The sequence below is a fragment of the Lotus japonicus genome, chromosome 6 (genome assembly GCF_012489685.1).
Source record: "Lotus japonicus ecotype B-129 chromosome 6, LjGifu_v1.2".
NCBI lineage: Eukaryota > Viridiplantae > Streptophyta > Magnoliopsida > Fabales > Fabaceae > Lotus > Lotus japonicus.
This window is the reverse complement of record NC_080046.1, coordinates 26,296,378-26,440,556: the sequence shown is the minus strand read 5'-3', so window position 1 is coordinate 26,440,556 and position 144,179 is coordinate 26,296,378. Positions and strand designations below refer to the sequence as shown.

Sequence of the window (144,179 nt, the reverse complement as noted above, 5' to 3'; positions counted from 1 at the left end):
TTCCCGTTATTCACCATATGATGAACCATTCCCGTTATTCATCATTTATGCAAGGTGAACCATTCCCTTTATTCACCATGATATGCACAGGTGAACCATTCCCGTTATTCACCCGATTGAATGCAACGTGGTTAGCCAAACAACGAATCGCCCTTACCACGAAAGTGTTTAGCTCACAACCCAATCTCAACAAACCCATGAGTTAGTGTCGGTCAATACAACACAACTCGGAGTAAGTGTCGGTCAATACAACACAACTCCACCAACAAGAATACACAAGGGTCTAGTGTCGGTCAATACAACACAGCCCAAACAACAAGAGCGCTAAGTGTCGGTCAATACAACACCGCTCCAACAACAAGAGAACCCAAGGGATTAATGTCGGTCAATACAACACAACCCCATCAACAAGAGTACGTAAAGTACTCGGTGACTTTCAATCATCACCATAGCTCACCTTAGTGGCTTTCCCCAATTCCATTAACTCACAACAAAGGTCGACTTTTCCCCGTCTTTCGTAAATATTTTCCCCTTCAGTTTTCCTATACTTAAACATTAATAAAAATGATTTCAAATCAGATTAGTCAGGTTATGAGTTTATTTCTCAAAATCTAGGTTTCCCAAGTCTTTAGTTTTCGAAATTATAATCCTTCTACGTTTTCCGAAAACCAACCACCCAAAAGAAGTTTCCCGGGGAAAGTCTAAGTAAACCAACAAATACCAACCAGGCTAGGTCTCAAACCCCTCATTTGGACTTGCCTAGGGTTGCTCATCCAACCCAAAATATCAAAGATCACCAGATCAATGAATCTCCACTCCGAAGTCGCGTCAAAACGCTCAATTCAACACAACATCACATCATAAGTTATGAAAACATTCATAACAATAAACCATCATCATAATCAATATCATAGCAAAGCATAAGTCGAATTTATCGATGCCTATCATGCAATCATAGCTAATATATATGTAAGTTGCCCTAACCTCGAGCTGTTCCTGCTTCGCAAACAAAGTTCTCCTCAAACAATTGCTCTGAGTCTTCCAAAGTTCCCTCAACTGAACCTCGGAGAAAAACAAAGCAGAATCCAAACAAAATCGATTAGTTCGATCGCAAAACAATACATAAACGATAGACAAAGCATTAAAGCTTCAGAATAGGACAATCAGGTATGAAAAGACAAGTTTTCGAAACCGAAAAACTCCCCCCTAAAGGAAATAGTCCACGGCCTCAAAGGAAAAAGGGCTTCGGCTCTTTTTCTTTGATCAAATCAATTCACAAGGTAGTTTTAGGATAAAACTAAGGCAAAGAAACTGTCGGAACAATTTTCGGACAATCGGGTCGAAATATGACTATCCAGGGGCATTTTGGTCCAAAATAAAGGCTCAAAACTTCAAAGTTATCAGTTCTGAAAACAAATTTGACAACAACGATCCTCATGACATCCGTGACAACAAATCCTAAAGGCACGAAGTCAGATTAAGTCTTTTCGACAATAAAGTTTCGAAATGTGAGCAAAAAGGGTTTTGAAACAGTTTTTCAGATCCTGAACAACTGGATCACAATCAGCGTTTACTGACAGAGGTTTTAGGCTCATGGGAACCTAGAGAACATAACCCAAGCAAGAAATCGAAGAAAACGGACAATTTTAGAAAAAGCTCAAAACTGTGAGCACAGAAACGACTTCAGAAACGCAACAGAAACAACAATCAGAGGTAGGAATCGTGTTAGTTACCTCGATACCTAGAAGTAGGGACGAACTGCACGAAGATCAGTCAAGTTTTCGCGAAAATCTCCTCCCCCCTTGCTCTCCACGAAATTCGGCCACAATAGGAAGAAAATGAAGGAATTTTTGCTTTTCGAGCTATTTATAGGCAGGCGAAATCGCGGGAAAATGAAAATTTCGCGATTCCGATTTTTGCAGCACGTTCACCAAGGAATTCTAAGAGAGATTCTGGCGTCGGAATTCCAGAACTCAAAACAATTATCTAAGATTTGGGAAAAACGATATCCAAAACGCCAAAAGCGGTGTAAGTTAGTCTGTCCCGAAAAACTACTTTTTGCTGTGATGCTCAGACGACAAAACTTCCAACAGAAAAAAAATTGGAAATGTTGAAACAAATCTGGCAGCGCGGACGGAATCTTCGTTAGAAGTCCAGAATAGAAAAAGTCATCATCCTTCGCTCAAAATTAGGGTTTCAAAGCAAAGAAATTAGAGTCGTCGAGCTTCCGGAAAGTGAAACCTATCGTGCGTACAGTCCAGAGTTCCGAAATGAAACGCTGGTCGATGGAAAAATAAAGAGAATCTTTAAATTTTCCGAGAGTTCGAAATCTCACTCAAAACGTTGCTTTAAGAGCGAAATAGCCTATTCTGGACACGCTCGCCATAAGGCAGGTGTGCAGACGACTCGCACTAACTCCGAAAACAACTACGCAACATTCCTCAAGCAATTCCTGAACTTTCTTCTTCATTAATCTTTCTCAAATGTCAAACTCCTGTCACGCTTACACTGATTCTACGTGTGAGTCGGAAACTTAACTTGTTCTGAAAATCCAGGTCTTACAGGATACACAATAGAAATTACACTAATATATTTTTTTTGGTTACATTTTTTTTTGTTACAATTATACTAATATATAATTGTGATGGACATTTGACTTTACAGTAATTTTCTATAATGTCTTCAAACATGCACACAAAAATGCTTTGTTTGATCCTTGGTTCCCCGGTGTGAAAATCGTGACTATGCAATGTGTCTATTGAATATTGAGAAAAAGAAAATGTCTATGAAACATTTTTGTTGTTGATTTATACCAGTTATTTATTTTATGGATGTCAGACACCCTATTCGGTAGTCTAGGTGTATTTTCTCTTCGTTCTACCATTTTTATAATCACAAAAAATATTTAATTTCTGGATTGTCAAATCACTTAGTTATTAAACCCCACCTTTGTAGACCATTGAAAATATTACTTTTTATGAAACGACATTTTTATCTAAAATATATAAATATTTATATGTACGATAATAATGGAGAGAAAATAAAATAATCTTTTTCAAATTAGACCGACCATTTAACCGATTGAGTAATGGTCAGATCATGATCAAACCATGATCGAACCGGCAGGCAATAAAAATATTTTCTATCGTGTGTGTGTGTATAACAAAAGTTAATACACACTACGATTTTTAATTTTAAATATGTCAGAAAGTCAAATTTTAAACCTTCAATATATAGATTTTTAACATTCACTTAATCACTTTAAGGAACATGGTGCATCATGGTAAGTTACGTTATAGGGGTGCACATGACCGGGTTAACCCAATGAACCATCCAATCTAATCCAATCCAATGGTAAAATTGCAGGTCCGTCAGATCAATTTTATTACAATCCAATCATCTTTGGATTGGATATCGGATTCCATAATAATCCATCCAACCCAACCCGAAATCCAATCACAAAATAATAAATATATTATTTAATATATATTTTTAATAATTTTAATTTTTACCTAACCTACTAGTAGGGTATGTAATTTATGGAGACTTGGAGTTCTACTACTTGAGTGATTTTTAGGAGACATGAAGACTAATTTGTTTGTAATTATTTGTCATATTTAAAGACTTGAAGTACTTGCTTAGTTATTTGTTGTTATATAGATGTGTGTAGACGATATTTATGAACTTATGAAGTAATTGCATGTTAAAGACTTGTAGTACTTGTTTTTTAATATTTTTCAATATTCCAAATTTATTTTTATTTTAATTTAGCGATCCAATCAATCAATCCAAACGAACCCGATAATTGTCGGATTGGGTTGGTTCGGGTTCGTAGGTGAAAATTCACGAAATCCAACCCAAACCAATCGAAACAGTTTTGATCGGTTCGGATCCTGATTAGCCTGAAAGTCCATCAAACCCAACCCATGTGAGCCCTAATAAGGTAAAAAAACATAAAATAGACTTCATCGGTTGTAACAAGTTTTTGAACAATTATACCAGTTTTCCTACGATTTTTAACAAATTCGATTAAAAGAGAGGACTGAACCGATCAATTTCATAGTTTTGATCGAACCAGCTAGTCCGGTCTGATTAAAACTTTTACACTCTCTCTCTCTTCAAATTAAAAAGACTACACAAAGATTTCCTAAAAAATTAAAAAAAGGAAGACGTACTAAACCAAAGATAGTGAGTCATTCAATTCAACTTGTTTTCATCTCTTCCCTATATTACTATTCCCTAAGAAACAAGATTGATCCTCTCTGACTCTCTCCCTCGAAGGCTCTAACTCAACTTTCTCCTTAAAAAATCATCTCTTATTTTCACATGGAAAGAAGTAATTTATTTTTTAACTCATTAGTAAGCAATATGTAACATCTCATCCATATAATGTTTCACTTGATCACATCCAACGCATGCACCTTTGCGTTAGTTGATACTCTTCGATCGAACATATAAGTATATAACTTATGTAATTGTAGTTTATCAATTTTCTTTGTGTAAGGAGACCCTTGCTTCCGAACACAACGAAAGAAACAGGGGATCAAACAGAGCATTAGGTAGCATTCTGATGAATGATTGAGGGCTTTTTTATCAAGCATATGGCTTGCGTTGAATTAGCAGGGGATGGGGTTTTTTCCTTTGCTACTATTAAGATGTGAAGCCAAGCAGAAAATGACGCCATTTCACGTGAAATTAACTAGCTACCAGACGAAGTTGGTACACACTGCACAGGTTATTAGAGATTAGATATAAGATAGATAGATACATGATCTCCATCTACCATCCCATACCGCTTAATTTGCCACCGTCTAGGATTCTACATGTGTCCACCACTTTAAATTGTCCATACCTTGTTTTCGTTTAGAAAAGAAAGAGTCAAACAACACCATATTTTTTTGCTAATATATATGATATGCTTATTTATTCACCGGTTTATTTTGTCTGCCTATATAGAATACTATAATGCTATAAGCTAAATGAAATCTGGTAAATAATGTGACCTGATACGATTCAACCCAGGAATATCTGATGATGAATGAGACATATCCGGCAAGGAAATTTTGATCTGTTGCATACCTGAGGTGGTGTAGAATACTTTATGGAGTCCATATGGCCGAGACATGGGGCGTTTGATTTTTTTCCCCCTTTATCACTCTCATAAATCGTAGAAACAAAATAATGTGGGTAACAACCTCAACGGGTTGGTATAGTAGTGGAACATGACATAGTCTCATACCTCACACGTTGCAAGTTTGAAATCCAGTTATTCCTTTTAATGTGAGGTAAATGTAAGTTTTACAATTGGATTGTTTTTCTCATCTGTCTCAAGCAACAAAACTGAGATCATCCTGATTTTCTGAGCTCTTTATCTTTCTGTAGCCTTATTTATCCTTTATTCATATCTTTCTTATCTTTCTAATCTATATATTAAGGGTTGGAGTACCCATTGTATTCCCTTTAATGCATTTCTTTGGTTGATAAAAAAGAAAATGTAAGTTTTATGTAAGTGCTATTTAGGTTTGACATCTTCCACCTTTGGACTAGGGCATTGTCCTCTCACCTCAACTTTTTAGCATAAAAGAAAATAATGTAGGTAACACTATAATGTGGTTCACTGGTAGCGCATTTGGCACTACTAAAAGGCCCAACAAAAGCGTTAATGAGCCCAAGTGGCTAGTAAATTATATTTATATAGAAGTATTTCTGACAAAAAAAAAAGTATTTTATTGTTTTTATTTGATTTTGAAACCTATATCTTTTGGACCCTTTGGGCCTAAAATATGTTTTAGATTTCTGACAAGTATAAGCTCTCCTCACTCCAAGGAGCCTACCATAAATACAAGGAAGACCTATACAAATTAAAATGAAAAGCAAGGAGAAAATTGTGTTGTTCGCTCTTCAATTTTGTTTTATCTTTTCCTCTCTTTCATACATTTAGAGTTCTTACGCTTGTCGTTCAAAAAAAAAAAAATTCTTAGGCTTGGATAAGCTATTTTATACTATTAATTGGTGCTTTCATTCTTTGCACTAAATTTCTCAAGCCAGATTCCCACTCAAATATGCCGGCTTCCATAAATGGGAAGCTCACTCCAGTTATGTGTAGACATGACCAACATGATTCTAAAAATGAGGTGTTCACTGCTCTCAAATATTTCACGAAAAAGGTAGCCCAACTTTCAACGTCACCCACTTAGAACCCTCATTTCGCCCAACCTAGGCCCCAATTAGGGTGTCACATCTTGCTCACACATACCATATCCCTTCCTAAATCACTAAAATCACAACTCAACAATTTCTTCTTTCACTTCCACCTAACTCTGCTTGAAAAACAACTAGAATTGATGATTGCATACTACATGAAAGTTGAGGCTTTTAGCAGTGGATGTTCAATAACCAGCAACTCACATATTGGGACAATTCCACCTGATCTTTGGCTGAGATTTAGTCCATCCACTTTTGAGAACATCAGTAGGAACTACTCGAATTTAGACATCTCGTTTTGAACATTCACTATAAGAAAATAGCTCTACAGCAACGGTTTTTATCAATGGAAAATCGACAACTTCATTTTCGGGGGCGGAAAAAAGAAGCATAAAATTTTGATGAATTTAATGCTCAGTAAGTTATAAGATTTGGCGGAAATATTTGGTGCCGGTAATACCGACGAATTAACTATCGGTAATATAGCGGGAAATCAACTCCTTTGGCTGGTGAAAAATTCTCCAATTTAGGGACGGTTTAAAATCATACCATCGCTAAAATTGGAGGAAAAAATATTTGAATGCGAGTTGTTCGCGCCGAAGATTGGACACATTTTATCAACGGTTTAAGACCGTAGGTAACCTATAGGCAGTAACAGCTCCCGCTCAAATTTGATCCAAATGTTTTGAGGCCGTCAGGTTTAAGACCGTAGGTAACCTATAGGCAGTAACAGCTCCCGCTCAAATTTGATCCAAATGTTTTGAGGCCGACGGTTTTAAATCATTGGAGAAGTAGTACTTACGGATAAGACCGACATTAAATTTTAAAATCATAGTCCATAGTCGTTGGTAGGATACCGACAATTATGGTCTCGCTAACTTATATAAGTACATTTTTCCAATTGATTCACTTTCACATGTTAGTGAATGCATGTTACAAGATTCTTTAAGGTTATTATTTGATATATCTTGTCTTATTTCCCACTTAAAAAAAAAATCTTGTCTTATTTCCTTTTACTTAAAAATTCATTATTTTTATTTTGTATTTTGTTGCATTGTAGTGTGGCAAGTTCTCTCATCTAAGACTGTTTGCAATATTCTTCATATTCCACTTCGAGATTAGTATTTTACATTTTATTCTTAATTACATATGTATTTTAATTAAGAGGAGGGCTCCGTTTACTTTAGGAGTAACTCTTCAAACTTACTCCGCATCCTAACCCTTCATTTTAGTAAAACTTAACGGTTGTGATTAACATATAATTCATCATCACGTGACCTGTTCTTCTCATATCTTGCAATTGCTCCGAGTTTTGTTTCTCCAAATTGTCACCTCTATTCACACAGTGATGACAAAGAAAGTTTTCTTAATTTCGCTTAGATTTGATCTCCGGTGAGAAAACCCTCCATTTACTATCCAATTTGATAATTCCACTAATGAGATTTTGACATGGATCGATTTTCTTCTCATCATTGCTTTGTAAATTTGTGTTCTTTTAATCCATTGTTTCTCCTACAAAGCTTCATCAGCAAATAATTTTTTAAACTGTCTCATTCTTCTTTTTGAGCGATCTGTATCATTTTAATTCTATAGCCCAGGCCCCAGATCCTTTTAGCTTCCATGTGAGGTGTTTTTGACATAAAAAATTATGGAAAAACACACATATGCAGCATAATTGGAAGGAGTGATACATATAATAGACAAAGTTAATATAGTAATTGAGCGGAGTGGATGGCAACTTGAAGAGGTTGTAAGATCAAGTTTTGATCATGTAGTACAACTCTATGTTTTGATGATTACAAGTTAACGTTTTAGTATGAACAATTATGGTACTCTAACGTGTTTTCTGAGTGTGTTCATGACAGGCTCTGACCTTGATATAATCTCACACAAATCAGAAGCACTTTGCTTAAAGAGTGACCCTAGCAACGCTTTCGCAATCTCTATGTTCAAACTGAACAGTAAAAAAGCTTCAGAAGATCTGAAGATAGTCAAGCTCTGATGTGGACTCAACTCACTTGAAGTTCTGAAGATCCAGACGTTCTGATAACCCAGACACTCTGAAGGCTCAGAAGCTCTGATGGTTTAGAAGACTCTGAAGATCCAGAAGCTGAAAAGTGAAGTCTCTGAAGTCCAGAAGCAAACTGGCTCTAAAGACCAAGTACTTCTCCTCTGAGTTCAGAATCAGAAGCTACAATGGTCAGAGGATCCATGCTTCCCAGATCTGCCCTCCAACGGTAGCATTCTCATGCAATGTTCAAACCCTAATCCTTGGAGTATATATAGAGGCTGAAGACTGAAAGATGCTGTCAAAGAAACTTATACGCACAAGCAATATTCAAATCTTCTTAGCAATCTTTCTTCATCGAATTCATTGTGTTTACTACAAGATTTTCAGAAGCAATCTCATTGTAAACAATATTTTTTAAACAGTTGTTTGTTTTTACCTTTAGGAGATCAAGGTTGATCGGATCCTAGAGAAGACTAAGAGAGTGAATCTTAGTGTGAGCTAAGTCAGTATATTGTTAGTCACTTGTAGGTTTCAAGTGCAGTTGTAACAAATCTCTGATTAGTGAATTGCCTTCATTCTAAGAAGGAAGAAATCACCTTCACGGGTGGACTGGACTAGCTTGAGTGATTCATCAAGTGAACCAGGATAAAATCCTTGTGTGCTTTTCCCATCTCTTATCTTAAGCTCTTTACTTGTGTTTCGAAATATTTGTTAAAATCTTAAGTGGGAAGTTTTATTCTGAAAACGCTATTCAAACCCCCTCCCCTTTCTATCGTTTTTCATACCTTCAATTGGTATGTAGCGCAAGTTCTGATTACCACACCTAACAGTGTTCAATGATCCGGGCCGGTCTGAAAAACAAATGGCTACCACCAGTGAAACGCAAAAAGATGGTTACAATGCAAAGCCTCCTATGTTCGATGGTCAAAGGTTCGAATATTGGAAAGACAGAATCGAAAGTTTCTTTCTGGGCTTTGACGCAGATCTCTGGGATATCATTGTGGATGGCTATGAGCGTCCAGTTGATGCTGATGGCAAGAAGATATCCAGATAAGAGATGACTGCTGAGCAAAAGAAGCTTTACTCACAGCACCACAAAGCTAGAGCTATTCTTCTTAGTGCTATTTCATATGAAGAGTACCAGAAGATTACAGATCGTGAGTTTGCCAAGGGTATCTTTGAATCCTTGAAAATGTTCCATGAAGGAAACAAGAAGGTGAAAGAATCAAAGGTGCTGTCCTTGATCCAGAAGTATGAATCCTTCATCATGGAACCTAACGAGTCCTTTGAGGATATGTTTTCCAGATTTCAATTGCTTGTAGCTGGAATAAGACCTCTCAACAAAAGCTACACTACAAAAGATCATGTCATAAGGGTTATTAGAAGTCTTCCTGAAAGCTGGATGCCTTTAGTGACTTCAATAGAGCTTACAAGAGATGTTGAGCATATGAGTTTAGAAGAACTCATCAGCATACTGAAATGTCATGAACTGAAGCGCTCAGAAATGCAGGATCTGAGGAAGAAGTCTATAGCTTTGAAATCCAAATCTGAGAAGTCTAAATCTAAGAAGTCGAAAGCTCTCCAAGCTGAAGCAGAAGAATCTGAAGAAGCATCAGAAGATTCTGATGAAGATGAGCTAACTCTGATCTCCAAAAGGCTCAACCGCATCTGGAAGCACAGGCAGAGCAAGTACAGAGTCTCTGGAAAGGCCAAAGGAAAGTTTGAATCCTCATCTGGCCAGAAGAAGTCCTCAGTCAAGGAAGTCACTTGTTTTGAATGCAAAGAATCAGGGCACTACAAGAGTGATTGTCCAAAGCTGAAAAAGGACAAGAAGCCAAAGAAGCACTTCAAAACTAAGAAAAGTCTGATGGTGACTTTTGATGAATCAGAGTCAGAAGATGTTGACTCTGATGGTGAAGTTCAAGGACTCATGGCTATTGTCAAAGACAAAGAAGCAGAGTCAAAAGATGCAACTAACTCTAAATCAGCATCAGAGGAAGATCCTAACTCAGATGATGAAAATGAGATATCCTTGATCGCTCCACTGAAACACCAATCATGGTATCTGGATAGTGGATGCTCGCGTCACATGACGGGAGAAAGGCGTATGTTCCAAGAGCTAAAACTTAAGCCTAGAGGCGAAGTTGGCTTTGGTGGCAACGAGAAGGAGGAAGTTGAGCTAGAGGAAGATGAACCAGAAGAAGTTGGTCCCTCTGATTCACAACCTCAGAAGAAGAGCAGAATCACTGCGTCTCATCCTAAGGAATTGATTCTGGGTAACAAAGATGAACCAGTCAGAACCAGATCAGCCTTTAGACCCTCTGAAGAGACTCTGCTCAGTCTGAAAGGATTGATGTCCTTAATTGAACCTAAGTAAATTGATGAGGCTCTTCAAGACAAGGACTGGATTCTGGCTATGGAAGAAGAACTGAATCAATTTTCCAAGAATGATGTTTGGAGCCTAGTGAAGAAACCTCAAAGCGTTCACGTGATTGGAACCAAATGGGTTTTCAGAAACAAGCTGAATGAGAAAGGAGATGTAGTCAAAAACAAGGCAAGGCTAGTTGCTCAAGGCTACAGTCAACAAGAAGGAATATAATATACTGAAACGTTTGCTCCGGTAGCAAGACTGGAAGCTATCAGACTACTGATCTCATTCTCAGTGAATCACAACATAATTCTTCATCAGATGGATGTTAAGAGTGCCTTCCTAAATGGTTACATCTCAGAGGAAGTCTAAGTTCATCAACCTCCAGGTTTTGAAGATGAGAAGAACCCTGACCATGTTTTCAAATTGAAGAAATCTCTCTATGGTCTGAAGCAAGCTCCCAAAGCATGGTATGAGAGACTCAACTCATTCCTTCTGGAAAATAAGTTTGTAAGGGGTAAAGTAGATACAACTCTTTTTTGCAAAACTTACAAAGATGATATCTTAATTGTGCAAATTTATGTTGATGATATTATATTTGGATCTGCTAATCCATCTCTATGCAAAGAGTTTTCTGAGATGATGCAGGCTGAATTTGAAATGAGTATGATGGGAGAACTCAAGTACTATCTGGGTATACAAGTTGATCAAACACCAGAAGGAACTTACATCCATCAGAGCAAGTACACTAAAGAACTTCTGAAGAAGTTCAACATGACAGAATCTACAATTGCTAAGACTCCAATGCATCCTACATGCATCCTGGAGAAAGAAGATGCAAGTGGTAAAGTTTGTCAGAAGCTCTATCGTGGTATGATAGGATCACTTCTATACTTAACTGCATCTAGGCCAGATATTCTGTTTAGTGTTCTTCTATGCGCTCGTTTCCAATCAGATCCGAGGGAAACCCACTTAACTGCTGTTAAGAGGATCCTGAGATATCTGAATGGTACCACTAACCTTGGCTTGATGTATAAGAAAACATCAAAGTATAAGCTTTCAGGTTACTGTGATGCTGATTATGCTGGAGATAGAACTGAGAGAAAAAGCACTTCTGGATATTGTCAATTTCTGGGAAGTAACTTAGTCTCATGGGCAAGCAAGAGACAATCAACCATTGCACTATCCACTGCAGAGGCAGAATATATCTCAGCAGCCATTTGCAGCACTCAGATGCTCTGGATGAAACATCAGCTAGAGGATTATCAAATCCTTGAGAGCAACATCCCAATCTATTGTGATAACACTGCTGCAATTTCACTGAGTAAGAATCCTATCTTACACTCAAGGGCAAAACAAATTGAGGTAAAGTATCATATGGGCAGATATCTTTACAAAGCCCTTAGCAGATGATAGATTTAATTTCATTCTGAAAAATCTGAATATGGACTTTTGTCCAGCATGAAGATGGATCAGAACCTCTGGCTACGATGCTTCTCTATCAGAAGATGTCTAGTTCATAAGGTAACTCTATCAGAGGTTAAGTACCCATTGGTGCTTACTCTGAAGCTGAGATAGTAAACGTGTGTCAGTTGCTATGATACATCGTTCCTTGTTCCCGTGCTGACAATTTGTTGTAATGAGTGTAGATGTGCTTCTCTCCACCATGTGATATGTGTATTAACTGTTTGTAATGATGTCTTTAATTTTTAACCGTTGATTTTACTTTGCTTTTTAATGAACAACGGTTACCTTCTAAAACCACTACGCACACACGTTTCCCATCACTTTCGGTTTTACCTTCTCTCTCCTGCTTTTGCAAAACCCTTATCTTCTTCAATTCTCTCTCGCTTTCAACCTCTTCTCTTCTACCCAAACCTTCATCCTCAACAATGGTGAATCAAGAAAGAGCTGACTCCGGTGACAAGTCTGATTCCGTCGATGGAAGAGTTTTTCCCAAAATGGTTGTGGGTCTTCCAACAGGGCAAGTGGGTCTTGTTCTGCGTCCTCGTTCAACTGTGAGTTCTCAACATGAAGTGCAAGACGCTGAAGATATTGTCCCACTTTCTCAGAGACAATTTGTGGTTACCTGCTGCTTTGCTCCTGAAGAACTCCAGGTTCTTGCTGAATGGAGATTTGATTTTGATGTCATTGCTGCAAATGGGTTTGACCTGCGTCCTGAGATTCAAGCACAAGGCTGGGAAGGGTATTTTCAAAGGATCAGTGGTCCTGTGTATGATAAGCTTGTGAAGGAATTCTGGAAACACGCAGATTGCAATGAGCACCAAGTGGTATCCTTCATTCTGGGAAAAAGGATCATCATAACTGAGAAAACAATTGCAAGGCTTATGGGTCCAGAATCGAGCAAGGGCTACAGGTTTTAGTTGCAAGAATCAAATGTCTCAACCAACACCAAGGAGAAAGTCAACATGGCTCTCTACTCTACATGGAAGCCAGGAAAGAATGATTGCAAGACCAAGGAGCTTCACCCTGATTTGAGAATCTGGCACAAGATTCTTCTGCACTGCATCAACTAGAGACCAAAGGGAAGCTCTCCTGATTACATCAACTTCACCCAGAAGGTGTTGTTTTTCTTCGTCAAGGACCACAAAAAGGTGTGCCTGCCTTACTTCATCTTTTCTTATCTGAAGGAGTGCATCAAGAAGTCCAAACCCACCTCTTCACCAAAATCTGCCATAAAATACATACCTTTTGGTAGTTTGCTTTCTGACTTCTTTGTGGAAACCAAATTGGTGCATGCCCTGCGAAGGTTGGGATGTTCTGAAGACTTGACAACAATGGTTGGAGATACTTTCAATGCCACATCCTTGAAAAGAATGGGCATGATCGAAACCAAAGCTGAATCCAGCACTGCTGAAGGAAGGCCAAGGAAAAGGATTCCTCTAAAGGACTATCCTCTCTGGTCCAAGGCTGATGATCCAGAGGCAATCAGATACTATCTTGAGGATCTGAAGCAGCAAGGCTTTGAGATTGATGTGAACAAATTCTTCAGAAATCTCCCAGAGCCTCCAGACTTTGAGTCCCCAAGGAAGAAGAAGACCAAGAGGAAGCAAGTTGAAGCATCTGAGGAGAAGGATCCCTCTGATGGTGATGACAATGATGATGATGATGCTCCACCGCCTAAGAAGAAGGCTAAGAAGGTCAGGATTGCACCTCAAGTAGTTATCATGGAAACTACTCAGGAACAAGCTAGACCTGCACCCTCCATCAGAATCACAAGATCTGCAGCAAGAGCTTCAAGTAAGTTTGCTGCCCTTTCTGATGATGATTTAAATTTGCTTGATGCAACCCTTGATGCAACCAATCCTGAACCATCACCAATTCATCAACAAACCTCTCACCCTTCACCCCCTAGAGACTCCTTCTTTCAACCTACCATTGAGGAAGAACCCCTCTGGAAAATGCTTCAAGCCAACAAACCCTCTGCCTCCACTACACCTATCATTCTTCCATACCATTCAGAAACCTCTGAACCACAAGCCTCTGAACAACAAACCTCCGCACCACAAGCCCCTGAACCTCAAGACTCTGATAAAACCACTACCAATCCACAATCACGTCATCCATCTGATCGTGACAACCTCTCTCCTACTCCATCTGTATCCTTTCCCACAAATGTTCCATTTTCTTCTCCATCCAACAAGTCAAAAGCCTCTAGGAAATTCTTTCAAATTGCTAGAGAAATGCTCTCTGAAATCCCTGAGCATTTCATCAATGTTCCTAGTCCTCGCTGCTTCCCTGTACCTAGGCCAGAACCTCTGGTTCCTCCTGATTTCCCCATCCAGGCAATTCCTCTTGCCTCAATGCCTCCTCCTCCTCCTCCTCCTCCTCATCCTCTTTCTCCTCTTCAAGAGAATGTTGAGTCAGTCTCCAACCATTCACCAGATAACACACAGAATCCTGAGACTGAAACTCTTCAACCAAACCCTGAGACCAATAACTCTGCACCTCAGACTCTGCAGATTGGCTCTCCCTCTGAAGTTGCCAGCAAGAACCACTCCTCATCACCTGAACCAAACCTTTCCCTTATTCCCTACACTTACTCTGGACCAACCACCCTCCTTGACTGCATCAATGCATTTAATCATGAAGCATCATTAAGGATCAGAAATGTGGATGGTCGCACTGACCTAAGTGCAAGTCCAGACTTGGTTGTTGAAGAATGGGAACGTCTGTGTTCTTGGATGGTTGACAAAGTTCCTCTGATGATGGGGTTTCTCAACTCTGAGAAGGCAAAATGTGTTGAAGCTGCTACTCAACGTCTCAGACGAAGAGAACTTCTGGCTGAACAACAGATAAGGGAACAACTCTACTCTGCTATTGAAGAAGCACGAAAGAAGAAAGAACAAGAAGAAGAAGCTGCAAGGATTGAAGAAGAGCAACGTGAAGCTGCAAGGTTGCAACCTCTGGAACAAGCTGCTCAACTTCAAGCTGAAGCTGAGGCTCTCAGAAATCAAGCTTTTAGCATTATTCCAGTTGCTTCTGCATCAGGTCAAGCTTCTCACTCTGATCAAGCTACAACATCTGTTCCACCTCAGTCAGATCCTAGGACTGATCTCATTGAACAACGCCTTGACTCTCATGATGTCATTCTTCAAGAGCTAAAGCAGATGTGCACAGAGCTTCTACGGAGAACACCCAATCCTTAGATTTTAGGAACTCTCTCTTCTTATATGTTTTTATTTCTTTGTTTTAATTTCCTTTCTTTTTAAACTATGTTTTCTTCACGTTGCTTTTTATGTTATGTTTTTCTATTACATTTTCCATTATGTGCTCCATATTAGTTATTCATCATAAAATGTTTTAAAATTAACCAACAAACAACCGTTTTTTTATTAATGGCAATATCATACATTTGCATCGTTACAATTAAAAACGAGGATTTCTCCTCAAGTTCCTACATTCTCTACGCATCGCTGCTTTCTCTAGCTCCAGACGATGCTGCTCATATTCCAGACGATTCAAGGTCAGACGAAGCTCCTGCTTCTCAGGACCCTCTGCCATGGACACCAGTGCATCCCCCACTTCCTGTCTCCTCACCTTGTTATCCAGCTCCCGCTGGAAGAGGTCCTGTAGCTCCTCTACAAAGGCAAGGAAGCCTTTGAGGATTGTGTCCATTTCTGGACTCAGATCCATTCCCAATAGCCGGTTGGTCAGATCATATACTGTTGGCTCTTCCGGATGGCGCACGTTAAAGAACAAACTCTCATCAAATGTCTTCCTCCTCAGCTCTTCGATACAATCTATGTAGGAAGCCATTGCTAGTTGTGTTCTTCTGTATCTGGGATGTGAAGACTGTTATGATTTAACCGCTATTTATAAGCTCAATTCAGTCTCCAGACGTTAATGCTGAAGCAGTTTCTCGAGGATAAGTTATTGGTAACTGAAGCTTACCTTTACTCCCTTGGCCGGTGGTAAACGTTCTGCATATGCATTAACTCATTTCATTAATTCGCTAATTTTTTTTTATATACATCATTATTTCCTTCTCCATCTTTTTGAAACTTAGACCTTCTCTAAGGGGAAGTACCTTGTACTTCAAGCTAAGTTTTTCACACCCCAAGCTTTTTGCTTATGACAAAAAGGGGGAGTATAACCCAGTTTTTGATGTGTAAGCTGTGTTAGTGTGATTTCTTTTTCTTTTGGAGAATTTAAGAGTTCCACCTTTATGACCATAGATGTGTCACTGGGCAAATACAAGGAATACATTTTCACTTCTTCTGAAGTGATATTGGTTGACTCTGATACCTTACTCTGCTCATGACTCTGAATACTTATGCGCTCTGATTATTTCATTTCATCTATGTCATGCGTTTCCACTCTGAACTCTTCTATTATTTAAGCTCAGAATCTAGATATCACTAATGTTTTCTTTAAGTCTTAGATTCAGGGGGAGCTAAGCTCAGAATCAAGCTGTGACTTGGATTCAGAATGAGCAAAATAAACCATTCACAACAGGATAAGTCTATTTCTATTCTTTTTACTTTGAGTGAATTCAGTTTATTGTTTAAGAATTGTTCATCAAAATACATGGTTTTGTCATCATCAAAAAGGGGGAGATTGTAAGATCAAGTTTTGACCATGTAGTACAACTCTATGTTTTGATGATTACAAGTTAACGTTTTAGTATGAACAATTATGGTACTCTAACGTGTTTCCTGAGTGTGTTCATGACAGGCTCTGACCTTGATATAATCTCACACAAATCAGAAGCACTTAGCTTAAAGAGTGACCCTAGCAACGCTTTCGCAATCTCTATGTTCAAACTAAACAGTAGAAAAGCTTTAGAAGATCTGAAGATAGTCAAGCTCTGATGTGGACTCAGCTCACTTGAAGTTCTGAAGATCCAGACATTCTGATAACCCAGACACTCTGAAGGCTCAGAAGCTCTGATAGTTTAGAAGACTCTGAAGATCCAGAAGCTGAAAAGTGAAGTCTTTGAAGTCCAGAAGCAAACTGGCTCTGAAGACCAAGTACTTCTCCTCTGAGTTCAGAATCAGAAGCTACAACGGTCAGAGGATCCATGCTTCCCTCTGACTCTGATCAACAAGCTTCACAAGTTCCAACACGAAGCATTCCTCTGATCAGAAGTCAACAAGGTTAAAGGTCACGTCACTATCCAAAGTACAAAAGTAGTGTACTATCCTGACGACCTAACCTAACATTCTCAGCCACAGCAGAAGCTGAAAATCCCATATCTGCCCTCCAATGGTAGCATTTTCATGCAATGTTCAAACCCTAATCCTTGGAGTATATATAGAGGCTGAAGACTGAAAGATGCTGTCGATGAAACTTATACGCGCAAGCAATATTCAAATCTTCTTAGCAATCTTTCTTCATCGAATTCATTGTGTTTACTAAAAGCTTTTCAGAAGCAATCTCATTGTAAACAATATTTTTTTAAACAGTTGTTTATTTTTACCTTTAGGAGATCAAGGTTGATCGGATCCTCGAGAAGACTAAGAGAGTGAATCTTAGTGTGAGATAAGTCAGTGTATTGTTATTTACTTGTAGGTTTCAAGTGCAGTTATAACAAATCTCTGATTAGTGAATTGTCTTCATTCTAAGAAGGAAGAAATCACCTTCACGGGTGGACTGGACTAGCTTGAGTGATTCATCAAGTGAACCAGGATAAAATCCTTGTGTGCTTTTCTCATCTCTTATCTTAAGCACTTTACTTGTGTTTCGAAAGATTTGTTAAAATCTTAAGTGGGAAGTTTTATTCTGAAAACGCTATTCAAACCCCCCCCCCCCTCTTTTATCGTTTTTCATACCTTCAGAGATCTGTGCAGCATAAAGCCTTTTGTGATCAAATTAGGGTAATGAATTTCAGAATAGGAATAAAATGAAAATCACGTGAGGCTTAATTAGATGTTAATCACAACCGTTAAATTTTACTAAAATGAAAGGCTAGGATGAGGAGTAAATTTAAAGAGTTACTTCTGGAGTAAATGGAGCCCTCCTCATTAATTAAATTTATAAGTGTTGTATATATCAAAGTTAAAAGTTAAGAAAAAATAGTCTTTTATAAAATTAGAAAAATTTAGGTTATGCATAACTTGTTAAAAATTAAGCACATGTGTCATCACACGACTATCATATGGTTGCAACCTGCTCGCGGGAAGGCTCATGCAAATTATCTTCTTCAGCGATCAGTGCGCACCCTCGCCAGTTTTGACACCTACCCTATGCTAATTCATTCCGTCGATTTCATTTATGGATCCAGCCAGAGGGCACATCCAGTGACACCTGCACCCTCATCACACATACCTGACCTAATTCTTTCATTAGATGACATTAATGCTATGAATTAAGGTGAAAGTTGTGATTCTTTTGAACTGAATAGGGAAATCAATAGTAATCTTTGACATCTAGAGGAAACTATTTGTGATACGCAAGGTAAAACAATAATGTTTGTCTACTTAAATAGCAACAATATATTTATGTACATTTTATGAATATCTTAACATTTTTTTCCAACTTTTTACTTGGTCAGGTGGCTGCCAAGGCCATTAATTACTTCTATATTCCAGTCCCAAGGGACTTACTTCTTTTTAATATGTGTGAAAAAAATGACAACTTTCATTACGGTTGATTTGAGACATTCATGATATATATGATTGCAATTATTTCATACAAATAAAAATTTAATTCAACTCAATTCATTATATATTATTTATATTTTAAAACCTTATTTAAACAATTCGCATCAGCTTTACATCAACCCAGTTACCCAGTCTTATATAGTGTAGTGACTAGTGAGTATCATTCTATCTCGAAATTTTATGAAGTTGTATCAACTTTAATTATCTCACTAGTTTTATAACGTTTAGCGGAAGCAAGTAGCTAGTCGTTGGGGAAAGGTATTCGAGCTGAAGGAAAATATTGCATATGAAAGGATAATGGACAAATACCGTGTATAAACATTTGGGGGTTTAAGAAAAATTATTTACGGACTTAAAGATGCTTAATATATTATATAAATTTTTAATTTTTATATTAATCTTCTAGCTTGTCGTGTCTCAATAAAATTAGTTGATTTATCTAATATGTAGAAAAATACTCAATACAGAAAGATTCTTCAAATAAACGTGTGATCTCACTACTAATATTTTCATCAAAATGAGGTTGTCTATGAATTTTACATTTTTCGCTAAATTTTGGTTTTATATCTATTTCGATGTCTATTTTTGTGTGGATTCTAAAGGCAATGTAAATTTATTTTTCCTATAATTTTTTAAATAAGTGATAAGATTGTGAACAACTAATTTTGTTCTACTTTAATACTATTCATTTAATTTAATATATCTTATATATCTAAAATATAAAAAATTAACACTCAAAATTACAATAATAATAATAATTAAATAATTTATAAATTATAATAATAATTGATTAAATAATTCGGAAAATAAAAATTAAAATAAAATAAAATGATACAAAATTAATTAGAAGATTTTCTTAGTCAATCATTTTATTTTTTACAAGAATAACTGGAGAATGATTCCAAGGAATAATTAGATAATATTATTTAATTTAGGAAAGGATGAATAAAATATATGATGAATAAAATTTAGGGAGGCTGCCTAGAGGCACCAAAACCCTAGGTAGATGGTTAGAGGGGAAAAAAACAACATGATCACATGAGTTGTGGTTCCATCTTTAAACCACAACTCTAAAACTAAGTTACATCGAGTGTGAGAGTGAATTCCATCAAATAGGAGAACAGAAAGAGCAGAAGCAACCATCTAAAAACAACGGTTTATCTATGCGTCTTTCAGGGTAAGTCTTCTTGCTTCACATATTGAATTTGTGAACTTATAAACTTTCGTATGCGTTTGTCATGCTGTTATGCTTCAATATATTGATCTAATTACATTTGCCTTCTCTGTTAAACTTGCATGTCTACTTTGGTAATATAATATGTTCGGAAATGAATGACATAGTAATTTTAAATACTTGGTTTATGCTCCATTACTAAAAGTGTTAGACGTTATGAAAGAAGTTGAAACTTTAACCTTATCCCTCCTCCTCCTCCTCAACTCAACGTTGCAGTTACGCCGCCGAGGCTACTGCGGGATCGAATTCGCTTTTGTCTTTCTCATTCTTGATTTCTCTCTATCGTTTTCTTCCATCTTTTATCACCTCTGTTTTCTCTATTCCTTCTGTTCTTCTATGCCATGTTTGGTCGTAATTAGACGACGTCTATTTCCCTTCAAGTTTTATTTAATTAAGAAAAATAAAATAAAAATGAAATAACAAATATAGAAACAAGGAATACTGGCTCTGCTAATCTTAGAAGTTATTACTAGGGCCTTTTTCTTCATTTGGTTAGATTAGATTTCGAGATCATAAAACAATTAGGATACTAATAAAACAAAAGTAATTTGAATTACTTTGATTCAATCATTCATAATCAAAATAAAAATTAAATAGATAAAATATCTTCATAATATGACAACTGTCTAAGATACGATTTTAATCACAAAAAATCAAGTGGCAACGAGTGAAATTCTAAGGTAAAATGGCAGAGGAATATTTTGTAAAGATCTCAAATTTCAAGACAATATACAACTCCAAAATAAATAAAATACTTCATGATCATACATATACATTAAATAAAAAACCTTCTTTAAGAAATATCATTATCACAAAATCAAACTCTTGCTCCTACAAGTCTTTCATGATCAAGCTTCTTCAAGCTTTTGTGGTCAAGCTCCGACTTCTTCAAGCCATTCGTAATTAGCTTTTTCAAAATTTCCTAGTAAAGCTCATGCTTTTTCAAGTCTTTCGTAATCAAGCTTCTTCAAACTTTCTCCAGTCCTTTCAAACCAAGTTTTCTCAAGTTTTCCCTCAGAATTACGTTGTCTTGATGTCTCTCTAAAGAGAATACGTAGGCCGGGACGCGATTCCCATCAGACACCCCAAATTTAAAATTTATTTAAGCCCTAAGAATTACGTGGCTTTGAAGACCCCATTGCACAGGCGTAAGTCTCTAAGACTTGTCAAGCCAAATTTATTAATAATCTTTTTTCCCTTTCCTAATTAAATTCAATTATTATGATATATAATAAAACAAAAAAATATTTTCTTGCAATGAAATAAGTATTTAAAAAGCTAATATATTTTACACATTTAATTAGAGTTAACTGTTTATAAACGAACGTCTTAGGGTGGTAGTACTTTCCCTATGCGTAATCGACTTCTGGATCCAACTCCGTTTGCGAAGACCATATTCCTACGAGTTTTCTGACGTTTTCCCGCTTTAAAATTGTTGGTGGCGACTCTTCTGAATTCTAAATATTTTAGCATCGTTCGTCGCAACCCTGGTTTCGACAAGACCCATATTCCCTTAAATTTTATTGTTTTATTTGTTTTTATATTTTTTTCCTAATAAATAGTTGACCATGTAAACTAGTGTAGAGTAATTTTTCACTTTTTCCTCTGGTTATTGTTAAAAAATTTTGGGGCCTATAGATAGTAAAAAAAAAAATTGAGGCCTTAGGCATGTGCTTAATTAGCCTTATGACTTACACGGTCCTGTACATAAGGGAAGATATTTTCCTAAATATACTCATAATCTAGGTTTAATTATGTGGAAATAGCATAGCTCCATCACTTGAAAATAGGGAGTGGACAATAGTTGCTCATTGGGAGTCAGTGAATACAAGGAAAATTTGGTCAAGATAATCTTCCGGGGTCCAACTAGGAGTGAAAAAACACGAATACCCCATAATTTATAAGTGGCTTGTGTAGGGTTAAGGAAATGGGTTAGTGGTCATTTGTACAAAAACACAATCAATTCATCAATCAAAAATACAAATTTTTGTCATTTACTTTTCATCACTTTATTTATTCAGCTTTCAGCCTTTACTTTTATGTCATTTATTTAGCCGTTTTCGGTTAGATAATTTCATTTTTTTTATAGGCAAATGTTAGTTGTTAGTAATGTTAGTAAATTATTCCTCAGGATTCGAACCCTGTATCCTTCACCGTTTATCTCAACCAACTCTTATGTCCCTAGCTCTTACTACTTGAGCTATCTTTTGGGGACCAGTTAAATAATTTCATTAATTCATAAGAAATAGGTTAAGAAGGCAATACATCATAGCGGATAAATGGATAATAGAAAAAGACATGATCAGTCTCTTCTACCCACACAATGTTGGTGAAGAAGAGTTCAGAGGCTTGAAATTTGCGGCACAATTGTCTCTCCTAAGAGGAAAACAAAGTGTGTAAAAGCATTTTTCCTAGCAGAGAAACGAAATATTAAGCACAAGACATACCCAAATAAGTTACGGGTTGTCTAATTGAGGTAGAAATATCATATTTTATTGATTATTTTAAATATTATTGTTCTAGTTAGAACTAAGGTGATTTAACCCAAATTTTACCTATATTTATATATGTGGAGAACAAGTTACAAGGCCTACACATGAAATTTGTGTCAAAATGAAAATACACCAACACAACACATATATTGGGACACTATTGCTTCCAACAACAAACAAGGATCAGCATAACCAGCCAAATGGATCACCATATCTATCTTGTGAAAATGAGATTCCGTGTAAAAGAGAATTCTATAGCCATTAATGATTTTAAATATATAGTTATGACATACAAATGAAAATTAACTCAAATTTATGTCAATATATGGCCATTCACGAGTCCATTATGATTATTAAGTAATATTTCAATATTATTTAAACATAACAATTAAATATTTAATAACATAATTTACAGAAAATTCAAAAGTAGATTAACAATTGAAATAAAATAATATGGGGGGTTTAATAGCACCCACTGATTCCTCCCAGCTCTTTACATTTAGACTAAAAGGAATTTCAGGAGTTACAAAACAAAATTCATTCTTAGCCGTTTAATATAGTGCATAATCAATGGCTGCTAATCCATTTGTCTCATTACAAGACTTGGAATACGCTTCAATATTATCCATAATTTTTTCCTCACTAAAATACCCAAACTAAGAAGAGCAAGTACTCCTTTCCCTTTTTTGATCTCAGTCTCCATCAATCACCTTTCATGAAATCCATCGGAGGTCGTGGTGGTGGGACTGCCAGTCCTTCTTCCATGCATCGTTCAGGTCCTCCTTTGACCGCCATAGACAGGTTCTTGTGGGGCCAAAACAGCCACTTCACTCCAAAGCAACAATCACAGAACATTGCAAACAACAACCATACTGCAATTGCTAATTTGGATGATGAGTTTTCAACCTATAGATTTATGTGGCCTTACCCTCAAGAAGTAAGCTTTATTGATAAGCTATTGGTAAATGAAGAGGCCATGAATTGGACACAGCAAATCCCCACATTGAAAGAAAATGTGCAAGTTTTGGGGAAGAATTCCAAAGGTGTGGGAAGAAGGCCTAAGAAAGGGTCTTCTGTGGCTTTGATCAAAGGACAGTGGACTGATGAAGAAGACAGGTTAACATCACTTTTTTGTGTGTAAATATATACTTTATTTTCATTCTTATACATTTTAAGGTGATCATTGAATTTTTTTTTTTTCTTAACCAAAGGAAACTGCTGAAGTTGGTGAAGCAACATGGTGTAAGAAAATGGTCTCAAATTGCTGAGAAGTTGGAGGGAAGGGCTGGGAAGCAGTGTCGAGAGAGATGGCATAATCATCTGCGGCCTGACATAAAGGTTGGTTAATTTCTCGCATAATCTTTGATTGTCATTTTTGTTTATATTTGATATATGTACTCAGAGTAAAAACCCTAGCTAGAGCTATTTGTATGATCAATTTGGTTGTTTTAATTTCTCTGCAAAGTCTAAGATAAATAAAAATGTTGTACCTAATTAAGGTTTAACAAACATTTTCAAGATTATTCAAAGAGTCAAATTTTGCATAATTATTGAGCATCTAGATTTAGGTCGGATCTATATGTGTTATCTGCCCAGATTCGTCATTCTTTCTATATTTACTCTCTATATCTTCTGAAGTATTATTGGTATGTGCAAGTTTAGTGAGTCAAAGAGACACTTCCGCAATAATCAATCACATGTTTTCTATTTTATCATTCAAATATACCTTTCTTCCCTAATTTCTTATAAATTATCCTCCTTAAACTTTGCTCTGGTAATTGTCAGGTTTATATATGCAAAAAATTTAATTTGTCAAGCTAACCCAAATTATATTTTGTAATTTTTTATTTATAATTTAGTTAAACTTGATTTGATAATATTTTGTGTTAATTTATTATTTAAGGTTATAATCTATGACCATTTTTTCCAGTTCTATGGAAAATCTAGTTTTGAAAAATTACACTTTAATTTTCCTTTTCTTATGTCATGGATTTGTAGGAATTATATTTGCATGGAAAAAAGTCAGTTATAATGTAAAATATTTTTTCTTGGCTGGTAAACATGTTGCAGAAAGATGGTTGGAGTGAAGAAGAAGAGAAGATACTAGTAGAAACCCATGCCAAGCTTGGAAACCGTTGGGCAGACATTGCAAAGAGCATTCCAGGAAGGACAGAGAACGCCATAAAAAACCACTGGAACGCCACAAAAAGGAGGCTGAATTCAAGGAGAAAGAACAAAAGGACCGCCGCAAACTCCAATGGAAAGCCACACTCCACTATTCTTCAAGACTACATCAGAACCAAGATCACTCAAACTAACACCACTCCCCCTGAGCTGGAGCCTTCAACATCTGATCAAACACAGCACTTTGTGTTATCTCAGCATGAAAATTCCTCATCATCATCCCTAATAGCTGCTGAATCATATGATGATGAGATACTTTTTATGCAACAACTTTTCAAGGATAATCAGGTTCAGCAACAACCACTTGTGAATGTTGTTGAGTCTGTTAATTACCACTCCACTAATAACTTTGATCAGATGCTCACTGATGATGCCACTGACTTTGGGTATGCCCAATATTTCAACCCTAAGCCAAACTCACGTAACATGTACGTGAATGAGAGTGTCATGGTCCCTAGAAATTATATGGCTCCAACTTCCATCAACTACCTTGATTCTGATCCCTATCTATCTCACTTGCTAAATGGAACTGCTGCCAGCTCAACACTTTGCTGTAATTATGGGATTCAAAACCAGAACCTGGACTTGCAGCTGGGGGGTCAAGACTTTTCAGAGTCAAAGAGAGAGATGGATTTGATGGAGTTGGTTTGTTCTGCTCAGTTTTTGCACTAGCTTGCTTGCAGCTTCTGATCTGATGAATCTGAATTTGTTTATGTTTTAGGGTGTGTAATTTGTTTTTAGGGTGACTTTGCCACGTGGTTAACTGACTTTTGAGGCACATTTTTCCGAAGGAACTCTTGAGCTAGATCGAAAGAACAGACGTTTACATTGAGCCTGATAGTCTTGGTTTTCTTTCATTTTATTGGACTTTCCAACTTGTCTAGGGTTTTAATTTTTCCGTCGCAGATATATCGCAGAATTGCAGACAAATGCTGAGTTTGTGCGGCTGCAATTGCATACACGACTGTTGTTGCTAGGACTTGGAAACCTTTTATGGGCTAGAAGATTTTCTACAGTTTGTGCATTTTAGGCGTGTTTTATAATTTTGAAATTTTAAGCGTTATCTAATGTCTATTTTGCATAACTACATGTTGTTGAACGATTTAGAAGTCTTCATTGCTAGCTCAAGTGGTAAGAGTTAGAGACATAAGGGTTATGTGGGATGAAGGGTGAACGGTCCCGGACTCGAACCCGAAGGAGGGATTAATTTACTAACATTTCTAATAACTAACATTTGTCTATAAAAAAAGTTGAACGATCTAGAAGATCCAACTTCTATTTAGCTAGAGACCTAATAGTGCTTAGTTTCTTGCATGAAATGGAATTGACTTAATTCGTTTTTTGTTGTTACTCTATATGTTATTAGGGTGTTGTTATTTGATAGATTTTCTCTTCTTGGTCTTGTTAAGAATTCAAGTGCGGAGTTGGAGTCCCACATTGGTTAAGTTTGGGTGAGGAGAAGAATTTATAAGAGATGTGACTCATAAACCTAATGCCTTAAGGTTTTGGGTTAACATGTGGCATCGATATCTCTTGGTGTCTTGCTCTTCGGCTCAGGGGCTCCCATGTCTCCCCCAACAGTGGTATCAGAGCCTATGGTTCGTGAAGTCTTCTTAGCAGTGTGGCTAGGTGACGAGTTCTGTTGAGCGAACGATAATACAAGGGTAGATAGCTTCCACGGAGGGGAGCCATGATAATGTGGTGGTAACTCGCACTTGAGAGGGAGATTGTTGATAATTTAAGTGCGGAGTTGGAGTCCTACATTGGTTTAGTTTGGGTGAGGAGAAGACTTTATAAGAGATGTGACTCATAAACCTAATGCCTTAAGGTTTTGGGTTAAGATGTGACGTCGATATCTCTTGGTGTCTTGCTCCTCGGCTCATTGGCTCCCTTGTCTCCCCCAACATGTCTATTGTGCTTAATCATTGTAATCTTATCTTAATTTTCCTTCTTGGCTTAATTGCACATTTGCTCCCTCATCTTTCACCGTTGTGCGAAGTCCCTTCCCCATGTTTAAAATGAGCAGATTCCCTCCCTCATGTATTAATTTGTGAAAATATACCCCTTCCGTTAGTTAGCCGTCTAAAAGCTAACGAAGGTTGCTATTTTCACCAACCTTTTTACTATATACACCACCTACATGATTTCTGAAAAAAAAATTAATAAAAACTAAAAACCCAGAAATCTATCATCTTCATCTTCTTCACTGTATACAATAAAAAACCCAGCAGATTTTTTTTACCCCATATTTAATCTCATACACACTTAACCACACACACATTGACAACCACTCTTCTTCTCCCCTTCAACCAGCGCCGCTCACCACCACAACCACCCTTCCATCTCTAATTTTCTCCTCCTTCTTCATCCTCAACTCTCTTGTTTCAATTTTCGAACCCAAAAAATTTCAAACCCAAATGAAGATGAGTATTAACAACAAGAACACGGAGGTTATGGGAGAGGCAGAGCAAGGAGGCGGTGGCGAGCGTGGCCTGAAAGGTGACAATCACCATCTCGCAGCCGCGGAGCTCGTAGATCTCGCACTGGGAGCAGTCACCCATCCAACGCCGAGCCTTGGTCGAAGCCCAAAGCATTGAGAAACTTCTCCAATCGCACCAGGCTATGAATCTTGCTGCTGGGGGTGGGGGATTGACTTGGCGGTGGGGTGGGGTTGCTGTTAATTTGTTATGGATCTGTTGGTTGCGGTGGGGTGGGGTGGGGTTGCTGTTCTGGATATGCACTGCAGTGTTCAGACTTCAGACTTGAGGGCCCTTCAATCTTCTTCATCAGTTCCAATTAGCTTCAAAACTCTTCATCATTTTCGGTGATTACTATATTGCTATTGATTTCATCATGTGTCGGTGACTATTATCCTATTCAGTATTCAGATTTAATTTTCGTGCCATTTTGGTCATAAACGACCCACCAGATTTAAAAAAATGTATTGTTTCTTTCTTTGTTAATTTTTTTTTTACTAATTTAGTTTTTTTCCTTTATTTTTATTTTTGATGAGGGGTGTGGTTAGTAAAAGTAGGTGGTGAAAATAGCAACCTCTGTTAGCTTTTAGACGGCTAACTAACGGAAGGGGCATATTTTCACAAATTAATACATGAGAGAGGGAATCTGCTCATTTTAAATATGGGGGAGGAACTTCGCACAAGGGTGAAAAATAAGGGAGTAAAGGTGCAATTAAGCCTTTTCCTTAGCTTCTTTATTGGATCTGTTTCAGTTATGTCGTTTTGATTTTTTGCTCAACACCTTCTGGACTTTTCAAATGCTTGAAATGAATGAATGATCGCACGGACTTTTGGTCAAAGTTGGCAATTATTATTTATTTACGTTAACAACTTATATAAATAGTGATTTATAAGGGCAAATATTGTGGATCGCTAATTACACCACCGTAGCCATGAGAAAATAACTGTTTTTCTCTAAATTAAATTCTTTTAGTACCCATATGTGGCGTGTATTTAATGAATATAATTTGCTGAAAAATCTTATACTCCCTCCGTTCCCTATTATAAGTCACATTTTTTGAAAAAAATTTGTTACAAAATATAAGTCACTTTCTAATATCTAGGAAGCATTAAATAATTTTTTCCAAGTTCACCCTCATATTTAATATGAAAGAGATGATAAACTTTAGAAGTATTAATTTGGAGAGAGAAAATCATAGGAAAGTAAATAAGGGTAATCTAGGAAAGTAAATCTTTTTTTTTACAAATTTATTACTAGTAACTACTTTTCTTAATCTAAGATAATTAGTTATTTGTGACTTATATATAGGAACGGAGAGAGTATAAAATATACTCCCTCCGTTTCTATTTATAAGAACCAAATAGAAAGTGCACTTGGTCTTTTTTATAAGAACCAACTTGAAGTTTGTGGAGAATTAATTATTTTTTGACAAAAATGTCATTATTTAATTAAATTTCTCTCTCTTTCCACTTGCTATAGCATTAATGATGCATAAAAATTAAAAATAATGGGTAGAGGCCAACTTTGGAAAGTTGATATAAATTGAGAACAAATTTAATGCTTTTATCTAGATTAGCTAAATTTCTTAAAGGGTGTGAAGTGGTTGTTTGGTTCTTATATTAAGGAACGGAGGGTTAAATGTAATTTTGTTCTTATCCACATTGACTTGATCTCTTTCATTAAGATTAGATTTTCACCTTATTAAACCTGATCTCTTTAACATATTTTTAGAGTCCACTAACTACCCAACTATCTAATCATACACTTGAACCATTTATTCTTTGGGAAAAACTTAGATACAGTACCATTCATACAGTTGGTACTGTTTACCAATAAAAAAATAACATCTGTCCCATTAATAATATTTTCATTTTTAACTACTTTCCCTGTAACAAGTCACGGTGTAATGCTACCGGTTTCTGCATCTGAATTCCAATTAAAAAAACTTTCAGTTCTCACTTTGGATCCAATTCCTATCAATATTGGCTTTTCATTCTCTATGTCTACATCACCAACACAAAGAAATTCAGTGCAAACGTGGTATGCAAACATAGCTTGAAATCGTGGTGGTATGCAAAAATATCCTGGTGCACAAAATTAGCTTGAAATTGTGTTGTACGACTTCTACTAAGTGTATCACTGCAAATATTTTCTCACGAAGGTTCCAGAAAATGGGTTGAGCTAGCTTTTCCCCACATCCCACCCCTCTTTTCCCTCACCTCCAATCCAAATTTCAAGCTTGAAATCAGAATCAGATTGAAAATGCATGGGGCTCGACGATGGAGATGTCACAAGTCCGTTGAGGCCATGCGAGAAGAAGGGGATGCCGGTGACAGACTTGGGTCCCCGCGCGGTGGTGATTCGGCGCGCACGACGCGACGTGATTTGCACGATGGTGGGACAGAACCTTCGTCAAACAGGTGCATGGCTTTAGTCTTGAAGGAGCGGGAAGCAAACGCAGCAGAGCGAAGGACCTGGAGGATAGGAGGTGCTTCACAGCGAGAGTGATGGTGGGTTTGGGTTTGCTGGGTTTTCCAGATCCGGCGATGGTGGGTTTGGGGAAGGGAAGGTGATGGTGGGTTTTCTCATGGCGAGATCGCTTTCTCGGATGTGGGCTGAGGGAAGGGGAAGGGGAAGGTTCTGGAAGCATAAATTTCTGGGTTTTGCGAAAAAGCTGGGAATAAGAAGGTTGAAGATAAGATACGACGGTGAATTGTTACAGGGAAGAAGTTAAAAATGAAAAAATCATTAATGGGACAGGTGTCGTTTTTTTATTGGAAAACAGTACCAACTGTATGAATGGTACTGTATCTAAGTTTTCCCCTTATTCTTTTGAGATAGAGGAGGGCAAAATTAAGGGGAAGAGTTGAAAATCTGAAAGAGGAAGAGGGTGGTGTGTTTAGTGGTTACGAATGGCTATGGGTATTTTCGAGATTTTCTAAAATGAGGGTGGCGTGTTTTAGGGTTTAGGTAGTGTATTTAAAATTATTGAACAAAACTGAAAATTGAGAACATACAAAAAACACAATCGAAGCTATTGCATGGTGCTTTAAAATGATGGGCAGTGGATCATTTGTTACAGAATACGTTTTTTATGTTTTGTGTTTGTCAAAGAATAACATCACACCATCATTACATTTTAGTCCAAAAAATATATTCAAGTACTACATATATCCAACATTATAATTCCTGTGTCTAGTACAAAACTACAAATATAATAAAAACATACAAAAAAAGTATAACATAAAACTCCGCAGAAGGTTGATATTCATCACCGGAACAATCTCTGACTCTGTTTACAAGTTCCAATACTGAAAGCAAGAAAACTTCAATAGTTGACCCTTGCAGGTGTATCAGATGCCTATTCTAACACATGAGGTTCAGCACTTACATTAAGAGTTGAATTTGCACTGTTCAAACAAGAACCTATATGAATCTTATATATGTATAGGTCCTCTCACTTTATTGGTTATTATTAAGACTGCTTCTAGATCAAGAGGACATTTTGGCTCTTGCAAAGAATATACCAGCAAAGAGACCTGAAAATAGTGGGAATTATCAAGAGAAGATTTTTTTATAGAAGAAAAAAAAATGAAGTGTGGAGTGGTTTTGAATAATTACCAAACAAAATGCTGAACAAATTGGATACGCTGACAGGCACATTGAACACTAGAATGCCAGCAACAGAGATTGGAATCTTGTTTAATGAACCTACAAGACTGTAAAAACAGATACAAACTGATGGGTTAGATGAATCAACCAGAGTAAACTTAGAGATAAAGAAAGAAACAGTCTGCAATTGTATTGATTGAAAAAGGAAATACAAGGTAACAGAGAATAAAGAAAGTGTTGACAATGGATATTATCAACCCCAAAAGCACTAACGGCTTCCCTCTCACTAGTGTGAGCCTATTTGTCTTCTCTCTCTATAACAGAAAGAATAATGATCTATCATAATGATTCCTCATTCTACTCTCCCTCTTATATCCTAACAAACTTAATATACCCCTCCTCAAATATCTGCCAGCTCAGCCTCTTGTAGAACCTTCCCACGCTTCCTCTTGTAAACTCTCCAAACCTTGGGCTTCTGATTGTTCACATCTAGGCCCACATCCTTGCTATCATCTAGGGCCGTTTCATTACTGAGTTTTCTATCAATTCCACCCTCCTTAGTTACAGCCTTGTCCTCAAGGCTAAAGTCTGGAAATTGTCCTTGAATGAAAGCATCATCTTCCCAAGTAACATCATCAGCAGATTTGTTCTTCCACTGGATAAGACTTTGGGACACTGAGACCCCTCCCTGAGTGATAATCCTTGAGCCCACAACCTGCTCTGGATAAATGTCATCCACAGGATTGAGCTCCAGCTCCTTAGGAAGTTCTCCTTGCACAGAGTAATCTCCAATAGCTTTCTTCAACAAGGATACATGAAAAATACAGGATGTATCCTGGACTGAACAGGTAACTGAAGCTTGTAAGCAACCTCTCCCACTTGTGCTATGATCTTAAAAGGTCCATAAAACCTTGCAGCCAACTTAGGATTAATTCTCCTTGCTACTGAATGCTGCCTGTGAGGTCTTAGCTTGAGAAAGACCCATTCCCCAACCTCAAAGTGAACCTCCCTTCTCTTTTTGTCTGCATACTTTTTCATTTGCTGTTGTGCCCTCAACAAATGAGATTTCAGCTGATTCAGCGCCTCATCTCTATCACTCAACTCCATAGCCACAGCAGCAACTTTTGTCTCATTGCTCAGAAAACGAATGATACTTGGTGGTTGCCTACCATAGACCACCTCAAAAGGAGTCTTGCCAATGGACACATGAAAGGTGGTATTATACCAAAATTCAGCCCATGGTATCCAATGAGACCATGTCTTAGGTTGTTCAGAAGCAAAGCAACGCAAGTAACTCTCTAAGCATCTGTTTGTGACTTCGGTTTGCCCATCAGTCTCTGGATGGTAGGCTGAACTCATCTTCAACTGAGTACCCTGCAGTTTGAAAAGTTCCATCAAGAAATGGCTTACAAATAAAGGGTCCCTATCACTAATGATTGTCAAAGGAACACCATGTAACCTGACTATCTCCCTCACAAATAGCTCTGCCACCGATTTTGCAGTGTAAGGATGCTTCAACAGTAAGAAATGGCTATATTTGGATAGTCTGTCCACTACCACCAGCACAGCCTCAAATCCCTTGGATTTAGGTAATCCAGTGATAAAATCTAGTGAAAGGTCTTCCCAAATAGCATTTGGAATAGGCAAAGGTTGAAGAAGACCTCCGGGAGATGTTGCTGCATATTTCTGTCTTTGGCAAATGTCACAAGACCTGATAAAGTCTCTGACCCTTTTCTGCATTCCCGGCCAATATAGGTTAGCTGCCAACCTTTTGTAGGTTCTAAGAAACCCCGAGTGCCCTCCCGTAGGTGTTGCATGAAATTCTTGCAGTAGTAAGGGAATGGAAGGAGAAGTAGGGGACAACACCAAGCGTCCTTGGTAGAATAGAATGTCTTGCTGGATAGTGAACCCTGGCTTAATTCCAGGATTCATTTTGACTGCCTCCACTGTTTCTTGCAACATAGGATCTTGTCTGACTTCCTGTAGCAACTTCTCTCCATCCAACCATGTAGGATAAGATAGTAAAGCAGTCAACTCCACATCTCCATGGCACCTTGACAAGGCATCAGCTGCCTTATTCTCTAGACCTGGCTTATACTTCACCTCAAATTGATACCCCAGAAGCTTAGCCAACCAACACTGTTGATCAGGAGAAGTCACCCGTTGCTGCAAAAAATGTTTCAAGCTCTTATGATCAGTATAGACCACAAAAGGTTTGCCTAAGAGGTAATGTCTCCAATGTTGAATGGCAAGCACCAAAGCCATAAGCTCCTTCTCATACACAGATTTGGCCAAATTTCCCTCAGATAAAGCCTTGCTGAAGTAAGCTATTGGTTGCCTCTTCTGCATCAGGACAGCCCCAATCCCTCTCCCTGCAGCATCACATTCCACCTCAAAAACCACAGAAAAATTAGGTAACACGAGCACTGGAGGTGTAGTCATAATCTGCTTGAGTAAGTTGAAGGCATCTAAGGCTTCTTTTCCCCAAACAAAGTTGTTCTTCTTAGTCAATTCAGTTAGAGGCTTGGCAATCTTGCCATAATCTTTAACAAATTTTCTGTAATACCCTGTAAGCCCCAAGAAGCCACGAACTCCTTTAACATTTTTAGGTTCAGGCCACTCCAAGACACAACGAATTTTGTCTGGATCTACTGCCACACCATCTCCAGATATGACGTGGCCAAGGTAATCTATCTGACTGCAGCCAAACTTACATTTGGTCTCGTTGGCCACAAAGCAATGGTTCTCCAGGACTGACAAAACTGTCTTCAAATGCCCCAAGTGCTCTGTTTCAGACCTGCTGTAAACTAGGATATCGTCGAAGAATACCAACACAAAACTTCTGAGAAAAGGTCTGAAAATATCATTCATTGTGGCCTGAAAAGTGGCTGGTGCATTCATCAATCCGAAAGGCATTACAAGATACTCATAGTGTCCATTATGAGTTCTAAAAGCGGTTTTCTGAATATCATCTTCGTGAACACGAATTTGATGGTATCCCGCCTTCAAATCTAGTTTAGAAAAGACAGTTGCTCCATGCAATTCATCCAACAATTCATCTACAATAGGAATGGGGTACTTATCTGGGATTGTAGCTTTGTTCAATGCCCTATAGTCCACACACATTCTCCAAGAGCCATCTTTCTTTTTGACTAAGATGACATGACTAGAGAATGCACTCATGCTGGGCCTGATTATTCCTGCGACTAACAACTCTGCCACTTGTTTTTCTATCTCTTCTTTTTGATGGTGAGGGTATCTGTATGGCCTTACATTTACAGGACCATGCTCAGGAAATAACTTGATCTGGTGCACTTGACTTCTTTCAGGAGGCAAGGTGATCTTCTCTTGAAACACCTTAGAGAATTGACTTAGTAGATTAGTCAATTCATGATGACCTGCTGCTGTTTGAGCAATCATCTCAGCTCCAGGTTGAGTCCACCACCAGTCTTCCTTTCCTCTTCTTTGATTATCCTCTAAGAAAGAGTGCAATCCACTTTGTGTCTCTTGGTTTCTTCCCTGACCCTGCAGATTGATCATTTTTCCTTCGTACGAAAATTGCATTGAAAGTTCCTTCCAATCTGACACCACCTTCCCCAGAGTTTTCAACCAAGATACTCCCAACACAACATCTAATCCTCCCAGCTCCAACACCAGAGCATCCACAGCAAAGATTTGAGGTCCCAAATCGATTTTGACCCCTTCACAGATTCCCTGAGAAAGAACCTTGTGTCCATCGCCTAATTTGATTTTCTTTGTTGTACGAGTCACCGGCAATCCTAAAGCTGTCGTGACTTCTGGCGAAATGAAATTATGACTGGCGCCACTATCAATTAGAACCATCACGTCGACGCTAGCAATAGTCCCAGAAATCTTCATCGTGTGACACTCACCCATGCTGCCCAACACCCCTATCAGCTTGCACTCAGCCTCAATATCCTCATCTTCTTCCTCAGCTTCAATGGCCTCGAGAGCTATTATCTCCCCTTCATCGTTCAATCCCTCATCGTCACCCAGAATTAAGACTCGCATCGAGCGTTCAGGGCACTTGTGGAGAGTGGGATGATACTTCCCTCCGCACTTAAAACATAACCCCTTTGCTCGACGATCCGCGATTACATCGCTCTGGATGCTACGAACCCCTTTCCACCGTTCAGACGACAATGTGTGGCTGGTGTTTTCTACCTTTCTGCCCGTAGAACTCATCGACGCCGTCGAAATTGAGTTTGACCCAGTGGAACCCGAGAAACTCGTTTTTTGGGTCGGGGTCGGGTTGCTCCAACTCGTGGTAGGCCGGGTAAAAGGCTTGGGCTGCAACCCGGTTGATTCAGTGCGGCCCATGCGATTTTTTCCATAGCATCGGGCTCCGTCGTCGTCCTCATCCTTCAGCTCATCCTCGACATCTTTGGCCATCTTCATCAGTTGCATCCGATTCTGAGGATTCAAGGTTCTTACCCGTCGTCGGATTTTCTGCTTCAAACCACTCATGAAATAACCCAGGTACTGCTCCTCTGGCAAACGTCCCACTTGTGATGAGAGCAGCTCAAACGCTTCAACAAATGCCTCCACGGATCCGGTTTGACGGAGTGTAGACAACTCCTCGAACGGATTCTCCAACCTCCTTCCTCCATATCTCGCAATAAGAGCTTTTTTCAATTTCTCCCACGAAAGATCATCCTCTGTTTCCAACAACAAGTTGAACCAGTGTATTGTCGAGCCTTCCATGCTCAATCGAGACAGCTTCACTCGCATCTCGTCAGGGGTATTTTGCACATCAAAGTAAATCTCAGCGCGCGTGATCCATGCCACAGGGTCCTCACCTTCAAACACCGGAAGTTTCACCTTCTTCCCGGCAAGACGAGACTCGTTCTGCGATGATGCTTCGACAGAGGTCTCACCTTCCTGGGTTACTCCCTTCTGACTGATCTGCTTGCTGAGTTCAGATAAAACCAAACTCTGTTGTTGCATCTGCTGAGCATGTTGTTGCATTTGGATTGCAAGTTCTTGCAACGTGGTGGTCACGTCCCCCATCTGTGTCTCCAATGCATCAATTCGATCTCCCATTCTGAGTCTCGTTAGCATCTACGTTCACTGGTTCCAGCGGTGTATTGATCCGGCAGGTCGGACCAATTGATGGGTTAGATGAATCAACCAGAGTAAACTTAGAGATAAAGAAAGAAACAGTCTGCAATTGTATTGATTGAAAAAGGAAATACAAGGTAACAGAGAATAAAGAAAGTGTTGACAATGGATATTATCAACCCCAAAAGCACTAACGGCTTCCCTCTCACTAGTGTGAGCCTATTTCTCTTCTCTCTCTATAACAGAAAGAATAATGATCTATCATAATGATTCCTCATTCTACTCTCCCTCTTATATCCTAACAAACTTAATATACCCCTCCTCAAATATCTGCCAGCTCAGCCTCTTGTAGAACCTTCCCACGCTTCCTCTTGTAAACTCTCCAAACCTTGGGCTTCTGATTGTTCACATCTAGGCCCACATCCTTGCTATCATCTAGGGCCGTTTCATTACTGAGTTTTCTATCACAAACATATGAGTAAAGCCGAAGAGAGGATCCAAGCTCGCTATATATGTATCAAATGTCAAGTCCATAAAACTACCTGTATGTTGTAGGGCCTGTTTGATGTAAGAACCACATTGAGGTAAAGCTGATAGAAAGTCCAAGAAGTCCACTAGCTGTTGCAAAGACCCAAAACATTGGCAGTTTAACTACGTCGCTGGATATCAAGATGAAAATCATTGGTTAGTGTGCAGAAGGTTTAATTGAACTTGAAAGCAAAGAAACAAATTCACTCACGCGTGTATTACATAATCCCACTCTCTGAAAAGGAAGATCAAGATGATGGCAAAAGGTAAAGACAATAAGTTGTTCAGCAAAACCATTGACACTTCATTAAGGGATCCAGATTTTGTTGACTTTTTTGCTTCGTCCATAACCCACCTAAGGGTAAGCTGTCACAAAAAGGAAAAAATTTCATCAAAGCCCGGATTGGACGTAACTGGGACTTGTTATGGACAGAGGTTCCCGTTTTAAAATTATCAGCCACAGTATCAAACTGGGAAACCTCTTGTAGAATATAGAAAGAAAACAAGGGCAAATATTCTTACAGAATAACTTGCAGTAAGGACACAATTGCCAATTTGCCAGGAATAACCAACTGCATCGAAGGAGAGATCTGTAAACCCGCCACCGACAGCAGAGATAATCTGTATGAAGTGTGTAAAGAGAGAGGAACAAAACTTCAAAAACTCATATACTAATGCTTCACAAAGAGTGCAATAGCTAAGAAGACTATCAGAAAGTAAATACTAAATAAATACACTGTTAAGTTTCTTTATAAGAGGACATGTAACTTGATGAATAAATCAAAGTAACAGCATTTTAATTTTCTCAGCTGATGGAACAGCAAAAAATTTCATTTCTAATTAATTCAGACCCATACATGTCAGACCAAAGACAGGTTTCACAAACATTGAATTACCAAGGATTGAAAAAATAAAATATTAAAGGCCTATTTAGTTTGCCATAACACTTTGTTTTAAACTCCCATTGACTTTCAGCTACTCAAATGCCACACTCTTTTCATCCAGTTTCCTATTTTTATTAGATTTGTATAGGAAACAATTATATAATATATTGTTTGCAATGAAACTCGATGTTTTCCAAAATAAACAGTATATCAATGAGTATGATGTAAGAATGTCGTTTACCATCAGAAACATAGCAGTCCACACTTTGGAATTCTGACGTTTCCGAAATAAATATAATTCTCCAACTGCTGTTAAAATATTTGTCACATTCTTGAGAATTGTCACCATTGCAATGTTTATGTATTTCAAACTGAAAGGACAAATTCATCAGAAGGTATTATGAGTAGATAGGAGCAGAACAATATGTATCATCTACTACCAGATTGAGCAGTAGCACAATAATGGTAATGCTGAACCTTACAAAGTTGTCTCACTAATAAGGTTCAACATCTTCATAGGATTCAAAAAAAAAAGAGGGTGGTATTGATGAAATTTGATCAGGCAGTGTCAACCAATCACACACAAGTAATATAATACACTAAGGTGGATGAAATGAGGGAAGATTATATAATAAAAAAACAATCATGAGCAACATATAATTCATGCGAGAATTGTGCTGATGGTTCTCATACCATTCAGCAATTCGGAAAAACAACAAGAGAAGTTTATTCTATACCTATACATGCCTGAAACAAGCATGCCAATAAATATCACATTTACAGGGATCCAGGCCCTGACCAGCCTCCAATTGAGCTTTTCAACTGAAACTCTGCCACAGAGGGCCAATAAAACCACCACCAGAGTACTGATCAAGTTCTGCAAAGAACATGGAAGAATGAAGATCAAATTAATATTTGATTTAGCATTTATAGTAACTACAGGAAAGAAAGTGGATCAATAAGGAGGGAAAAAATATCATTTTTAAACGTTATGGTCAGATCAAGAGTTTCCATCATTTGGAATTATCACAGCACAAAAAGAAGGACAATAACTAACTTACTTGATAAAACATCAATGATATTCCTGCATTGAAGTTATAACTTGATAAAACAATTTTGTTCAGCATTATCATGCAGCAAGAGGAAATACAGTAAGCTGTTCCAGAGATAAGTGGTCCAGATTTCTTGTTAGCTGATCCGTGCAAACGATGCCTTTCCTCCCCATTTACATGAAAACTGGCATCATCCCCAACTGTAGCTTTATTTGTTTTAAGAAATCTGCTTATAAAGGTAGTGTTTCACATATTACTTGAAATGTACCACCATTGTTTTAAATAAATAGAACAGACCTCCAAAATTTAAACAAGAACTTTCCAGCACCAAAAGCCAGAAAGAAATATCATGGTACAATTGAGCGAAATAGATTTTTGAACAAATTGACACATGTGGAATATGATAAGATTGAAATTTACAATGGTTGAAAGACGAAAAAGAATAACTAGGTAAGCATGTTTGTAGTGTCGACCCATGAGTATAATTTGAATCAATTTCCTACTAACAGAACAGAGATGAAGGCAAAAAAAGGAAAATAGACTCATACAAGAAGATAAGAGAAGGTGAAAATCCAATGAAAAAGTACAGGATTTTAAAAGAAGAATTGTTTCAGACCTATCACTCAAAGATCTACGTTCTGCGTTTGTTGCAAAGTTGCTCATTGATAACTTTCCTTGCTCGCGAATTCCATTGAAAATTGTGTGCACGACATTAGTCTTTTCATCTTGTGACCGTTTTGAAGTTAAGGCGGTGCTTAACAGTGGTTCTTCCGTGTCATGCTGAGTAGCAATGTCTAACTTGAAATCAGATGACATATGATCAATCTGAAAGTAGGAAAAATAAGACAAGAAAGTTTCAGAAAACCCACAAACAGTAAAAACATGTTGAGCAAAATGCTGCCAAATTCACACTACAAACAAAGCGCATAAAAACTTCGAAAGTGGTGTTTAAATTCGCGTTTCACATTGAACCCAACATGGATCAAATTTTTCTTAACAGTTTAGCACCTAAGAATTCTCCCAACAGACAATTAAGAATCAAATTCATCAGTTCTAAGAATCACCTTCCAATACAATTTATAAGAATGTCATATTGATAAGTTACAGCAAAAGTGAAACAATGTGATACATCATGCAATTTTTACATGCCAATCAAACTGTCAATGTAGTTAAGGCAAAGGAAAGGAACAAGCAACGCCCAAGAGACCAATGCTAGCACCAAACAAACAAGAAATCACGATTAAAAAAGAAAAAAAGAGCAGCAACAACAGATAAAATCTCAAAAAAACTTGAAAATATTGGGGTTCTTACTAATTATGCTCCTGATACCCAAATGAAAACTCGAACTAGTTGCAATGTCCACAGCGAGATCATTCACAAAGATGGAACCTTGAACCAAATGGCGGATACCCAAATGAATATAAACTCAGAAAAACTTAAAAACTCCCATGTAAGTAAGTGTATTAACCGCGCCTTCCACCTTTTTTCAGAACACGCAAAGGGAAAAAGGGAAATTGAAAATGCGGTGTGGTCAACGAATGGTGATGGTGAGGATGCGAGAATCCAGGTGGGAGAGGACGGCAAAAGAAGTAGAATAATGGAGATGTAGCGGATTCTGAGGGCTGCAAAGTCAAAGAGGTTGAGGGAGGCATGGTTTTGGCTAACTTGAAGAACAAGTGAGTGAGCTGAATGAAGGGAAAGAAAACAAAGGAAGATGATTCGTGTATGTATGTGAGGATTTCAGGGCTTTGTTTAATCCAAAACCAGACCTGGAGCAAACACAGCGTCACAGCTTCATTCACAAGCTGTTCAAAGTTTTAACTAACGTCAGGTTAGGCTTTTTGTTCACTGAAATGAAATCAGGAGAGCTCGATTTGCCACCCCAACTATTACATTTCACACCCCCTAATTTTCAGATTTTTAAGTTCCGAATTATTTCGGAATCTTAATATTCCGAAATTAATTCGTGATTTGTAGTGCAAAATACATGTAACACCCCACTTTTGAGTGAAAAAATACTTCGAAAACCTTATTTCCGAAATATTTCGGAAACTAAGTTTCCGTAAGTGGGGTGGCATTTCTAACCTTCGTGATTTGATTCTATTAACATGTGCATAGCTGTCACGCTATTAATATGCACATGTTAATAGTACTAGAATCATCACTTAATTGTGCCCAAATGATTAGTTCAACTGGTAAGACCTATGCGACCTATGTGTTGGGGGTGAGGAGGTTCAGGGTTCAATTCTTAGAGGGTGTAATTTATCTTTTCGATGTAAAAAAAATAAAATCATCACTTAATTATCGATGAAATGTTTCAATTAATTCTTGATTATCGGTGAATTTCTCATTGAAGATTAATGTGACCCATGATTAATTTTTCTCATTGATTGACATGTCTGGGGCTCCGATCTTGGAGAATTTTCCCATGTGGGATGGTGATGAGGACAAAAATTACCCCCAGACAAGTTTGGGGATTGGGGTGGGGATCACCCTCCTTGCCTCGCAGAATACCGTCATGTATACATAGGTAATAATAATAATACTCTTAAAAGTAAATTTAATGTTATTTGAAATGCACTTTTTCCTCCTATTCACTATTAGAATTAGAATCAACAAAACTCATGTTAGAACAACAACTTTTGACAATGTTCAACTTTGAAACAACGAGGTCAACTTCTAGGTTTTAGGTGCGCTGCCGCTGACCATTCAGTTGGTGCCCTTGGAGTTACTATTTTCGTCGGAGTGTTTTTCTACAACGCCCTTTCCCCACAGCTGCTGTTTGGGATTACTCAAGTGTGCTTCCTTTCTCCTTTGTACGTGGGGGAGTTTTTCTTTTGCAACGTGATATTTCTCTCTGCGACACAGTTACCGACTACCATGGCGGATGAGTTTGACGTTATACTGGAAGGTGATGAAGCCGAGGTGCTTGATGTAGGTTTGCTGGAGGTTGAACCGGGTCTGCAAGAGGACGTGTGGCTGCTGGGTAAGGTTCTTACCCGAGGGCGTGTACCACCAGGCCCTTTCCGCATGACTTTGAGAAATCTGTGGGAATCTCGTAACTGCGAAGAGGTTCGGCACGTGGGCAAAATTTGTTTTCGTTCAGGTTCAAGAAGACAAAGGACAGGGATCTAGTTTTGAAGTCAGGCCCTTGGTTTTTAATAGACACATGATTGCACTGAATATCTTTGATGTCAATATCAGGCCTGAAGAAATTCCCATGATGCAAGTCCAATTCTGAGTGCAAGTGCATGGGCTTCCTTACTTCTACTGGACAGAACGTGTGGCTCGATCTCTGGCCTCACTTTGGGGGTTTCCTAGACTGGGATAGACGAAGGGATGAAGAATGTCTCCGCATTAGAGTTTGGGTTAAGATTGATGTTCCCCTGAGAAAGGGACAACTACTGGCGGCTGGTGGAGGGAAAGCTCCATACAAAGCAGTCTTTAAATATGATAAATTATATGATTTTTTCTTCAAATGTGGCTTCATTGATCATCAGGAGCGGGAGTGCACAATGGTTGTAGTTCCGGGTCAGCAAGGTCCACGGTTTGGGGCATGGCTGCGAGCTCAAACGCGAATTCCAGGCGGAAACGATGGCATGGAAAGAGGGGGAGGCCGCCAAGGCAACCCGACTGCTGGACAGCAAAACAACAAGAATGAGAAAGGTAAAGCAGTGGCCCCTGAGGACAATTTCGAGCTGGACGAGTATGAGGAAGAGGATGAGGGATTGGCCGAGGACGAGGTAACCGATGAGCAAGAGACAAGTAAGTTTTCTTCTATGAATGATATCAATGAAGAGTTTGAATTTGATGTAGGTGGCCAGTATGTGAAGAACACGGCCAGGGACCAAAGAGGTATAAAAATTGGTGGTGACAAGGAACAAGATTCTGAAACAATTAATCAAAAAAAGTGGGCAAATGTGACTTCTTCCGCATTTGGCACCGGAAGCTCGGGAATTTCTCCTCCTTTGAAGAAGATGAACACTGATGATGGATTGGGATTGGCGGCGGCCGCGGAGCAGCTCTGCCCACCTCAATGAGGTTTTTATCGTGGAACTGTCGCGGGCTTAGGAACCTGGAGGAGTACGGGCTCTACGCGAGCTCATCCACTCAGAAGCTCCCGATGTTGCTTTTCTTATGGAAACAAAATTGTACTCTTCAGAGAGAGAGAGATATTGGTAATATTTTCCCGGTCCAATGTGCGGGCCGTGGCAGGTCAAGGGCTGGAGGCTTATGTCTTTTGTGGCGAGAGGAGGTAGAGGTAACTATTATTAATGCTTCTCTTAATCATATTTTATTTATTTTGGTGCATCCGGACTACCCTGTGGTGTCTATGCAGGTTTATGCAGTTTATGGTTTTCCGGATTCCCAGAATAAATGGAGAACTTGGCGTTTGATTAAACGAGCGAAACCAGTGGACATAGTCTCGTGGTTGTGTATTGGTGATTTTAATGATATAATTTCCCCGTTCGACAAGCTTGGGGGTGATCCACCTTATTACAACCAGCTTAAGGTTGGACACCGAGCTTGTACGGATTGTGGGCTTAACACGGTGGATGGTTCAGGGAATAGCGAATAACAGAACAAGTAATGCTCGTGTGGAAGAGAGGTTAGACTATGCTTTGATTAATAATGCTTGGGCTGAGCTTTGGCCAGTTTCTAGAGTTTCTCATTTGATTCGTCATTGTAAGACTTGAATTTTCAGAACAAGTTAATTTCCGACTCACGCGTAGAATCAGTGTAAGCGTGACAGGAGTTTGTTATTTGAGAAAGATTAATGAAGAAGAAAGTTCAGGAATTGCTTGAGGAATGTTGCGTAGTTGCTTCCGGAATTAGTGCGAGTCGTCTGCACACCTGCCTTATGGCGAGCGTGTCCAGAATAGGCTAATTTCGCTTTAGAGCAACGTTTTAAGTGAGATTTCGAATCCTTGGAAAATTTAAAGATTCTCTTTATTTTTCCTTCGACCAGCGTTTCATTTTGGAACCCTGAACTGTACGCACGATAGTATTTACTTTTCGGAAGCTCGACGACGCTAATTTCTTTGCTTCGAAACCCTAGATTCGAGCGATGGATGAAGACTTTTTCTATTCGGGACTTCTAACGAAGTTTCCGTCCGCGCTGCCAGATTTGTTTCGACGTTTCCAATCTTTCTTCAGAAGGAAGTTTTGTGGTTTGAGCATCACAGCAAAAAGTAGTTTTTCGGGACAGATTAACTTACACCGCTTTTAGGATTTTAGATATCGTTTTTCCCAAATCATAGATATTTGTTTTGAGTTCTGGAATTCTGACGCCAGAATCTCTCTTAGAATTCATCGGTGAATGCGCTGCAAAAATCAGAATCGCGAAATTTTCATTTTCCCGCGATTTCGCCTGCCTATAAATAGCTCAAAAATCAAAAATCTCTCCATTTCCATCCATCCAAAGCCGCGAGTTCAAGGGGGAGAGGAGGAGAAAAGATTTTCGCGAAAACTCGACCGATCTTCGTGCAGTTCGTCCCTACTTCGAGGTACTGAGGTAACTAGCATGATTCTTACCTCTGATTACTATTTCTACTGCGTTTCTGAAGTCGTTTCTGTGCTCACAGTTTTGAGCTTTTTGTAAAACTGTCCGTTTTCTCTGATTTCTTGCTTGGGTTATCTTCCCTACGTTCCCAAGAGTCTAAAACCTCTGTCAGTAATCGCCGATTGTGATTGAGCGGTCAAGGATCTGAAAAACTATTTCAAAACCCTTTTTGTCGCACATTTCGAAACTTTACTGTCGAAAAGTCGTAATCTGACTTCGTGCCTTTAGGATTTGTTGTCACGGATGTCGTTAGGATCAATGCTGTCAAATTTGTTTTCCGAACTGATAACTTTGAGGTTTTGAGCTTTTATTTTGGACCAAAACGCCCCTAAACGGCCGTATTTTGATCCGATCGTCCGAAAATTGTTCCGACAGTTTCTTTGCCTTAGTTTTACCGTAAAACTACCTTGTAAACAGATTTGATCGAAGAAAAAGAGTCGGAGCCCTTTTTCTCTTATGGCCGTGAGCTTGTAGTGTTGGGGGGGGAGTTTTCGTTTTCGAAAACTTGTCTTTACGTACCCGATTGTCGTATTCTGAAGCTTTAATGCTTTGTCTATCGTTTATGTGTTGTATTGCGATCGAACTAATCGATTTTGTTTGGATTCTGCTTTGTTTTTCTCCGAGGTTCAGTTGAAGGAACTTTAGGAGCTTCAAAGCATTTGAGTGAAGGAACTTTTGATTTCGAGGCTAGAGCAGCTCGAGGTTAGGGCAACTTGCTATTTAGCTATGATTGCATGATAGGCGTCGATAAATTCGACTTATGCTTTATCTGATGTTGTTTATGATGATGAGTTGATGTTATGATGCTTTTCCATAACTTGTGATATTGTGCTATTGTTGGATTGTGCGTTTTGACGCGACTTCGGAGTGGAGATTCATTGATCTGGTGATCTTTGATATTTCGGGTTGGATGAACAACCCTAGGCAAGTTCAAATGTGGGGTTTGAGACTTAGCCATTCGTTGGGATTCGTTTGAATACTTAGACTTTCCCCGGGAAACTTCTTTTGGAGGGTTTTGGAAAACTTAGAATGATTAGAATTTCGAAAACTAGAGACTTTGGAAGACGTAGACTTTGAGAAATAAACTCATAACCTGACTAATCCAATTCGAAACGTTTTTACTAAACGAATAATTATAGGGAACCTAAAGGGGAAAATGATTGCGAAAGACAGGGAAAAGTCGACTTTTGTTGTGGGTTTGGAGAGTTATTGGAATTGGGAAAGCCACTGAGGTGAGCTACGGTGATGATTGAAAGTCACCGAGTACTCTAGTACTCTGGGTTTTGGGTGTTGGAGTTGTGTTGTATTGACCGACACTAACTCCGAGTCGTGTTGTATTGACCGACACTGACTCTGGGCGTTGTTTGTGGGTTTTGTGGTGGGAGTTGTGTTGTATTGACCGACACTTACTCCGAGTTGTGTTGTATTGACCGACACTAACTCTTGGGTTTGTTTTGAGTTTGGATTTGAGCTAAACACTTATGTGGTGAGGACGATTCGATGTTTGGCTAACCATATTGCATCAATCGGGTGAATAACGGGAATGGTTCACCTGTGCATCTCATGGTGAATAACGGGAATGGTTCACCACTGCATTAATGATGAATAACGGGAATGGTTCATCATACGGTGAATAACGGGAATGGTTCACCAAGGATGATTAACGGGAATGGTTCATCCATAGTGAAGAACGGGAATGCTTCACTTGTGGCGAACGGGAACGCGTCACAATCCGGATCATATTGTGCATTTCACGCATACATTCATTCTGTCTGGAATTGTGTGCTGTTTGATTTATTGAAGCATTGTTAGAGCCATAACATGCTAGGATTGTTTATACATACTCAACATATATCTATACCCCATATCACATGTTGAGTGTTTATCTACTTATTTTCGTGAGTTGACCCTAGCGCCTTGGCTTTGGTTGCATGTTTGTGTTTGGGCGGTCGGCCTGGTGCCAGATGTCGATGGCCGACTGGTTTTCGATGGTCTCTCCCTCGGGGGGGATCAGGTATGAGCTTGTGGATCGTGCTGCCCCCACCGCTTGGGTGATCGATGTTGCTGGTCACCGGGCGACGTACAGGGGAAGGGTCATGGAGGACCGGACGGATGAGCGAGGACGCTTGACGAGAGGAGTATTACGGCGTATGGAGCTGAGTTTTGACTTGCCGCCCTCAGTTCACTGTGGACCAGACACTGGTCATGGACCACCTGCACCACCTCCAACTTCACCTTCTGATGAGGAGGACCCAGCGGAGATCGAGCCTGTTGTTGCTGCACCTGTTGCGCCACCTCCTGCTACTGCCATTGATCCTACCGACGTGGCGTCGTCCTCTAGGCTTGTGCGGCCAAAGAGGGAGTCCGTCGTCCCATCTGCCTCACGTCTCTTTTCTTTCTCTTCACCGCACGGCTACCGTGTGGACCCCTTGATGAGGGTGGTGGAGGAGGATGTTCTTACAGGAGAGGTGGATGTGGAGACCGGCTCAACTAGGACGGTGCGCAGGACAGTTAGGAGGGAGGTCGTGGACTTGGACACCGAGATGATTACGGTGGATTCCGACTCTGACTCCGAGAGCAGTGGGGAGAGCTACTCGTCGAGCAGCGATGAGGAGGAGGAGGAGCTATGAGCTGAGCTGGGAGGGTAGGTTAGGACTAGCGTCATTTTTTGTGTAGAGCTCTGATCGTCTTACTTTTTGGGACAGGGTAGGTTCCCGATGTGTGGCTTTTTGTGTGGTTCTTTTGAGGAGGATCACAGAGAGTCTGTCGGAGTATAGGGGTCTTTTGTTCAGGCCATTTTTGGGTGCCGACTTTCTCTTGGATAACTGTATATTTGATACTTTTACTTACAGTGCTGGTTTGTATATATTTGCCTGCGGGCATACTACTTTGGAGTCACTGCGGGTTCGCGTGACGTGGAGTGCAGCTGAGGCTGTACATGTGTATATATTGTATATCGGTTAGTTTAGTTGTTGGGTTTTGTCTTTATTTCTTTATCGTTTTTATTTAAAGGAATCAATCGAAAAAAAATTACCTGTTTTCCGCGTAAAGTTTATTTTTGGTTACTAAAGTGACACCTGGAAATCGGGGTGTTACAGTCATCAGTCAGATCATTGTCCAATTGTTCTTCATTGTGGGGCCCAAGGTTTAGAGATTAGGAGACATCGAACGAGAATGTTTCGTTTTGAGGAACTTTGGCTGGAAAGTGGTGAGCAATGTGCTGAGATAGTGGCAGAGGGGTGGACAAGGCCGAGTAACACAATACTCGGAAGAATAGAGTCAGTAGGGAAAACTCTGAGTTCGTGGGGAAAGGAAAAGTATGGAGATTTACAAAAAAAGATTGCCGATACAAGAGGTTTAATTTAGCGGTTGCCGCGTCAGGTACAAACTGCACAGGTGGTGATGGATACCAAAGCGGCTGAGAGGTCTTTAGATGAACTACTAAAACAGGAAGAGATTGTGCGGGGACAAAGGTCTCGTGCTACGTGGTTGAAACATGGGGACAAAAACACCAGATTCTTTTACACGAAGGCTACCCAAAGGCGAAAAATGAATTTGATTGAGGCGATCAAAGATGATCAGGGCAGGAAGTTTGTGCATGATGTGGATATTGCTAGGGTCTTGAAGCATTATTTTGAAGGTATCTTCACCTTGTTTCTATTGGGGTGGCGATGCTTCACGTCGTGGACTTCATTGGATCAAGTGGGGGACTTTATGTCGGCCTAAGCACGAGGGTGGCCTTGGATTTAGGGATTTTAAATCCTTTAATGTAGCCCTGGTAGCAAAAACTTGGTGGAGAATATATAACCACCCAGATTCCCTACTTGGGAGGGTTTTCAAAGCGGTGTATTTCCCGGTTGGTCATTTGATGGGTGCAAAAAAAGGGTATCGTCTGAGTTACGCTTGGTCTAGTGTTCTTAAGATAGCGGATATGGTTCAGAAGGGAAGTTCTTGGAGGATTGGAAATGGAAAGAGCTTTCGAATTTGGGATGACAATTGGCTTCCCCATGGTGCCCCAATTAACTACAGGCATGATGTGGCGGAAGAACTACGTTTGACAATGGTGGCGGATTTACTTCATGTTGGTGGAGGTGCTTGGAACAAGGAGCTGGTTGAATGGACCTTTTGTCCAGCAACGGCGTTGAGAATTTTGGCGGTCCCTTTGCCGCTTCAGCCTAGGGAGGATTTACTATTTTGGGTAGGGACTTCGGATGACATGTATACGGTTAATTCTGGCTAAAATTTTCTCCAGGAGAAAGCCATTCAAGGAACCCCATCATCATCTTCTGTTGGTGCTGGTATGAATGCAGGTATGTGGAGGAAATTTTGGAAAGAAAAATCATTACCAAGAGTGAAAGAGGTAGCATGGAGAGTGTGTGTTGGAGCCGTGCCAACCCGAGTAAGCTTGCGGCGGAGTAGCGTTGATGTCGACGCAAGCTGTCCCCTTTGTGGCGAGGAAGAAGAGACCATTGACCACCTTTTAGTCCACTGTATGGTTGCGCGCAGCTGCTGGTTCCTAAAGCTAGGGGTGCGGTTTGAGCCAGGTGTGTCTTTCATGGAGTTCTTGCAACAGTTGTTGCGGGACAACGAACCGTGGGTCATAGCAGAGGTCCAAGCATAAGTGGATTTTTGAGGAAAAACAGGTTGATATCCAGACGATGCTATCACGAGTTGGCTCTTTGGGTATAACGACAGCAAGCATGGTTACAGAACCGGTTGAGAGACATGGCAACAGCTCTAAGTGGGTTCGGCCAGCAACTTCTATTATCAAGGTAAACTTTGATGCCTCTTTTGGGAATGATAAGCTTGCTAGTTTTGGTTTTGTGGCATGGGACGAGGAGGGCGAAATTCTTGCAGCAGGCTCTTTATATCCAACGGTGGTTCCAACATCAACCATGGCTGAGGCGCTTTGTCTCCGGTGGGTTATGGAAATCTCTTCTCAATTGGTGTTCAGGCGGGTCCAGTTTGAGACTGATTCTTTTCAGCTTTACTATGCTTGGAAGAAGGGAACTGGGAGTTCGGTTTTGTTTTCTGTCATTCATGATTGTATGAGTTTTGTGGGTTTATTTGACTTTGTTAATTTATCTTTTGTTCGTAGACAAGGTAATAATTGTGCGGATTATATGGCCCGGAACGCCTCTACTCTATCAGATGTGATATGGGCAGAGGAGGGTCCCCGGGTTTGTATGGCCTTTTACAGGCGGATCTTTTGGCTTCAATGCCAGTTTGATTTAATTTGATAGTTTTTTTCGTTCAAAAAAAAAAAGTTATTTGAACTACATTATATATTTTCATAGAATTTGACATGTTCCATTCTCATATGTGGTTTCTATATTTAACTCTTTGTAGTTAAGGTAGAAATTTACATATTTTTATATTTAATTTAGTTTTATTTTATTTTTGATGATGTGTTAACGATCCCCATGAGGATCTGTGGGGAGGTGGGGAGAAAATTCACCCCGCCACGGGTGTGGGGAATGAGTATGGGGATATTAAAGAGATGCGGGGACGGGGAGTGGGGAGGCACTCCCCGCCCCCCCACCCCCTACGCGGGTGCCATCTCTATCCGTGGCTGGGGATACTTACCGTGACAGAGGCAGGCAAGGATCAAAAGGTAGTCGAGACGTTTGTGGTAGCGGAGGGAAGGGGAGAGAGAGAGAGAGAGAGAGAGAGAGAGAGAGAGAGAGAGAGAGAGCATTACACATAAGGACAAAACGACCTAGATTCATCAAATTTAGCGTTGGTCAGTCCGCACAAACCCACTTACATATTATTCATCAAACATTTGCGTCAGCCAAGCCAACCCTACATCAAAGCCAAATCCATTTCAAATTAATATCAGACCAAGTCGACGCTATCTTGGTCATTAATTTTATCGTTCACCGTGATTGACACTTTTGGTCATCAAAGAGCGATATTTAGCGTCAACCAAAGTTGACAGAATCGTGATTCTATGTAGAAACGAAGAGGGGGTGTAGAATCGTAAAAACATAACAAAGACGCTATGATTCTACAAATATATATTTATATATATATATATAGGTTTATATTTATATAATTTATGCATGAATAATTTTTTAAATTATTTGCTGATTTATAATATTTTATAAATCATGTCATAAACATATGATGAATTTACTTAGAATATTTTATAATAGATAATATGTATCTCTTTATTTAAATGGTAAGTTAAAATAGGTTCTATCAGAAAAAGTTAAAAAAAGTTATTTAGATATGTGAATGTGAATGTCTTGCTCCCCTACAAATTATTGGATATCTTGGGCCCCTTGGATTAAGACCAATATGGTGCTTATATTTTTTTTTAAAGTTCGATTGGGTTTTTAAGCCCATTAGTTTGAGAAACCCTAGTTTATTTCACTCTAACACTACACACAAGAGCCCCTCAAGCACACCAACCAGATCTGGAACCAACAAGCATCATATCTCCTCCTTCTTCCCTTCTCAAGATTTTTAATCTTATGTCATCAGATCTGATTCATACTAGTTCTTCGTCTCATGTCACCAAATTGGGTGCTTCTTTTCCTGTTGACCCAATATTTACACCGTTTAAACGGGTCAAATTCGACCTAGAGCCACAACCAGAATCGAGCACAGGCTCGATTTTAGGACTTCACGCTTAAAATTGCTGATCCCACGCGATTCCACAAGGTTGAGATTCCAGCAGCGATTCACCTCGGTGATAGGGTATAACATCGTAGAATCAACCGATTCCAGGAGTTCAATCGAGATTTTGTCAACTTCCGTCAGCCAAGCCGACTTTACTTTCAAGTCGTAAAAGGCTAACACTAAACGCATATCAATATTGTAGGAGTCCAAGTCGTGTCTAGTAGTGTATGATAATGTTCATTGAAACTAAAATACTAATTATCATAATTATTTTGACAAAATCTAAAATATCAAACAAAATGGGACTGACATGGTATATATTACTAAGCTTGTCAAAATCTTACAAACCTTATTTGAATTGTTTTCTTACTTTTCGTCTCTAAGAGAAAGCCAACCATATAACTTAATGAAAATCAAGGTTTCAATTATAGCTTTGTTCGAATCAAGTAGTTAAGAAAGTGGTAAAGAAAATCAATCTATCAAGACTTGTGTGAAGGGAGCTTGGTCTTGGATGGGCTTCCTGTCAAAGACTTGTGTGACAAAAGTTATGGAATATAACTGAAATGCATGGGCAAATCGTGCGGTGGATGAGCATTCAACTGTTGCGAATGAAATGACCCAGCTGAGAATACTCTAGAGCGCTCCTCTCTCTAGAGTTTCTTTGACTGAGAGTGTAGGGATGAGTGGCTCCGGTGATCCACCGGGGGCGGATCGAGGAGGTGGGTTCATGTTTGGTGGTACTGGAGATCTGAATGGGGTGTTTCAGGGTGGATCTGGGGAGAAAGGGACGACGGCAACAGAGATGAGGATGTCCCGGAGGGTGGTTTCGTACAAGGACGTGTGTGCGGGAGTGAATGGGGGCGAGGAGACAGAGGATGATGAGATTCCTCCTGAGGGTTTCATGTCGGAATCTGATGTAAGCGAACCAGAGGAGGAGCAGGAAGCGTTGGGTGGTAATCCCCTATGCCCGGTGATAAGAATCTCCAAGGAGAAGCGGCAGGAGTTGCGGAAGCCCTGGCAGAATTCCATTATTGTGAAGCTGCTAGGTAAGAGGATTGGTTTCAAACTCCTTAAAGATCGTCTTATCAGGCTTTGGCACCCAACAGGGGAAATTGAAGTCATTGATCTCGATTTGGATTTCTTTGTGGTAAGATTCTCAAACAGAACCGACTATGCTCATGCTTTCTCCGGGGGGCCTTGGGTTATCCTAGGGCATTATTTGGTCATACAACAGTGGCGACCAATGTTTATTCCCTCTAAAGGAGAGCTAACAAGGGTGGCAGTGTGGTTCAGGGTGCCGGATTTCCCCGTTGAGTGCTATGACCAGGAAGTTCTCCAGGAAATTGGCAAGACGGTGGGACGTTTTGTGAAGCTTGATGACTATACCGAAAGGAATGGTCTGGGGAAGGGCCATCCCGGAGCAACGGAGAGAGCAAGGTTTGCACGGATCTGCGTGGAAGTTGACCTTAGGAAGACCTTGGTTTCTAAATTTGTGTTCGAAGGAGAAGAGTTTAAGATCGAATATGAAGGGCTCAATTTGATTTGCTTTGAATGTGGTAAATTTGGCCACAAGAAGGAGGGTTGCCCGAACAAGTCTAGGCCGGAGTTGGGGCTAGAGAATGGGGTACAGCAGCCAGTAGGAGGTCCTAGAGCTGAGAATGAGGGCAATTTTGGTCCTTGGATGATTGCAAGGAAGAATTCTCGTGCTCCAGCCAAGCGAGCCGTCGTGGTGGATAAGCGAGCCCTGCCGACTGTCAAAGGTGGGGGCATACGGTTTTCCGTTTTGGAAGGTATGGATTCTGAGGGGAATCCGGAGTTTATGCATGCCACGTCAGCTAATGGGATTTCAAATGAGCCTAGCCAGGTGGAAGCGCATACAAAGGAGGCGGGAAATAGTCCTCCTATTAATGGGTCTGAAATTGCGGCTGATATGGGGTCCGGCTTCGTAACTGTCGAGGAAGCAGTGATTGACGGAAGCAGAAAGAAAGGTAATGAGGATTCTCCAATGATTGAGGAAGTTTTAAATGCACCTGAGCAACAGAAAGGTTCCAGTCAGCCCCGGTTGAATAGCCATAATGACGCTCTGAATTTAAGGCCCAAATATAGTCAAAGTGATAGTAGCCTAAGGGGGCTAAGAAGGCAACCATACCTACTGCTAATGTGACGTCACCCTCAAACAAATCCCAACACTTAAGGATGGGTCCCACTTCGGTGAAAGCGTTTAAGAACCAAGCGCGTAGCATTCAGGTGGGCCCAGTTGGCAATCTCAGTGCTAACCGTACCCCAGGTGACGCACGTGACCAAGGTAAGATCTTAATAGTGGATCATGCAATGAGAACAAGTCCCTCAGGGAAGGAAAATGAATTCTCTAGGGATCGTGATAGGAGTCTATCTCCTAGGGCCCGTAGGAGTTCTTAATCGACTCCACCCTCACCTCCGTACAGTTCTTTATGTCGTACAACATTTTTAGCTGGAATGTTAGAGGTGCTGGAGCCAAAGGTGTTCCTTTGCTTTTAAAATATTTGGTGGGAAGACATGATATTTCATGCTTAGCTCTGTACGAGACCCGTGTTAGTGCTGTTAAGATTCCGTCCATTCTTAGAACAGTAGGGTTTGATGATTTTTATGCTGTGGAAGCTGAAGGCTTTGCAGGAGGGATTTGGTTGTTGTGGTCCACTCAATGGGGCTCTTTGGAGGTGCTCTCTCATCACAGACAATATGTCCATGCCAGAATAACCCCAAAGAATTCCCTGACTAGTATGTTAGTGAAGTTTGTCTACGCCAGCCCTAATGCAGCGTTGAGAAACATTTTATGGCGAGAGCTCAGGTCTATAGCTGCGAATATCTCTGAACCCTGGGTAGTCCTTGGGGATTTTAACTCCTATTTAAGTCCTGGAGACAAAGTGGGGGGTGCAACCCCTAATGCAGCTTCTATGCAAAAATTTCGTGACTGCTTGGATGATTGTTCTTTATTTGATTTGGGGTTCAAGGGCCCTCCCTTTACCTGGGAAGGTCGGGGGGTGAAGGAGCGGATTGATTGGGCTTTGAGTAATGATAGGTGGGTTCAATCATTCCCTGACGCTTCCATCCTTCATCTTCCGAGGATGAAGTCTGATCACTCTCCTTTGCTCTTGAGTTTGTCTGCTAAGGATGCTGACAACTCCCAAAGGCCTTTCCGTTTTTTAGCGAGTTGGTTGACCCATGAGGGTTTTCCTGCGATTGTAAAGGAGGCTTGGCGCCCCGGTAAGGAGTGGCTACCAGCGTCCCAAGCCTTTACTCAGGCAGCTATGGTCTGGAATAATGAAGTGTTTGGGGAGATTGGGAGGAGAAAGAGAAGGCTAATGAGGCGCCTGGAGGGGATAAGTAACAGTCTTCGAATGCAACAGAACTTGTATCTGGAGAAGCTCCAAAGAAAACTCTGGAATCAGTATCAAGCGGTGCTGTTACAGGAGGAACTTCTTTGGAAACAAAAATCTAGGGCAACTTGGCTCCAACACGGGGACAAGAATACTAGGTTTTTCCACACGTCGACAATGGTTCGCAGAAGGAGAAATCGGATAGAAGCTCTTTCCGACTGTAACACCCCGATTTCGGTGGCGTCACTTTAGTAACCAAAAGAAAATACTTTAAGCGGAAAAACGTGAATTATTTTTTTTCGACAATATAACTAAAGACAGAAAGCAATAAAACTCCCCAACAAAAGATAAAAGGAACTACTATACAACTATATATACATGCCTCGCTAAACACTACCACGTCACGAGTAACCTCCAGTGACGGGTGACAGAAAAAGAGTAACGCCCGAAGGCAATATGTACAGTCCAAGATAAAGATACTGTGTCCGCAACACTAAACTACAAAATCTGAGAGCAAGTTGGCCCAGCGGCCTAAGAAAAGACCCCCTAAATCCAGCCAGCTCTCTGTGATCTCCATAGGAAACCACACAAAAGCTACCGGTAGGAAAACTACCCTGTCCCCAAAAACGGAAACATGACGGTCAGAGCATCGACACTACTCCTACACTATCCCTACCCGAGGAGCCCACACTAGCACTCGATCCTACACGCTAGCGCGGTCGTCATCCGAATCTGCATCCAGGACGACTAGGTCGACGTACTCAACACTGCCCTCTCTGTCCACCCTAATGCGCTCCTGCACTGGACTCTCGGGCTCGGGGCCCGGAACGAGATCCGCGACGACAGCAGCAGCAGTAGACGGACTAGACTCCGTCGAAGCCCCACCTACTGGCACCTCCTCAGAGGGGTCCTCATCATCTGAAGGGGATGGTGGCGGTGGAGGTACTCCCAAGCCGGGTCCACAGTGTACTCCTGGAGGCAGGTTGAAGCTCACTATGTGCCTCCTCATCACTCCCTCCGTCAAGCGTCCAAATCGGTCGACACGGTCCTCCATGATCCGACCGGTGTAGGTCGCACGGTGGCCCTCGGGATCGACCACCCATGCACCTGGGTCGTCTTGATCAAGCATCTCGTACCTGGTCCCCCCCGACGGGCTGACCATGGTAAACCAATCCCCCATACTCATCTGACAAATGGCGTAGTCCGCCCAAACACACACAGCAGACGCGAGGGTCAACTCCAAAGAATTATATAATTAATAAAACCAGATATAATTATAGGATAATAAATACTCGCCTCTCAGGCTTATAAGTTTTGGGATAGCTTCCTAGGGTTGCATGTATCACAATGAATATAAAGAGCCATAAAAACAAGTAGCATGCCTCAAAAATAGGATAAACAGTTACCAATCACACTCAGCAACTAAGTCAGCATGTATGTTGCATGAAATGCAATGCTGGGTAACAAAATGCATTCCGGAAGAAGGATGGACATCAACGAGGCGACCCTAACACCAGCCACGGTGGGTACCTTCCTGCTCGCGTGTCTCTTACACCACACAAAAGTAGTCAGATCAGCAGTGAACCCGTAGGTCTGCCATTCCGTCTGCTACTGAGGACCACCGTAGTGTCCTAAATATGGAAATCCGGGTCTTATGACCATTTTGGAATCCACCGAGGTCCGGTATCACGCCGTGTATTAACCTCAAAATGAGTGCATGAATGCAAGTGATTAGCCAAACAACGTCTCCGACCTCACCCGACACGTCGCCACGTGTTCTAGATAACTTAAAGTCTCTAAAAGAATACCCTAAGGTAAATGTCGATTCTGCGACAAAATACAATTAATCATAAACAAAAGAGTGCAACCACTCACGACAACTCTTCGAGTCATCAATGCTCTCACGAAGTCTCTCGCTTCTGTGGAGTCTCACACATTCACAAAGTCTCACGCTTCAGTGAAGTTTTATGCTTTCACAAGGTCTCACGCCTCAGTGAATTTACACACTTGCACGAAGTCTCACGCTTCAATGAAGTTTCATGCTGTTCACGAGGTCTCACGCCTCAGTGAAGATCCATGCTTTCCACAAGGTCTCACGCCTCAGTGGAGTATCACGCATTCACAAGGTCTCACACCTCCGTGAAGCTTCTCGGCTCATCCCTTGGATGGCTAAACAAACTGCTCCCAGAGCGAATGAGTATCAACATACCCAGAACTCGAAATCTTCTCAACACTTGGATCCGACGACACTTCTCGTTTTCCAAAACTAAACTTCAATCCAAAGCTTGCATCCGAGATTGTTATCTTTATTTAAAGGTTTAGAGGTTGTTTAATATCTTATGAATTTTCTTTATAAAAATAGCTCTTTTTTAGTCTTATCGTATTCCCTATGAGTTTCAAAGTTCCCATAAACCCAAGTAATTCCCTGAGAAGGTCTCGATCCATTGGAGCATGACAAGGTCCGAACTCCGTTCGTCCTTTTAAAACTCTCTCAAAATCTCATAAAAATTCGGCATGACCTGCCCGTAAACCTCACTCTTCAGAATCTCAGGTACAAGTGGAATAGCATAAATAAAACAGCTCAGTCAAAAGCATAAACAGCATATTCCAACACATCCTAAGTTAACCATGTAGCACATAGCATGTGAATCATTTAGCACACAATATCATGGCCTCAAGTACTCAACAAGGTCGGCCGAAGCCTCAGAGAACAATTCAGACATTTAGCAATTAAGTGCATAACACATAGATCAAGTCGAACTTGTCGACACCTAAAGCATTATCTAGTAATTCAGAGAGTAGCCCTCACCGGTGGGTCTTCCAGCTTCTTCCTCAAGATGTTCTCCAAACTCTTCTCCTTGATTTCTGGGAATCTCCTCAAACGAACCTTAAGCAAAAATCACAGAAATCAACACCAAGAGTCAGAAACTCAGCAATCAAAGAGTCCTAGGGTTACACAGTACACTACTACCTCCTTGGTACGACAATCTAACGCGTTAAGACAAGTTTTCGAAAAATCGGATTCTCCTCCCCCCTTGATATAGCTCTCGGCCACTTTCCTTAATTGGGAGGGTCGATTTTTCTTCGATCAAACTTGGTTCCTAGGTTAACATAAGCCGTAACTAAGACGGTTCTAGGCTCGGAAAAATTTTCGGATCGAAAACTGATATAGGGGCAGTTTGGTCATTATTTTTAGCTCAGAATTTCAAAATTGGATTTTTGAAAAACAAATTGGATGGGGACGTCCACAACGACGTTTATGACGACAAATCCTACTAGCACTAAGCCAAGTCGATAGATTAGAGCGTAAAGGTTGCGACTTTGCCGAAAAATGGGTATTTAGGGTAGAAATTGATCCCGGCGGCATTTCGTCGACATTTGACAAAATCTAATCCGCAGAACACGCTCAGGAGCATGCAGGGAAGAAGTTTAGACGCTGAAATCAGCTGATTTGAACAGTTTTTCAAAAACCTCAAAATTTTGAACTCAGAAAGTCGCAGGAGAAATGGACAGAAACGACGATTCGAAGGAGAGTATAGATTACCTACCTCGAGGTCTTCGATTAGTGACGATCGGTGAAGCAAACGGGCAAGAAACGACGAAGATCCGGATCTCTCTCTCTCTCTAGGAACTCGCGGTTTTGGGGGTGGGGAAAATGGGTTTTTTTCTCAAAAATCTAATTTTCAAGCTATATATAGGTTTTGGAAAAAACGGAAAAATGATTTTTTTGCGATTCCGATTTTTCCTGCGCGTTCCTCTGCGCATTCTAAGATAGGTTCTGGCGACAGAATTCCAGAACTCAAAATAGGATTCTTGGAATTAAACCAAAAGATCCAAAATCGGCATAAGTCGGTGTAAGTCGGTTTATCCCGAAAAACTACTTTTTGCAGTGATCGTCGGATGAGAAAACTTCCTTCTGAAGAAAGATTAGGAATGATGAGAGAAGTAGGAGAACGCGGGTGGAATCTTCATTTGAGTTTCCGGATAGAAAAAGTCTTCATCGTCTGTCGATCTTAGGTTTTTCGAACTATCAGGGATTCCGTTTCGGCAAACTTCCGAGAATTGGAATTTGACGTTCGTACTTTCCAGGATTTCGCATCGAAATGGTTGTTTAAGGACGGAAAAGAGAAGTTCTAACATTTCTCTGAGGATTTTTGGAATTAGTTTCCATCGTGTCCTAAAGCGTAAATTAACTATTCACTAATACCTTCGACCTAGGATTAAGCGTATGTTAGTTGTGCTATAACTCTTTCGGTTTTTCGATACATTCTTGGACTTTTCCTGAACCTCTTTCCTTCCCAAATTTATCTTAATCAAATAACTCTTTTATTTTATTCACTTATCCAAAGCGTTAAAACTTGGGCCTTACATTACTACCCTCCAAAAAGAAAGTTTCGACCTCGAAACTTAAGGGTCAGTAAAAAGTTCTGGATACTGTTCCTTGATCTTTTCCTTCAGCTCCCACGTTGCATCGCCTGTGTCCTTGTTCCAAATAACCTTCACTAACTCGATCTCTTTTCCCCTCAACTGCTTTATCCTTGTGTCACCAATGCTGATTGGCGGTGTCTCGAAAGACAAGTTATCCTTCAACTCAATGTCATCCAGCTCGATGACGTGCGTCGGATCAGCAATATACTTCCGCAGTTGTGACACATGGAATACATCGTGAACGTTTGATAGAAAAGGCGGTAGTGCGATCTGGTAAGCTACCGGTCCTACACGACGAGTAATCTGATAAGGTCCAATGAACTTTGGCGTCAGCTTTCTTGACTTGATTGCTCGACCAACTCCTGTAGTCTGGGTAACTCGCAGGAACACATGATCTCCTTCTTCGAATTCCAGGGTTCTGCGCCTTTGATCTGCATAGCTCTTCTGTCTACTCTGAGAAGCCTTCATCTTCTCCCTGATCTGTTTAATCTTCTCAGTTGTCTGTTGCAGAAGTTCCGGTCCTACTAACAAATTCTCTCCATCTTGATACCAACATAAAGGTGTTCTACACTTGCGGCCATACAATGCCTCATACGGTGCCATACCTATGGTCGTATGAAAACTGTTGTTATATGTGAATTCAATCAGTGGCAATAGGGTGTCCCAACTGCCCTTATTGTCTAACACGCAAGCTCGTAGCAAATCCTCCAATGATTGGATAGTTCTCTCAGTTTGCCCATCAGTCTGTGGATGATAAGCAGAACTTAATCTCAGCCTCGTTCCCAAAGCCTCATGAAGAGCTCCCCACAGATGTGAAGTAAACTTCGGGTCTCTATCGGAAACGATACTTGTTGGCACTCCATGAAGTCGCACAATCTCAGATATATAAATCTCTGATAGCTTATCCACGTTGTACGTAGTTCTCACAGGTATGAAATGAGCCGACTTAGTCAGTCGATCCACGATTACCCAAATCGAGTCATATCCTCTTTGAGTTCTTGGTAATGCCACGACAAAATCCATCGATATGCTATCCCATTTCCATTGAGGTACATCCAAGCTTTGTAGCATACCCGCAGATTTCTGATGTTCCACCTTCGCCTTTTGACAGGTTAAACATGCAGCTACATATTCTGCCACTTGTCTTTTCATTCCTGGCCACCAAAAATTCACCTTCAAGTCCTGGTGCATCTTTTTCATTCCAGGGTGAATGCTCAGCTTACTTTTGTGACCTTCGTCCAGTATCAACCTCCTTAAGTCAGGGTTGTTGGGTACGCAAACTCTACCCTTACACCGTAGGATATTGTCACTTCCTACCTTGAATTCCGGGTCCTTACCCTGAATTACCAAATTCCTTTTTCCGAGTAAAAATTCATCTTGTAACTGTTGGTCTCGGATTTCTTCCATCAATCCATTGGTAATCCTGATCATCCCGAACCTCAGTTCTCCCTCGGATACTCTTACGTCCAAACTCAAATCTCGGAATTGTTCCAGCAGTTGTAGCTCCTTCACCATCATTGACGAGATATGCATTTTCCTGCTCAATGCATCAGCAACAACATTAGCTTTTCCAGGATGGTATTGTAAGGTAAAATCGTAATCCTTGAGAAACTCCATCCAACGTCGTTGTCTCATGTTCAACTCCTTCTGGTCAAACAAGTACTTCAAGCTCTTGTGATCGCTAAATATGGTGAAATTGCATCCATATAAGTGATGTCTCCAGATCTTCAACGAAAACACAATGGCAGCAAGTTCTAAGTCATGAGTCGGATAGTTCTTCTCATGAGTCTTCAGTTGTCGTGAAGCATAAGCTACCACCTTCCGATGCTGCATCAGCACACATCCCAACCCTTGATGCGAAGCATCACAGTACACTTCATACGGTTCCTCTGGTTGCGGTAAGACGAGCACAGGTGACGTCGTCAAACGTTCCTTCATTGTCTGAAAGCTAGTTTCGCACGCTTCGGTCCATGCAAAAGGTTGATCCTTTCTCGTAAGTTGAGTCAAGGGTCCAACGATCTTGGCGAAATTCTCAATGAAGCGACGATAGTACCCCGCCAAACCGACAAAACTCCTGATCTCAGTCACGGTCTTTGGCCGTTCCCATGACAACACCGTCTCTACCTTTGCTGGATCCACAGCTATACCTTCTTTAGAGATCACATGGCCCAAGAATTTTACCTCTTCGAGCCAAAATTCACACTTAGAAGGGTTGGCGTACAACTTTGTCTCTCTCAACACTTGTAAAACCTGACGCAAGTGCCCTTCATGATCTTCAGCGTTCTTTGAGTAGATCAGAATGTCGTCGATAAACACCACGACGAATCGATCCAAGAACGGATGGAATGTCCTGTTCATGTAATCCATGAAGATAGCAGGTGCGTTTGTCACCCCAAATGGCATCACTAGATACTCATAGTGTCCATAACGAGTCCGGAATGCCGTCTTCTGGATATCCTCAGTCTTTACTCTGATCTGATGGTAACCCGACTTCAGGTCTATCTTTGAGAATATCGCAGCTCCTCGTAGTTGATCCATCAAATCATCAATTCTGGGTAGCGGATACCTATTCTTGACGGTTACTTTGTTCAGTTGTCGATAGTCGACACAAAGTCTAGATTTCCCATCCTTCTTTTTCACCAATAAGACGGGTGCTCCCCAAGGTGAAACGCTTGGTCGGATGAATCCCTTCGACAGGAGATCCTCAAGTTGAGACTTCAACTCCACCAATTCCGCAGGTGCCATCCGATATGGTGCAATCGAAATCGGTCCTGTTCCCGGTACGATGTCAATAGCAAACTCAATGTCGCGTACAGGCGGCAAACCAGGTACATCGCCAGGAAAAACATCCGCGAAGTCCCTCACAACTGGAATATTACTCACTTCCGAATTTCCTTTACTCTCCAAGCTCAACAAAACTGAATACTCTTGAGATCCTTCATTCAGAGAGACATTAATATGATTGGCGGATAGATACTCGGAAAGGTCCGAGTCAGGAAATACCACTCTCTTTCGGCTACAGTCCAGAAGACAATGGTAGTGGGACAACCAGTCCATCCCTAGGATAACATCTAGGTTCTTGAGAGTTAGGCACACTAGGTTAGCATGGTAAACTTTATCCCTATAGGTTACTGGGCAATACATGCATGCAGTGTCGGCAAGCAGAGTTTTGGCAGGTGTGGTAACTATAAGATCGAAACTCAAAGCAGTAACGGGAAGTTTTAATCTAGTAGCACATTCCCTAGAGATAAAAGAGTGCGTTGCTCCGGAATCAAAAAGTACAGTTAGGAGATTACCGTCAATCTCGCAATCTCCCCTGATCAGACCATCAACCCCTTCAGCTTCTTCACCATCCATGGTGTAGACTCTTGCCTTGGCAGCAGGACGCTTCCCACGAGCAGTGTTAACAGCTGGTTCTGTCTTGGGTGCTCTGCATTGAGCAGCAGTATGCCCCAACTTGTTACAGTTAAAGCATTTGGGCCTCATGTCAGTACAAGCATTGGCATAGTGCCCAGGCTGCCCACATCTGTAACAGGTCATCTCCCTGTTCACAGTCTGACCTCCAGAACCTCCAGCAGTACCCACCATGGGCCTATAAGATCCTGAAGCAATTCCTCTACCTGCAGGACGTTGATACGGCCTCCTACTCTGAAATCTCCCTCTGCCTTGAAAATTTTGAGAGCCCGACCTCATCGGCCCTCCTGTTCCAACACGGTTCAGTCTCCTGTTCTTCATTATCTCCACCTCAGTGGCTTTCTCAACCAAAGTCTGAAAACGAGTGATTCCCAACGGTTTCACCGAGTCTTCAATATCGGGCCTCAGCCCATTCACAAAGCGCTTGCACATGTAGGGTTCATCGACCCCATTGCGGAAGAATCGAAAGTGCTTGGCCAACGATTCCAGCTTGGCAGCATATTCCGGGATGGACATGCTACCCTGACGAAGTGTCAGGAATTGCGACTCACGCTCGTCCCGAGCACTATCTGGAAAATACTTTTCCAGAAAAGCAGCACGAAACGAAACCCAGTTCACTTCCAAGTTGTTTGCTTCCATCATTCCTCTGGCGCCTCTCCACCAGTACTCAGCATCACCCAACAGTAGAAAGGTTGCCATTCCCACCTTGGCCCCCTCAGCAGTCTGCAATACACCGAAGATCTTTTCAATCTCCTGGATCCAGAGATCCGCTTTGTCCGGGTCAGTACCCCCCGAGAACTTAGGAGGATCTTGTCTCCTGAAATCATTTAATCCCTTATTCTGATCCAGAGTTATTTCCCTCTGGCGTTGGTGCTGATCACGTGCCTCCTCAGCAGCACGCCTCATAGCATTATCGTTTGCCTGTGCAGTCACAGCTTGGGCCATAGTGGCCATCATCTCAGCTAGTTGGTTAGCGTTCACCATGTTCTGCTAAATTAACAAACAGTTAGTGCTCATCATAAGATAGCATCTAATATAACTATACAATATGATTAAGCAATAACTTCAAACAATTCTAAGCGAAAAATCGCTTGGCAGACAATCAATTTTTTACTCTTTGCAGAGTCACACAACCTAGCACAGAAGACCTATTTCCCACGACTCCCAAAAGACTCGACTAAGCTCTGATACCACAAATGTAACACCCCGATTTCGGTGGCGTCACTTTAGTAACCAAAAGAAAATACTTTAAGCGGAAAAACGTGAATTATTTTTTTTCGACAATATAACTAAAGACAGAAAGCAATAAAACTCCCCAACAAAAGATAAAAGGAACTACTATACAACTATATATACATGCCTCGCTAAACACTACCACGTCACGAGTAACCTCCAGTGACGGGTGACAGAAAAAGAGTAACGCCCGAAGGCAATATGTACAGTCCAAGATAAAGATACTGTGTCCGCAACACTAAACTACAAAATCTGAGAGCAAGTTGGCCCAGCGGCCTAAGAAAAGACCCCCTAAATCCAGCCAGCTCTCTGTGATCTCCATAGGAAACCACACAAAAGCTACCGGTAGGAAAACTACCCTGTCCCCAAAAACGGAAACATGACGGTCAGAGCATCGACACTACTCCTACACTATCCCTACCCGAGGAGCCCACACTAGCACTCGATCCTACACGCTAGCGCGGTCGTCATCCGAATCTGCATCCAGGACGACTAGGTTGACGTACTCAACACTGCCCTCTCTGTCCACCCTAATGCGCTCCTGCACTGGACTCTCGGGCTCGGGGCCCGGAACGAGATCCGCGACGACAGCAGCAGCAGTAGACGGACTAGACTCCGTCGAAGCCCCACCTACTGGCACCTCCTCAGAGGGGTCCTCATCATCTGAAGGGGATGGTGGCGGTGGAGGTACTCCCAAGCCGGGTCCACAGTGTACTCCTGGAGGCAGGTTGAAGCTCACTATGTGCCTCCTCATCACTCCCTCCGTCAAGCGTCCAAATCGGTCGACACGGTCCTCCATGATCCGACCGGTGTAGGTCGCACGGTGGCCCTCGGGATCGACCACCCATGCACCTGGGTCGTCTTGATCAAGCATCTCGTACCTGGTCCCCCCCGACGGGCTGACCATGGTAAACCAATCCCCCATACTCATCTGACAAATGGCGTAGTCCGCCCAAACACACACAGCAGACGCGAGGGTCAACTCCAAAGAATTATATAATTAATAAAACCAGATATAATTATAGGATAATAAATACTCGCCTCTCAGGCTTATAAGTTTTGGGATAGCTTCCTAGGGTTGCATGTATCACAATGAATATAAAGAGCCATAAAAACAAGTAGCATGCCTCAAAAATAGGATAAACAGTTACCAATCACACTCAGCAACTAAGTCAGCATGTATGTTGCATGAAATGCAATGCTGGGTAACAAAATGCATTCCGGAAGAAGGATGGACATCAACGAGGCGGCCCTAACACCAGCCACGGTGGGTACCTTCCTGCTCGCGTGTCTCTTACACCACACAAAAGTAGTCAGATCAGCAGTGAACCCGTAGGTCTGCCATTCCGTCTGCTACTGAGGACCACCGTAGTGTCCTAAATATGGAAATCCGGGTCTTATGACCATTTTGGAATCCACCGAGGTCCGGTATCACGCCGTGTATTAACCTCAAAATGAGTGCATGAATGCAAGTGATTAGCCAAACAACGTCTCCGACCTCACCCGACACGTCGCCACGTGTTCTAGATAACTTAAAGTCTCTAAAAGAATACCCTAAGGTAAATGTCGATTCTGCGACAAAATACAATTAATCATAAACAAAAGAGTGCAACCACTCACGACAACTCTTCGAGTCATCAATGCTCTCACGAAGTCTCTCGCTTCTGTGGAGTCTCACACATTCACAAAGTCTCACGCTTCAGTGAAGTTTTATGCTTTCACAAGGTCTCACGCCTCAGTGAATTTACACACTTGCACGAAGTCTCACGCTTCAATGAAGTTTCATGCTGTTCACGAGGTCTCACGCCTCAGTGAAGATCCATGCTTTCCACAAGGTCTCACGCCTCAGTGGAGTATCACGCATTCACAAGGTCTCACACCTCCGTGAAGCTTCTCGGCTCATCCCTTGGATGGCTAAACAAACTGCTCCCAGAGCGAATGAGTATCAACATACCCAGAACTCGAAATCTTCTCAACACTTGGATCCGACGACACTTCTCGTTTTCCAAAACTAAACTTCAATCCAAAGCTTGCATCCGAGATTGTTATCTTTATTTAAAGGTTTAGAGGTTGTTTAATATCTTATGAATTTTCTTTATAAAAATAGCTCTTTTTTAGTCTTATCGTATTCCCTATGAGTTTCAAAGTTCCCATAAACCCAAGTAATTCCCTGAGAAGGTCTCGATCCATTGGAGCATGACAAGGTCCGAACTCCGTTCGTCCTTTTAAAACTCTCTCAAAATCTCATAAAAATTCGGCATGACCTGCCCGTAAACCTCACTCTTCAGAATCTCAGGTACAAGTGGAATAGCATAAATAAAACAGCTCAGTCAAAAGCATAAACAGCATATTCCAACACATCCTAAGTTAACCATGTAGCACATAGCATGTGAATCATTTAGCACACAATATCATGGCCTCAAGTACTCAACAAGGTCGGCCGAAGCCTCAGAGAACAATTCAGACATTTAGCAATTAAGTGCATAACACATAGATCAAGTCGAACTTGTCGACACCTAAAGCATTATCTAGTAATTCAGAGAGTAGCCCTCACCGGTGGGTCTTCCAGCTTCTTCCTCAAGATGTTCTCCAAACTCTTCTCCTTGATTTCTGGGAATCTCCTCAAACGAACCTTAAGCAAAAATCACAGAAATCAACACCAAGAGTCAGAAACTCAGCAATCAAAGAGTCCTAGGGTTACACAGTACACTACTACCTCCTTGGTACGACAATCTAACGCGTTAAGACAAGTTTTCGAAAAATCGGATTCTCCTCCCCCCTTGATATAGCTCTCGGCCACTTTCCTTAATTGGGAGGGTCGATTTTTCTTCGATCAAACTTGGTTCCTAGGTTAACATAAGCCGTAACTAAGACGGTTCTAGGCTCGGAAAAATTTTCGGATCGAAAACTGATATAGGGGCAGTTTGGTCATTATTTTTAGCTCAGAATTTCAAAATTGGATTTTTGAAAAACAAATTGGATGGGGACGTCCACAACGACGTTTATGACGACAAATCCTACTAGCACTAAGCCAAGTCGATAGATTAGAGCGTAAAGGTTGCGACTTTGCCGAAAAATGGGTATTTAGGGTAGAAATTGATCCCGGCGGCATTTCGTCGACATTTGACAAAATCTAATCCGCAGAACACGCTCAGGAGCATGCAGGGAAGAAGTTTAGACGCTGAAATCAGCTGATTTGAACAGTTTTTCAAAAACCTCAAAATTTTGAACTCAGAAAGTCGCAGGAGAAATGGACAGAAACGACGATTCGAAGGAGAGTATAGATTACCTACCTCGAGGTCTTCGATTAGTGACGATCGGTGAAGCAAACGGGCAAGAAACGACGAAGATCCGGATCTCTCTCTCTCTCTAGGAACTCGCGGTTTTGGGGGTGGGGAAAATGGGTTTTTTTCTCAAAAATCTAATTTTCAAGCTATTTATAGGTTTTGGAAAAAACGGAAAAATGATTTTTTTGCGATTCCGATTTTTCCTGCGCGTTCCTCTGCGCATTCTAAGATAGGTTCTGGCGACAGAATTCCAGAACTCAAAATAGGATTCTTGGAATTAAACCAAAAGATCCAAAATCGGCATAAGTCGGTGTAAGTCGGTTTATCCCGAAAAACTACTTTTTGCAGTGATCGTCGGATGAGAAAACTTCCTTCTGAAGAAAGATTAGGAATGATGAGAGAAGTAGGAGAACGCGGGTGGAATCTTCATTTGAGTTTCCGGATAGAAAAAGTCTTCATCGTCTGTCGATCTTAGGTTTTTCGAACTATCAGGGATTCCGTTTCGGCAAACTTCCGAGAATTGGAATTTGACGTTCGTACTTTCCAGGATTTCGCATCGAAATGGTTGTTTAAGGACGGAAAAGAGAAGTTCTAACATTTCTCTGAGGATTTTTGGAATTAGTTTCCATCGTGTCCTAAAGCGTAAATTAACTATTCACTAATACCTTCGACCTAGGATTAAGCGTATGTTAGTTGTGCTATAACTCTTTCGGTTTTTCGATACATTCTTGGACTTTTCCTGAACCTCTTTCCTTCCCAAATTTATCTTAATCAAATAACTCTTTTATTTTATTCACTTATCCAAAGCGTTAAAACTTGGGCCTTACACCGACGCAGATTGTAATTTGGTTACGGACCAAGAAGACTTGAAGAACATGGCTGTTGATTTCTTCAAACAACTTTATACGAGTACTCGTGAAGGGGGTTTGTACCATGTTTGTAACGCGTTTCTGAAACTGACCGGAGGAGAGATCGCGAACATTGAGAAACAACTTGATCCCGAGGAGATAAAAGCTGCTATATTTGGGATGGGAGCCTTGAAATCCCCTGGTCCTGACGGCCTAAATCCTTTGTTTTTTCAATCCCAATGGGATGTGATAGGGGAATCCGTAGTCAAGTTGATTCAGGAGGTTGTTCAGGATCCAGCAAAGGTTGGGGACATAAATAATACTCTAATTGTGCTGATTCCTAAACTTGATAGACCTAGTTCTCTATCTCAATATAGGCCCATTAGCCTTTGTAATGTGATTTATAAAATTATGACAAAGGCGATTGCTAACAGATTGAAGGGTGTGCTTGAGAAGTTGGTGGCGCCCAACCAATGTAGTTTTATTCCGGGAAGACAAAGTTCTGACAACATCATCATTGCTCAGGAGGTGTTCCATTCCATGAGATACCTAAAACAGAGAAAAGGGTGGGTAGCTATGAAAATTGATTTGGAGAAGGCTTATGACAGGCTTGATTGGGAGTTTTTGAGAGAAACCCTCATGGAGCTGGGATTTGGGAGGGGTTTCTGTGATTTAATTATAGGCTGTGTCTCTCTCAGTTCTTTCCAGGTTCTCTTTAATTGAGGAAAGACGGAGAACTTCACTCCAACTAGAGGCTTAAGACAGGATGATCCCCTCTCACCCTACCTCTTTGTGCTGTGTATTGAGCGTTTAGCTCACCAGATTCAACGCGAGGTTGATGGAGGAAGATGGAAACCGATTTATCTATCTAGGGGTGGCCCTCCACTAACCCATTTGTTTTTTGCAGATGATTTATTATTATTTGGAGAAGCTACTGATACCCAGATGCAGCTTATGATGAGGTGTCTTGATGACTTTTGTGCAGCTTCTGGACAAAAAGTGAACAAAGCTAAATCAAGGATCTTGGTGTCCAATAATGTGAGCAGACGGGAGGCAAACGAGATTGGTAGGATTGCAGGAATTCGCCTTACATCAGACCTGGGAAGGTACTTAGGAGTTCCTTTAATTCATAAGGCTCCTACTAGAGCAACATACGATTTTATCTTGGAGCGGTCCCAGAAAAGATTATCTTCTTGGAAAGCCTCCTCTCTAAGCTTGGCTGGGAGGGTGACTTTGGCTCAATCAGTAGTGGCGGCCCTTCCTTCATATTGTATGCAAACGATGCTTCTTCCCAAAGGAGTATGTGACAAACTTGATCAACTACAGCGTAAGTTTGTGTGGGGTAGTGAGAATGGCTCAAGGAAGGTGAGTCAAGTGCGGTGGGACGTAATATGCAAACCCAAAGCTCAAGGTGGTTTGGGTTTCCGAAAATCAGGGGATTTCAATAAGGCGCTCATCATGAAAGTGGGGTGGGGTTTGATCAGCAATCCAACATCGTTATGGGCTCGTGTGCTAAGGGGAAAGTATAGATGTGGCGATGGCGTTTTACCGACGGTGAAGAGGTGTACCCGTGAGTCTCTAATTTGGCAAGGGATTAGAAAAACCTGGGAAACCTTGGAAACTGGCTTGAGTTGGAAGGTTGGAGATGGTAGCAATATTCACTTCTGGAAGGACAAATGGTTGCTTTCTGGCCACAGGTTGGAGCGGGTGGCTGTCCATCCTATTGCCCAGGAGCTTCTGGATCTTCCAATCTCCAGCTTCTACGATGCTCATCGAGGTTGGAAGCTCTTCTTATTTGATCGTCTGATTCCTGACAGATTCCTTCAGGAGATTTTGAGTAGTTTTACTCCTTATGAATCTACTATTCGGGACGTGGTGGTGTGGGCTGGGTGTGCCTCAGGAAAATTCACAACCAGGTCGGCGTATAATTTAGTGGCAGAGAGTAGTGAGCCTCGTTTTGATCACAAAGTATGGAAGTTGGTGTGGAGCATTAAGGGCCCCCAGCGGGTGAGGGTGTTCATCTGGAAACTTCTTAACAATGGGGTGCTTACGAATTCAATCCGTGTAGGGCGTCACATGAGAAACGATGATCTTTGCCCTCTGTGCAGGTCTCATGCAGAAGATTTTGTCCACCTTTTTCGAGACTGCAGCTCAGTTCGCGAGTTCTGGTTGGCGGCCTTCGCGGGAAGTGCTACAACAGACTTTTTCACTTGTAGTTGGGAGCAGTGGCTTCTAAACAACCTCTATGGCGAGTATACTGATGATCTGATGATAGACTGGACTCGGTTCTTTGCTACTGCTCTGGCTTCCATCTGGAAAACGAGAAATGATTGGGTTTTTAATCAAACTCCACATAGTTATTCGAGAATCTGGAGCCAAATTCGTGCGTTTGGGATGAAGCAGTGTATAGTGGCTGATACGTTGGGGAACTCTTTAACAGGCTTGGTTGGAGATGGGCAAGGTTTGTTCCGCTGTAACAATAATAGTCGTAGCGATTGGAGTTGGGTTAGACCTGACCAAGGATGGTTGAAAATCAACACTGATGGAGCTGTGAGTTCTGCTTTAATGGCGAGTTGTGGAGGGGTCCTTCGAGATGCGGAGGGGAGCTGGCACAAGGGGTTCAGTCGTAACCTCGGTGACATTGTAACTCAGAATGCATTCCTAGCTGAGCTTTTGGCAGTTCAAACAGCGGTGGAGCTGGTTATGAGTCTTGATATTCCTCACATCATCGTGGAAAGTGACTCCTTGGAGGTGATAAATTGTCTTGAGGATGGGCACACCCATGGCCACCAGTACGCTCATATTGTCCAGGGGATCCTAACTTTGAAAGCTGCACATGGTTCTATGCTTTTTCAGCATACTAATAGGGAGGCCAATCTTGTGGCAGACTACTTGGCTAAAGTTGGTCTAAATCTTCCATACGGAAATCACTGGTTTGATTCCCCTTTTGGGGAGTGCCATGGATTGCTTGCTAAGGACTTGGGGTCCGGCGGTAGTCAGCCAACTAGGGCTGGCTCTCCTTAGTCTTTCCTTGGGGCATTGCCTCTCCTTGTAACCAAAAAAAAAAAAGAAATGACCCAGCTTGTAACTGCAAAACAAAAAAATGGCATGTGTGGCAGGACGAGACAAGCAGCCACAATGCACGTGCAATTGATGCAAGGAGTAAATGAGACATTGGACTTGATACTACCATAGGAGACGCTTCAGTTTCATTAATCACCCTAGGAAAAGAGGGAGAAGCAAAACTCATTTTCTACATATCCTTAATGAAATCAATAGAATTTGTTCCTTATACTAGATCCTAATTTTTAAGGATGTTTGACAAGTGAAAGAGAACATTATGAAATTATAATAAAATGAAATTGCAAATAGAAGAAAGCCTAATTAAGAATGAGTGGGTCTTTTGGGCCTTTCCATCACACTATCATTAGGCCCATCGTTAGTACTTCTATGAGAAAGCAAATTAAAGTGTTTTTCTTTCTTGACAAAAAAATAAGCATCACAAATTCTAATGGAAAATTGAAGCATCTTATGGCACTTGAAAGTCATTCTTTTCTTTTCAGTTAGGAATCATTAAAAAGAAAGAGATAAAATGTGAGAAAAATAATTAAAATAAGATATTCAATATATAACACACAAACTGAAGATGGAAAAAAAAACTTCTATCATACAGCTTCTAAAACATGCTTCTATACCACCAGCTTGTACCTCTTCCCAATTTCCACAAGATCTGGTCAAGTAAAGTGATGTTGAATTGCATTCTTACCACGAGCTATAAGGCAAAGAAATTCATAAACTAAGTAAAAGGCAACCTTAACCTTAATATCACACAATCAAGGGATTCACCTAAAACACACACTCAACAAATTCAATTTCTATACTATGGTGTGTAAATTCCATGCACACATTTTTGTGCCCAATGATCCAATAACCTGAACTATGTAACTCAAAGGAATCCTTGAACTTCAAAATACTTAAAACCAAGTTAAATTACAACCCATAAGCTCACATCATTATAATTCATCACACACTATACACAATCACAAAGCAAGGAAGCACGGCCCTAGGATTAAAAACCACCAACTCCTCCTCATCAAGCCGGGTGTAAACTCCACTCTCCCCTCGCGACATCACCGAATCAAAACCCCCGTCCGCTTTCTCAGCCTCATCAGAATCCGAACCAACCCGACCCGCGACCACTCGACAAACGAGCATGGCCCGCTTCACGTTCATGAAGCGGAACTCAGCCTCGATGTCCTCGGGGATCGACACGTGTGCCCTCCAGCTGGTTGAAAGCGTGGAAATCCCGTCCAGCTTGGGTGAGAACCCTGATTTTATAATCCCGCAAATATTACAAAATTGCTGCGAACAAATGGAGGAATCCCCGTTCAGTCCCAACTCGCATAGGAACGTGGAGCAGTGGAAACGCATGAGCTCGTTGCCGTCGGCGATGCAGCGTTCATCGCGCCGCCGAGACGCGCCACCGTGACGCGCCGCCGCCTTGGTTTTCACGGTCTCGCGATACTCCTCGAATCTGGAGAGGATCTTGGGGCTGTTGTGGATCTTCAGGACGCGGAGCACCCGCGGGGAGACACGGGTCTCGGGCCAGCCCGATTTGAATATGATCTGGACGATGTTGTGACCCGGGTCGGATCCCACGAGCTCCGACACGGCGTGGGTGGCGGCTTGGTGCTGCTCAAGGAGGTTGGGCTTCTGGAAGATCTCGCCGCACGCGGTGCAGGGGAAGATGTCGTTGCGGAGAGGGAAGAAGAGGCTGTTGTTATCGGCGGAGATGTCGGATTCGGGGCACGACCCGGATTGCCTCCTGCGTGGAGGATCCTGGAGCAACGGGTCGGGTTGCGCGAGGGAGATGAGGGACTGCTGGGATGATCTTGCGGTGGTTGATGTTGATTGCGGTGATGAATGGGCGGTGGCGGTTTTGCAGGAGGATTTTGTGGAGAAGAGGTGTTTGATGAAATGCCAAGAAGAAGAAAGGGCCTTTTGGGTTTTGAATTTGGGGTGGGAAGGGGAAGAGGGTTGGGATAAAGGTGAGACTCTTCGTTTCTTTGAAGGTTGAGTCTGGCGGTTGTCTTGTTTCCCGGCAGCGGAGGCGGTGGTGGTGGTGAAAATGAAGCAGCCAAGGTGGATGAGGAGGATGGGGAGATAGAGGAACTTGTTGAAGATGGTGGCAATGTTTGCCATAAGTTTATCTGCCAAAAAAGAGAACCTTAATTTTCAATCTCTATCTGTCTCTCTTGATGCAATGGCAGCTAGCAATGGCTACTACCATGATGGATGATAAAGGTTGAGAGTGAGAGGGACATGCAGAAGTGAAGTAGTCAAAAGGTTTGGTTGTGGTATGTGAGGAGAATGATGGATGGGAATGAGGTCAGTGATGATGAGGGTGAAGAAGGAAAAAAGTAAACAGAGAAAGGAAACAAGAAGAAAGAAAGAGGGAAAGGAAAAAGAATGGGAAAGGAAGATTGATTGGGAAGGCTATGAGGTAGGGAGGGGGCATGAGAAGAAGAATAAAGGTAAAGAATATAAAGAGTAGTTGGAACGCAACTTCATAGCGTTAACTTAGCAATTAGCATTGATCTCTCTCTTTCTTGCTGGGTCATTTTTTTTATTGCATCCATTGATCCAGATCGATAGTTATGAGGTTAATTCTCTCAAAACTCTGAAAGAATACTAAGTGAGTAGATCTAACACAACAAATCATTTTCTACATACATTATCCGAGATCAAACTTTTGATCAACTATCTATCGGTTATGCCAGACAACTCTTGCTCGGTCATTATATGTATGTTTTGTTCTGTGTGGTGCGTGCCCCAGACAAGGATTATTAAAAGAGGGAGAGGAGTTTAGTGACTGAGTGAAGAAGGTGGGGGCAGTGTTGGGGTGATGATGCATCGGCTTACCCGAAAGTAACGGTCTGCCATTCTATAATCTATAGTACCTTCTTTTGCTAATTTTCCCCTTCAATTCAGGATAGAAAATGACACCTTTATTTGCTTATCTGGCAGCACACGGTTAAGGAATGGTGAATTATGAAACAAGAAATTCAGCTCAAATTTACCTAGCTAGCTCTATTATTTGGAACAACAACTGTTAACGCGGATAAGTAATTATGGAGCAAAGAAATCAGGTCAAGTACACTTCATTTGCTATAATTAGATAAATGTCTATGCAAGAATTACCTTGCTGTAAAATTCATAAACAATGGGATGCAAATTTTTAAGAATTTAGTGTGTATGTACTGTTGTTATTGTAAATTTCTTTACATCAACATTCAATGATTTTATTCAGTTTGAGAATCCAATGAGATCTTCTCTTAGATGTCAGCGTGCGGCAGGGAGTGTCCTGAGGATGGTGGTGTTATTGCTGGTCCACATGAGAGGATATATACCTGCAGACGACACAATGAGCTCAAGTTAGTATTAGTGTGAGGGATATATACATGCTTGAATGAAAAACATGTAATATAAATTAACGACGGAACCTATATTTATAGGCTCAGAGTCCATGAAGGTTGTCCTTGCTAGTGTAAAGAAAGTCCTTTAAGTTGAACTTTCAAGCAGAAGATAGCTTTCGACTGTCTCATTTGAGTTTGCTTCATGTTGGTCCTTTGCTAGTCCATCAATTATGTCGAGGTATTCAGCCATCCTTATGACCAGTGCTTAGACGTGCACCTTTTGGCCAGGTGAAATGTTTGTTCGTCCAACAATTTCGAAATTGCATAGCTGATTCGAACATTTTTGTTGTCACTTAAGAAAATAAACCTTAAGGTTAATTAAGATAAAAAAAAAATGTAACTATTTTTAACATGTGTTGTTAGATGATTGAATGCTTATACAGTTATACTTACCATGTATTAAAATTAAACTCAAATTTTAAGGCTCGTTTCATTTTATTGTGAGTACAGTCTCCATTGACATCATGCTTTAAAGCTATCTCCAAAATTTGCTAAACTCAAAATGCATACAAATTCAATTCATCCCAAAATGTATATTTTGTGTTTAGAACAAGGAATGCGGCTAGTTAATAAGAGTTAATAGTACAATTAAAGAAGAACTGACAAGACGTGCAACACAATAATGTCAGATTGACATGTTAAGAAAGCAACAAATCATCCTTGCCACGTGAAGATCATTAGAACTTCCTTAAGATGTCGATCCATGCAATGCAAGAACTTCAGAATCTCACGTGGAGAGTTCCTCATTCAGCGGTAGATTCATATGGATATCTATTTCTAATTTGAGTAATTAAATTTCTATCACAAGAAAAGAAAATAAGTAGTTATTAATTAGAGTTTTAATCTTCAATAAATAAATACAATTACATTTCTCAATGAGAATCCAAAGTGCACGCACATATGCTTGTCTAGTCCTTTGTAATTTCCACTTGAAAGATTCGAGCTACACACATGACTTGTCTCTGATGAAACTCCATTTTCAGATTGAATAATGTTTTGTACACATACCTTTTCCACCTCCACCTTACTTGAATAAGAAGAGAAATGAGAGTAATGAGTGATATGATATGTGATGTGACAGGAAATGCAGAGAGAGATAGAAAGAAAAATGTGTGGAAATGAGATGGAAGAGAAAGTAAGGTGTGTATAAATCATTACTCTTTCAGATTTAAAGATCTTTAGGGATCGTAATAAATAAAGGAGAAAGTTAAATTGTGTCTAGCTGCAGTACTATACGATGTATTTACAGTGTTGCACTAACTTTCTTGCATGCATATGGTTATTGAGATTTGTACTATGCAGTGGCCTTAATGCACAGACAAATGTTCCTGTCCTTTAAAGACGTTGAAGCACGTGAATGCTAGTGATAAGCTGTTTTGTCATTTAGTACTAGCTAGAAGAAACATTCGAGGGTCATCTTTAAGGTTTTATTTTAATTAATTTGCTATAATTTTTGTAACTTTTGGCTAATTAACTATATGTGCATGTGGAGAGGAACTGGGAGCAATAGTAGAGTAGGGATCATAATATTGGGAGCAATCGAGCAATCCACAAGCCAAAACGGATATATGAGTGGTATTGATAAGTTGGAAATTTCAGTCTTATAATTTTGTTTCTCTTTTTTATGTCACCACTATGCTCCCAAAATTACTATTAATTGGAAATTATAATTTTAACAGCAAAACTTATTAGTAACAAATATAAGATTGAGAAACAATTCATCTCAATTAAGTAAAGAGTCTTACAAAAAACAACAAAATTAAAAGTTGAGCTGGGTTTTTTATTCCGCTCTAGCATGTCAATCCGTTTGTAGACCCTTCTAATTCTCGTATGGACTAAAGTTAAATACATCTTACATAACTAACTCGGTCATATATTGAAATCGGATGAATCTTCTCACAGTAAAATCTCAATAACCTGAAAGAGATAATAGGTAAATTATTTCAGCAATAATCCATATTCACGGACCAAACCTTGGGGCCCTTGATCCAAATTAAATAAGTCAAACTAGTCTATAAGCTTCGAAGAGGTTGAACCTTAAGTAAGGCAAAATGGTGAATTTAAGCTTTCTTGAATGTATGTTCCTCACTCTATAAGCATGTTGGCCGGTTTGTAGGCTCTTCTAATTTTTGCATGGACCAAAGTCATATATGCATGCCTTACATAACCAACTCTGTCATATATTAAAATTGGATGAATAATAAGATCTCGATTGCCTGAAAGAGCTAAAGTCAATTATTTCAGCAGTGATCCATATCCACGACCCAAACTTCAAGCCCTTGATCTAAATAAGTCAAACAAGTCTATAAGCTTCGAAGACATTGAACCTTAAGTAAGGCAAAATGGTATATATAAGCTTTCTTGAACGTCTGTTCCTCAATCTATATGCATGTCAATCGGTTTGTAGATCCTTCTCATTCTCGCATAGACCGAAGTCAGATACGCCTTACATAACCAACTCGATCATATATTGAAATCGGATGAATAGTAAGATCTTGATCGCTTGAAAAAGCTAAAGGGTCAATTATTTCAGTAGTGATCCATATTCACGATTTCACGACCCAAACTTCAAGCCCTTGATCCTAACAAATCACACTAGTTTATGAGCTTTAAAGACGTTGAACCTTAAGTAAGAAAAATGGTGTATTTAAGCTTTATTGAATGTATGTTCCTCAGTCATAGCCCTACTAACCCACTTCTAATTATTCATAAATTATTCTGATATAAAATTGCCATAAATTAATTTTTTACCCCTATTTTTTTTCTCACTCTTAATAGTTAATATCCAAATTAGCTGCAACCATGTCTATGACGTAAAACATGTAACTTACTCACAAGTCACAACTACTCCTCAACCATCTTGAGCAGTGACCTTAAAAAGTATGTAATAATTGGTAGATGTTCGTTTTTATTTGACGATTTTTCTCTTTTATAATGTAATGTAAAGTCCTGAATGCTCCGTTGATTTCATGATGACAATGGGCTCGAGACAGACAAGGATTTCCATGTGGGCCACATGATATCATCTAAGTTTGTAGCTTTGTCTCTGGCGTGGGCCCAAATGATCTTCTCTTCAAAATTGATCCAGAAATAATGTCTCTTATTTATTGAACCATGCCACTTGATGAGCTATATTTGTGTCTTACACTCTTTTGGTTATTTCTTTTTCCTCAACACATTATTTTGGTTTGGCCATTGTGTATTTTGATGCGTGATAAAGGCTTTTGAGTGCGTTTTTTTCACAATAATATTTTTTTTATTCTACTTTAATTTTCAATATGATTGAGTATGTCAATATAATTGATTAAGTCAAATGTGACTTGGAAATGATGTCTTATATTTGTATATTTTTACTATAAAAGTAATTTAATTTTACAAGAAAATAAATAAAAGAAATAAATGTCTTCAGATGAGAAGAGTTTATATCTTTTTTTTTTGAAACTGATGAGAGTTTATCTACACTTTGTTTTTTGGTTTGCCATGAATATGTGTTATGGTTTCTTTCTGTTCTTTGTATTTAAATTCTAGCACCACTTGTGTTAGATTTGAATACAATCATTTTTCCTTTTTTATTTTAAAAAAAATCTATTTTCGATCGACGAATAATAGAGACAAAATTAGTAATGTATTTTCTAGAAGGAACCTTTTTCAGCAAAAATTGTCATAAATTTAGACCCATCTATTTTAGAGGCGAGTTTTTCTATCTCTATAATTTGTACAAATATTTTAAATTAGTGTCTGGTTTAATTGACCTTTTCACTATGAAGTTGTCAATTTGTAAACTAGTGATAAAATTTGGGATGGAAAAACTCTCTCTAAATCTGTCATTAATTATGTCGAAACAATTTCAGACAGAGATTTTGTAACAGATTCTGATATTTTGTCGCAAAAGTTGAAAAATGTTGAGTGAAATTAGACTTTAAAGAAATATAGAATTCAATATCATATGAGCTGAGTTGAAGTTAAAGGTAGTGTACTATAATTACACTAACTAAAAAACTTGAGGTTTGTGTGACTGCAGTTTTAGTTTTCTCAAAAACTATTTTTAGAAACTGATGGTTTGGAAAACAGTTTTTTTTTTTAAATAAAAGAAGGATAAAACAGTTTAAATGAGAAGTTTTCAACATAAATAAAAACTTTAATTTGAAAACTAAAAAAAAAAAAGAAAACGTCTTTGAAGTGTTCTAACATTTTAGTTTTAAGAAATAAAAATAGAACTATTTTCAAAAATAAGTTTTGAAAACAAGTATGCCAATGTTTTTAAAATTTTCAGTTTTTTAAATTAGAAAATTGAAAATGGTATTTAAAAACTATAATCAGATACGCTCTTGACCTTTTTAACATAGTTTAGTCAGCTCTGAGTGCTTCTAAGAATTTTCTAGCTTCTCTAAGTTATTTTGTCAATTGTGACTTGCGAATCTAGCTATGGTAAAAAGAAGTTATCATTCTGGTTCTGGTTTGGCCACATATTCCCACTGTGAAGGAAACTGAAACTCGTTTCTTAAGCAGTTGAACTTAACCATCATCGGTGCCTCTGACTTTGACCACATGGTTGACTGTAAAAAGATCTGAATGACAAAAAGGCAAGTCCACTATATATGTAGAGGCAGTTAAAAGAGCTTGGATTAATTGGTTCTCTAATGGCCTTTAAGGACAGCACAATAAAGCTTTTTCCATGTTCTCTTCTTTTCCTTTCTTTATGGTTTCCTAGAGTAAGTGAAAAGCTACCGACAGTGTGGTCACTAAGGTTATGGCATATGATGCACCCACTTTCATAGCTTCCATATTACAAAAATTCTCTTGATTTAGAGGTTGTTTTGTATAGAATTAAAATTGTGTATATTTCCAGTCTTATTTTGGGAAGTGAGAAGTAATCTTAATTTGAAGATTCTAAGAGCATCTTTAACCATGATATTCAATAAAGTATTTACATTTTACATTTTACAACTCTCAATAATGTCTCATCGTCTACATTATTTTATTAATTTTTACTCCAATCCAACAACTCTTAAAAGTTTATATAAAAAAAATTATTTTATTAATTGCAAGTTTTTATTTAAACCTTTTACATTAAATAATAATAAATGCAAACACACTTTTTCATAACTAAATTGAGTATCTACTCTCATATATCCTCACTAGCCATGTTCACTACAAAAAAAGTTGTTTTTAGTGGCATTACATTTGTGGCATTTACCAAAAAATGCCACAAGCTGATATTATTTTGGCATTTAATTAGAATGCCACTAATTTAATACCGCTTGCTAGCTAATTAGTAGCTATTTGGCAACAAACTGAAATCACTTTGGCATTTAAGTAGAATGCCGCTAATTTAGGACCGCTTCCTAGCTAATTAGCAGCTATTTGGCAACAAACTGATACTACTCTGACATTTAACTAAAATGCCACTAATTTAGAATAGCTTCCTAGCTAATTTGCAGCTATTTGGCAACAAACTGATATTACTCTTGGCATTTAATTAGAATGCCACTACCGCATTCCTAGCGGATTAGTAACTATTTGGCAGCAAATTTCCTAAAGTGGTCATTTCACCTAATTACTAGAGAGAGACTCTGCAAATCTCAATTATCAAACATTCATTAATCATTACTTAAGTTTCTAAAAGCTTTTTACGTCACAAACAAAAACTTCAAATCAATTTTCCCTTCTAACTTTTGATTTCTCTCCCTTGATCATCGTTTTCTCGCTGCTTCTCCGTCTCCGAGCTAGGGTTTTCTTTCCGTCGTCACATTAGAACCCACTCTAAACCGTTTTGGAGATAACCGTCTTAGGTGGCGGAGGATCGACGGCGATGCTGGTGTCATTCCACCGGCGGAATTTTTGGCAGAGAAGTTGCTCGATTGAGCGAGGAGGGCGACGATGATGGCGCTGGAGATTGTGAACTTGAAGACAGGGTTGCAGCGAGGGTGCGAAGGAAATTGGCGAAGACGTTATGTGCGAATGTCACCTCCGATTTCCGCCACCGCGAACGGTATCATCTCTGGTCTCCGCCTCGCTGCTCTAGGGTTCGCAACTCAAACCTGTGGAAATTGGAATCACACTCTCTGGATCTGATGTAAGCTTAAACAATTTTCCTCTGATTCAGGTTTTCCGATTACGATCCTGATTTTTCATCCTTATTGCTAAGATCTCTTGGTTTATCTTAGTTACGTTGTGATTTGATTCTGCAACTGGAATTTTAGGGGTTCAAGAGTGTTTCTACTTATGGTGCTGCATTGTAATTTCAGCTACTATTCCCTCTTGAAGCTCTTCACTGATATTTTTCCATCTCAAGGTAATTTTCCTCTTCACATCTTCTATTGTGGCTCGGTTTAGGGTTTCACAAATTTGGGGAATTTCATCCTTTTGATCTTGTGACTGATGATTCCATTAAGAGTCTCTATAATAATGAAAAAAATTGGTAGAACAATGTGGACATTTCATGGTATACGTTTTTGTACCTTCTACAATAAGGTTTGGATTGGATTGAATTAACTCACTCCTTTTTCTCTATTGACATAATGACATGTAATGAAATGACTTTGGAGTTGGAGTTCCCTTGGTGATATATATGCATCTGTTAGTTGATCCATGAAACAGGGAATCCTGTAGGTTTGATTTCGTGACAATGGAGACTGTTGATGATACTGATTGATATCCTAAGTATCTGATATCTGTGTACTTGAAGGTATATATGTGTACTTGAGTAAAGTCTGATTTGGTCTTTATGTTCGATCGAGTTTTGAAAGTTTTATGCTTCTTTCCATTTGAAGTTTCTGTGCCAACAGGTCAGCTGCATGAAGCAACTCATCATCAAACTCCCAAATGACAACTAAACAAACAAATCAAATACAACAGTATCAGACCATTGGGGTTGTATGACCTTTTTAGATCATTCATTTTGATGATTGTACATGGTAGTGACATTGTTTAGGCCTTTCTCTTGCTGGTAGCTGTTTATTCGTTTCTTTTTCCCTTACTGCTTCCATTCATTTTGATGTTCATGAATTTAAGTATGTACCCATGCATATATTAAATTGTTAAGGTATTTCTCTTGCTGCTAACTGTTTATTTGTTTCTTTTCCTCATCATGATTCAATTCATCTTTATGTTTGTGAATGTAAAAATGTTCTGGTGCTTATATTAATTTAAAGCGTAATGACATATATAAAATTTTGAGTGGAAGACTAGCCCAATATGTCCGGTTACACATTCTTTGTATGAGAAGTATCCGATTCCTGGATTTGATATTTTGCAAGTGTAGTTTATCTATGTTCACCGTGTGAGAGATTGGGTAAAATATGAATGATTGAACAATCTTTGATTTTAGTATTTCATTTTTAAATGCACCAATAGTCCAATACTGAAGTAATATGAGTATTGTAGTTCCAACATATATTAGTGGGGAAAGTAAATAAGATATATATGCATAAACAGTTGAGTTCTGAAATCTGAAGAATGGTTTAGTCACAGTGAATGGTTTTACTTGGTTTACTCAAAGTTTGTTTACTTGAATCCGCTAAATACCCTTTTTAAGTATTGTGATAAAATATTTGTTGTATGACCTTTTCACATTGTAATCTTGAATTCTCTCTTTATTGCTCTCACTTCCTATGCAGATTCTGGTCTCCAACAAAGTTTATGTTTTAAGTGTATCCCACTGCTTTCTTTCTTTCTCTTTCGTAAGGATCTCTCTCGAGTTCACAAGGTACCCTCTCCTCTACTTGCTTTCGGTTTCAACTATTAGATTTGATTGAAAAATGATGAGTTTATTCGTAAATAAGTTGATTATACTGTTCTAATTTCATATTTGATGTCTCAAGCTTCATTTGAAGGACACTCTATGTCTCAAATGGAGCCTCCATCCTTTGGGTTGTATGTCATATGTTTTAAGTTTATTATTCAACTGTGAATTCACTTTAAAGGGTTGTGTTCATCCGCACCTGTTTATTTTCATGTCTTATTTTCCCAAGGGGCTGTGTTCTTAAAATTCGAGCATGATGTGTTAAATTCTCATTGCATAGATCAATAGTTCACACACCTAGCAATAGTTATAGCATGACCTTATCCCTCTTCCCCTTTTGTAGCTGATATGATAGATTGGATTGAATTAATGGATGAGATGGATGAGTAGAGTCATGCATGTAAGTTAGGCTTCTAGTTTGATTTTAATGGAGAAAGGACATAGCCTACTCTATGGTATTAATTTGGATTTCAGCTACTGATTCGAAATTTGACATATGCCTACTATTTTCATTGCAGGGTCAATTGATGACAATATAGATACAATGAAGAAATGTCTAAAAATATTTGAGTCTTTAAATTTTTAGCTAATGGGTTAGCTAGTGTTGGCAGTTTACATATGTCTTCTTGTAATTGATTTATGTACTTTGGTGTTTCAATCTTTATGTACTCAAATTCAGATGCTGGATCTCTATATTTCCTTTCATGTTCATGCCCATTTGTTAGTTTGTTTGAACCTTGTCACATCTTGAGGCATACTTATTGGGTGTTCATGAGCTTGAGCATTTCTTTATTTCTCTTGTGAAGGTAGAGCTTATATTGATTGTTAAGAATATTTTCCTTTAATTAATCATTTTCTCTATAAAAGATAACAGGATTTCGGCTCCACAGTATAAAAGTATGAATATATAAGTAAATAAAATATTATTGATAAAATGAGGCATATATGTAGTTTGTGGCATTTAAAAAGATGCCAGTTTCAATTTGTGGCATTTAAAAGATGTCAGTAGCATTTGTGGCATATAAAAACCGGCATTTAAGCAAAAAATGCCACAAAACAGTTGTGGCACCTGTAATAGAGGCACTTAAAGGTGAATGTCACTAATAACACTTGGGGCATTTAATAAATGCCACAACTTAACAATATCAATGCCACTAAAAATACATTTTTTTGTAGTGGTTGGAATTAAAAATATGCTCAAATGGTAATAGATATTGGTGGGAGTATGTATTTGACATTACATACTCTCATTGGAGATGCTCTAACATGCTGTAAGAATTTAATTCATATTTTTTTATACATTTAATTCATATTTGAGTAGCTTAAATAAAAGAATTAAAAATATAACATTCCACTTAAACATTTTGGATTATTTTGATTCATTCGAACTCAATTTTCTCTTTTATTTTATTTCCACTCATTGATCTCTTTATATATATATATATATATATATATATATATATATATATATATATATTACTAGTATTTTTTACCCGTGCGATGCACGGGGATATCCATTTTTGTTTTTGGTTTTTCTTTTATTATCTTTTTTAAAATATGTGTTATTTCTTTTAAGATATTTTATGGATTAATAAGAGAAAATTTATTTTAGATATAAAAAACATAAATTTTAAAGTATTTTTATTGAATGTTTGTTTTGGTTTTTTTAGTTACTACTTTTTTATCATATTTATCCTCGTCTTGTGACGTGTGCAACATTCGAGGGTATTCTTTTCTTTTTTATAGGAAAATGTTAGTTGTTAGTAATGTAAGTAATTAGTTCTTTCACCTGGGTTTGAACATGGCCCCTCACCTTTCATTCCTCACAACTCATATGTCTCATAACTCTTACCACTTGACCTAACCCTCGGGACATTCTTCTTTCTTTTAAGCGTGAAATTTTTTCAAAATAAGTGTTTTTTCTACGTTTAGTAAAAGAAAGTTAATGAACCAAATTCGGGTCGAGTGTTCGATCCTTAGGAGTCACACTCATGGAGAAGCCTTTAGCTTTCACCACATCCAGGTTAAAATTGCGAGCGCAAGTTAATACACCAAAAATAAAATTTTTATAAATTTAAAGAAAAAAATTAATTTTAGTATAATAAAAAATAAATTTGGAATTTTCATTTTGGGATTAATTTATCATGTTCCGTTGCCATCACCACTACGGTTGCCTTCGTTGCCGCCATCAGTGAAGGCCAGCGACAGTGTCACTTGTGGTGGCGGCAGTGAAAAATTATTTTTTTCATTTATATCAGGTAGAATATCAACCTTTAGTTGCTGAAGATTAATTTAAATATTAGTAACATATTGTATAAATAAAAATAATTAATCATTTTTTATGGAAATCATAACTGATATTATTTTCTTTAATATTAATATTAATATTACTTAATTTATTATATTAAACTGATATGATATCTTAAGGTATTTCATATCTGATTTTAATTTTTTTAAGTATAATATTAAAATTAAATAATACATATTTAATAAAACCCAATTACTTGATCATATCCAATATAATTCACTAACTTATAGTAACCTCATTATTTGGTGAAGGTGAAAGGGTTAGTCTTAAAAACAAAGTTTGGTGAAGGTGAAAGGGTTAGTCCAATATTTATTTTGACATTCATATCAAATTAAATGTTAAACATCTAGCTTTAATTTTTAACTATTATTATTAATATTAATTAAATTATTATATTATTAAAAAATAACTTACCATGTCCTATAGAGTTCTAAGTAATGTTAACTTTTTTATTTAGTACGTAACTAATATTAACTAAACAATAAAAAAATTGCAAGTGAAAGGGTACGGTTGTGAATTGATGACGATTAATATCAATATAAAGATTAATTAATATATTATATAAATAGAAAATATTTTATCATGTCCAATGAATTTATCTCATGGAAATTCACTTTTTAAGATTATTAATTAATATATTCTATATAACTTAAAAAAAATTATAATATCCAGATATTAAAATTTAAATTAATTATTTCAAATTGTACTTTTTAAAAGTGAATATATAGATTATTTCTTATTCAAATTCTAATGAGGTTGTCGCTAAAGGATAACTCAAGTGGTAAGATGAGTTGTTGGGAAGGGGAAGATTTAGAGATGTGCTGGGGTATAATTTTTTTTTCCAATGTACCAAAATAAATAAAAAATTCTAAAAGTCAGTACCCAAGAAAAAGTTTCTTTTTATATGCAAATAATTAAAAAAATTGTATATTCATGTAGTGCAAAACAATATTTGAATATCACCGATAAGGATCAATACACTTTTTCAGTTAACCTGGTACCATCCATTATACAGCGCAAAAGTCTTTATTAAGGATCATTACATTTTTCTATTATACAACACTGGCTAAGTGTCAACCAATAGCAATACAAAACATAAAAAGCTAAACAAATTCTCTTTTTTTTTCAAGGGGAGGACAGGGAGGTCACACAACAGGTAATCACAATGATACTATACCCTAATATTCCAATCCTTTCTTGATGTTAATAGTCAAATCCATATCCCACTATGATGTTGCTCTCTCCTTGTACCAAGCTCTGATTTTTTTGTGTGGCTAACCTCAGTCCTGTCAAATTAAAATCTCTATGGTTTATAGCATCCAAGATCTACCCATTTTGAATCTCCTCTTTGTCTCTTACTTGAGAGGCTTGGTGTTGTTCCCAATTTAGAACATATTACTAATGAAGCCCCCTAGTTCCTGCATAATAGTTGTTCCCTAAGACATCAACTTACAACAGCAAAACAGATTTTTTCATGTTCAGTAAAATAATCAAATGATGCTAAGTTTTAGGAATGATTTTTGCAAGTTTGGACATGGAGAAGAGGAATTTGAGTGGTATACAATCTTCAGAACTTATGGCCATGCTTTATAATGTAAATACAATTTTGATTAGCTGTCAATTTTGGCTTGGAGACTTATAACAGAATGTGTAGAGTTTCAAGTAAAATAAACACTTTCAGTAATGAAAAGAAGGCACTAAACAAATTACTTTGAGGCATTTTGACACTCAAAAAAAAAAGATACAAAGATATATTAAATGTTTCCTTCTTATAAAGACAAAGAATCACACAATACTCACCTTGGTCTTTGGCAGCTAGCAAGTCAGTTTGAGATCTCACTTCATCCTCTAAAACAGATGCAGAAAGGTGTCATAGAAAAGTGAATGGAATTAATTATGCAAGATTGTAACACTTATAGCAAAAAAGAGAAGGAAAAAAGTTATAATAGAGAAAAAGAAGATATAGATAGATACTAACTTATTGCTCCTGCGTGTTCTCTCAACATTTTAATCCTCTTGCTTGTCTACATGATTTTCACCAACCATTCTGCACTTCCTTTAATAAGCATGCATCCTGCAAAAATGACAATGAGAATAACACTATTGAATCTGAAATTTACTTTGACTATGTGGCTTTAATGAGATTACTTGTGTTATGCACGAAGTTAGCATAGAAAAGGGGCATGTATTAAAAAGCTCAATACCGGCAACAGTTTCAGAAAAATCAAATTATTTACTCATCATCAGGACAGATAGTGGTCTAGTGTTTAATTCCTCTTCTTCATTCATAGTCATCTGTGCCAAGAAAATAAATGTGTTAATTGGGTAAAATATCAAACCATAATATAAAGTATAAACACATCTAAAGTTCCTATACTAAGGAAAACCAATTTGATATATGCAGAATGAGAACAGATGGATAAAACTAACAATGTATCATGTATTATTAGATTTTTTTCTATAACTTATAGTGTTTGCAAAAACCATGGTTTTGAGGGCACCCAACTCAAAAGCAAACATGCACTAAGTTGATCATAAACAGGGATACTCCCAGATCCACAAAGTAAATAGATTTTTCCATGCCATGCATTCAGACATGGAAAGTGGCCCATAAGATAAAGGTCAAAATGAACAATTTCTTATATACATGTAGAATTATACTGGAAACAATAATACAATTGCTATTGCAAGGATGACATCAATCTCTCATTGCATTTAACAGATTTAGTTAAATATCACATCAATAAAATGTCCAATCATTGATTTAGGCAGCTTAATTATTTAAGCTGCAGATCTTTCCTATTATGAAAATGTTTAGCTTGTCCCAAGATGGCAGCAAGTTGAAAATGTGTAATTAAGCTTCTTCAGGTGAGTATCTTGTTTTCAGTGGTGCTAACAATCTTAGAAATTGGGCATGCTATCTGGCACTAAGAATGATATTAGAAGTAATAACATCCTGTGAGAATGAAAATTGCAAGCGGTTTCAAATTATTGCCTTGCCAATGAAGGACTAATGAAATGGTGCTCGCCAAATCCTAAATAGAAATTAGCAATTAGAGTCAATAAAATAAAGGAAGGGAAGAGTTTAGGAAGATGAAACACACTTGAAGTCCAATAAAGGTTGAAACGACAGAGAGCTCAGCCAAATAAATTTGGCTGCTGGCACATCTCCTTCCTCAGCCACCACATGTACTGTGAGTTTGCTGCACCTTCCCTCATCCTTACCGGTGTCATGAGCAATGAAGATCACCATTGCCTATAAAGGAACCTGTACATGAAATGGCAGTCAAATTAGATTTTCGATCTGAAAAGGCAGAACTAAAAGGATGATAGAAGACAAAAATAGAAGGTTACTTACCGGGCTTGATGAATCCATACTTCTGATTCAATCTAACCAACAGAAAAAAGGAAAATGAATCTAATTGTTGATACATGAAATTAAAAACAGTTCATGGCAAGATTTAAGATAACAAACACCTATCAATTACATGTCACAACTCTCATAGTCATAAGAGATTAAGAAGACTTACGAATACAAAGATAAACTCTCTAAACGACATAGGTAGCAATGTTGAACTTGCTTTGAAGCCTTCAATCGTCACACTCTTTATTTGCTTTGTTGATGTCCATGTTGACCTATAAACACAAAATCTGATGGAGAAAAAAACACAAAGCAATTGAACACTGAGCAAACATGATAGCGCTTAGTTCTTACCTTGGCGAACAGAAAGAGAAGATGAGACCGTAAATAAAGGGGTTTCTATAATACGAAAAAAAACAGCATCTGAATGTGCAAATAAAAGTGATTTTCATTTAGAATAGAGATACTGACAAAGAACAAATTCATAAGGAAATATGAAAAATTGAACACGCAGAGAAAATATCTCACCTCCATGGTTAGCGTTAAGATGAAAGGAAGAAGAAAAAGGATTCTGGGTAGCCATTCTGAGCTGGGTCACACGGCTTGCAGCCACGGTTCACCAGCATGGTAAAGCTCGCGAAGGCATCAGCCATGAGGTGGAGATCTTGAGGGATCCCGCGGCGTGCGAAGTTGTGAATCCTACACGGTAGAAAGTGAGGGATGGGTCTGGAGCAGTCGAAAAGCTTCTGTTGTTCAATCGGTGGTGCCGCTGCAGGCGTGGTGGAGGACTGGAGGTGTTGGCTTCTGAGGGCAATTTGTGACGATTCGCGGGCCAGGGAAGGATGCAATCAGAGTGGTTCCATTGCGGTAGAAAGTGAGGGAGAGGAGATTGAAGTGAAAGGCCAGAAATTTTGAAGAGAATGAATGAGAGGTGAACTGCTGCTGTTTAACGAAATCGTAGTTGAAGAAACCGAAAAGGCGGACATTAGAATGAAACGCGAGAAGGTTGAAAAATGAAAACGGAAGGAAAACGAAAGCGTTAGCGAAACACTGAAGGAGATCAATATTGTAGCTCGATTTCAATGGCCAAGATTTGATCCTTAACTAATAACTTACTGTGAATCAACGGCTGAGATTCAATCCAAGTGAAATTCAACGGCTGAGATTCAATCCAAGTGAAATAAGAGATATTTTTACTAAAATAACCATGGCCAAGCTTCATAGTTTTTAAAATTAATTGTTGAATGACATGTTTGCCCTCAAGGCTGCAGAAACTCTGCTTTTATATATATTATAGATAATAGATAGATAGATTATAGATTATAGATAGATTATAGATTATAGATAAATAGATTATAGATAACACTATATATCATGTATCTTTTTTTCTTCTTATTTCTTCATTTATTTCATTTGATCGAAGTGTGAATAAGAACTTATTAACTTTATTAACTTTTTCATGAAAGTACCTCAATGATTTCTAAATAAGGAATAAAAAATGTCTCACTAACATTTGTGTCCCAAGTTAAGGGCCTTTATTCATATCCGCTAATCAATAAAGAAAAGCACGCTCTTAACTCATAATCAATGTGCATGTTATTAGGCAGCTTTAATTGTTTCTTCTATCTTGTTACTTACAACTTAAAATAATTCTAAAGTCAAAACTCAATCAATTTGGGCGAGAAATTTTTCTAAATAGTTTTTAAATATCGGAATTGATTCATAGACAAAATAAGCTACTTTTCCGATGAATCAAAAAAAAAAAGACAAAATAAGCTATAGTGCGTTTAAGGCGGAAGCGGTAGCGCTACGGGAGGTACTCAGTTTAGCGTGGGATCGAGGCTTTCGGAGAGTCATCTGTGAGGTTGACTGTGCTGCACTTGTGACCACCTTAGCGGATGAAGTAGCTGTTCAGTTGCACTCGGATTTCTTGGTGTTGTATACCATCAAGCAAATGTTGAGGTGAGATTGGGAGGTGAAGCTTAGTTGTAATCATCGGGAGAGCAATGCGGTAGTGGATCACTTGGTAAGGCGGGGGGTAGCTGCTAGTTCCTCAAGGTCCTGGATCATTGATGTCCCAGACCCTGATGTGGAATACCTTCTGTTGAAGGACTCTTTGTCAGTTCCTTAGTTTTATTTTGCTGGTAGTTTTCCGATGTATAAAAAAAAATAGAGAAAATAAGCTGATTCAAATGTTATAACTTATAACTAAAGTATCTATTTAACCTCATGCATCTACTAAAAGTTGCTTATGGAGTTGGAATGCTTCATTTTCAAAATCTAGTACTTTTTTTTTTCACCTCACGTATGTTTACGGGAGACAATAATGTTTGAGACAACAAAATTCACATCATAGTTGGACTGGGCGGGACATACAGAATGTTTATGCCCGCCCAAGATGAACAATAACTGACCGAAGACAGCCATGGCGGGAACAATGGCACAACGAGCTTCTTTGCCCGCCCTTAAGTGGACCCACGAGCCAGCTGGAAGATTCCTTTGGATTTGTCTTATATGTACATGGATTTGAGCCCTGATTGTCAGGCCCAAATATAGGAAAAGTCCATGTCACGATTTCACCCTCTATAAAAGGGAAGGTCATCAGCTTGTACGAAACAACTTTTTTCAGCATTAATGAGAATATTCATTTTACGATATTTTTGCCATTCTGAGTACTCTGCTAGGGTTTACTTTCAGTCATTCTCTTACGTAAGCTTTCCCTAGTACAGAACATTGGCGCCGTCTGTGGCTCTGACCTAGATCTTCCAGTGACGTAGAAGGTAGAAGTTACGAGCCATGGAGACTCGTTCATGCGGCGTGGGCCGCCGTGATCATCGCCGGCGCGGTGGTGGTCGACACGGCGGCCGCGGCGGCGGACGGGACAACAACCGTCCTATACTGGAAGAGCAAGAGCAGGAAGCTTCCTCGGAGGGGGTCCACTCAGTGGCGCCGTCGCCAGCGTCGCTGGTGAATGCAGCTCCGGGAAGACCTTCAGATCTGATCGCTAAATCAGATCCAGGCGTTCGGCGGCGATCAACGCCGCCTGACTATGTGAACTTAGAAGACCTTAAAACCACTGCTCCACGGAGAACGCAGGAGGCAGTGACGGGTATCACGCCTGCGGCTTTGCAACAAATGTTAGATACTTTGCAGAAGGTGCAGTCCCAAAACGAGCAGTTGCAAGCCCAAGTTGAGTATCTTACTCAGAGGCAAGATTTTAAGCAAGGACAACGTCTGGAGGCGGAGGACGTAGTCGAATTTCAACCTTTCGTTCCAGCCATTACCAAGGTGGACATACCAAAGCACCTGCAAACCATGGCATTAGACGCCTTCTCGGGCGACTCTGATCCTATGGAGCACCTGAGGTATTTCAACACCAAAATGGTGATCGGCGGGGCAACGGATGCGGTAAAATGCCGATTATTGCCTTCCACGTTCAAAGGCATGGCGATGCAGTGGTTCATCCGACAACCGCCCTTCTCCATCGATAATTTCACTGATCTGTCTACTAAGTTTCTGACTCAATTCTCCGCCAATAAAACCACAAAAGCAACAATGTTTGATCTTATCAGCATACATCAGCAACCAGGCGAGAAATTAAAAACCTACATGGCACGCTTCAGCAAGATGGCGGTACAGTTGGAGGAGGATAACCCGGATGTATGCTTGGCATCGTTCAAAAATGGCCTTAGGGCGGGAGATTTGAATCGAGACTTAACAAGGTGACCGACGAGAGATATGATGGATCTTCGTGCTCGCGTTCAGGAATTCATATTGATTGAACAAGATGATCAGAAGAAACAAGAAAGAGAGGAAGGACGCAAGCAATCTCAATCTGGCGGTGTTTCACAGGAGAAACCCAAGGCGGGGAAAGAAACCAGGGTAGCGCAAACTCCCCGTGTACCAAGACCGGGACCATATCAGAACTCCAAACCCGGATTTCAAAATACATGGCACAGAAATTCCCAAGGTCCCACTGCAGCCACAACTGGTCAGCATGGTGCTTCGCCAGCTCCAGTTCCACTTACTAAGTTGAATGCTCCCTTAAGTACTATTTTAAAAGCAGTTGGGCAGACAAATGTTGTACAGTACCCCCCGCCTCCACGGTGGCCGCCAACTAATGTGGATACAAATAGATGGTGCGAGTACCACAAAGCTCTGGGGCATACCACGGATAATTGTTGGAACTTGAGGCGGGAAATTGATCGCCTAATTAAAGCTGGTCATTTAGCAAATTTTGTAAAAGACACAACAACACCAGAGGCCGCTAAGATAGCACAAGGGGATAAAGGCAAAGGAAAGGAGATAGTTGAAGAGTTGGGCGATCCTGTTGGGGAATGCTCATCTATTGCAGGAGGATTTGGAGGGGGTGCAATTTCAAGCAAGGCTAAAAAGCGTTATGTGGCGGCAGTACACTCAGTACATGAGGCGTATGAAGGCGAGTGTTGGGTGAACCATTCTCCTATTATATTTACCCCTCAGGATTTTGCGCATGTTATTCCCCATGAAAATGACCCAATTGTGGTAACAATCAGGGTTAACAATTACCTGACCAAGAAAGTGTTTTTAGACCAGGGATCTTCAGCGGATATCATTTATGGAGATGCCTTTGATCGCCTGGGGTTAAAGGAATCAGACTTGAAGCCATATAAAGGAACCTTGGTAGGATTTACAGGGGACCGTGTCACTGTGCGGGGATATGTGGAAATACCAACTGCCTTTGGCGAAGGAGAATTCGTTAAGAAATTTCAAGTGAAGTATTTAGTCTTGGCGTGTAGAGCCAATTACAATGTACTCTTGGGGCGAGACACCCTCAATAAGCTATGTGCGATCATTTCAACTGCCCATTTAACTGTTAAATATCCAGCCTGCAATGGGAAGGTCGGGGTATTGCGTGTGGACCAGAATGCAGCAAGAGAATGTGATCTAAGAAGTGTGGCGCTCTATGGGCGTAAGGCCGCAAAGGAAAGCCACCGAATTACAGAAATCTTTCCACAAGAGGGATTTAGTTTAGACCCAAGAGATGATGCTGATGATTTCCGCCCACAACCTCTGGAAGAAACCAAGCAGGTGCAAGTCAAGGATAAGTTTTTAAAGATTGGCAGCAGTTTAACAAAGGAGCAAGAGGAAAGATTGATCACCCTCCTGGGTGATAATCTGGATCTCTTTGCATGGACCATTAATGATGTACCAGGGATTGAACCCAATGTGATCACTCACAAGCTGGCCATACGACCAGGGGCGACCCCAGTCATCCAGCCAAGGCGAAGAATGAGTGATGAAAAGAATAAGGCCGTACAATTAGAGACTGAGAAACTAATCAAGGCTCGCTTCATCCGTGAGGTGCAGTACCCAACGTGGCTCGCCAATGTTGAGATGGTCAAAAAGGCCAATGGGAAATGGCGAATGTGCACGGACTACACAAGCTTGAACAAAGTATGTCCCAAAGATTCGTACCCACTTCCCAATGTTGATAAGCTTGTGGATGGAGCTTCCGGGAATGAACTTTTAAGTCTCATGGATGCTTACTCGGGCTACAATCAAATTATGATGCATCCCTCGGACGAGGAAAGTACAACATTTATGACCAATCAGGCGAATTATTGTTACAAGACAATGCCTTTTGGTTTGAAGAACGCAGGAGCTACGTACCAACGGCTCATGGACAAAATTTTTTCAAGACAAGTAGGCAGGAATATGGAGGTATATGTGGATGACATGATCGTAAAGTCCGCCAGGGCTGGTGATCATGGCGGCGATCTTAAGGAAGCATTCACTCAATTAAGAACATATCAAATGAAGTTAAATCCTGAGAAGTGTTCTTTTGGGATCCAAGGAGGGAAGTTCTTGGGATTTATGTTGACGTCAAGAGGAATAGAAGTGAATCCTGATAAGGGAAGGGCGATCTTGGAAATGAAAAGCCCAACAAGTGTAAAGGAGGTTCAACGATTAACAGGACGAATGGCCGCCTTATCAAGATTTCTGCCAATGGCGGGTGACAAAGCGGCCCCATTCTTCACCTGTCTAAAAAAGAATGCAAAGTTTCAGTGGACAGAGGAATGTGAACAAGCTTTTACCAAGTTAAAAGAAACATTAGCAACGCTGCCAGTACTGTCCAAGCCAACATCAGGCGTTCCCTTAATACTCTATTTAGCAGTCACTAACAAGGCGGTGAGTACGGTGTTGATTCAGGAAGAAGGAAATAAACAAAAGGTTATATATTTCGTGAGCCATACCTTGCAGGGGGCAGAGTTGCGGTACCAAAAAATTGAAAAGGCGGCTTTGGCAATTCTGAAAATAGCAAGGCGCCTCAGGCCTTATTTCCAAAGTTTCCAAGTCAAAGTTAAAACTGATGTTCCCCTAAGGCAGGTACTTCAGAAGCCTGATTTATCAGGGCGATTGGTTAGCTGGTCAGTTGAATTATCGGAATATGACATACAATATGAGCCAAGGGGCCAAGTCACAATCCAAAGTTTAATCGACTTCGTGGCGGAATTAACGCCCACGGAAGGCGAGAAGACTCAAGGAGAATGGGTCCTATCTGTGGATGGATCCTCCAATAACACTGGAAGTGGGGCTGGGATAACTACTGATGTAAGACCCTGAAATAAATAACTAGATTATTTATTTAATTTCATTATATTAATTAATTGAGTGTTTATAATCTATTATTATTTTTAAAGTTATTTTCCTGACTTGATTTTAATTAAGAATCAAGGAAATCATTTAAATGATAATTAGTTTCAAAATATTTTATTTTCTATAGTTTCATTGAAAATAGAAATAATATCATTAGTCTTCTTATTTTTAATAAGTCATAACTTTTGTTTTATTCGATAAACTCAATTCAACGCTCTGTGAGCTATCTAAAGTTTGTCTGTTCCTCTCAAATGATAATAGTTACTATTGTCATTTTCCTTGTAAATTATTCTAGCTTAGGCACATAATATGACAACGTCATATTTGTTCTAATTATCTCACAATTATTCTTTAGCTCAGTTTCTACTCATTTCTTGATTCACGGATCATTTTATTTTGCTCAAAGTGATTCAAATTTATATTTTATCATTTCATAGAGTTCCCCATAATTTTTGGGATAATAATATATCACTCATATATTTTTCTCTTAACTTTATGAGCTAAATCATTCAGTGTCTAAATCAATTCGTACCGATTTTAAAAAAAATATATATCTTCTCAAAGTATCTTTAGAAAATATCTCACCATCCTTATCCCTCCGTCCACCTCATCCTCGGCTCACTCTCATTTCTTTCTTCCTTCACGTTTTTTTTCTTTCTTTTGCTGCATACCCATTTCATTTGTTCTTCTTCATGTTTTCTCCTTTCTTGTTCTCTTCTTCTCCTCATCACCAACACCAAATTCTTATTTTCTCTCTTGTACAGCACCTCACCATCATCACGAGTTGCTTCTTCCTTCATGTTCAAGCCGCCACCAATCCTCTCCATGGCCACAACGAAGCCAGCCATCACCACCATGGTTTTCCTTTCTTCTTCATTCACGTGCAGCACCCACACCATCACCACCGTCCCTCATCCTCACCATGGCAACAGTCCAGCCAAGAGGCCACCATAATCACGTTCTTCTTCTCCTTTCCACCATGAAAACCATCACCACAAACATGTTCTTGTTCTGCCCCTCCTTCTTCACGCAAGAAAGCCACCATGGCAGCCACCATGTTCCTCTTCTTTCTCTCCATGGCCACCACGAGAAGGCCAGCACCACAAACGTACAGCCCCATTCATCATATGGTATTGTTCAAGCTTCATCTTCCATATCATGACAAGGAGACACCATCACCATGCCACTTTACTTCCTCATGTGGTAAAACCTTTTCCTTTGCTATCTCTAATTGATAAACTTCATTTACATGCTTCAAAATTCTTAGAACAAGATCTGATCATTTCATGAAATAGGGATTTAAGCTCCTCCACCATCATCTTCTCATTTTCCTTGGTAAAAGCCTTAATTTCTTGATTAGTATGTTTGTATATTTGATTTCTAAATTTATCTGGGGTTTAGATGAATCAAAATGGTTTGAGATAGTGTTTTGGTGCTGAGAACATGTTGGAAATTTCAAAACCACGTTCTGTTATGAAGTCCGTCACAAACATCAGTTTTTCCGTCACAAAGCTCTGTTTTTCCGTCACTAACAGAACCTGCAGGGGACAATTTCCTGTTTCGGTTCTCCAACTTGAAAATTGCATAACTCTCTCATCTTTTATCCGTTTTAGGTGTATGACCACTTTTTAGAAAGCCCCAAAAGTCTACTTTAATATAAAACATATTTGAAACTCTTTCTTCTGCTAATTGGCTGAAGAAAATATATATTTCTAATGTAATATGTTTTACTAATCTCTTTACAAAGGTTGAGTGGTTGAGTAGAGTTTTATGTTAATGTATTAAGTTTTCTAAAAAGTTGTTTCCTTTGAGTTAAGTGGTTTTGGGGGTTTTAAGGATTTTTTTTTAAGCCTTAATGTGCTTGAAAAGCTTTTGCGAAAACTCACATAAAACTGTTGTTGTTTTCAAAAGTAGTAGCCGCTGTTCTGTTAAACTCGTATGTTTCGGTTAAGATTTTCGAACTGTGTTCTTCATAATAGTTGTAGATTTTTCCGTTAGCAAACTTTTGCCACTGGTTTCGTGTCGTTTTGATTTGTCTAGCTCAAGTTATACGCATTTTGGTGAGCACGGGTTAAGCTGTCCCGTTTCTCACGAACTGCTGTAGTATTCGATTTTTCCTGAATTTTGTACTTTGAATTTAGACTTGAATATTTATGAGGATTTACAAAACCTGTAGATGAAGCCAGGATAAAAAATAGTAGATTTTTCGGAGTTCATTTGACGTATTTAAAAATTAGCTAAAGCCGCTGTACAGTTTATAATCGTTTGACAAAATTAGTTATTTCAAGTGAAAAGAATTGCTTTGGGAAAAAGATGAGAAAACCTTTTATTTTAATCGATATTGCAATGCCTTGGAGTAGGAAAACATATTTTTAAACTTACTTACATACTTTATTTATCCGTTTATGAAAATAGAGAACGTTTGAGTTCACACACATTTATTCGTTAGAAAGCGATTGCGAAAGGTTTTAAAGTCGAACAAGTTGTCGGAGTGTTAGGGAATAAGCGTATTGATACTATCTCGCTAGTCGATGGATGCTTAGGAATAACAAGATTGGATGGAGTTAGAGCAATTAAGTTTGGATTTCCGAGTGAGGAATTAGACTCCGAAAGGTATTAATTAGAATGGATTAAGTTGTGATTGCAATCTTGATGTTGGAAGATGACTTAGGATTGAATCTTGAATTCCAAGAAGTCTATGAGCTTTACTATAAATACTTGGTTCTAGAAGGTCAAGATTTGAAACTTTGGAAGTTCAAGGACTTAGAAGTGATTAAGGGATTGATTGAGGACTAGAAGTTATTTCTTAGAGATTGATGACTTATCTATAAGTTGGGATTTTTGTAGAACCAAAGTGGAGTTTCGAAGAAACTAGGGTTGTGTGTCTAATGAGATATCGTGAGTTTAAGTTTAAGAGAAATGATTCGATCGTTTTGAAGGAGCTTATGAGTCATGAATAAGTACATAATCATTAGATAAGAAGAGTTGTTTGCCTTGGAAGTTAACTATGGTTTATGGATTACATGATAAGAGTTAGTGGTTTTGATAAGAATTGATAATGATACAACGTTGGCTTGAGGAATAGATCGTGAGAGCGAGTTGAGACATTAAGTTGTTGTAGGTGACTTGATAAGTAAGTATTGAGGATAAAGAGGATTATGGAATAGAAAACGGGAAGAGATTACTTAAGGAGGATGATAGGAGAATGCTATTGCAGATGTTGTGTTAATTGCTTTAACGGGAAGTGGTGTGTAGTATTGCGAAAATACCTCAATGAGTATCCTATTAGAGACTGAGATCTCTAAGGAAAATGAGAGGAGTAAGTACTAGTAATGTGTACTTATCTATTTTGACAAGCATATGAGTATTTGGTTTTAAAGTTGATTTACTAAGTCATAAGATTTTGAAGCTTTGTTATTGCTTTGTTGTCATTATGATGACTTATCTTAATTTCTGAGGTTGATCTTGATGGTTTATAACCATTAAGGAGATTGAGTTTAACTTGTGATTTCGTCGAGTCAATTGCTTGAGAGTGTAGCTTTAGACTTGGAAAGTAGGTAGCTCAATTAGTGATTATGTTATGTGTACTTATGAAGGGTATGAATAACGGAAGCGCTTGACGACGAAGCCAAAGAACAGACGGAAGTGAGCCAACACGGGAAAGCAAAGATATGACTGGATTTGATTTGAGTCGCAACTTAGTAAGGAAAGCGCCTAAGGTTAGGGCAACTTACATATTTAGCTATGATTGCATGATAGGCGTCGATAAATTCGACTTATGCTTTATCTGATGTTGTTTATGATGATGAGTTGATGTTATGATGCTTTTCCATAACTTGTGATGTTGTGCTTTTGTTGGATTGAGCGTTTTGACGCAACTTCGGAGTGGAGATTCATTGATCTGGTGATCTTTGATATTTTAGGTTGGATGAACAACCCTAGGCAAGTTCAAATGTGGGGTTTGAGACTTAGCCATTTGTTGGGATTCGTTTGAATACTTAGACTTTCCCCGGGAAACTTCTTTTGGGTGGTTGGTTTTCGGAAAACCTAGAATGAATAGAATTTCGAAAACTAGAGATTTTGGGAGACTTAGACTTTGAGAAATAAACTCATAACCTGACTAATCCAATTCGAAACTTTTTTACTAAACGAATAATCATAGGAGAACTAAAGGGGAAAATAATTGCGAAAGACAGGGAAAAGTCGACTTTGTTGTGGGTTTGGAGAGTTATTGGAATTGGGGAAAGCCACTAAGGTGAGCTATGGTGATGATTGAAAGTCACCGAGTACTCTAGTACTCTTGGGAGTGTTGTTCGAGTCGTGCTGTATTGACCGGCACAGACTCTGGGCTTTGTTTGTGGGTTTTGTGGTGGGAGTTGTGTTGTATTGACCGACACTAACTCCGAGTCGTGTTGTATTGACCGACACTGACTCTGGCTTTGATTTTGGGTTTTGTTGTTGGGGTTGTGTTGTATTGACCGACACTAATCCCTTGGGTTATCTTGTTGTTGGAGCCGTGTTGTATTGACCGACACTTAGTGCTCTTGTTGTTTGGGCTGTGTTGTATTGACCGACACTAGACCCTTGTGTATTCTTGTTGATGGAGTTGTGTTGTATTGACCGACACTTACTCCGAGTTGTGTTGTATTGACCGACACTAACTCATGGGTTTGTTGAGATTGGGTTGTGAGCTAAACACTTTCGTGGTAAGGGCGATTCGTTGTTTGGCTAACCATATTGCATCAATCGGGTGAATAACGGGAATGGTTCACCTGTGCATATCATGGTGAATAACGGGAATGGTTCACCTTGCATAAATGATGAATAACGGGAATGGTTCATCATATGGTGAATAACGGGAATGGTTCACCAAGGATGAATAACGGGAATGGTTCATCCAGGATGGATAACGGAAATGGTCCATCCATAGTGAAGAACGAGAATGCTTCACTTGTGGCGAACGGGAACGCGTCACAAATCCGGATTCATGATTGCATTTCACGCATACATTCACTCTGACTGGAATTGTGTGCTGTTTGATTTATTTGAAGCATTGTTAGAGCTAATAACATGCTAGGATTGTTTATATATATATATATATCAACATATATCTATACCCCATATCACATGTTGAGTGTATATCTACTTATTACTGTGAGTTGACCCTCGCGCCTTGGCTTTGGTTGTATGTTTGTGTTTGGGCGGTCGGCCTGCTGCCAGACGACGAAAGGAGGTGATGTGAGCAGATGCTACTCCACGTGGAAGATCTATAGAAGACTCGAAGAATAGAGTCGGGTGTAGGGCTAGAGCCTTTGGATAGAAAAGCTTACCGTTATTGGTTTAAGCTTGCAGGATCATTTTATGATTTGTATTTAAGGTTTCGGGTAGGTTCCGGTGCATTGCTTTCCTATGGTTACCCAGTGTGGAAATCATAGGGAGTATATCGGATTTATGGAGTCTTTGCATAGTGAGTCCGTTGTTGGATCTTAGTTTATTTGTCATGTACTCTATGCTATGCCTTGATCGAGGCCAGATGTAAATTATTTACGGCTGGGAGTATGCATTACATATTTTAGAAACACTTCGAAAAGGAAAAAAAAAATAAATACTCACATTTATAAATCCCTTTTGGAAAAGATTGCATATTTACTTTAACATGTTACTACCGTGGCACCCGAAAATCGGGGTGTTACATTGTGGTATCAGAGCTTTGGTTGCGATAACCAGAGCTTGTTGGGGAATAGGTCTTCTGTGCTAGGTTGTGTGAACTCTGTAATCGATCAATTGGGTTTTGGTCGATTGACTGAGTGTTACTTTATAGATCGTTTGAATTGTTTCCTAAGGAAACAATGTGTAGTTATTAGGGCATCATTTGAGGGTTGCTTGCTGAGGGCAATCCTGTTGACGGCTTGTTTTCTTTCTTTAGCGTAGTAGAAAGCTTCTTGCTTGCTATCACTGCTTTGAGCATTGACTGCTTGCTTTGACTTGGTGGTTACTGCTTCCACCAAAACTTTAACCGTTATTGTTAGTTCCTGCACTATCATGTGGTATTTCAAGTTGAGATTGCTATTCTTCTGATAGTAATAGGGTATAAGTATGAGACTCATTCCTTCGACCGTCGTTTGTATTTAAGTATAGAAGTTATATAGGGTTTAGAGAAGTTCGTTAAGCCTTGAAGTTTGTCTTAGACTGGTATAAGCTAGTAAGGAGAGATAGAAGCTAAGAATGAATCCTAATGAGATGTTGTATGAATTCCAGGAATTAAGGTTGTGTCTTTTTCAAGACAAAATTGTTAGAGATTGAATAGATTAAGAGATGATCTAAGATTAGATGTGACTACTTGATGAGATAGACTCATTGGCCTTACTAGTGGGTTTTTTCTGAATTTCCATCGCCAAGATATTGAGCCTGATCAACTGAATATTGAGGGGGTGATATTTGGAATTACAACTGGCATGGGCTATGATAGGAGGATTGATTAGATTTGATCGATGATTAGTCGAGCTGGTAAGTAGGTTATGTTAAGCACTTGATTGTAGAGGATTAAGATCTAAATCTCTGGAAGTTGATGATTGTCGTGTAGTCATTAAATGGTTAGTTCGCATGATTACTTTAAGTAGAGATAGTCTAAGTCAATAGATTCAATGTTGGAGATGCCTAAGTATTCTTTCGAATGTTATGAAACCATAAGTTATATGATTGTGTACTAAATACACTGAGAGACTAGACTTGTTGGTTTACTATCACTTAGTTAGACTCTAGAGGAGTAAGTAATGATCAAACAATGATTTTGGATTTCAGAGGAACACGACGAGGTTAGCAACTGAGAGTTTATAAGTTGAACTGGAATCTTATGGTCGAGATTGATTTTGTAAGTTGAGAATCATGGGTGAATAAGAGAGTTAGTGGTTTAGTTTTGAGGACATCAGTTAGATCTTCGGAGGTTTAAAGACTAAGGATTGTTTGACGTGAGACTAATCAAGCTAGAGATTTTGAGTCTCGAGTTGTGTAGAGTGTTAAGACTTGAGATAAGTTGTGATTTGATTTGTGACTAAGAGGAAGGTTGACTTTATGGTTTGAATAAGGGTAGTTCGGAAAGGAGATTAGGTTGATGGATTGTTAGATTCTAATTAAGAAGGGAATTTGCTTAAGAGTTGTTGGTCAATGGATGTTGAGTGCGAGATTTTTGGGTAGAAGAAACTTGTGACGAGATTAGAATAGTATTAGCATGATGTTATGATTGTTAGTGTTATGGTTGAACTATTAACGGGAGAGCATGACGATACATGTGAGGTCGTTCATGTAGGCGATTGATGTAGGTGCTTAGAACACTAGTATGAGCATGATATCTAGATCTAGTGGAGGACGATTAGTAGATACCTAAGTCGTGCTTCTTGTCTTGTATGTCACCTTTGAGGTGAATTCGTTGTGACGTCTCCCAGTTTTGGGATGCGCTCTGACACTACTTAGGGTGGAAGGGAATGTGAGGGAATGTTATTCCCGAGCTTTCTCTGACACTAAGTTTCGAGGACGAAACTTTCTTTTTGGGGGGTAGTATTGTAAGACCCTGAAATAAATAACTAGATTATTTATTTAATTTCATTATATTAATTAATTGAGTGTTTATAATCTATTAATATTTTTAAAGTTATTTTCCTGACTTGATTTTAATTAAGAATCAAGGAAATCATTTAAATGATAATTAGTTTCAAAATATTTTATTTTCTATAGTTTCATTGAAAATAGAAATAATATCATTAGTCTTCTTATTTTTAATAAGTCATAACTTTTGTTTTATTCGATAAACTCAATTCAACGCTCTGTGAGCTATCTAAAGTTTGTCTGTTCCTCTCAAATGATAATAGTTACTATTGTCATTTTCCTTGTAAATTATTCTAGCTTAGGCACATAATATGACAACGTCATATTTGTTCTAATTATCTCACAATTATTCTTTAGCTCAGTTTCTACTCATTTCTTGATTCACGGATCATTTTATTTTGCTCAAAGTGATTCAAATTTATATTTTATCATTTCATAGAGTTCCCCATAATTTTTGGGATAATAATATATCACTCATATATTTTTCTCTTAACTTTATGAGCTAAATCATTCAGTGTCTAAATCAATTCGTACCGATTTTAAAAAAATATATATCTTCTCAAAGTATCTTTAGAAAATATCTCACCATCCTTATCCCTCCGTCCACCTCATCCTCGGCTCACTCTCATTTCTTTCTTCCTTCACGTTTTTTTTCTTTCTTTTGCTGCATACCCATTTCATTTGTTCTTCTTCATGTTTTCTCCTTTCTTGTTCTCTTCTTCTCCTCATCACCAACACCAAATTCTTATTTTCTCTCTTGTACAGCACCTCACCATCATCACGAGTTGCTTCTTCCTTCATGTTCAAGCCGCCACCAATCCTCTCCATGGCCACAACGAAGCCAGCCATCACCACCATGGTTTTCCTTTCTTCTTCATTCACGTGCAGCACCCACACCATCACCACCGTCCCTCATCCTCACCATGGCAACAGTCCAGCCAAGAGGCCACCATAATCACGTTCTTCTTCTCCTTTCCACCATGAAAACCATCACCACAAACATGTTCTTGTTCTGCCCCTCCTTCTTCACGCAAGAAAGCCACCATGGCAGCCACCATGTTCCTCTTCTTTCTCTCCATGGCCACCACGAGAAGGCCAGCACCACAAACGTACAGCCCCATTCATCATATGGTATTGTTCAAGCTTCATCTTCCATATCATGACAAGGAGACACCATCACCATGCCACTTTACTTCCTCATGTGGTAAAACCTTTTCCTTTGCTATCTCTAATTGATAAACTTCATTTACATGCTTCAAAATTCTTAGAACAAGATCTGATCATTTCATGAAATAGGGATTTAAGCTCCTCCACCATCATCTTCTCATTTTCCTTGGTAAAAGCCTTAATTTCTTGATTAGTATGTTTGTATATTTGATTTCTAAATTTATCTGGGGTTTAGATGAATCAAAATGGTTTGAGATAGTGTTTTGGTGCTGAGAACATGTTGGAAATTTCAAAACCACGTTCTGTTATGAAGTCCGTCACAAACATCAGTTTTTCCGTCACAAAGCTCTGTTTTTCCGTCACTAACAGAACCTGCAGGGGACAATTTCCTGTTTCGGTTCTCCAACTTGAAAATTGCATAACTCTCTCATCTTTTATCCGTTTTAGGTGTATGACCACTTTTTAGAAAGCCCCAAGAGTCTACTTTAATATAAAACATATTTGAAACTCTTTCTACTGCTAATTGGCTGAAGAAAATATATATTTCTAATGTAATATGTTTTACTAATCTCTTTACAAAGGTTGAATGGTTGAGTAGAGTTTTATGTTAATGTATTAAGTTTTCTAAAAAGTTGTTTCCTTTGAGTTAAGTGGTTTTGGGGGTTTTAAGGATTTTGTTTTAAGCCTTAATGTGCTTGAAAAGCTTTTGCGAAAACTCACATAAAACTGTTGTTGTTTTCAAAAGTAGTAGCCGCTGTTCTGTTAAACTCGTATGTTTCGGTTAAGATTTTCGAACTGTGTTCTTCATAATAGTTGTAGATTTTTCCGTTAGAAAACTTTTGCCACTGGTTTCGTGTCGTTTTGATTTGTCTAGCTCAAGTTATACGCATTTTGGTGAGCACGGGTTAAGCTGTCCCGTTTCTCACGAACTGCTGTAGTATTCGATTTTTCCTGAATTTTGTACTTTGAATTTAGACTTGAATATTTATGAGGATTTACAAAACCTGTAGATGAAGCCAGGATAAAAATAGTAGATTTTTCGGAGTTCATTTGACGTATTTAAAAATTAGCTAAAGCCGCTGTACAGTTTATAATCGTTTGACAAAATTAGTTATTTCAAGTGAAAAGAATTGCTTTGGGAAAAAGATGAGAAAACCTTTTATTTTAATCGATATTGCAATGCCTTGGAGTAGGAAAACATATTTTTAAACTTACTTACATACGTTGTTTATCCGTTTATGAAAATAGAGAACGTTTGAGTTCACACACATTTATTCGTTAGAAAGCGATTGCGAAAGGTTTTAAAGTCGAACAAGTTGTCGGAGTGTTAGGGAATAAGCGTATTGATACTATCTCGCTAGTCGATGGATGCTTAGGAATAACAAGATTGGATGGAGTTAGAGCAATTAAGTTTGGATTTCCGAGTGAGGAATTAGACTCCGAAAGGTATTAATTAGAATGGATTAAGTTGTGATTGCAATCTTGATGTTGGAAGATGACTTAGGATTGAATCTTGAATTACAAGAAGTCTATGAGCTTTACTATAAATACTTGGTTCTAGAAGGTCTAGATTTGAAACTTTGGAAGTTCAAGGACTTAGAAGTGATTAAGGGATTGATTGAGGACTAGAAGTTATTTCTTAGAGATTGATGACTTATCTATAAGTTGGGATTTTTGTAGAACCAAAGTGGAGTTTCGAAGAAACTAGGGTTGTGTGTCTAATGAGATATCGCGAGTTTAAGTTTAAGAGAAATGATTCGATCGTTTTGAAGGAGCTTATGAGTCATGAATAAGTACATAATCATTAGATAAGAAGAGTTGTTTGCCTTGGAAGTTAACTATGGTTTATGGATTACTTGATAAGAGTTAGTGGTTTTGATAAGAATTGATAATGATACAACGTTGGCTTGAGGAATAGATCGTGAGAGCGAGTTGAGACATTAAGTTGTTGTAGGTGACTTGATAAGTAAGTATTGAGGATAAAGAGGATTATGGAATAGAAAACGGGAAGAGATTACTTAAGGAGGATGATAGGAGAATGCTATTGCAGATGTTGTGTTAATTGCTTTAACGGGAAGTGGTGTGTAGTATTGCGAAAATACCTCAATGAGTATCCTATTAGAGACTGAGATCTCTAAGGAAAATGAGAGGAGTAAGTACTAGTAATGTGTACTTATCTATTTTGACAAGCATATGAGTATTTGGTTTTAAAGTTGATTTACTAAGTCATAAGATTTTGAAGCTTTGTTATTGCTTTGTTGTCATTATGATGACTTATCTTAATTTCTGAGGTTGATCTTGATGGTTTATAACCATTAAGGAGATTGAGTTTAACTTGTGATTTCGTCGAGTCAATTGCTTGAGAGTGTAGCTTTAGACTTGGAAAGTAGGTAGCTCAATTAGTGATTATGTTATGTGTACTTATGAAGGGTATGAATAACGGAAGCGCTTGACGACGAAGCCAAAGAACAGACGGAAGTGAGCCAACACGGGAAAGCAAAGATATGACTGGATTTGATTTGAGTCGCAACTTAGTAAGGAAAGCGCCTAAGGTTAGGGCAACTTACATATTTATCTATGATTGCATGATAGGCGTCGATAAATTCGACTTATGCTTTATCTGATGTTGTTTATGATGATGAGTTGATGTTATGATGCTTTTCCATAACTTGTGATGTTGTGCTTTTGTTGGATTGAGCGTTTTGACGCAACTTCGGAGTGGAGATTCATTGATCTGGTGATCTTTGATATTTTAGGTTGGATGAACAACCCTAGGCAAGTTCAAATGTGGGGTTTGAGACTTAGCCATTTGTTGGGATTCGTTTGAATACTTAGACTTTCCCCGGGAAACTTCTTTTGGGTGGTTGGTTTTCGGAAAACCTAGAATGAATAGAATTTCGAAAACTAGAGATTTTGGGAGACTTAGACTTTGAGAAATAAACTCATAACCTGACTAATCCAATTCGAAACTTTTTTACTAAACGAATAATCATAGGAGAACTAAAGGGGAAAATAATTGCGAAAGACGGGGAAAAGTCGACTTTGTTGTGGGTTTGGAGAGTTATTGGAATTGGGGAAAGCCACTAAGGTGAGCTATGGTGATGATTGAAAGTCACCGAGTACTCTAGTACTCTTGGGAGTGTTGTTCGAGTCGTGCTGTATTGACCGGCACAGACTCTGGGCTTTGTTTGTGGGTTTTGTGGTGGGAGTTGTGTTGTATTGACCGACACTAACTCCGAGTCGTGTTGTATTGACCGACACTGACTCTGGCTTTGATTTTGGGTTTTGTTGTTGGGGTTGTGTTGTATTGACCGACACTAATCCCTTGGGTTATCTTGTTGTTGGAGCCGTGTTGTATTGACCGACACTTAGTGCTCTTGTTGTTTGGGCTGTGTTGTATTGACCGACACTAGACCCTTGTGTATTCTTGTTGATGGAGTTGTGTTGTATTGACCGACACTTACTCCGAGTTGTGTTGTATTGACCGACACTAACTCATGGGTTTGTTGAGATTGGGTTGTGAGCTAAACACTTTCGTGGTAAGGGCGATTCGTTGTTTGGCTAACCATATTGCATCAATCGGGTGAATAACGGGAATGGTTCACCTGTGCATATCATGGTGAATAACGGGAATGGTTCACCTTGCATAAATGATGAATAACGGGAATGGTTCATCATATGGTGAATAACGGGAATGGTTCACCAAGGATGAATAACGGGAATGGTTCATCCAGGATGGATAACGGAAATGGTCCATCCATAGTGAAGAACGAGAATGCTTCACTTGTGGCGAACGGGAACGCGTCACAAATCCGGATTCATGATTGCATTTCACGCATACATTCACTCTGACTGGAATTGTGTGCTGTTTGATTTATTTGAAGCATTGTTAGAGCTAATAACATGCTAGGATTGTTTATATATATATATATATCAACATATATCTATACCCCATATCACATGTTGAGTGTATATCTACTTATTACTGTGAGTTGACCCTCGCGCCTTGGCTTTGGTTGTATGTTTGTGTTTGGGCGGTCGGCCTGCTGCCAGACGACGAAAGGAGGTGATGTGAGCAGATGCTACTCCACGTGGAAGATCTATAGAAGACTCGAAGAATAGAGTCGGGTGTAGGGCTAGAGCCTTTGGATAGAAAAGCTTACCGTTATTGGTTTAAGCTTGCAGGATCATTTTATGATTTGTATTTAAGGTTTCGGGTAGGTTCCGGTGCATTGCTTTCCTATGGTTACCCAGTGTGGAAATCATAGGGAGTATATCGGATTTATGGAGTCTTTGCATAGTGAGTCCGTTGTTGGATCTTAGTTTATTTGTCATGTACTCTATGCTATGCCTTGATCGAGGCCAGATGTAAATTATTTACGGCTGGGAGTATGCATTACATATTTTAGAAACACTTCGAAAAGGAAAAAAAAAATAAATACTCACATTTATAAATCCCTTTTGGAAAAGATTGCATATTTACTTTAACATGTTACTACCGTGGCACCCGAAAATCGGGGTGTTACAATTGAGAGTCCAGATAAAATGATCATCGAACAGTCTCTAAAATTCGAGTTCAAGGCGAGCAACAACCAATCCGAATATGAGGCTCTGATCGCCGGCTTAAGGCTAGCCATTGAGTTAGGAGTCCAAAAGTTATTCATCAAAGGAGATTCGCAGTTGGTGGTTAAACAGGTGAAAGGCGAGTATCAGGTAAAGGATCCGCAACTTTCCAAATACTTGGAAGTGGTGCGTAGATTAATGATGGAGATCAAAGACATTAAAATAGAGCATGTCCCGAGAGGTCAAAATGAGAGGGCAGATGTGTTAGCAAAATTGGCAAGCACGGGGAGATTGGGCAATTACCAAACAGTCATTCAGGAAACCCTGCCTCGCCCGAGCATTGATTTGGTAGAAATAAAGTTGAAAGCAGTAAAGTCAGTGAGTGAGGGCGAGCCTTCTTGGATGGAGTCAATCAAGATCTTCCTAGAGAACCCTCCAAAGGATGATGATCTGAACACGAGAGCAAAACGCAGGGAAGCCAGTTTTTACACACTGGTGGATGGTGAGTTGTATCGGCGGGGAATTATGTCTCCTATGCTCAAATGTGTTGATACCAAGGACGCCCCCGGAATAATGGCGGAAGTCCATGAAGGTGTGTGTTCCAGTCATATCGGCGGGAGATCCTTGGCAGTAAAAGTTTTGAGAGCAGGATTTTATTGGCCAACAATGAAGAAGGACTGTCTGGAGTATGTTAAGAAATGTGAAAAATGTCAAGTCTTTTCTGACTTACACAAGGCTCCACCGGAAGAATTAACAACCGGAAGAAATGTGAAATTTTTTTTTTTCTAGCCGCTTCTTTCAATCTTCAGCCTCTATATATACTCCAAGGATTAGGGTTGAGCGTTGCATGGGAAATGCTACCGTTGGAGGGCAGTTCTGGAAAATCCAGCTTCTGCTGTGGCTGAGAACGTTAGGTAGGTCGTCAGGAAGGTACACTTGCTTTTGTACTTGGATAGCGACTTGACCTTTTAACCTAGGAGACTTCTGATCAGGGGAATACTTCATATTGGAACTTGTGAAGCCGGTTGATCAGAGTCAGAGGGAAAGCACAGATCCTCTGACCATTGTATCTTCTGATTCTGAACTCAGAGGGAAGAACATGGCCTTCAGAGTTTCTTGCTTCTGGACTTCAGAGTTTCCACTATTCAGCTTCTGGATCTTCAGAGTCTTCTACACCATCAGAACATCTGAACCTTCAGTGTTTCTTGGTTATCAGAACTTCTGGATCTTCAGAGCTTCTAGCGACTGAGTCCACATCAGAGTTTGTATAGCTTCAGAACTTCTGAAGCTTTTCCACTGTTCATACTGAACATGGTGAATGCGAAAGCGTTGCTTGGGTTACCCTTTATACACAGTGCTTCTGATTTGTGTGAGATTGAGTTGAGGTCAGAGCCTGTAAATAGCACACTCAGAAAAACACGTTAGAGTACCACAATTGTTCATATCAAAAGGTTAACTTGTAATCATCAAAACATAGAGTTGTACTACTAGATCAAAACTTGATCTTACAATCTCCCCCTTTTTGATGATGACAAAACTAAGATTTTTGATGAACAATTCTTAAACATTAAACTGAATTCACTCAGAGTTTAGAGATATAGAATAAGACTTATCCTGATGTGAATAGTTTATCTTGCTCATTCTGAATTCAAGTCACTGCTTGATTCTGAGCTTAGCTCCCCCTGAATCTAATACTTGATGAAAACGTTAGTAAAGTCTAGATTATGAGCTAAAAAATATAAGAGTTCAGAGTGAAAAGCTTATGACATAGATGAAAAACGAATAATCAGAGCGCATAAGTGATCAGAGTCAGGGACAAGGTATCAGAGTCTTGGGTATCAGAGTCAACTTAGAATCACTTCAGAAGAAGTGAAATGTATTCCTTGTATTTGCCCAGTGACACATCTATGGTCATGAAGGTGGAACTCTTAAAATCTCCAAAAGAAAAATAAGTCACACTAACACATCTTATGTAACACCCCGATTTCCAGGTGTCACTTTAGTAACCAAAAATAATCTTTACGCGGAAAACAGGTAATTTTTTTCCGATTGATTCCTTTAAATCAAAACGATAAAGAAGTAAAGACAAAACACAACTACTAAACTAACCAATATACATCAAATATAAACATGTACAGCCTCAGCTGCACTTCCACGCCCCACACACTCGCAGTGACTCCAAAGTAGTGTGCCCGTAGGCAAATATTTACAGATCCAGAAGTGTGAGTGAGAAAAAGTATAATTACAAACCACCAGGAGAAAGTCGGCCTCAAAATGGCCTAAGCAAAGACCCCTATGGTCCGACTGACTCACTGTGATCCCTCCGTAAGAGAATCACACAAAAAGCCATGCATCGGGAACCTACCCTGTCCCAAAAGCAAAACGAATCAGAGCTATTACAGTAACAACCAACTCCAAAAGACTCTAACCACCCATACCCCACACTACTATCATCGACCCTCCCTCGATCAGGCATGAAGTCCGGGTCCTCGTCGAAAGCTTCAGTAATAGTTGTTCCGCTCCGGGTCTTTCCCGTACAACGCATCATCACGAACCGGCTGACAGACGCCTGGCAGCAGGCCGACCGCCCAAACACAAACATACAAACAAAGCCAAGGCGCTAGGGTCAACTTACATAATACAATAGATATACAATCAACTTGTGATAAAGGGGATATATACATATGTTGTATATATATACATATAGGTTATGTATTGCCTACTCTAAGGTATATACATGGCATGTCCTCGAATCTCCTACACAGTTCAATCATTAATACCTAACGATGTTCATCAACATCAAATCATCATAATCTCAACATATGAAGTTAGGTGATAAGGTTAGTCAAACAATGTATCGTCCTCCCAACACACCCGTATCCAACTAAACCAATGTTCCCTGTCGTTGCCCTAGGGTAAACGACGATGAAATCTCACGCTTCCATGAAGTCTCACGCTTCAATGGGGTCTTACGCTTTCACGAAGTCTCACGCTTCAGTGAAATCTCACACATTCACGAAGTCTCACGCTTCAGTGAAGTTTCGCGCCTTCACGAAGTCTCACGCTTCAGTGAAGTTGCACGCCTCCGCAAAGTCTCCCGCTTCAGCAAAGGTGTACGCCTCCGCAAAATCTCCCGTTTCAGCGAAGGTTCCCGTCTCCACGAGGTCTCCCGCCTCAGTGAAGTTTCTGCTTTCACGAAGTCTCACGCCTCAGTGAAGCTTACTCACTTTCACGAAGTCTCACGCTTCAGTGAAGTTCCATGCTTTCACGAAGTCTCACGCCTCAGTGAAGCTTCCCGTTCTTCACTATGGATGGACCATTCCCGTTATCCATCCTGGATGAACCATTCCCGTTATTCATCCTTGGTGAACCATTCCCGTTATTCACCATATGATATGCACAGGTGAACCATTCCCGTTATTCACCCGATTGATGCAATATGGTTAGCCAAACAACGAATCGCCCTTACCACGGAAGTGTTTAGCTCACAACCCAATCCAACAAAACCATGAGTTAGTGTCGGTCAATACAACACAACTCCCACCACAAAACCCACAAACAAAGCCCAGAGTCTGTGCCGGTCAATACAACACGACTCGAACAACACTCCCAAGAGTACTAGAGTACTCGGTGACTTTCAATCATCACCATAGCTCACCTTAGTGGCTTTCCCCAATTCCAAAACTCTCCAAACCCACAACAAAAGCCGACTTTTCCCCGTCTTTCGTAAATATTTTCCCCTTTAGTTCTCCTATGATTATTCGTTTAGTAAAAACGTTTCGAATTGAATTAGTCAAGTTATGAGTTTACTTCTCAAATTCTAAGTCTCCCAGAGTCTCTAGTTTTCGAAATTCTAATCATTCTAAGTTTTCCAAAAACCCTCCAAAAGAAGTTTCCCGGGGAAAGTCTAAGTATTCAAACGAATCCCAACAAATGGCTAAGCCTCAAACCCCTCGTTTGGACTTGCCTAGGGTTGTTCATCCAACCCGAAATGTCAAAGATCACCAGATCAATGAATCTCCACTCCGAAGTCGCGTCAAAACGCTCAATCCAACACAACATCAACATCATAAGTTATGAAAACATTCATAACAATAAACCATCATCATAATCAATATCATAGCAAAGCATAAGTCGAATTTATCGACGCCTATTATGAAATCATAGCTAATATATATGTAAGTTGCCCTAACCTCGAGCTGTTCCAGCTTCGCAAACAAAGTTCTCCTCAAACAATTGCTCTGAGTCTTCCAAAGTTTCCTCAACTGAACCTCGGAGAAAAACAAAGCAGAATCCAAACAAAATCGATTAGTTCGATCGCAAAACAATACATAAACGATAGACAAAGCATTAAAGCTTCAGAATAGGACAATCAGGTACGAAAAGACAAGTTTTCGAAACCGAAAAACTCCCCCCTAAAGGAAATAGTCCACGGCCTCAAAGGAAAAAGGGCTTCGGCTCTTTTTCTTTGATCAAATCAATTCACAAGGTAGTTTTAGGGTAAAACTAAGGCAAAGAAACTGTCAGAACAATTTTCGGACAATCGGGCCGAAATACGACTACGCAGGGGCATTTTGGTCCAAAATAAAGGCTCAAAACTTCAAAGTTATCCGTTCTGAAAACAGATTTGACAGCAACGATCCTCATGACATCCGTGACAACAAATCCTAAAGGCACGAAGTCAGATTATAGCTTTACGACAATAAAGTTTCGAAATGTGAGACAAAAAGAGTTTTGAGTCAATTTTTCAGATCCTGGACAACTGAATCGCAATCAGAGTTTACTGACAGAGGTTTTAGACTCAGGGGAACATAAGGAACATAACCCAAGCGAGAAATCAGAGAAATCGGACAATTTTAGAAAAAACTCAAAACTTAGAGCACAGAAACGACTTCAGAAACGCAACAGAAACAACAATCAGAGGTAGGAATCGTGTTAGTTACCTTGATACCTAGAAGTAGGGACGAACTGCACGGAGATTGGTCAAGTTTTCGCGAAAATCTCTCCTCCCCCAAGCTCCCCCAAACTCGCGGCCTTGTGTGGTGTTTGTGGAGATATTTTTGCTTTTTCGCCTATTTATAGGCGGGTGAAATCGCGGGAAAATGAAAATTTCGCGATTCCGATTTTTGCAGCACGTTCACCAAGGAATTCTAAGAGAGATTCTGGCGTCAGAAATCCAGAACTCAAAACAAATATCTATGATATGGGAAAAACGATATCGAAAATCTCAAAAGCGGTGTAAGTTAAATCTGTCCCGAAAAACTACTTTTTGCTGTGATCGCCGGACGACAAAACTTCCTTCTGAAGAAAGATTGGAAACGTCGAAACAAATCTGGCAACGCGGACGGAATCTTCGTTAGAAGTCCCGAATAGAAAAAGTCTTCATCCATTGCTCGAAAATAGGGTTTCGAAGCAAAGAAATTAGCGTCGGCGGACATCCGAAAAGTTAAACCTATCGTGCGTACAGTCCAGAGTTCCGAAATGAAACGCTGGTCGATGGAAAAATAAAGAGAAACTTTAAATTTTCCAAGAGTTCGAAATCTCACTTAAAACGTTGCTTTAAGAGCGAAATAGCCTATTCTGGACATGCTCGCCATAAGGCAGGTGTGCAGACGACTCGCACTAGCTCCGAAAGAAACAACGCCACATTCCTCGAGCAATTCCTGAACTTTCTTCTTCATTAATCTTTCTCAAATATCAAACTCCTGTCACGCTTACACTGATTCCACGCGTGAGTCAGAAATTAACTTGTTCCGAAAATCCGGGTCTTACAATACTCCCCTCCAAAAAGAAAGTTTCGTCCTCGAAACTCAGAGTTCTGAGAAAAGTCCGGAATACAGTTCCTTGATCTGGTCTTCCAATTCCCCTGTAGCATTGCCCGTGTCATTGTTCCTCATAACCTTTACTTAAGCCAGTTGTTTTCCCCTTAACTGTTTCACTCTTCTATCCCCACTGCTAACTGTCGGTGTCTCAAAAGACAAACCATCATTCAACTTCATGCCGTCTGGCTCGATCACTTGCGTCGGATCTCTTCTTGAAATGATACCGGTTGGCATTCCGTGAAGTCGCACAATCTTAGCCACTTACTTCTTTACTTTCGGTCGTCCGGAATTCTTCTTAAACTCAGTGCCTCTCTGTCATCTCAAAGTAGATACTCAACTTGTCCTCGTGATCTTTATCTACAGTCCAAAACTCCACTTGTTCGTTCGATAACTTCTAAACGAATCCTCCCCCTTGGAAACCGCTAGTCCATTAAAACACCTCTAACTTCGTAACTATTTTTACACACACCAAGTAATCAAACTTCTACTTAGTCACTATTCGAATTAAAACTCGACTTATGTCCTTATTCCTTGTCCTTCACTAATCTTATCTCCTTCGACATCAATTTATCAACAACTTATAAGATAATCCTCCTCTTAATATCTAACAATCCGTTTTTACCGTCTTCTTCCTCGAAACTTCCCTCACTCAAACCTATTTACACTCACTGAAATCCCTAACCCTTCGCACAAATCGAGACTTATCCTCTAGAAGATTACATCATAACTATACCTCAAGGGACTTAACTAGCCATTGACTCTTAAACTCTACGAAACTCGTCAAAATATAACAACCTCAGATATTCGTCTTAATACTAACACCTTCCTTTTTGTGACTCAATCACCATCTCGTCAATCAACTTCTTAATTTCTCAATCAAATTCTGACAAACTTCAAGTCCTACACACCTTAGACAGATATTCATAGATTTAAAACCTAAACCTTCACCAAGTTTGGTCCTCTAATGACCTTTAATCCTTCAATACTTCTTAAATGAATATCAGTTTCTTAAAAACTATAACTCCTTCACTTACCCAAACGACCTGACCAGTGTCGTCATGCTTTCACATCCACAACTTATTATGCTAACATCATTCAAATCTTATCACATGGTCATTATGTCCGCAACCTCATAATCAACATCAATCGATCACCAACCTTAACACTCCACACAACCCAGAATTCCCTTACTTCAAGATCCCTCTTATACTACACCTCAATGGTCTTAACCCGAAACTCACCTTCGGGTCTTCAATCTTCTAAGATTCAACTCCTATTGTCACACCTACAACCATAAGATCTCCTACTCGTACGTGATTCTCGGCTCTCAAGATTCAATCTTAACCCTAAGATTTCAATCCAACTTAGTAAATCTCACTTAGTAATCTCAGCATATTTCCTTGGAATCCATATCAACAACCTCAAGTATTCAACTTATGCTAAAACTTTCTTTCTCCAACTTAATCATTAATTCAACACTTTTCAAGCGAAAATTCATCTCTTAAGACTATAATGTCTCCACATATTAATCAAACGCTTAGCAAAACTTATTCCTCGAACTCGACTATAACAATCTAGTTTAGAGCTAATTCTTCTCAATCTCGCTACCATCAAGGTATCATCTAAAACATGATTAAATCCAACTTATTTAGTCTCTAACAACTCCCCTCAGCAATCACATAACCTATGACTTCATAACTTCCGAGAAACTACTTAATACTTTTCCAGCACTAAATCTCTTGACTTGGTCTACCTCTACTTGAAGTAATCACACGAACTAACCAACCAATGTCTATACGACACTCGTCGACTTCCACAACTTAATCTTTTACAATCAAATGCTTAACACGAACTTTCCTCCCAAATCCGACTAATCCTCATTCAATTCAAATTCATCTTACCCGTCCTTCTATCAAAGTCCATAACCAGCTGTGATTCCGAATATCACCCCCTCAATAGTAGGTTGATCAGGCCTAATACATCGAAGGTGGAAATTTAGAAAAACCCACTGGAACAGTCAATGAGTTCCTATCCTCCAGTAGTCACAAATATCCTGATACTAAATCCTTTAATGATCCCGCTACGGAACTACACACCCTCAACATGACACGTATACTACCCATACGGAATCTCCCTAAGATTCGTTCTTCAGCTACTAGCTTCCTCATAATCGCATCGGTGGAAGACTACTTTCTAGACTTAGTGTGTTATTCTAAACCTCGTGTAACTTCTATAGTTAAAACACGAGCGGCAGTCAAATAAATTCTTAGTAGGTGTAATAACTGTAAGGTCAAAGCTCAAACAGTATAACTAAGTTAGGTGTGTTGCACATTCTACAAGAGTAATGATGAGCATGTTGTACTAGAATGAGAAAGAATAGTTAGAAGGTTACCATCGTTCTTGCACTCACCTCTGGCTAACCCCTCAGCTCCTTCACCGTCCATGATATAAACCCTTCCTCTAGCAGCAGGGCGCTTTCCCCTTGCAGCATTGACAGACGGCTCCGCCTTGGGTGCCCTACACTGACTGGCGTTGTGCCCCGGTTGGTTGCAGTTGAAACACTTGGGCTTCGGTTCTGAGCACGCACTTGCATAGTGCCCCAACTTTCCACACCTGAAGCATTTCACATCTTGGATTGCAATCTGGTTTCCCGTTCCTCCAGCAGCAGCCGTAACCATAGGCTTGTACGATCCTGGGGTAAACCTTTCCCCCACAGGACGCTGATAAGGCTTCTTCATCTGAAACTTTCCTTTTCCTTGATAGCTCCGGGAACTCGACCTCATTGGTCCCCCAGTTCCAGCCCGGTCCATCCTCCTATTCTTCATCAGTTCCACCTCGGTGGCCTTCTCAACCAAAGCTTGAAACCTCATAATCCCCAACGGTCTCACTGAGTCCTCAATGTCAGCTCTCAGTCCCCTCACAAAGCGCTTGCACATATAGGGTTCATCAACCTGATCACGGAAAAATCGGAAGTGTTTGGCCAAAGATTCTAACTTAGCAGCATATTCCGGAATAGTCATGCTCCCTTGACGAAGAGTCAGAAACTGCGACTCACGCTCGTCACGAGCACTATCAGGAAAATACTTCTCCAGAAAGGCGGCACGAAAAGAATCCCAGTTCACCTCAACATGGTTTGCCTCCATCATCCCTCTGGTGCCCCTCCACCAGTACTCAGCATCGCCCAGTAGTAGATAAGTTGCCAGGCCCACCTTAGCCCCTCCACTAGTCTGTAGTACTTCGAAAATCTTCTCTACCTCTTGGATCCAGAGATCCGCCTCGTCCGGGTCAGTCCCGCCCGTGAACTTGGGTGGATTCTGTCTTCTGAAATCATTCAATCCCCTGTTCTGGTCCAGGGCTGCTTCTCTCTGAAGCCGGTATAGCTCGCGTGCATCCTCAGTAGCACGCCTATGTGCATTGTCATTCGTCTGTACAGTCATAGCTTGGACCAAAGTGGCCACCATCTCAGCAAGTTGGTTCGCGTTCACCATGTTCTGTATTCGTTTAGCAAACAGTCAGTACCAATCATAAGATAGTATTATGCATAACTATACAATATGATTAGGTAGCAACTTCAATCAATTAAAGCGAAGATCGCTTGGCAGACAATCAATTTTTTACTCTTTGCAGAGTCACACAACCTAGCACAGAAGACCTATTCCCCAAGGACTCCCAAAAGACTCGACAAGCTCTGATACCACAATGTAACACCCCGATTTCCAGGTGTCACTTTAGTAACCAAAAATAATCTTTACGCGGAAAACAGGTAATTTTTTTCCGATTGATTCCTTTAAATCAAAACGATAAAGAAGTAAAGACAAAACACAACTACTAAACTAACCAATATACATCAAATATAAACATGTACAGCCTCAGCTGCACTTCCACGCCCCACACACTCGCAGTGACTCCAAAGTAGTGTGCCCGTAGGCAAATATTTACAGATCCAGAAGTGTGAGTGAGAAAAAGTATAATTACAAACCACCAGGAGAAAGTCGGCCTCAAAATGGCCTAAGCAAAGACCCCTATGGTCCGACTGACTCACTGTGATCCCTCCGTAAGAGAATCACACAAAAAGCCATGCATCGGGAACCTACCCTGTCCCAAAAGCAAAACGAATCAGAGCTATTACAGTAACAACCAACTCCAAAAGACTCTAACCACCCATACCCCACACTACTATCATCGACCCTCCCTCGATCAGGCATGAAGTCCGGGTCCTCGTCGAAAGCTTCAGTAATAGTTGTTCCGCTCCGGGTCTTTCCCGTACAACGCATCATCACGAACCGGCTGACAGACGCCTGGCAGCAGGCCGACCGCCCAAACACAAACATACAAACAAAGCCAAGGCGCTAGGGTCAACTTACATAATACAATAGATATACAATCAACTTGTGATAAAGGGGATATATACATATGTTGTATATATATACATATAGGTTATGTATTGCCTACTCTAAGGTATATACATGGCATGTCCTCGAATCTCCTACACAGTTCAATCATTAATACCTAACGATGTTCATCAACATCAAATCATCATAATCTCAACATATGAAGTTAGGTGATAAGGTTAGTCAAACAATGTATCGTCCTCCCAACACACCCGTATCCAACTAAACCAATGTTCCCTGTCGTTGCCCTAGGGTAAACGACGATGAAATCTCACGCTTCCATGAAGTCTCACGCTTCAATGGGGTCTTACGCTTTCACGAAGTCTCACGCTTCAGTGAAATCTCACACATTCACGAAGTCTCACGCTTCAGTGAAGTTTCGCGCCTTCACGAAGTCTCACGCTTCAGTGAAGTTGCACGCCTCCGCAAAGTCTCCCGCTTCAGCAAAGGTGTACGCCTCCGCAAAATCTCCCGTTTCAGCGAAGGTTCCCGTCTCCACGAGGTCTCCCGCCTCAGTGAAGTTTCTGCTTTCACGAAGTCTCACGCCTCAGTGAAGCTTACTCACTTTCACGAAGTCTCACGCTTCAGTGAAGTTCCATGCTTTCACGAAGTCTCACGCCTCAGTGAAGCTTCCCGTTCTTCACTATGGATGGACCATTCCCGTTATCCATCCTGGATGAACCATTCCCGTTATTCATCCTTGGTGAACCATTCCCGTTATTCACCATATGATATGCACAGGTGAACCATTCCCGTTATTCACCCGATTGATGCAATATGGTTAGCCAAACAACGAATCGCCCTTACCACGGAAGTGTTTAGCTCACAACCCAATCCAACAAAACCATGAGTTAGTGTCGGTCAATACAACACAACTCCCACCACAAAACCCACAAACAAAGCCCAGAGTCTGTGCCGGTCAATACAACACGACTCGAACAACACTCCCAAGAGTACTAGAGTACTCGGTGACTTTCAATCATCACCATAGCTCACCTTAGTGGCTTTCCCCAATTCCAAAACTCTCCAAACCCACAACAAAAGCCGACTTTTCCCCGTCTTTCGTAAATATTTTCCCCTTTAGTTCTCCTATGATTATTCGTTTAGTAAAAACGTTTCGAATTGAATTAGTCAAGTTATGAGTTTACTTCTCAAATTCTAAGTCTCCCAGAGTCTCTAGTTTTCGAAATTCTAATCATTCTAAGTTTTCCAAAAACCCTCCAAAAGAAGTTTCCCGGGGAAAGTCTAAGTATTCAAACGAATCCCAACAAATGGCTAAGCCTCAAACCCCTCGTTTGGACTTGCCTAGGGTTGTTCATCCAACCCGAAATGTCAAAGATCACCAGATCAATGAATCTCCACTCCGAAGTCGCGTCAAAACGCTCAATCCAACACAACATCAACATCATAAGTTATGAAAACATTCATAACAATAAACCATCATCATAATCAATATCATAGCAAAGCATAAGTCGAATTTATCGACGCCTATTATGAAATCATAGCTAATATATATGTAAGTTGCCCTAACCTCGAGCTGTTCCAGCTTCGCAAACAAAGTTCTCCTCAAACAATTGCTCTGAGTCTTCCAAAGTTTCCTCAACTGAACCTCGGAGAAAAACAAAGCAGAATCCAAACAAAATCGATTAGTTCGATCGCAAAACAATACATAAACGATAGACAAAGCATTAAAGCTTCAGAATAGGACAATCAGGTACGAAAAGACAAGTTTTCGAAACCGAAAAACTCCCCCCTAAAGGAAATAGTCCACGGCCTCAAAGGAAAAAGGGCTTCGGCTCTTTTTCTTTGATCAAATCAATTCACAAGGTAGTTTTAGGGTAAAACTAAGGCAAAGAAACTGTCAGAACAATTTTCGGACAATCGGGCCGAAATACGACTACGCAGGGGCATTTTGGTCCAAAATAAAGGCTCAAAACTTCAAAGTTATCCGTTCTGAAAACAGATTTGACAGCAACGATCCTCATGACATCCGTGACAACAAATCCTAAAGGCACGAAGTCAGATTATAGCTTTACGACAATAAAGTTTCGAAATGTGAGACAAAAAGAGTTTTGAGTCAATTTTTCAGATCCTGGACAACTGAATCGCAATCAGAGTTTACTGACAGAGGTTTTAGACTCAGGGGAACATAAGGAACATAACCCAAGCGAGAAATCAGAGAAATCGGACAATTTTAGAAAAAACTCAAAACTTAGAGCACAGAAACGACTTCAGAAACGCAACAGAAACAACAATCAGAGGTAGGAATCGTGTTAGTTACCTTGATACCTAGAAGTAGGGACGAACTGCACGGAGATTGGTCAAGTTTTCGCGAAAATCTCTCCTCCCCCAAGCTCCCCCAAACTCGCGGCCTTGTGTGGTGTTTGTGGAGATATTTTTGCTTTTTCGCCTATTTATAGGCGGGTGAAATCGCGGGAAAATGAAAATTTCGCGATTCCGATTTTTGCAGCACGTTCACCAAGGAATTCTAAGAGAGATTCTGGCGTCAGAAATCCAGAACTCAAAACAAATATCTATGATATGGGAAAAACGATATCGAAAATCTCAAAAGCGGTGTAAGTTAAATCTGTCCCGAAAAACTACTTTTTGCTGTGATCGCCGGACGACAAAACTTCCTTCTGAAGAAAGATTGGAAACGTCGAAACAAATCTGGCAACGCGGACGGAATCTTCGTTAGAAGTCCCGAATAGAAAAAGTCTTCATCCATTGCTCGAAAATAGGGTTTCGAAGCAAAGAAATTAGCGTCGGCGGACATCCGAAAAGTTAAACCTATCGTGCGTACAGTCCAGAGTTCCGAAATGAAACGCTGGTCGATGGAAAAATAAAGAGAAACTTTAAATTTTCCAAGAGTTCGAAATCTCACTTAAAACGTTGCTTTAAGAGCGAAATAGCCTATTCTGGACATGCTCGCCATAAGGCAGGTGTGCAGACGACTCGCACTAGCTCCGAAAGAAACAACGCCACATTCCTCGAGCAATTCCTGAACTTTCTTCTTCATTAATCTTTCTCAAATATCAAACTCCTGTCACGCTTACACTGATTCCACGCGTGAGTCAGAAATTAACTTGTTCCGAAAATCCGGGTCTTACATCTTACAAATCAAAAACTGGGTTTACTCCCCCTTTTTGTCATAAGCAAAAAGCTTGGGGTGTGAAAAACTTAGCTTGAAGTACAAGGTACTCCCCCTTAGAGAAGGTCTAAGTTTAAAAGAAAATGAAAACGATGTAAGAATCAGAGTTAGGCGAAAATAAATAGAAGAGTTAATGCAAGGGATGAACGTTTACCACCGGTCAAGTGAGTAAATAGAAGGGTCAGTTACCAAGAACTTAACCTCGAGAAACTGTAAGAGCATTAACTTTCAGAGAGAAAGTGAAGCCTATAAAAAGCGTTGGAGAGAAAGGTAAGCTTCACACCTCGAATAATTTTCAGTAAGAAAAAATGGCATCATACAACGTAGCACTAGAAGAGCTGAGGAAGAAGGCCTTTGAAGAGGACTTGTTCCTGAACATCAGGCATCCAGAGGGTGCAACTACCATCGCGGAGCTGACACGGACACTGCTGGAAGAGGACCTGCGTCCAGAGTTGGAGAGAGACCTGAAGGAATTTCTTGCCTTCGTGGAGGAGGTGCAAGAACTCAGCCGGCTTGAACTCAAGCTGCTGGAAGAGAAAGAGAGTTTGGAAGAGAAGCTCAAGACTTCAGAAGAGATTCTGGAGAGGGATGAGCTAAAGATCAGGCTCAGCAACATCCAGCATGTACTGGAGCGTCTGGAGAAGGATAGGTCAGAGCAGCGCCAGGAGTGCAGAAGAATGAGGAGAGATCCTCCATTCTAGATTATATGATGGAAAGAAATATGATGTAAACACAAAACAATTATGAATAAAACGAGTTTAGCAAACATATGTGACCTAAGTATATAGTTATGCATATATAATCACAAACGAACAAAAGAGAATAAATAAATAAAAAGAAACAGAGTTTAACAAAGGAAAACAAAGGTAACGAAAAAGAAGAAAAAGAAGAGATCCTAAAACTAAGGTTTGTCAGTGCGTCGCAGAAGTTCCATCATCATGTGCTTCATCTCAATCAGCATGGATTCATGAGTGTCAAGACGTTGTTCCATGATGTCGAGTCTGGATGAGCTTGTCTGAGTAGAACTGGAAGGAACATTCTGAGCAGCTTGAGGATCTGGAATGGAAGCAGAAGCAGCAGGAGTAAACACAACTGGTGCAAGTGCTTGGCATCTAAGAGCTTCAGCCTCAGCTTCAAGTCGCTCTGCCTCAAGTCTGGCTTGTGCAGCTTGAGCTGCTGCTTGACGTGCAGCTTCTTCTGCTTGTTCTTTCTTTCTCTTGGCTTCTTCAATAGCTTCAAGAAGCTTATTTCTCTGTTCTAGTTCATGAAGAGCCACCCTTCTAGCAAACCTTTGCTTTGCAGCCTCAATGCTCTGACTGCCCTCTGCATGCAGGAGCTGCATCATAATCGGAACTTGAGCCACTAGCCAAGTGCTCAGATTGTTCCACTCATCAGCCACATTTTCAGCATTCTCACTGAGATCAGTCTGACCGTGCACATTGCGGAGCCTCAAGGAGGCTTCATGATAGAAGATATTGATGCACTCAGAGAGAGATGTGGGTTGAAGGTGAGTATAGGGAATTATGGAGAGGTTGGGTGCATGAGAGGCTGGGTGATTGCTGCTATGAGCTTCAGAGGCACCTTGTGGAGAACCAATGTTAATCATGGGAGCATTGGGTTCAGAGGTTCCAAGGTGAGGGTCTGAAGTTTCAACCAGAGGGTGAGGTGATCTAACCGAGGATTGGTTAGACACTGATTGTTCGGGTTCAGGGTCTGGTTGAATGGGCTCTTGTTGGTCAGGGACAGGGTGAGCTTGTTGAACTAAGGGGTCTGCCTCTTGGATAGGATTGGCCAAGATAGGTTCATCTGGGTCAACTAGACGTTCAGGTCTAGGGCCAGGATATCTCCTAGGGCTTGGACAGGTAAGGTAATACTCTTCCAAGGCAGACACCTTCTCTTTTCTAACCTCCATGAATTTTCTAATTGATTCAGAGTTATTGGAGGGAGAAGAATCAACAACATTGATTGGGAAGGATACAGGTGTAAAGGCTGTTGAAGAGTCTGTATCCGTGGTTCTGGCAGCAGGACGTGCTGATGCTCTGGGAGCAGAGTGATCAGACGTTCTGGGTTGTGGTTCTGTTTGGTTGGGCTCTGATTGGTCATGGATGATGGGTTCAGAAGATAATGGGTCGTACGGAATGGTAAGGAGAGAGGTTGGATCTTCTGACCTAGAGGTTGGGTTCTGAAGCAAATTCCAGAGAGGTGGTTCGGTAGGAGAAGGTTGAAAGAAGGAGGATCGTGGGGAATGTGGTGGAGAGGTGGTTTGTGCGGCTGGTTGGGATTCAGGAATAGGAGTGAGGGGATTTGAGGAGTGTTGAAGCAAGGCAGAAATAGGAAGTGCATCAAATAAATTCAAATCATCATCAGAAGCAAGTGCAGGCTTACTTGAATGGGCTGATGATCGAGTCACTCTGGCAGGAGGTTCAGTCCTTCTGACCACTGCAGCAGCTGGTTCCACCCGAGTAGGCTTCACCACGATTCTGACCTTCTTCTGCTTCTTCTTTGGAGGACCATCCTCACTATCACTATCATCACCATCATCAGGCTTTCTCTTTGTCTTCTTGACCAGAGGGACATCAGATTCTTCAGAGGATTCTTCCAGAACCATCTTCCTCTGAGCTTTCTTCTTGGGAGGAGAAGGAAACTCTGGAGCTGGCGGCAGTCTGCTGAAGAAATCATCAAGATCAATTTCGAATCCTTGAGCCCTGAGGTCTTCAACATAGCATCTGATGGCTTCAGGATTGTCTGCTTGAGTCCACAGTGGGTAGTCATTCAGAGGTATCCTTCTTCCTCTGATCTCAAAAGATGTGTCTTCATGAGCAGGAGCAATCTTCTTCTGGACCAAACCCATCTTCTTCAGAGAGTTGGCAGTGAAGACATCACTGACAATTGTGCTCAAGTCCTCTGTGCAACCAGCATTGATCAGGTCTTGAATGAGGCCACTCTCAATGAAGAGATCAGACAGCAGTCTCCCAAAGGGGATATACTTGATTGCTGACTTGATTGAGGCAGTAGTCCTAGACTTCCGGATACACTCCTTCAAGTAGGAGAACAGGAAGTAGGGAAGGCAGATCTTCCTCTTGTCTTGAATGAAAAACAGCATCGCCTTCTGGTTGAAGTTGATGTAATCTGGGGAACTGCCCTTCGGTCTCTGATTGATGCAGTTGAGCAGGATCTTGTGCCAGATCCTGAGTTTGGGGTGAAGGTCCATCACCTTGTAACTTGTCTTGCCCGGTTTGAAAGTGGTGTACAGGGCCTGGTTGGTTTTGTCTTTGGTGCTGGGTTTCAGCTTCGACTCAGTGAATTGGAATCGAAACCCATAAGCAGTGTCTGCACCTAGCAGATTCACGAATGACTTCTCCGTGATGATGATCTTCCTGCCAAGAATATGAGATACCACTTGAGTATCATCGCAGTCGGCGTGCTTCCAGAATTCCTTGACCAACTTCTCATACACCGGTCCTCGAAGTCGGTTGAAGTAGTTTCCCCAACCTTGAGCTTGGACTTCAGGACGAAGATCAAACCCATTTACAGCCAGGTTGTCGAGGTCGAATCTCCATTCTGCCAGGACTTGGAGTTCCTCAGGAGCAAATACGCAGTGAACGGCACAGCCCCGTTCTGCAATTGGAACAATCTGCTCTTGAGCTTGAACTTGTTCTTGTGCCGGGTTCTCAGAGCCCCTTTGACCCGTTGCCAAACCAACTACCATGTGAGGGAACTGAGGTGCATCTGCAGTAGATCTTCTGGTTTGTCTCACCATTTTGAAGAGGTTGAAGGTTTGAGGTAGAAGATGAAGTTTGAAGGATGAAGAGAGATCGAGAGAGAAATCAAGAAAGAGGCGGTTTTGAAAAGCAGAGAGTGCGAGAGTGAAAACCGGAAGTGAACGAGAACGTGTGTGTATAGTGGGTTTTATCAAATAACCGTTGTTGATTCAAAAAGCACTTTAAGATCAACGGTTGAAAATTAAAGATAGATAGTAACAGTAAAATACACAATCACACACAGGAGATAAGTATATCTACACGCAATCATAACAGACTGTCACACGGGCACAAGGAATTATGCATCAGAAATTCTGACACACGTGTTGTTGTCTCAGCTTCAGAGTCAGTACCAGTGGGCACACACACTCTGATTGAGTTACCTTCTGGACTAGACATCTTCTGATCAAGAAGTATCATAGTCAGAGGTTCTGATCCATCTTCACTCTGGACAAAAGTCCATGTTTAGATTTTTCAGAATAAAATTAAATCTATCCTCTGCTAAGGGCTTTGTAAAGATATCTGCCCATTGATAGGTCAGTATCAACAAACTTCAGAAGAAGTACGCCCTTCTGTACATAATCTCTAATAAAGTGATACTTTACCTCAATGTGCTTTGCCCTTGAATGCAAGATAGGATTCTTACTCAATGAGATTGCAGCAGTGTTATCACAATAGATTGGGATATTGCTCTCAAGGATCTGATAATCCTCCAGCTGATGTTTCATCCAGAGCATCTGAGTGCTGCATATTGCTGCTGAGATATATTCTGCCTCTGCAGTTGATAGTGCAATGGTTGATTGCCTCTTGCTTGCCCATGAGACTAGATTGCTTCCCAGAAATTGACAATTTCCAGAAGTACTTTTTCTCTCTGTTCTATCTCCAGCATAATCAGCATCACAATAACCTGAAAGCTTATACTCTGATGTTTTCTTATACATCAAGCCAAGGTTAGTGGTGCCTTTCAGATACCTTAGGATCCTCTTAACAGCAGTTAAGTGGGTTTCCCTTGGATCTGATTGGAAACGAGCACATAAGTGAACACTAAATAATATGTCTGGCCTAGATGCAGTTAAGTATAGAAGTGAACCTATCATTCCACGATAGAGCTTCTGACATACTTTACCACTTTTATCTTCTTTCTCCAAAATGCATGTAGGATGCATTGGAGTCTTGGCCACTGTAGATTCCAGCATATTGAACTTCTTCAGAAGTTCTTTAGTGTACTTGCTCTGATGGATATATGTTCCTTCTGGTGTTTGATCAACTTGTATTCCCAGAAAGTACTTTAATTCACCCATCATACTCATCTCAAATTCAGCCTGCATCATCTCAGAAAATTCTTTGCATAGAGATTGATTAGCAGAACCAAATATAATATCATCAACATAAATTTGCACAATTAAGATATCATCTTTATAAGTCTTGCAAAAAAGAGTTGTATCTACTTTACCCCTTACAAACTCATTCTCCAGAAGGAATGAGCTAAGTCTCTCATACCATGCTCTGGGAGCTTGCTTCAGACCGTAGAGTGATTTCTTCAATTTGAACACATGGTCTGGTTTCTTCTCATCTTCAAAACCTGGGGGTTGATGAACATAAACTTCCTCTGAGATATAACCATTTAGGAAGGCACTCTTTACGTCCATCTGATGTAGAACTATGTTGTGATTTACTGAGAAAGAGATCAACAGTCTGATTGCCTCCAGTCTTGCTACTGGAGCAAATGTTTCGGTGTAGTCTATTCCTTCCTGCTGGCTGTAGCCTTGAGCAACTAGCCTTGCCTTGTTTCTGACTACATCTCCTTTCTCATTCAGCTTGTTTCTGAATACCCACTTCGTTCCAATAACATGGACACTCTCAGGCTTCTTCACTAAGCTCCAAACATCGTTCTTGGAAAATTGATTCAGTTCTTCTTCCATGGCCAGAATCCAATCCTTGTCCTGAAGAGCTTCATCTATGGACTTGGGTTCAATTAAGGACACCAATCCTTTCAGACTGAGCAAGGTCTCTTCAGAGGGTCTGAAGGCAGATCTGGTTCTGACTGGTTCGTCTTTGTTGCCCAGAATCAATTCCTTAGGGTGAGCTGCAGTGATTCTGCTCTTCTTCAGAGTTTGTGAGTTAGAGGGACCAGCTTCTTCCTCTGGTTCATCTTCCTCTGGCTCATCTTCCTCTGGAGCTTTGCCTTTGTCAGAAACATTAATGCTTAAATCTGCAAACTTTTCAACTAGCTTTGACTGGTCAGAGTCAAGCTTATCGTCAAATCTAACATGAATAGATTCTTCAATAGTCTTAGCATCAGTATTATAAAATCTAAAGCCTTTAGATCTCTCAGAGTAACCGAGTAATAGACACTTAGAAGACTTAGCATCAAATTTATGCAATCTATCCTTAGTATTGAGAACATAACAAACACAGCCAAAAGGATGAAAATAAGAAATGTTGGGTTTAATGTTCTTCCACAATTCATAAGGAGTCTTATTCAGAATTGGTCTCACAGAGATTCTGTTCTGAATGTAACATGCTGTATTTACTGCCTCTGCCCAAAAGTGCTTAGCCATGCCAGTTTCTTGGAGCATGGTTCTAGCCATCTCCTGAAGAGTTCTGTTCTTCCTCTCAACAACACCATTTTGTTGAGGAGTTCTGGGACAAGAGAAATCATGTGCAATTCCATAGGAATCAAACAGACTCTCAAACTTGTCATTCTCAAACTCTCCACCATGGTCACTTCTGACACGCACAATCCTACAAGCCTTCTCGTTTTGCACTTGAGTAATGAAGGTAGAGAACACAGCATGAGACTCATCCTTGCGGGTTAGAAACTTTACCCATGTCCAGCGGCTATAGTCATCAACGATAACCATCCCATATCTCTTGCCACCTATAGACTCAGTTTTCACTGGTCCAAACAGGTCGATATGCAGAAGTTCTAACGGCCTTGAGGTTGAGACAACATTCTTTGCCTTGAAAGGGACTTTTGTGAATTTGCCTTTCTGACATGCTTCACAAAGAGCGTCTGAAGCGAACTTCAGATTGGGTAAGCCCCTGACAAGATTTAGCTTGCTCAGCTGAGAAATCTTTCTCATACTGGCATGCCCTAACCGTCTATGCCATACCCACTGCTCTTCATCAACAGACAGAAGGCACTTCACATTCTGAGCCTCCAACTCAGATAATCTGATCTTATAAATGTTGCTCTTCCTCTTGCTGTTAAACAGAACAGAGCCATCGATCTGACTTACAGCCCGGCAGGACTTTTGATTGAATATAAAATCATAACCCTTGTCAGCTAATTGACTTATAGACAATAAGTTATGTGTTAAGCCGTCTACCAATAAAACATTATCAATGCATGGACTACTATCTACACAAATAGTACCAGTACCAACAATTTTACCCTTTTCATTTCCTCCGAAGCCAACTTCGCCTCCAGGCTTAAGTTTCAGCTCTCGGAACATACGCTTTTCTCCCGTCATGTGACGCGAGCATCCACTGTCCAGATACCATGATTGGTGTTTCAGTGGAGCTATCAAGGATATCTGCAACATAGATAATCTTGTCCTTAGGTACCCACTTTCTGGGTCCTCTTTTGTTAGTTACCCCAGAGGTTCTGATCACCTTGGGTGTCTCAACATAATATTTTAAAGGAATATTTGCATGATATTTAGTCATAGAGAAAGATCCCTTTTTAAGAGGGTTTTTAGCAATTTTAGCAGGTACAGGATCAGGCAATATGGTACCAGAGGGAACAAAGCATTCATACAAGGATTTAGCTTTAGACACAGAAGGCTCATTTCTAATTGGTTTAGAATAGCCAATGCCATGCATTCCATTTCTGCTTACGCCATAGATCATTGAAGCCATTAAGCTTCTATCCACGCTTTTAGCTAGGAATCTTTGAAAAGACTTTTCATACTTAGATTCATTTCTACAATCAGAGGCATCACAGGCAACAATTTCTTCTAACTTAGCAATCTGGTTCTTAAGCACAGAGTTAGAATTTACCAAAGCATGATTTTCATTTTTCAAATCAGAAATAATTTTCTCATGTTCAGAAGGAGTCTTGGAGACAGCAGATAAGTTCTTTTTCAACTTTTTATGCTTAGACAATAAAGAGTTATACTTATCCATGATATCAGACAAAGCATGTTTCAGTTCAGAGGTAGAGAAAGAAGCAAATACCTCATTTTCATCGTCTGAGTTAGGATCTCCTTCTGATTCTGAGTCAGAGTCAACAGCTTCCTTTGACTCTGCTTCCTTGTCTTTGACAATTGCCATGAGTCCTTGGACTTCACCATCAGAGTCAACATCCTCTGACTCTGATTCATCAAATGTCACCATCAGACTCTTCTTCGTCTTGAAGTGCTTCTTTGGCTTCTTGTCTTTCTTCAACTTTGGACAATCACTTTTGTAGTGCCCAGATTCTTTGCACTCAAAACATGTGACTTCCTTGATTGAAGACTTCTTCTGGCCTGAGGACTCATACTTTCCTTTTGCCTTTCCAGAGCCTTTGAACTTGCTCTGCCTGTGCTTCCAGATGCGGTTGAGTCTCTTGGAGATCAGAGTCAGCTCATCTTCATCAGAATCTTCTGATGCTTCTTCAGATTCTTCTTCTTCAGCTTGAAGAGCCTTTGACTTCTCAACCTTAGCCTTTTCAGATTTGGATTTCAAGGCTATGGACTTTTTCCTCAGATCTTGCATCTCTGAGCGTTTCAGCTCATGGCATTTCAAAATGCTGATGAGTTCTTCTAAACTCATATTCTCAACGTCTCTCGTGAGCTCTATTGAAGTCACCAAAGGCATCCAACTTTCAGGAAGACACCTGATGACCCTTATGACATGATCTTTTGTTGTGTAGCTCTTGTTGAGAGGTCGTATGCCAGCTACAAGCAATTGAAATCTGGAGAACATTTCTTCAATGGACTCATTTGGCTCCATGATGAAGGATTCATACTTTTGGATCAAAGACAATGCCTTTGATTCTTTGACTTTCTTGTTTCCTTCATGAGACATCTTCAGAGATTCAAAAATGCCTTTAGCAAACTCACGATCTGTAATCTTCTGGTACTCCTCATAGGAAATAGCACTTAGAAGAATTGCTCTTGCTTTGTGATGTTGTGAGTACAGCTTCTTTTGATCTGCAGTCATCTCTGACCTTAGGATCTTCTTGCCATCTGCATCAACTGGACGCTCATAGCCATCCACAATAATATCCCAGAGATCTGCATCGAAACCCAGAAAGAAACTTTCCAGTCTATCTTTCCAATATTCGAACCTTTGACCATCGAACATAGGAGGCTTTGCGTTGTAACCATCTCTTTGAGTTTCACTGGTGGTGGCAGCCATTGTTTTTCACACCGGCCCGGATCACTGAACACTGTTAGGTGTGGTAATCAGAACTTGCGCTCTGATACCAACTGAAGGTATGAAAAACGGTAGAAAGGGGGGGTTTGAATAACGTTTTCAGAACAAAACTTCCACCTTAAAGATTTTGACAAATCTTTCGAGAACTTAAGTGCTAAAGATAAGAGATAGAAAAGCACACAAGGATTTTATCCTGGTTCACTTGATAAATCACTCAAGCTACTCCAGTCCACCCGTTAAGGTGATTTCTTCCTTCTTAGAATGAAGGCAATCCACTAATCAGGTAAGAGTTACAACTGCACTTGAAACCTACAAGTGACTAACAATTACACTGACTTAGCTCACACTAAGATTCACTCTCTTAGTCTTCTCTAGGATCCGATCAACCTTGATCTCCTAAAGGAACTAAACAAACTGTTTATCAAAGAATTGTTTACAAGAGATTTGCTTCTAAAAAGCTAATAGTAAACACAATGAATTTCAGATGAAAGAAAGCTTAGAATATTTTGAATATGTCTTGCGCGTGTGTATTTTTTTTTTCTAGCCGCTTCTTTCAATCTTCAGCCTCTATATATACTCCAAGGATTAGGGTTGAGCGTTGCATGGGAAATGCTACCGTTGGAGGGCAGTTCTGGAAAATCCAGCTTCTGCTGTGGCTGAGAACGTTAGGTAGGTCGTCAGGAAGGTACACTTTCTTTTGTACTTGGATAGCGACTTGACCTTTTAACCTAGGAGACTTCTGATCAGGGGAATACTTCATATTGGAACTTGTGAAGCCGGTTGATCAGAGTCAGAGGGAAAGCACAGATCCTCTGACCATTGTATCTTCTGATTCTGAACTCAGAGGGAAGAACATGGCCTTCAGAGTTTCTTGCTTCTGGACTTCAGAGTTTCCACTATTCAGCTTCTGGATCTTCAGAGTCTTCTACACCATCAGAACATCTGAACCTTCAGTGTTTCTTGGTTATCAGAACTTCTGGATTTTCAGAGCTTCTAGCGACTGAGTCCACATCAGAGTTTGTATAGCTTCAGAACTTCTGAAGCTTTTCCACTGTTCATACTGAACATGGTGAATGCGAAAGCGTTGCTTGGGTTACCCTTTATACACAGTGCTTCTGATTTGTGTGAGATTGAGTTGAGGTCAGAGCCTGTAAATAGCACACTCAGAAAAACACGTTAGAGTACCACAATTGTTCATATCAAAAGGTTAACTTGTAATCATCAAAACATAGAGTTGTACTACTAGATCAAAACTTGATCTTACAGAAGACACAAATGAAATATATCATCGTGGCGGTTGATTACTTCACCAAATGGATAGAAGCTGAGGCAAAGGCGACTATCACAGCCGCCAAGGTCAGGAATTTCTTGTGGCGAAGGATTGTGTGCAGATTCGGGGTCCCTATGGCGTTGGTGATGGACAATGGAACCCAATTTACAAGTAATGTTACCCGGGAATTTTGCACGGAAATGGGAATTGAAATGCGATTTGCCTCGGTAGAACAACCACAAACCAATGGACAGGCCGAGTCAGCAAACAAAGTTATTTTAAAAGGCTTAAAGAAAAAGCTGGATGAGGCGAAAGGACTTTGGGCGGAAGAATTACCAGGCGTCCTATGGGCATATAACACCACTGAGCAATCAAGCACAAGGGAAACCCCATATCGTTTAACTTATGGAACTGATGCCATGCTCCCTGTCGAAGTTGAAAACCAAAGTTGGCGAGTGGCTCAGTTTAATGAGAATGACAACGGGGAAAATTTAATAGCAAATCTAATCATGCTGCCTGAGGTGAAGGTATGAAAAACGGTAGAAAGGGGGGGTTTGAATAACGTTTTCAGTATAAAACTTCCACCTTAAAGATTTTGACAAATCTTTCGAGAACTTAAGTGCTAAAGATAAGAGATAGAAAAGCACACAAGGATTTTATCCTGGTTCACTTGATAAATCACTCAAGCTACTCCAGTCCACCCGTTAAGGTGATTTCTTCCTTCTTAGAATGAAGGCAATCCACTAATCAGGTAAGAGTTACAACTGCACTTGAAACCTACAAGTGACTAACAATTACACTGACTTAGCTCACACTAAGATTCACTCTCTTAGTCTTCTCTAGGATCCGATCAACCTTGATCTCCTAAAGGAACTAAACAAACTGTTTATCAAAGAATTGTTTACAAGAGATTTGCTTCTAAAAAGCTAATAGTAAACTCAATGAATTTCAGATGAAAGAAAACTTAGAAGATTTTTGATATGTCTTGCGTATGTGAATGCTTCTAGTCGTTTCTTTCAGTCTTCAGCCTCTTTATATACTCCAAGGATTAGGGTTGAGCGATGCATGGGAAATGCTACCGTTGGAGGGCAGTTCTGGAAAATCCAGCTTCTGCTGTGGCTGAGAACGTTAGGTAGGTCGTCAGGAAGGTACAGTTGCTTTTGTACTTGGATAGCGACGCGACCTTTAAACCTAGGAGACTTCTGATCAGGGGAATGCTTCATATTGGAACTTGTGAAGCCGGTTGATCAGAGTCAGAGGGAAAGCACAGATCCTCTGACCATTGTATCTTCTGATTCTGAACTCAGAGGGAAGAACATGGCCTTCAGAGTTTCTTGCTTCTGGACTTCAGAGTTTCCACTATTCAGCTTCTGGATCTTCAGAGTCTTCTACACCATCAGAACATCTGAACCTTCAGTGTTTCTTGGTTATCAGAACTTCTGGATCTTCAGAGCTTCTAGTGACTGAGTCCACATCAGAGTTTGTATAACTTCAGAACTTCTGAAGCTTTTCCACTGTTCATACTGAACATGGTGAATGCGAAAGCGTTGCTTGGGTCACTCTTTATACACAGTGCTTCTGATTCGTGTGAGATTGAGTTGAGGTCAGAACCTGCAAATAGCACACTCAGAAAAACACGTTAGAGTACCACAATTGTTCATATCAAAAGGTTAACTTGTAATCATCAAAACATAGAGTTGTACTACTAGATCAAAACTTGATCTTACAATCTCCCCCTTTTTGATGATGACAAAACTAAGATTTTTGATGAACAATTCTTAAACATTAAACTGAATTCACTCAGAGTTTAGAGATATAGAATAAGACTTATCCTGATGTGAATAGTTTATCTTGCTCATTATGAATTCAAGTCACTGCTTGATTCTGAGCTTAGCTCCCCCTGAATCTAATACTTGATGAAAACGTTAGTAAAGTCTAGATTCTGAGCTAAATAATATAAGAGTTCAGAGTGAAAAACTTATGACATAGATGAAAATCGAGTAATCAGAGCGCATAAGTAATCAGAGTCATGGACAAGGTATCAGAGTCTTGGGTATCAGAGTCAACTTATAATCACTTCAGAAGAAGTGAAATGTATTCCTTGTATTTGCCCAGTGACACATCTATGGTCATGAAGGTGGAACTCTTAAAATCTCCAAAAGAAAAATAAATCACACTAACACATCTTACACATCAAAAACTGGGTTTACTCCCCCTTTTTGTCATAAGCAAAAAGCTTGGGGTGTGAAAAACTTAGCTTGAAGTACAAGGTACTCCCCCTTAGAGAAGGTGTTTAAAGGAAATGAAAACGATGCAAGAATCAGAGTTAGGCGAAATAAATAGAAGAGTTAATGCAAGAGAAGAACGTTTACCACCGGTCAAGTGAGTAAAGAGAAGGGTCAGTTACCAAGAACTTAACCTCGAGAAACCGTAGGAGCATTAACTTTCAGAGAGAAAGTTAAGCATCGTAGCACTAGAAGAGCTGAGGAAGAAGGCCTTTGAGGAGGACTTGTTCCTGAACATCAGGCATCCAGAGGGTACAACGACCATCGCGGAGCTGACACGGACACTGCTGGAAGAGGACCTGCGTCCAGAGGTGAAGAGAGACCTGAGGGAATTTCTTGCCTTCGTGGAGGAGGTGCAAGAACTCAGCCGGCTTGAACTCAAGCTGCTGGAAGAAAAAGAAAGTTTGGAAGAGAAGCTCAAGACTGCAGAAGAGATTCTGGAGAGGGATGAGCTAAAGGACAGGCTCAACAACATCCAGCATGCACTGGAGCGTCTGGAGAAGGATAGGTCAGAGCAGCGCCAGGAGTGCAGAAGAATGAGGAGGGATCCTCCATTCTAGAATTTAGGGAAAGAATGTATGATGTAAACATAAAGAAATGATGAATAAAAAGATTTTTGCAAACATATGTGACACAAATATATATATATACATATAGAATCACAAACGAATAAAGTAGAATAAATAAATAAAAAGAAACAGAGTTTAACCAAAAATAAAACAACGTTAAAGAAAAAGAAAAACGAAGAGATCCTAAATTAGGGTTTATCAGTTCGTCGCAGAAGTTCCATCATTATGTGCTTCATCTCAATGAGCATGGATTCATGAATGTCAAGACGCTGTTCCATGATGTCGAGTCTGGATGAGCTTGACTGAGCAGAACCGGAAGGAACATTCTGAGCAGCTTGAGAATCTGGAATGGAAGCAGAAGCAGCAGGAGTAAACACAACTGGTGCAAGTGCTTGGCATCTAAGAGCTTCAGCCTCAGCTTCAAGTCGCTCTGCCTCTAGTCTGGCTTGTTCAGCTTGAGCTGCTGCTTGACGTGCAGCTTCTTCTGCTTGAGCTTTCTTTCTCTTGGCTTCTTCAATAGCTTCAAGAAGCTTGTGTCTCTGTTCTTGTTCATGAAGAGCCACCCTTCGAGCAAACCTTTGCTTGGCAGCCTCAATCCTCTGACTTCCCTCTGTATGCAGGAGCTGCATCATAATTGGAACTTGAGCCCCCAGCCAAGTGCCCAGATTGTTCCACTCATCAGCCACACGTTCAGCATTCTCACTGAGGTCAGTCTGACCGTGCACATTGCGGAGCCTCAAAGAGGCTTCATGATAGAAAATATTGATGCACTCAGAGAGAGATGTGGGTTGAAGGTGAGTATAAGGAATTATGGAGAGGTTGGTTTCAGGAGAGGCTGGGTGATTGCTGCTATGAGCTTCAGAGGCACCTTGTGGAGAACCAATGTTAATCATTTGAGTATTGGGTTCAGAGGTTCCAAGGTGAGGGTCTGAAGTTTCAACCAGAGGATGGGGTGATCTAACCGAGGATTGGTTAGACACTGATTGTTCGGGTTCAGGTTCTGGTTGAATAGGCTCTTGTTGGTCAGGGGCAGGGTGAGCTTGTTGAGCCAAAGGGTCTGCCTCTTGTAAAGGATTGGCCAAGATAGGTTCATCTGGGTCAACTAGACGTTCAGGTCTAGGGCCAGGATATCTCCTAGGGCTTGGACAAGTGAGGTAATATTCCTCTAAGGTAGACACCTTTTCTTTTCTGACCTCCATGAATTTTCTAATGGATTCAGAGTTATTGGAGGGAGAAGAATCAGCAACATTGGTTGGGAAGGATACGGGTGTATAGGCTGTGGAAGAGTCTGTATCCGTGGGTTTGAGAGCCAGACGTTCTGATGCTCTTGGGACAGAGTGATCAGAGGTTCTGGGTTCATGTTCTGTGTGGGTAGGCTCTGGTTGTTCGAGTGGGTTGTATGGAATGGTGATGGGAGAGGTAGGTTCTTCTGACCTAGAGGGTTGGTTCTGAAGCAAATTCCAGAGAGGTGCTTCAGTAGGGGAAGGGTGAAAGAATGAAGATCTTGGGGAATGTGGTGGAGAGGTGGTTTGTGCAGCTGGTTGGGATTCAGGAATAGGAGTGAGGGGATTTGAGGAGTGTTTGAGCATGGCAGATATAGGGAGTGCATCAAGTAAATTCAAATCATCATCAGAAGCAAGTGTAGGCTTACTTGAATGTGCTGATGATCTAGTCACTCTGGCAGGAGGTTCAGTCCTTCTGACCACTTCAGCAGCTGGTTCCACCCGAGTAGGCTTCACCACGATTCTGACCTGCTTCTTCTTCTTCTTAGGAGGACCATCCTCATTATCACTATCATCACCATCATCAGGCTTTCTCTTCTTCTTTTTGACCAGAGGGACATCGGATTCCTCAGAAGATTCGTCCAGTATCATCTTCCTCTGAGCTTTCTTCTTGGGAGGAGAAGGAAACTCTGGAGCTGGCGGCAGTCTGCTGACGAAATCATCAAGATCAATTTCGAATCCTTGAGCCCGTAGGTCATCAACATAGCACCTAATGGCGTCAGGATTGTCTGCCTGTGTCCACAGAGGGTAGTCATTCAGAGGCATCCTTCTACTTCTGATCTCAGAAGATGTGTCTTCACGAGCAGGAGCAATCTTCTTCTGGACCAAACCCATCTTCTTCAGAGAATTTGCAGTGAAGACATCACTGACCATGGTGCTCAGATCCTCTACACATCCAGCATTGACCAGATCTTGCACCAGGTTGCTTTCAATGAGAAAGTCTGAGAGCAGTCTCCCAAAGGGGATATATTTGATTGCTGACTTGATGGAGGCAGTGGTGCGAGACTTCCGGATGCATTCCTTCAAGTAGGAGAACAGGAAGTAGGGAAGGCAGATCTTCTTCTGGTCTTGGATGAAGAACAACATCACCTTCTGGTTGAAGTTGATGTAGTCTGGAGAACTGCCCTTTGGTCTCTGGTTTATGCAGTGTAGCAAAATTTTGTGCCAGATCCTGAGCTTGGGATGAAGGTCCATCACCTTGTAACTCGTCTTGCCCGGTTTGTAAGTGGTGTACAGGGCCTGGTTGATTGTATCCTTGGTGCTGGGTTTCAGCTTCGATTCCGTGAGTTGGAAACGATACCCATAAGCAGTGTCTGCACCCAGCAAATTCACGAAAGACTTCTCTGTGATGATGATCTTTCTTCCGAGAATGTGAGATACCACCTGAGTATCATCGCAGTCGGCGTGCTTCCAGAATTCCTTGACTAATCCATCATACACCGGTCCTCGAAGTCTGTTGAAGTAATTTCCCCAACCTTGAGCTTGGACTTCAGGACGAAGATCATACCCTTTTGTAGCCAGGTTGTCGAGGTTGAATCTCCATTCTGCCAGGACTTGGAGTTCCTTAGGAGCATATACACAGTGAACGGCACAGCCCCGTTCTGCAATTGGAACACTCTGGTCTTGAGCTTGACCTTGATCTTGTGTCGGATTCTCAGGGCCCCTTTGACCCGTTGCTAGACCAACTACCATGTGAGGGAACTGAGGTGCATCTGCAGTAGATCTTCTGGTTTGACTCACCATCTTTGAAGCAGTTGAAGGTTTGAGGTAGAAGATGAAGGTTGGAAGATGAAGAGAGATCGAGAGAGAAATCGAGAAAAGCGGTTTTTGAAAAGCAGAGAGAGCGAGAGTAAAAACCGGAAGTGAAAGAGATCGTGTGTGTATAGTGGGTTTTAACAAATAACCGTTGTTGATTAAAAAAGCACTTTAAGATCAACGGTTGAAAATTAAAGATAGATAGTAACAGTAAATACACAAATCACACACAGGAGAGAAGCACATCTACACGCAATCATAACAGACTGTCACACGGGCACAAGGAACTATGCATCAGAAATACTGACACACGTGTTGTTGTCTCAGCTTCAGAGTCAGTACCAGTGGGTACACACACTCTGATTGAGTTACCTTCTGGACTAGACATCTTCTGATCAAGAAGTATCATAGTCAGAGGTTCTGATCCATCTTCACTCTGGACAAAAGTCCATGTTTAGATTTTTCAGAATAAAATTAAATCTATCCTCTGCTAAGGGCTTTGTAAAGATATCTGCCCATTGATGGTCAGTATCAACAAACTTCAGAAGAAGTACGCCCTTCTGTACATAATCTCTAATAAAGTGATACTTTACCTCAATGTGCTTTGCCCTTGAATGCAAGATAGGATTCTTACTCAATGAGATTGCAGCAGTGTTATCACAATAGATTGGGATATTGCTCTCAAGGATCTGATAATTCTCCAGAATGCATGTAGGATGCATTGGAGTCTTGGCCACTGTAGATTCCAGCATATTGAACTTCTTCAGAAGTTCTTTAGTGTACTTGCTCTGATGGATATATGTTCCTTCTGGTGTTTGATCAACTTGTATTCCTAGAAAGTACTTTAATTCTCCCATCATACTCATCTCAAATTCAGCCTGCATCATCTCAGAAAATTCTTTGCATAGAGATTGATTAGCAGAACCAAATATAATATCATCAACATAAATTTGCACAATTAAGATATCATCTTTATAAGTCTTGCAAAAAAGAGTTGTATCTACTTTACCCCTTACAAACTCATTCTCCAGAAGGAATGAGCTAAGTCTCTCATACCATGCTCTGGGAGCTTGCTTCAGACCGTAGAGTGATTTCTTCAATTTGAACACATGGTCTGGTTTCTTCTCATCTTCAAAACCTGGGGGTTGATGAACATAGACTTCCTCTGAGATATAACCATTTAGGAAGGCACTCTTTACGTCCATCTGATGTAGAACTATGTCGTGATTTACTGAAAAAGAGATCAACAGTCTGATTGCCTCCAGTCTTGCTACTGGAGCAAATGTTTCAGTGTAGTCTATTCCTTCCTGCTGGCTGTAGCCTTGAGCAACTAGCCTTGCCTTGTTTCTGACTACATCTCCTTTCTCATTCAGCTTGTTTCTGAATACCCACTTCGTTCCAATAACATGGACACTCTCAGGCTTCTTCACTAAGCTCCAAACATCGTTCTTGGAAAATTGATTCAGTTCTTCTTCCATGGCCAGAATCCAATCCTTGTCCTGAAGAGCTTCATCTATGGACTTGGGTTCAATTAAGGACACCAATCCTTTTAGACTGAGCAAGGTCTCTTCAGAGGGTCTGAAGGCAGATCTGGTTCTGACTGGTTCGTCTTTGTTGCCCAGAATCAATTCCTTAGGGTGAGCTGCAGTGATTCTGCTCTTCTTCAGAGTTTGTGAGTTAGAGGGACCAGCTTCTTCCTCTGGTTCATCTTCCTCTGGCTCATCTTCCTCTGGAGCTTTGCCTTTGTCAGAAACATTAATGCTTAAATCTGCAAACTTTTCAACTAGCTTTGACTGGTCAGAGTCAAGCTTATCGTCAAATCTAACATGAATAGATTCTTCAATAGTCTTAGCATCAGTATTATAAAATCTAAAACCTTTAGATCTCTCAGAGTAACCGAGTAATAGACACTTAGAAGACTTAGCATCAAATTTATGCAATCTATCCTTAGTATTGAGAACACAACAAACACAGCCAAAAGGATGAAAATAAGAAATGTTGGGTTTTATGTTCTTCCACAATTCATAAGGAGTCTTATTCAGAATTGGTCTCACAGAGATTCTGTTCTGAATGTAACATGCTGTATTTACTGCCTCTGCCCAAAAGTGCTTAGCCATGCCAGTTTCTTGGAGCATGGTTCTAGCCATCTCCTGAAGAGTTCTGTTCTTCCTCTCAACAACACCATTTTGTTGAGGAGTTCTGGGACAAGAGAAATCATGTGCAATTCCATAGGAATCAAACAGACTCTCAAACTTGTCATTCTCAAACTCTCCACCATGGTCACTTCTGACACGCACAATCCTACAAGCCTTCTCGTTTTGCACTTGAGCAATGAAGGTAGAGAACACAGCATGAGACTCATCCTTGCGGGTTAGAAACTTTACCCATGTCCAGCGGCTATAATCATCAACGATAACCATCCCATATCTCTTGCCACCTATAGACTCAATTTTCACTGGTCCAAAAAGGTCGATATGCAGAAGTTCCAACGGCCTTGAGGTTGAGACAACATTCTTTGCCTTGAAAGGGACTTTTGTGAATTTGCCTTTCTGACATGCTTCACAAAGAGCGTCTGAAGCGAACTTCAGATTGGGTAAGCCCCTGACAAGGTTTAGCTTGCTCAGCTGAGAAATCTTTCTCATACTGGCATGCCCTAACCGTCTATGCCATACCCACTGCTCTTCATTAACAGACAGAAGTCACTTCACATTATGAGCCTCCAACTCAGATAATCTGATCTTATAGATGTTGTTCTTCCTCTTGCTGTTAAACAGAACAGAGCCATCGATCTGACTTACAGCCCGGCAGGACTTTTGATTGAATATAACATCATAACCCTTGTCAGCTAATTGACTTATAGACAATAAGTTATGTGTTAAGCCGTCTACCAATAACACATTATCAATGCATGGACTACTATCTACACAAATAGTACCAGTACCAACAATTTTACCCTTTTCATTTCCTCCAAAGCCAACTTCACCTCCAGGCTTAAGTTTCAGCTCTCGGAACATACGCCTTTCTCCCGTCATGTGACGCGAGCATCCACTGTCCAGATACCATGATTGGTGTTTCAGTGGAGCTATCAAGGATATCTGCAACATAGATAATCTTGTCCTTAGGTACCCACTTTCTGGGTCCTCTCTTGTTAGTTACCCCAGAGGTTCTGATCACCTTGGGTGTCTCAACATGATATTTTAAAGGAATATTTGCATGATATTTAGTCATAGAGAAGGATCCCTTTTTAAGAGGGTTTTTAGCGACTTTAGCAGGTACAGGATCAGGCAATATGGTACGAGAGGGAACAAAGCATTCATACAAGGATTTAGCTTTAGACACAGAGGGCTCATTTCTAATTGGTTTAGAATAGCCAATGCCATGCATTCCATTTCTGCTTACGCCATAGATCATTGAAGCCATTAAGCTTCTATCCACGCTTTTAGCTAGGAATCTTTGAAAAGACTTTTCATACTTAGATTCATTTCTATAATCAGAGGCATCACAGGCAACAATTTCTTCTAACTTAGCAATCTGGTTCTTAAGCACAGAGTTAGAATTGATCAAGGCATGATTATCATTTTTCAAATCAGAGATAATTTTCTCATGTTCAGAAGGAGTCTTGGAAACAGCAGATAAGTTCTTTTTAAGCTTCTTATGCTTAGACAATAAGGAGTTATACTTATCCATAATATCAGACAATGCATGTTTCAGTTCAGAGGTAGAGAAAGAAGCGAATACCTCATTTTCATCGTCTGAGTTAGGATCTCCTTCTGATTCTGAGTCAGAGTCAACAGCTCCCTTTGACTCTGCTTCCTTGTCTTTGACAATAGCCATGAGTCCTTGGACTTCACCATCAGAGTCAACATCCTCTGACTCTGATTCATCAAATGTCACCATCAGACTCTTCTTCGTCTTGAAGTGCTTCTTCAACAGTAGCTTTTGTACTTGGATAGCGACGCGACCTTTAAACCTAGGAGACTTCTGATCAGGGGAATGCTTCATATTGGAACTTGTGAAGCCGGTTGATCAGAGTCAGAGGGAAAGCACAGATCCTCTGACCATTGTATCTTCTGATTCTGAACTCAGAGGGAAGAACATGACCTTCAGAGTTTCTTGCTTCTGGACTTCAGAGTTTCCACTATTCAGCTTCTGGATCTTCAGAGTCTTCTACACCATCAGAACATCTGAACCTTCAGTGTTTCTTGGTTATCAGAACTTCTGGATCTTCAGAGCTTCTAGTGACTGAGTCCACATCAGAGTTTGTATAACTTCAGAACTTCTGAAGCTTTTCCACTGTTCATACTGAACATGGTGAATGCGAAAGCGTTGCTTGGGTCACTCTTTATACACAGTGCTTCTGATTCGTGTGAGATTGAGTTGAGGTCAGAACCTGCAAATAGCACACTCAGAAAAACACGTTAGAGTACCACAATTGTTCATATCAAAAGGTTAACTTGTAATCATCAAAACATAGAGTTGTACTACTAGATCAAAACTTGATCTTACATGAGGAACAACGTGAAGCACACATAAGGAACGAGGCGGGGAAAGTGAAGGTTGCAAGAAAATTCTCAACGAAAGTAGTGCCAAGAAAGATGAGGGTAGGAGACTTAGTGCTCCGAAAATATACAATACCTGACAAGCACAACAAACTTTCGCCCAATTGGGGCGGGCCTTACAGGATTATAGGCGACGTTGGAGGAGGAGCTTATAAGTTGGAACAACTAAACGGTCAAAAGGTTCCACGAACATGGAACGCCTCTCATCTGAAGCAGTATTTTAGTTAAAAGAAACAACAAAGGTGAATGAAGCCGCACTCTTTTTTCCTTTCTTTGGAGAGGTTTTTAATGAGGCGGCATGTGTAAATAATGAAGGGACAATTGTTCCCATGTATGAAAAAGTAATGAAAAGATCATTTCAACAGAATTGTTATTTTTTAATTTATATTATGAGTTTATGCAAGGTAAATCGTATCAAGGTATATACTACCGCGAATGAACCTTTCGGAATAAGAAAGTATCGCCACCAAATATTACAAGCCTTGGCAATTCTAGTGGCCACTAGAAACCAAGCCTCGTCGAAAAATCGGCTAAGGTATGTAAACCTAAATAACATTAAAGTGTGGTAATAACCCCAAGGTAACAACAAATAAACTCAAACAGACTTCATTAAAGGTAAGAAAGGGGCGAAGCCCATACACGACTTGAAATAACAATAAACAAAAAGGCAACGCCCAGAGCAAAATGTTGACTTCATAAAATAAAAAACAGAACAAATTCAAGGCAGATTCTCGTTGTTGGCGCTGTTTCCCTGGCCTGCAACAGCTTGAGGGTCTTCCTTTCCTTGATCCTCAGCCTTGTTCTGGTCATTTCCATCCCCGCCATCTTCTTCTTCTTCAGGCTCACTTTCATCATCGAATTGAGGAAGGAGGTCGAGGCTAACGTCATCATCGCCAACCACTTGACCATCCTTGATGTCCTTCATATACACAATACGGGAAAGGTCAAAGCCCGGCTCAACAACACTTATTTGCTCCTTAGCCGCCAGAAAGCCTTGAGCAAATTGGAGAGAGGCGCGCCCTAAAATGGAAGCATTTAGGCGTTCATACTTCTTCTCCAATTTTTGGCACTTGGCCTGAGCAGCAGTGTGTTTGTCGTTGATGGCTTCTTTCAGAGACTAGGTCTTCTGAAGAAGCAGGTTAGAGGCCGCCAAGTCATCAGTTAACTTAGCGCACTTCTCCTCAGCAGATTTCAGATTCTTGTTGGCGGTCTCAGCATCAACCTTGGCTCGCTCATATGCAGTCTTATAATCGGCTGCCTTCTTCTCGAAACGATTCTTGGCTGAGATCAATTCCTTCACACACTGAGCCATTCCCGCCACAGTGCTGGCGGCAAAGAGTGCGTGATAAATCGCCAGAGAAGCAATGTTGGGGGGGCCTTGACCGGAAATATCCTTGTGAATCCGGTTGTCAAAAGTGCGGGTCATGAAGTCCAACCCATTGAAGCGAGGATCAGATAAGCTCAGCAAAGGGGGTGGAGCCTCGCCACCAATGGCTGAACTAGGGCCAGCTTGGTTAAATGGAGTCGGTGGGCGGTTGATTAGCATGCTTGAGTCCTGGTGGGGTGGCGGGAAATTTTCATTTCCCTTCTTTTTCTCCGGTTGACTTTTGGAAGCCAAACCGGCTGGATCGAGAGTGGACTGGTGAAGAGGTTTGCCACCAGCAGCGCCTGAGGTCTTTTGGCGCTTAGGGACCCTGACGTTATCAGAGCCCGAAGCACCTTCGTTCTTCTTCTTTTGCTCAGTTTCGGCGGCCCTTTTCTTCGCCGCCGCAGCAGACTGGGCGAGGTATTCCTTCATCTTGATTGGGTTTGCGTCAACCTTGCTCTTTCCCATCGTAGCTGCATGGAAAGCATCAATTAGACGAGATACATGAACAAAAAGAAAAACAAGTTATGTACAAAGATTATAAACTTACTAAAAAATTGATTTAAAGTGTTGGATTTCGACGCCTCAATCAAGTCATGACCAGAGATTACTGGTAGTGTGCGAAGATAATTGGCGATGCCTTGCTCAGAGTCATCTAAGGCGTCATATGAAACGGATATTTTTCGGCGAGGGTTTTTTGTCCAGTAAAAGGGGAAGAGAGGATTATTGTCGGAATCCCGGAACAAGTTCTTTATTTCGGGCGACTCCATAACTTTGAAGTATTTTTTCTGCCACACTTTGTAGTGGCTTTTTAGGTCGGTGAATCGGCTCATGTTCTTGCGGGCTAAAAGGGGAACCCACTTAACGGACGTTGGTTTTGTGGTGACTAACTTATAAAAAAGGAAAAACAAGGGGTAGGTGGGAGTGAAACTCAAGTGTTCGCAGAGAATTTCAAAGCAGCGGATGAAACCCCAGGCGTTGGGTTGAAGTTGACAAGGCGCCACGTTCAGAAAGGAAAGAACGTGACATATAAAAGGCGAGAACGGGAGTTTGAAATTCAAGTCTAAGAAAAAATAACCATAAACATAAAAGAAATCGGGCGATTCATCGGTCGGCTCTTTGCGTAAAAGAACACAATCCTCCTCGCCACATGGAAGAACATTCAACTGAAGGTCTTCATTATTAGAAGTGGCGGGATTTATCTTGGTAAACCCCTGGGCAGATATTCGAAGCGAGTTGATGCTCCCTATGCTGCCCCAGATGGATCGCCAAAGACATTTATCTTCAACCAAATGCGCGTTCGAGCGCCATTCGGGCGAGGACAAGTCTCCATTGGAAGACAGAATGGAATCTACCGAGCCGGCGGGTCCGGAATCCTCGTGAGTGGAAGGCGAGGAATGAATCTCGATAACGGTGGGGGCAAGAACTTCCTCCTCCGTAGAGGGTGAAGAAAGTTCCAGGGAAGAAATGCTGGTGTTTTGCAACGACATACGGGGCAGTTTCATAAAAAAGAAAAGGGAAGATGAATTGACTCAAGAAGAAAAGAAAAAAAAGAGAGAAGAGGAACAGATTCAAGAAGAAAACAGAAGTAAGTGAAGAGTTTCAAGAAAGAGGAAGAACCAACCGGAGGATGAACTGCAAGATTGAGTAAAGAGGACGTCGGCTATGGGGGAGCACCGCGCAATGACGACGGCCGGAGCGAGGGAGGTTCGCCGGAGTTTGAAGAGAGAAA

At 40.2% G+C, this 144,179-nt stretch overlaps 6 protein-coding genes and 3 long non-coding RNA genes across 24 annotated transcripts; 6 read left to right on the top strand and 3 right to left on the bottom strand.

The window, feature by feature from the left end:
- The first annotated feature begins 23,150 nt into the window (after window positions 1-23,150).
- On the top strand, window positions 23,151-25,291 carry LOC130725158 (transcription factor MYB119-like). Its single transcript, XM_057576410.1, has 3 exons — window positions 23,151-23,551; window positions 23,647-23,773; window positions 24,506-25,291. The coding sequence occupies exons 1-3, from the start codon at window positions 23,151-23,153 to the stop codon at window positions 25,289-25,291; spliced, it is 1,314 nt and encodes a 437-aa protein (XP_057432393.1).
- A 4,848-nt stretch (window positions 25,292-30,139) lies between these two features.
- LOC130725951 (GDP-mannose transporter GONST2-like) lies at window positions 30,140-40,172 on the bottom strand. Of its 3 annotated transcripts, XR_009014653.1 has the most exons (11): window positions 39,567-40,157; window positions 38,872-39,080; window positions 38,265-38,481; window positions 37,941-38,080; window positions 37,445-37,574; window positions 36,842-36,940; window positions 36,531-36,685; window positions 36,334-36,450; window positions 30,719-30,816; window positions 30,489-30,636; window positions 30,140-30,408 (listed from the first exon to the last, which is right to left on the bottom strand). XR_009014653.1 is itself a non-coding variant. In XM_057577148.1 (10 exons), the coding sequence occupies exons 2-10, from the start codon at window positions 39,069-39,071 to the stop codon at window positions 30,590-30,592; spliced, it is 1,203 nt and encodes a 400-aa protein (XP_057433131.1). In that variant the 5' UTR covers window positions 39,072-39,080; window positions 39,567-40,157; the 3' UTR covers window positions 30,140-30,589. The 3 variants fall into 3 exon arrangements, 2 of the variants coding, with proteins under 2 accessions (XP_057433131.1, XP_057433133.1); XM_057577148.1 differs by having other exon boundaries at window positions 30,140-30,636; XM_057577150.1 differs by lacking the exons at window positions 30,140-30,408; window positions 30,489-30,636; window positions 30,719-30,816 and adding an exon at window positions 35,879-36,243 and having other exon boundaries at window positions 39,567-40,172.
- An 8,346-nt stretch (window positions 40,173-48,518) lies between these two features.
- Window positions 48,519-49,058, top strand: LOC130725157 (uncharacterized). The gene has a single exon (XM_057576409.1). The coding sequence runs from the start codon at window positions 48,519-48,521 to the stop codon at window positions 49,056-49,058; it is 540 nt and encodes a 179-aa protein (XP_057432392.1).
- Window positions 49,059-52,895: 3,837 nt separating this feature from the next.
- On the top strand, window positions 52,896-53,923 carry LOC130725156 (uncharacterized). Its single transcript, XM_057576408.1, has 2 exons — window positions 52,896-53,808; window positions 53,895-53,923. The coding sequence occupies exons 1-2, from the start codon at window positions 52,896-52,898 to the stop codon at window positions 53,921-53,923; spliced, it is 942 nt and encodes a 313-aa protein (XP_057432391.1).
- Window positions 53,924-70,615: 16,692 nt separating this feature from the next.
- LOC130723617 (uncharacterized) lies at window positions 70,616-72,813 on the bottom strand. Its single transcript, XM_057574726.1, has one exon. The coding sequence runs from the start codon at window positions 72,211-72,213 to the stop codon at window positions 71,035-71,037; it is 1,179 nt and encodes a 392-aa protein (XP_057430709.1). The 5' UTR covers window positions 72,214-72,813; the 3' UTR covers window positions 70,616-71,034.
- A 6,280-nt stretch (window positions 72,814-79,093) lies between these two features.
- LOC130724213 (uncharacterized) lies at window positions 79,094-82,023 on the top strand. 2 transcript variants are annotated; one of them, XR_009014457.1, is made up of 5 exons: window positions 79,094-79,563; window positions 79,736-80,175; window positions 80,261-80,404; window positions 81,107-81,195; window positions 81,750-82,023. It is a non-coding gene; the product is annotated as an uncharacterized LOC130724213 (long non-coding RNA). The 2 variants fall into 2 exon arrangements; XR_009014456.1 differs by having other exon boundaries at window positions 79,095-79,563; window positions 79,691-80,175.
- Window positions 82,024-84,432: 2,409 nt separating this feature from the next.
- Window positions 84,433-87,959, bottom strand: LOC130723279 (uncharacterized). 10 transcript variants are annotated; one of them, XR_009014251.1, is made up of 7 exons: window positions 87,429-87,958; window positions 87,255-87,323; window positions 87,070-87,175; window positions 86,898-86,929; window positions 85,518-86,807; window positions 85,340-85,387; window positions 84,433-84,957 (listed from the first exon to the last, which is right to left on the bottom strand). It is a non-coding gene; the product is annotated as an uncharacterized LOC130723279 (long non-coding RNA). The 10 variants fall into 10 exon arrangements; XR_009014248.1 differs by having other exon boundaries at window positions 85,518-85,613; window positions 85,744-85,834; window positions 86,644-86,807; window positions 87,070-87,954; XR_009014246.1 differs by having other exon boundaries at window positions 85,518-85,613; window positions 85,744-86,807; window positions 87,070-87,959.
- Window positions 87,960-93,709: 5,750 nt separating this feature from the next.
- Window positions 93,710-99,028, top strand: LOC130726682 (uncharacterized). The gene is made up of 2 exons (XR_009014940.1): window positions 93,710-97,258; window positions 98,760-99,028. It is a non-coding gene; the product is annotated as an uncharacterized LOC130726682 (long non-coding RNA).
- A 2,285-nt stretch (window positions 99,029-101,313) lies between these two features.
- Window positions 101,314-107,911, top strand: LOC130723506 (uncharacterized). 4 transcript variants are annotated; one of them, XR_009014297.1, is made up of 3 exons: window positions 101,323-102,477; window positions 104,738-104,860; window positions 106,362-106,630. XR_009014297.1 is itself a non-coding variant. In XM_057574579.1 (2 exons), exon 2 carries the CDS (start codon window positions 106,854-106,856, stop codon window positions 107,658-107,660), a length of 807 nt encoding a protein of 268 aa, XP_057430562.1. In that variant the 5' UTR covers window positions 101,315-102,345; window positions 106,362-106,853; the 3' UTR covers window positions 107,661-107,911. The 4 variants fall into 4 exon arrangements, 1 of the variants encoding a protein (XP_057430562.1); XR_009014296.1 differs by having other exon boundaries at window positions 101,325-102,345; XR_009014295.1 differs by having other exon boundaries at window positions 101,314-104,860.
- Window positions 107,912-144,179: the final 36,268 nt, after the last annotated feature.

Bases quoted from the DNA above. Each gene is read 5' to 3' on its own strand.
- LOC130725158 (XM_057576410.1), top strand. From the start codon at position 23,151: ATGAAATCCATCGGAGGTCGTGGTGGTGGGACTGCCAGTCCTTCTTCC. The intron at 23,552-23,646 runs GTTAACATCACT...TCTTAACCAAAG, and splicing joins TGGACTGATGAAGAAGACAG to GAAACTGCTGAAGTTGGTGA. The intron at 23,774-24,505 runs GTTGGTTAATTT...AACATGTTGCAG, and splicing joins ATCTGCGGCCTGACATAAAG to AAAGATGGTTGGAGTGAAGA.
- LOC130723506 (XM_057574579.1), top strand. From the start codon at position 106,854: ATGATCATCGAACAGTCTCTAAAATTCGAGTTCAAGGCGAGCAACAAC.
- LOC130725156 (XM_057576408.1), top strand. From the start codon at position 52,896: ATGTCGTACAACATTTTTAGCTGGAATGTTAGAGGTGCTGGAGCCAAA. The intron at 53,809-53,894 runs GTAACAGTCTTC...GTGCTGTTACAG, and splicing joins GAGGCGCCTGGAGGGGATAA to GAGGAACTTCTTTGGAAACA.
- LOC130725951 (XM_057577148.1), bottom strand. From the start codon at position 39,071: ATGTCATCTGATTTCAAGTTAGACATTGCTACTCAGCATGACACGGAA. The intron at 38,081-38,264 runs GTAAGTTAGTTA...TGTTCTTTGCAG, and splicing joins TATCATTGATGTTTTATCAA to AACTTGATCAGTACTCTGGT. The intron at 30,817-36,333 runs GTAGTTTTATGG...CTGTTTTTACAG, and splicing joins ACAGGCCCTACAACATACAG to TCTTGTAGGTTCATTAAACA.
- LOC130723617 (XM_057574726.1), bottom strand. From the start codon at position 72,213: ATGGCAAACATTGCCACCATCTTCAACAAGTTCCTCTATCTCCCCATC.
- LOC130725157 (XM_057576409.1), top strand. From the start codon at position 48,519: ATGGTTACAGAACCGGTTGAGAGACATGGCAACAGCTCTAAGTGGGTT.